Source organism: Phasianus colchicus, chromosome 6, assembly GCF_987193195.1.
Source record: "Phasianus colchicus chromosome 6, bPhaCol1.hap1.1, whole genome shotgun sequence".
In the NCBI taxonomy this organism is placed as follows: domain Eukaryota; kingdom Metazoa; phylum Chordata; class Aves; order Galliformes; family Phasianidae; genus Phasianus; species Phasianus colchicus.
Genome location: NC_143441.1, coordinates 29,457,320 through 29,561,207, shown reverse-complemented (window position 1 = coordinate 29,561,207; position 103,888 = coordinate 29,457,320). Strand labels below are relative to the sequence as shown.

The 103,888-nt window shown below is 38.7% G+C and overlaps 1 protein-coding gene across 4 annotated transcripts; it reads right to left on the bottom strand.

The window, feature by feature from the left end:
• Positions 1-677: 677 nt before the first annotated feature.
• SLC25A13 (solute carrier family 25 member 13) lies at positions 678-93,931 on the bottom strand. 4 transcript variants are annotated; one of them, XM_090142773.1, is made up of 20 exons: positions 93,823-93,849; positions 91,827-91,841; positions 88,247-88,261; positions 72,998-73,051; positions 69,233-69,375; positions 62,413-62,528; positions 48,562-48,701; positions 42,396-42,542; positions 40,485-40,623; positions 39,575-39,668; positions 39,314-39,398; positions 37,367-37,451; positions 36,760-36,918; positions 30,757-30,809; positions 29,702-29,782; positions 17,420-17,560; positions 6,637-6,775; positions 2,890-3,048; positions 2,711-2,801; positions 678-1,897 (listed from the first exon to the last, which is right to left on the bottom strand). In XM_090142773.1, exons 1-20 carry the CDS (start codon positions 93,832-93,834, stop codon positions 1,708-1,710), a joined length of 2,058 nt encoding a protein of 685 aa, XP_089998899.1. In that variant the 5' UTR covers positions 93,835-93,849; the 3' UTR covers positions 678-1,707. The 4 variants fall into 4 exon arrangements, with proteins under 4 accessions (XP_089998899.1, XP_089998900.1, XP_031470315.1 ...); XM_090142774.1 differs by lacking the exon at positions 88,247-88,261 and having other exon boundaries at positions 93,823-93,898; XM_031614455.2 differs by lacking the exons at positions 88,247-88,261; positions 91,827-91,841 and having other exon boundaries at positions 93,823-93,931.
• Between the last annotated feature and the right edge of the window lie 9,957 nt (positions 93,932-103,888).

The following is a 103,888-nucleotide window of genomic DNA, read 5'->3' as shown; positions in this document are numbered from 1 at the left end:
CCTGGGCTTGTTCGGCTTGGAGAAGAGGTTCTGAGGAGACCTCACTGTAGCTTTCCAGTACCTACAGGGGGCCTACAGAAAAGCTAAAGAAAGACTTTTTTACAAGGGCCTGTAGTAATAGGACAAGGAATAATAACTTTAAATGGAAAGAAAGAAGATTTAGATAGACGTTAGGAAGTAATTCTTCCCTCAGAGGGTGGTGAGGTGCTGGCACAGACTGCCCAGAGAAGCTGTGGTTGCTCCATCCCTGGAAGTGTTCAGGGCCAGAGATTGGATGGGGCCCTGAGCAGCCTATTCAGAGCAGATTTAGAGGGAGGTGTCCCTGGCCATAATGGGAGAAGGTTGGAACCAGGTGATCATTAAGATCCCTTCCAGCTCAGCCCAAGCCAGTCCGTGATTCTATGACTATGAAAAGACAAAAAAAGAAAAAACAAGCAGAAAGGCCTACTTCAATCCTGCTTTTCGACTGAAGAAAAATTTCTTTTTTGTATGACATCAACACCACTGCATGTCTTTTCTACACACACGGACACAGATAACTTTGTTCTCAAACTGCAAACGTTTTTATAGCCCAAACGCCCGAATATTAGCTTTATCTTTAACTTAACTTTATAAAAGAAGTTGAACAAGCCTTTGGATGTACTATCCCATTTCCATAACAGAATACCATGTGTGCATCTGTTTGAAAGGTTTATTACTATCTTCATAAATACATGATTTTCTAAACACTGTGCAAGGCACCAAAAAATTAAGTAAAATCTTTTCTTTTAGAGTATTTTAATCTCTGTGGACTCAATGAAGTAAATAAGAATCTGAAACCACCTATTTGCCAATTACAAGCCAGCAGTTAAGGCAGGTACCATTGATACAGTGCATGAATTTTCTATTGCAGCTATTTAAACAAGCAGCGTTTTACTAGAGTGCATATACAAACTGAATTCCAAACACCAGCAACCCAAGATAGGCACCTAGTTATGAAATTTCCTTGTATGTGTAGTAGAATGCCAAAAGTACTGCCATAAAGTGCAAAGACTATGGACAATAACACTTTCTTTTGAGCATTTTGATACTGGTAACATAATACAACGGCTAAACATTTATAAATGTGGTTTCCATTACAAAAACATGTTCCACATAAAAGCTTCATAATACAATCCAGAAACAGAACTTGTGCGTGTACATATTTAAAAAGTTGAAGCTGTACTGGCAGACTTAGGTACCAGGGGCATATTTGCTGACCTCTACAGACACGCACTAAGTTGATAACCAATTTACATGTACACTCAAAATCATTCTGCTTAGAGCACCGTGATATCCACTGAGTTTTTTTTGCCATTTGAGTGACAGTGTGTGACACCCACCCTGGGAATCTGCAACTGAGCACTGTCTGTAAGATGATCTGGTTCACAGCTCTCACCCAACCCTCCCCAATAAATGGAACCTAAAATTAGTGTCTTCCCAACACAAGCTCATGTCAGATGCGGACAGATACATTCATGGTCCCAAACTTAAAACGACTGGTAAGAATTTCACAGTGATCTGGTTAAGGAAGCACAAAGACAAATGATTACGTTTAAGATGAGAACTGCCTTAAAACTCAAATGAAGCCAAACTGTTATACGATGTGAAGCTAAAGGAACAAAAGTATTAACCAATTAGAAAAGTGGCTCTTTCCCAACTAATAACAAAAAGCCTACAGCAATAAGCTTAGGGTCCTACTGCTGCAGCAGCCTTTGAGGTAGGTGGTGATGGCTTAAACCGAGGTAGGTAAAGTCCAAACTTGTTTTCAATCCCTGCAAAAGTGGCAACTGCCAATTTGTAACCACCAACATGGTCAGGGTTAGGAGCAGGGAGTGTGATCCTGGATTTAGGAACTGGCTCCGATCCAACTGGTTTTCTGCAAAACAATAATAATAAAAAAATAATAATTTCCATAGCATGAAAGCAATATTCACAAAACTACCCCGTAAAGCCAGCTGAGTGAGGAACCTGAGAGCACTTCCTACTAAGTAACTAAATTAAATGCCACAACCTTCCAGAACAGCCAAGGGTCTTTGCATTCACTGAGATGGAGGATGGTCAAATCTTTCAGTGCTCTGATTAAAACTGCACTGTGAAGTCCAGAACTCTCTCCTACAGCGTACAACCAATCCAGTAACTCAGCAGAATTTAAATAACTTCTTTGGTAGCATTCTATTGCCCCCAAAGCTTCATAAGCATCTGCAGCTGTATCTGGTAATCATGTTAAAACAGCAATATGCACATCCCTGAGCTGAGGCTCCAACAAACAGTATTTGGACTTAGTGATACCTGTAGACCCTTCTGTATGTCAAATCCCTCCTCAACAAGGGATGCAGCTCCTTCACCACACTTATGAGGACTAATGCAGAGTGCATCCTGACTGAGTAAGCATTACACATCTCCTGCAGTTCTACTCCCACCCTGTTATTCAGCCTTTCGCTGTCTCCATTTTTACTAACACATGTCCCCAGATCAAAATGGTGACATAAAATGTGGTAATGTCTTGCTGTGATACAGGTGGTGGAACATCATCCTGTCCTCCACCAGACATAAACGTGGCTTAAATAACACTGACAAAACCTTTGCAATATCTTCTACATAATACTAAGACCCCTTTTCTGCCCAAAGACACAAGGAGATCTCAGTGCAGCTGTGGGTTCCCAGGCACATTCACACACCACATACTTACACTCCTCCGAAGTCCACGTAAAACCATCTCTGCAGTAGTTCATAAGTCACAAGAGTTACACCAAACTGAGGAGATGATCGAAACACACGAGCTTGAAAGAGAACAAAACAGTCCTTAAGTGACAAAAAACCAAAGAAAAAAAAAAAAAGAAAATTAGTTATCAAAGCTGTTTTCCACACCTCCTGCTCCTTTCCAAAGAGCCTTTGGACCTTCCTCTCGAAGGATCTTCACAAAGCAATCTACAACACCGCTGTAAGTGGTCTGTCCTGCCCGGGCTGCTACCTGTAGCCTTGTTTTGATGACATCTGCAGGAGTCACCAGAGAGGCCGCAGGCATACCTAGGGACAGAAAAACCTTTGGGTTGGTATTGCTGACTTATTACATATGCTACAAACCACAGTTCCCCAGGGGTAACCATGCCCTTCATCCTTACATTAGCAGAAACCATAAGGTTTGAGCAGAAGTTGGGAAGGAAAACAAGCGACAGGAGGCAGCCATTGTGGACGTGGCTTCACCCAGAGAAAGCTTCTCCTAGAGGAAAAAACGTATCACAGGCTTCCTGTCAAGCTGGGAGGCATAGCCTGGATTTTTCAGTGCTAACCAGAAACTTGCATAGTCAATAAGCACAATGTTTTTGGAGGTGAGGTCGATCTTTCCCTTTCCTTTTCACGCCTCGCTGTGGTTCCTGGCACTCTGGCTGCACGCTGTGCTAGAAGAGCCTGTACACACACACTGCCTTATCCCACACAACAACATCACCAAGAACTGATAATGCCATGCACGCTCAGCAAGGCACAAGAGCTAAGTTTAAAAAAAGGTTCATTTTTCTCATTAGGAGTGGCACATTGCTCAGTCACAGCTGACATCCCCACCACTTGGAGGAAGATTTAATTTACCCTGGCAGATAATCAACTGCAAGTAAAAAACACCAAATTACCAAAAGGCAATATCTCTGAAATCATTCCTGCCCAAACAGAGACTGCCCATGTTTAGAATTAAGAAAAAAAAGAAAGAAAGTAAAAAATAGGGATCGAGATTGAACCCAGAAGACAGTGTCTCTTATGGTTTTATTACTTTTCCATTCTGCATCTGTTCCAAACCAACTTGGTCAGATGTAGATGCATAAATCTCCTTCGCTTTGGTTTTTTTTTAGGCTTAATAATTCTGTAACAATTTTTGTCCAAACCAGCATGGTCTGGCTTCAGGCACCACAGCATCTTTCTGCACGCTGCTTCGGAGAGATGGAAGCTGGTACATATCACCAAAAGAATGCCTCCTCCACTCCTGGACCCCCCAAAATAACACACACACTGAGCTTGCAGAGTGGTCAGTCGGGCAGGCAAATGCAGCAAGTCAGTAAAGGTTTCTGAATTTTGGAGAGGGTGAAATTCCTCTTTGCTTACCCTTACCCACACCAGGATATTGGTTTGTCTTCAATTTAAAGCTGGACTTTTGTTCTTCAAAAGCCAACCAGTGTTTTCAAGGAAAATCAAAGAACATACTTAGAAGCAATTCTGCTTACTACACATTGACTGCCATCTCCTTATTCCTCACTCCTTATTGCTATTTTGTATAAAACAAGTTTTATTGGTTTTTTTGTTTTTGTTTTAATCCTGTTTTTAGAGCTATGTATAAAGCGCAAAAGACTTCACAGACAAATAAAAATTGACAGGTCGCTGCCCTGAGGAGCATACAATCAGAATGAGACAAATGACACTGCAGGAGATGACAGTAAAAAAGAGGCGCTCGGGAGGAGAAGGAAGTTCATAGGAGCAGTAAGCAGATGGAGCAAATTAAGGAGCTATCCTGTTGTTGATACTGGCATCATCTCAGAAAATGCCACGGCACAACAGGTTGATCTGGTGAACAGTGAAAACAGCAGCAGATCCAACCAGATGATGTGCGTGTTGTGTTGTATGTGTCCCTAATGACAACAAAAAGGAAGAAAACACAGACAGTAGACACAACACCTATTGGCAAAGGGTGCGGGTGTGCATCCAAGAAGGCCAGCTTGAACCAGAGGGCCCTGCACACGTAGAGTTGGAGCCAGTGCTGGAGGTGTGGCCTCCCCTCAGCCTTCTTGTGGCAAAGCAGGGCTGACATGCATGTACCACCATACTTTATCTGTACCCAATAGAGAAATTTCTTGGTTTTGTAAGCTGTATAATGAATGGTGGATCTTTAATACTGTAATTTGCTCATGAGAGTTAACTTTGAGTGGGATTCACAGGAAATCCTGGATAAAAGTCACAACACAGCTATTTTGGTAAGCTGTATCAGCAACAATAAAGACTGCTTCTGTGCCTGGGCTTCAAAGGACAGCTATCTCAGTCTGCAATCAACTGACAATGGCTAGGAAGAGAAAAATAGGAAAATCCAATAAATGACTTGGCTTTAAAATGCCAACTTATGTTTGAAGTAAATTGTAAATAAGAACTGAAGTTCAAAAATGGTTTTGTTCCACTAAATTGGGTGAGAAGTAAGCTGGATGTAAGCTCCTGTTGAAAGGTTTGGAGGTTGATTGTTCTGGGGTATGGGGATGGGAGAGGACAGTTTGTAAGCACCAGTCGTTATAACACAGCTGGTTTTCTTGGTGCCAGGTTGATTCCTATGCACTACAGATGACTGAATGCCAACACAAAGGAGTTGAAGCCATATGCTTTCAGCAAGGCAGGCCGATTGAGCTGCACTGGCCTTGGCCACATCCAGCAACCAGTTACTGGCTTTAAAAGGTCCTTACTCTTTAAGAAACACAGCCCCACTTATAATCCTGACTGAAAATAACTCCCCCAGAAAGAAGAAACCTTAAAAATCAAACAATAAAAAAGATGAACTATTTATCTGTGCTGGACTCATGCGTCTCCATCATTTTGCTAGCCTGCCAGGCTGCACAGCCTGCCAGCTGGCCAGAACTTGGGTGCAGCTTTGAGAAGCCAAGCAGCCCATGATTAACATGATGAAAACATCTGCTTTGTGAGTGCTGATGGGAACATCCTGCTTATTACCCATTCCCCTATGGCCATGTTGCACAAGCTTTTGAGCCCACTTGTTTCCTGAACAGAACTTCTAAGGAATGGATGGGGCAGGAATAGGCTCCCAGGCTGCATGACGGTGTAGGAGCTGTGCACCATGTCAGGGAGCAGCTGAGACAAAGGTAAATTGAGCCTGCAAAGTGTCTCTGTCTTCCCCTAGGCTCTGGCACACTCAAACTGAATACATCTGTGGAAACTGCTTGGCTATCCTATATAGTACGCAGCAGAACAAGCAAGTGCTCAAGATGACACTCAGCACCTCTCTGGTATCTGGGTAGTCAGGAATCAGCAACTTACGGCACACAAGACAACAAGCAACTCCTTATGCTTTCTTCCACACAAGTGCCTGTTGCAACAGGCAAGACAGTGGAATACAGCCCAGTTCAGAAACTGTTCTGATAAGGGTGAAGTCCTCACAAAGCCACGTAACTGCACAGGAGACTGTGGGTAGCAAGTAATTTTCATCATTTTGTCACATGTTTTGCCAGCATGTTCTGCAAGCATGGTTATTAGATTCCACACACCAATATTCAAGATTCCTTTGATCACAAAATTTCATAAATGCCATGATTTTATTTTCAGCGATTTCATTTATAAACCATTTCAACAAAACCCTTTACCAGTCATTCAGCCAGCCAAAGCCAACAGCACAGTAACGTCACAAGTAAAGATGATACGTGATGACAAAACATCAGAACTTCAATCTTTCATTTCTTTTCTCCCCCTAAACATTATGAATATACCCCAAACTTGCAGGATCTTTATTTTTAACCTCAGATCATTTCTCTAGCATAGCAGCTTTATGTTATTTGGGCACAATGCTGCAAAATGTGCTCTAACTACTGCACTGCTGGTGTAACACAAATGCACATAGAAAGCAGTTTGGGCACTTACCAGCTATTGACCCAGCCAAGAGCAGATTTCCAGGGCTGACTCTTCCATCTTCATTGGCAAATGAAGCTTTCAAATGAGCATAACAGGGGAAGTAAATAGCAGAGAAGGGGATGTCACGCAAAAAACACGCCTTAGCGCCCTGTGTTGAAAAAGAGAACATATTTTGAGAATGAGCAAATTTAACACGATGAACAACGGACACTGGAGAACAGAGCAACATCATAATTTTTGTTTTGTCACTAAGGGCTTATAGAAAAAGCAGTTTCTCCTCTGAAAATAAGATAGATGTATTTCACTCTGCTGAGTAGCATGTGTGTATTGCTTTTTGGTTCAGTAATTTCTATCATTATATTTATCTTGTCTCCTTGTTCTCCCTCACTCCTTAATAGTGTAGACATTTATTGGTAATAGAGAAAATATTGTGTGTTGGCATAAGCTCTGGTAACACCTTTGCAGAATAGCAAGTAGTCGACAGTTGAGCCATACACCTGTAGAGGAAGTTCAGGGTACGTTTGAAGAAGAGTCACAGGACAAGTCTGTTCCTTCTCATTCCCACTTAAAATAAATACTTCAAAGAAAATAGTGCTTCCTCCATACATCCATGCAGACATTGCAATTGATAATGCAACATGTATCAGGGAAAAGTAGGGCTGTAACACCAACCCTTTCACAGAGCCGTAACAGAGAGACTTATTTGTGATTTTTGAGGTACACATGATTTGGGACACAGTTTGTTTTCAGGTCAGTTTCAGCTCTTGCTACCAATTTGCTTCAGTGGTACAAACAACCAATGCAGTTACCAGTACAATGGCTTCAAACTTAGGAGGATGGTAAAAAGGCAATAAAAACTGGGGGGCAAGAAAGGCAAGAAAAAATTTTTTCTAGCAAGAGGAAATGCAAAAAGCTACTACAGTAGGTCAAAGAAAATGAAATACCAAATATCATCCATGCTCTGATAGCAAAGGGACCTGCAGTCTGCCTTTCCTCAACGTGAGGATCCAGGACACCAGAGTATGAACACATGAGGACTGAGTGTGGCAGGCAGACACAAACAGGAGGTGCCTTTGGAAAACTGGTGAAGTCTTTCAAGCTTCAGAAAGAACTGCTTCATGGATGAGGCTAAGCCTGCTTGCTTTGAAACTAGGGCAGAGGCACAGTGAAACTCCTTGAGGTTCCTCAGTAAGCCCTCCTGAGTTGCCCTGGTTACTACAGCTTTCTGGTGTACAGCCCTACCGGAGCATGGCTTGGCACCAAGCATTTCACAGGTGACATGCTAATATGCACAGAATTTAATTAAATATAATTATATGCCTGGATATATCCGTAAGTTTAGCTCGTATGGTAATAGCAGTGAAAATAGAGTGCTGAAGTAAGCTGGATGCTGGTTACCCAGCAAACACGCAAGAGTTGCAAGGTGTCAGAAAGGCTGAAAAGATGCCTTCTGGCAAGGTGAGGCAGAAGGAAATACGGTAAAAACAGATCCTGTCAGCCTGTTCACAAGAGATGCTAAGAAGCAAAGTTTGACCTCTGAGAAAATAAAGATTTTATCTAAAGCCAGCCTTTAGATCCACTCGTCAGATGCTCTGCATGGCACGGGCGTAGCTGCCAAGTGCAGCGAGCAAAACAAACTGTTGGAGCCCCTTTCTGTCCCTGATCCTCTCTCAGCTTATTTCCTGACATTCTCAAACCAAGAACTGACCATTTTACCTGACAGTCCACTCTAAGGTTAATTACTCTTGCTTCTAAGAAGTTTCGCCTTGTTGCGTAATTGGATAGGTCTGATTTATGCTCGCAGTCACTGGTTCTTGTTAGGCCTTCCTCAGGTACACTGAATAAGACTTAAAGAAAATGCCACATAGGTCCTCAGAGCACTGCCATTGCACAGGCACAGGCTGAACCGAGTTACCAGGCACAAAACAAAGTCAGTGCTGGGCTGGGCTCTCAGAATTACCCATCTAGCCTGTACACCTCACCAACAGGGTAAGAAGGTGGATCTTTTGCAGTTCACATTCCACAGGAGTTCTGGCCTTGTGCTCCAACAGAAGCCTGCTTTACAGTTTACCTTTAAGCCTTACATTAAAAAAAAAAAAAAAAGACTAGGGTTTTACCCAGCTCTGCACAAGAAAACAACTTTTTAATGATCAAATGTCTGCACTATATTCATCTCACAGAAAAATTACGAAATTCACTAATGAAACATTCTCAGACCAAGACGGTTTCTTCAAGGATTTATTTTTAGAGCATACTTCTCCTCAGAGCAAATCTCCTCGCTGCCTTTACCCTCAGGGCACATTACTTCTATTTTCCTTGCAATGCTGCCATTAAACACTGTGCGCATTTTCCTCCACATTTTTTTCATACTCTGAAATATCTCTACATAGTTGAAATAACGTATGGAAATCCACAAACTCCAACTGCAAGCAACTCTCAGCGGAATCTGAGCTGCTAATATTCTTCCCCCTTCATTAAAAGGCCCTTTTTCACAGGACAGAAATGGTATATTGCTAATATCACTAGTAACGCACACTCAGGTACGCAGAGAGAGGATGTCCATCAACTTAGTTGGCTGAGTGTAAACAAACCCTGGATCAAAACTTGGATCCACTTTAATAATAACCCGATTTGGCCCTCTTCCAATATCACAACAGTCTAAAGTTTCCCCCCACCGTTCTGTTTAAAGTCTGGGAAAGCATGTTTAAAAGCAGGCCTCATTTAACTTCAAGTTAATCATCCGCAACCAGCCTAGACCAATTAGGAAGGCTTAGGGAGATTGGCTGCAGTATCTTGAAAAGCAAAAGCAACATTTATTTTACTTCTCGCACCTATTTGATGTGGACAACGTGCTGAAAGCCAAAAGGGGTTTTAATCAGTCCCCAGAAAGCTGTAAGGATCATCCGCTCGCGTTTATTCTGGCAGCCAAGGTGCAGAGCTGCCAGGCATGAAATTGTTGGGAGATCTTACACACCATAACATGTGCCTCACCAATGCAACAGCGGCTTGGCTCCCATCTTCGAGCTCCTTAATTACCTAAAAGCTCTTAATCTTGGATGCTATCTTACTGAATAAATCTATGGAGGTTAAAAACAAAACAAACAAACAAACAAACAAAAACCAAACAACAACAACAAAAAAAAAAACCACACAAAACCAAGCTCTGATTGTCAAAGATTCTGATAAATAAGCCCAAGTCAGTGCCGGGGCAGGTTCTTTAGCATGCTAATTCCTGCTTATACCAGCTCTACCTGCAAATAAGGCTCTAAACAAACTATTTCTACTACAAGGGGAGGGTAATTATACTGACAAAGGCACCTCTGTGTCGGGCTGGGCACAAGGAGCCGGCAGGTCTGGGAGACGCAGGCTTACCCGAGTCTCCTGCAGTGAATGCACATTGTCTGGTGCAGGGGAAAAATGCCAGACTGGGGGACCTAGCAGCATTCAAGACAACAGTGGTGCACCTTGTCTGAGAGGGTTATTTAATGCTTCTGGCACCTGTACTTACAGCCACCCCCTCTTTTTCTCCTTTACAGGTTTAGAATTTATTTGGCATGTATAATTGTTATTTTGATCCTATAGCTACAAACAATAGGCAGCATGTCATTTCTTGATCATTTTGCATTCTTCTTGGGTTTTACTACAGACTTAACCCTTTGGAATCGGAGCTCTAGCAGCACCTAACAGGTTTTGTAGCGTTCACAAACACCACAGGTATTTGCTTTTGAGGGCCATAATTTCTTCTGCTGTAAAATGACATTGCCTTAAGAGCCGCTACATGCTTTTATTCACATGTTTACTCCAACCAATACATGAAACTGATTCAGCACATCAGCTTAGAGGAATAAAACACAATCCAAATACTGCGACAGCAATTCAGATGCATTTTGCAGACAAGAGTGGCAAAACTTCTCAGGAAAAGGGCTTCTTTTGGAACTAAACCTTCTGAACAGCAGGTACTCACGTAGGAGAATGCAATCACAATGCGCGTGCTGGATGCAAGTTAATATAACTCAACTCTTTTCCTACTCAGTTTCATGTTTATCACCCTGCTGTAAACCCACAACGTGAAGAGCTGGAATTCCTCAGATGGTACCAAAAGCTACCAGGTGAGAGCTTGGTACGTATTGCCAACTGAGATGACATCTTCCAGGTCAACACACCAGAAGCCTGCTTATGAAGTTATTGTTATTTTAAATTAAAAAAAAAAAAAAAAAGGCTTATTGAAAGATTTTCTGACTAGTTTTGGATATGCAGGCTGTGCTGGCATTATCAGCCAAGGCACAAATCTGGGATAAATATCTTCTAGGAATTCTAATCATAAACATTACCACAACTGATGTGTCATTTCCTCAAAGGATCATTTACTAAACTCTATTGTTTACCATCTCTTTGGCATCACAGAAGTAACTTGCACAAAATTAGGGAGTGGCACTGCACGTTATGCAGAAAAGCACTATCCACCAGAATGATTACTTATAAAAGTAGTTAGACTTGATGACCCCTATGGGTCTCTTCCAAATCAAGATATTCTATGACTCTATGACTCTAGTATTTTAATAAAAATCCCATTTAAATATTTTATGGATATGAATATCTAAGCAGTACAAAATAAGTGTATTTAAATGAGCAATTTAAATATGTCCTTGGAAACCAAGAGAATATAAGATCAACTGACTTTAACAGGACCTTATGCATGTTGCTGTCATAGATAGGCAGAAGACAAAACACATTACCTCATCTTGTACGATCACTTCAGTATTCTATTGTGATCAGAAATTACATGAGATGTATTAAAAATACTGAAAATCAGAAATCTCACTTCTGCCAACACAAATGGTATTTTGAGCTAGGGACAGATGATACTTTTTTCCCTGACTGGGATACACAGTCTTTATACTTTTAAGAACAGTTGCCATCTACAGAACATCTGCAGCTAAATAAGAATTTACCACCCCTGAGCTTCCATGCCCTAGTGCTTTCACAGCAACAAATAAAAGCAGAAATAAGATAAACAGAGGAAAGAAATGCCTTTTGCAGAAGTGCTGCAATGTGCTCCCCAAAAAAGCTGTATGTCCTGGAATACTTTCTTACACAAGCAGTTCTGAATTTGAGATAACAACAGAAAAAATAAAAATAGTTGCTTTCTACCTTTGAAGAACTCTGGGGATTTAACCCAGCAGTTAACCTAACAAGTCGTATGTGTCAAATCTTACTGTTGCAATTATAGATAAAATGAATAGCATGGATAAATGAGGAACTCATGAGTGAGCTCAGATGCAGAGGTAAAAAAGGAAGGCGAACTGGGGGTTTTCTACATAGGAGAAATGCAGAAACACTGCTTGGGCATGCAGCAATGGAGTCAGAATAGCCAGGGGTCAGCTGGTGCTGGACCCAGTGAGTTGCAAATGCTTTTGTGAGCATATCAGCAACTCAGGACAACTAAGGGAATTGTGAGGCTGTTGCTCAGTGGGACAAGATACTTGGTGACTAAGGACACGGAAAAGGGAGAGAAATTACTTACTTGCCTCACTTTTTACTAGTAAAATCTGCACTCAGGCTTCTCAGTTCCATAAGTGTATTAGAAAAGTCTGCAGAAGCATACCACCACCTACAGTAGACAGAACATTTAAGTCCTCTGCACGCAGACAATCCATGAGAGTAGATGATACATCTCCAGCGGTGCTGAGATAGCTGGTTGATGTTCCTGTGAGTTAGCTATTGCCTTCAAAAACTCAAGTCAGTCAAGGGGGTTTGTACAATTGGAAAAAAGACAAACACCACACCCATCTTGAAGAAGAGCAAGAAGGAATATCTGGAAAACTACCAGCTATACCCCAGCCCCCAGGAAATTTACAAAGCAAGCTATCCTGGAAGCTGTTTCCAGGCACATAAAGGACAAGGGGATACTGGAAACAGCTAATAAGGATGTTCCAGATAATGGCTGATGAACCTGATTGCCAGACCTGTAGACAAGCTGGCAGAAATGGATGTTGTAAGTTGTGGCTATGGGCAAAGTTTTGAAATGATCTGCTGTAGAATCGTCACAGACACATCGGTGGAATGTAGGCTGCACTCTCAGCAGATTAGTGGATGATACTGAATTGTAGGAGTAGGCTGCTATTCACAGGGACCTTCACAGCATGGAGAAGTAGGCTGCCAAGAACATCATGAAGTTCAGAACAGCAAATGCAAAGTCCTGTATTTGGACTGGAACAGCGCCCTGCAGCAGTACAGGCTGAGTCTGAGTAGCCAGAAAGCCTATTTGCAAAAAAAGTCCAGGGGTGCTGGTGGACAAGTAACAAACAGGTCAGCAATGCCTCTGTGCCGTAAAAGTGGACAGTCACATGCTGTGCAAGGATGCAAGGGAGCTGATACTCACTTTCCATTCAGCGCTGGTGAGACTGCCTCTGGAACCCAGTGTCCAGTTCTGGGCTCCCAAACACAAGGAGGACATTTGCACACCAGGAAAAAGTCCAGTGCAGGGCTGTCAAGGTGGACAGGACGCCCATGGTGTGTGAGGAAGGAGAGGCTGAAGGAACTCATTGTGCCAAATTCTGAGAACAGCAGGTAAAGGAGAGATTTATTGCTTTCTTGCCTAAAGGGGAGGTGTGGGGAAAGCAACTCTTGTAGGAAAGTTTTGGGTTGTGTTTTTAAAATCTACGAAGGCAGTCAAACATGAAGTCTGGTTGCCCTGATGTCCTGCAGACTGGTTTTCCACACAAATTAATCAGATTCTAACATCAGAACTACAAAGTACAGCAGTACACAGGGCAGAGATCTTGACAGAGTACTACTGTGAATTATTTTGTCACTAGCATAGCAGAGCACCACGTTAACACAACAAGGAATTATCTAGAAGAATATTAATCTCCTGAATACAGAAGGACATCAGTGATCATCAAATGCAATTTGTCTAGACTAGAGTACTGTGATAATTAGGATTATAATCAATGAAATATTCACTCAGCCAGGTGCAAAGAAGTTATACATAACATTTCCTTTGTTAATTCATTGACACAAAATCTAAGATTTATTTATCTGTGCATTGGTTTTCTTTGCTAAGGAAAGACAGGAACACTGAAACTACCTGTATCAGGGAAGTTTGAGAGTTGTAATCTACAAAATGCATTTCCTAGTTAGAAATTGACACAAAACATCAAACAGCAAACCTTGTTGAGACATGCAAGCATTTGATCACGAAGCTAGGACTGACTTGCAGAACTCCTTGCATCTTCTGGCTGCCCCAGTTCTAATCAATGGAAGTACATTCTTCCATATTGACTACTATATGGGACACAATAATTTTTCACCTAAATTTTAGCATAGATGTTAGCAAGATTCATAGGAACTAAGCAGAACGTGCTGGACTGATCTGTTGTGGTCAGAACTGCCTTTAACTTGATGTATTTCTGAACTGGGAAAACAATTTTTAAAGCAGTCCATGCAACGTGTAAACATGTAAACAAAACAGCACAAAAGCAGAGAGAGAAACAGAGAAGCCAGCGTGCAGCAGACTGGATGATCACTCCTGATTTAAGAGGTTTGTAGCTTTCCAATACAGAAGTAATCTCACATTGACAAGCAATGGAAACACTTCTGCTCTCCTAAGAACTTATGAACTAGACTGGTAAAGCTCTCATTCATCACAGAAAAAATATTTAAAAACACCTCTGCTCCTATTTTAAACAATTATCATGATGGCAGTATTAGTTCCAACGTAAGACCAGATCTTCTGGACTCCATCTTCCTATTAAGCATGTGCTATCACCACTCTAACAAATCCATTTTTTTCCACTGCTGGCAGTACAGTGAAGTCAACAATTTTGGCTTTCTATGCATTTCACCAGGCAACTATCAGGCTGACGAAATCCCTTTCTGTTCCACCTCAAAGCAAGGCCTCAAAGAAGATTCTGCAAGCAACAGAGGATCCTCTGTGTCTCTGCACAGCTTCTTGTACCATCCCATCTGATGGCCTCCTCTAGGGACTCAGCTCTTCTGATGCTTGTTAATGGCCATCAATGCAGACATCAGAAGTGAATCATTGGACAGTCACTTACTCATGTACAGACACTGAGCAATGGTGGAAACTGCTGTAGAAAACTGCAGTCAACCCTTCTTAGGGCAGTTTTACAAGAATTTCAAGAATTTCTAACAGGTCAGACCAAAAAAGAACATTATGCATTTGAAACAAACAAAGCTGATAGAACACTTAATTCTTGTTACTTTTGCTTTCTCTACACCAATCACAGGTAAGAAAAAAAAAACAAAAAACAAAAAACACAAAAAAACCCACAACCAGATTCATACCAATCAGAAGAAAAAAAAAAGAAAGAAAAAGAAAAAAAAAAGACAAAACCCTGTTATCTAAATAATATTGACCATTAAATTCTGGACTTTTTTTTTTTTTTTTTAAAGGTAATTAAAAAGCATCTGTTTCAAATGAAAAATCCTGAAATGAAAAGTCTAGAATTTGCTTTCAACACTTGCAAAACTAAGTGAATCAGTTGGTCCTAAATCACTGCTAATATACAGAAGTGTTTAAACACCTGGAATATTTACACAAAGCCCCACACATAACAAAGTTCAAGACTCACAAAACAAAACCATTTTGTAAAGCAGTTATCAGTTCTTGTCCTTCTGCAGTAATATCCATGGATGCTTCTTAAGTTCAACTAAAATAAATACATTTGAGGCATTGGACATCTTCACAAGGATGCAAAAGACAAAGTTACACCGAAAGCCCTAAGATGCAAATGAAAGCTCAGATCACATTAAGAGTTTACATGAGAAGTGGTGAGACAGACACAAAACCCTCATTTCTGTTTTAGAGTCGTAAAGCTAAGTGACTAGTTAACAGCACAAGCTTTCCAAATTTATCAACGTAATTCAATTCTCTTTATTTCTCTTTTCTGTTTTTGTTTGCTCAGGCTGTTTTTTGGAGGAGACAAATACAGATCGCACATACGAACCACAAGGAACAGGGATGGGGAAAGGAGAGAGATTGAGAAAGAGAGACAGAAGAGTGAAAAAGTGAAAACCCTTCTGGGGTGTTCTTTTTTTTTTTTTTTTTAAAGAGGAGGAGGTGAGCAGACTTGATGAACAGACCAGTGAAACCACGTAGCTTGGGATTAAAGAACGGTGCCCGTCCCAGTGCACAACTCACATTCAGAAGGTGCATTCCTTGCAAACAGTCCCAAAGTACGTACTTCAGAAATCACAAAGAAGCCATAATACGACTTTAGACATTAATGCCGTTTAAAAGTGGAAAAAATACAGCAAACGCTCCTGAGCAACCAATAGAAGGTTATCAGGAAAATCAAATGAATAAACACTAGCTGTAGTAAATCAGCTGGTCATTCTTTCTCACCTTGCGTTTTATTTGTAACAGTTCAAGCACAAGTCAGTAGCTGCCCTCCATTCCTGCACAGCCTCAGGGATGCAGACTGTTCAGTTGTAAATGCTCACCCGAATCAACACCATAATGTCATTTATTAGGAGTTTACACAATAGCATCAGCTTCAGTAAAACACCTAAAAAATTAGCAAGTCGATTTAAAGGGAAAAACGACTCCCCATTAAATCCTATTCAGACCTGCTACTTCTCACCAGGCCAAAGCATACATACATCTACTCCCGGGCAGGCTTTCTCTTTGTAATGTTAAAAGAACGATTTAAAAGGATTGCGGGTGAAAAATGTGGATGACATTTAAATATTGTTGAGAGGGGGATGGGGCTCATTTGGTGTTATCGAAGCGTCTTCAGTTTACAGTTGCATTGCTGTAAATAAGAAACAGAAGAATACTGCCTGCTGCACTACAAAGACTGGGACAAAAAGACAGCATGAAGCTTTCTCCTGGAGAGCAGGCTACAAAATCTGAGGAAACACCATACGGTGCTCTGTGGTGTATGGAATTCATTAATTTTTGTTCTGAGCAAAAGGGCTATTTCAGAGTATTCCAATACCTTTCATACCCCTCCATATCTTGTCCACCTCATCTACAGGTGGAGGGTAGTATGTCTGCCCTTTCCATTATTTGCAGCATACACCCTGTTAAGATTCAACAGATGTTTTTAACCCTTCTGCAGTCTGTGTGCTTGTGTGTGTGTGTGTATCAGTCTAACATTAAATCCAACTTTATTTCGAGATATTTATGCATATATATATGTGAGAACAGTAATGGAGAAAGCAGAAGAGTAGAATTTGCACCATACACTCATAAAAGTATATTTTCCAGTATTACTCGTGGAAATGTGTTTGTAAACTAGCAAGGGGAAGTTTGCTGTAGAGTTTACTTTCACATTGGGCTTCTACCATCCATATTTCCTCTCTAGTAATTGTGCTGTAATTAATTCCCATCGCCAGATTAACAATGGCAAAGTTAATTAAGTTAATTTAACTGGGAAAATTGCTGAATCAAACACAGAAAAGCAAAAGCACAGCTCTGCAACTGTAAGCTCTCTATAAAGAAAGCAGATGAAAATAACTCTATTTTTACACTAGGCAGAGCATCAGGAAATATAACCTAATCTTTAATCAACAATACTTACAGCCAGATCTGCTGAAAAGATGAAAGAAATTTTAGTAAGATTCACAAGGGCCACATACTTAAATCACAAGGTTGTGTCTCCCCTTAATCAGGAGCAAAAAATGAAGATATAATACCGCATAACAAATAGTTAAAAAGAAGCATAACTATGTTCATTCTCAAAAGTTTTTAAGAACAATGAAATAATCTTCTGATCTGAAATATTCACAATTTGCTTTTCATTTATGTATAAAAAAAAGGTACCTTGTAGAGACCAAAGAAGCCTAAGTCCCGTAGTACAGTGAGGGCACTAACACGAGGGCCAGTAGTAATTTCTCCAGCCACCTGTAGTCGAATCTTGACAATTTCTAGTGGATTGGTGAAGATCACTTGAGAACCTCCAGCCTGAAATTAAAAGTAGAAGGCAGTATGTTAACTCGTTAAATTATTTGCAACATATGTCCTGTTACATATAAGAGAATATGTTTTTAATCTTGCTGCTGTCAGTTCAGCCATTAGCAGATGTGAATTTTAATATTAGTTAATAAGCTGCAGCTCACAAGGCAAGAAATCTACCCCACGTGAGATGAATGGTCAGGAAACAGAAAGGAAGCAGGTCAGCCACTGCAGGACACTGCGGTACATCAAACACACTGCCTCAATTCCTGCTGCAAGGATGTATTCACCAACATCAATTCACACAATACTGACAAGCCAAAAACATCATAAAGCAAGTAATAGAGGAAAAGAGTAACCAAGCAAAGAAACTGAAGATCATGCTGGTACTTTGTGAAAATATACTACTGAGGAGTAGAAGTCTGGCAGAAGCTTTTTCAGTTTTGGCACAAGTTCACAAAACATGGATTCCAGAAACCAGAACTGCAGATATCTTTTCCTCTTCTAAAATCCCACTGAAATACTAGCTTCAGAGTCACTAAATGCTGTTTGATTCAAGAATCTGAGCTCCACATCATTACTTGTGCACCAAGTAACAAAGGTCTAAAGCCTGAAGGATTCCATTCATCAAGAACTGCTTAATGTTTAAAAAGTGTCGGTCTGTATTTGTTGGTAAGGTACCACTGAACTCATCTTGTAGGCTAGTCAGATTTAAAACACAGTGGTAGCAAGCATTTTAGACTGCACCAGTTCTACTGAAATTCATCACAACAGGTGACACGAGGCATTACCATTTTGGTACACCAACAGATCCCAAGCTTAAATTTGAAATGAGAAAAAAATGTTACGTGACACAACCTAAGTGAATTTAGAAATACTCATTTGAGCTCCATTTGGCCAAAATTCAACAGTGTCATTCTAACTTCTTTTAATTTCTTAATTACACAGCCCAGCAGCTATGCTCTTTTCTAGGCTCTGAAACGACAGACTATGCAAAGGACAACCATCCCCACAACAAAACAGTTTTTTTTTCTAGAAGGCAATGACTAAAATAAATTGTATTTAAAAGCACTTCCATCTAGCCATGTCTAGTATGTAAACAGTATGTGCACATCTTTTTTAAATTATCCAAATGTTAAAAGAATTAATCATAGCTCAGATCAGCTATCATTCAAAATAAAAAATAGGCACAGTAATATGGTTTAAATAATGTGCTGAAGAAATGGCAAATCGCACGAACAACTATTCTTGTCTACCACTTAGACTGAGCGTACACAGTGTGGTTACAAATTAAAGTCTTTACATAACCCCCCAAATATCCCAAATGTTTCCTATTTTGACCAGAAAAAGCATGCTCTTGTGTAACTCAACTGGTTTTGACTTTCAAATTGGCATAATTTAATTTAACTGCATTTACCAAACCAGAATCCTGGTACATATAAAATTGCTGTTCCTATTGCCATCAGAAATTAGGATGATAAATTATTTGGCACGTATTCTGATTTCAGATTTGCACTTAAAACATATTAAGTTAGCACACACACATACACAAAAAAAGAAAAAAAGGAAAAAAAAAGACATTCTCTTTTACTTGTATACTCATCTAGCAAAGTCTCAAAATCAAAGCAAATATTGGATGGGTCTTTCTGATGAATTGTAAATTCCTATGTGATAAACAGTTTGGTTTATTATTACAAACATTAAGTGTTCCCACACTGCCATCACACATTTTTCATTCTTAAAATGATAAAATCCCAACTGCAAGGTGCTAATATTCATTTGCAAGTTTGCTACACCACAGTCATCCTCTAAAGTACATTAATTTAAAAACTCATATCAACTGGATCTATGTTAGCACAAATAAACTACTTTCTCTCAGTGTGATATTCTTGCATTACATTGTACCATGACTCCATGGGAAGTGTTTCTTTAATTTTCACTACAGGAAAACCATATCAATACTCAAAAGATGACAACAAAATTAAGTTTAATTGATGATTATTAATGTACCAAAACATTGAGTAATTTAAAAATCTATAAAATGTTTATAAGTGAATGCCATATTTAGAGAAAGGAAACAGAAACAGACCTGTTTTTAATAGAGAATAAAGGCAAATAATTTCTGAATTCTAACGAGTGGGAAGTGTTTAAAGTGCTAGCACATACAAATGTTTATGTTTGCACGTCCAGCCTGGCTGTGGCAATACTTGGGAATGTTACATGTTTGTGGCTCTGGGTAAATCACACAAGACTCCCTCTGTTTCAGCTTGCTATTTGAAAAATGGGGATGCTATTACTTAACCTACCTCATACAATCAGGCTCGCTGTATTCAAATTTTTAAAGCACTGAGACATGTATGCACCAGGCATTACCAAAAACACTAAAACAGCTGATGTGAATACTACTGGCTTTGTTGCCCAAGCAGTTCCTCTAACAAAAGACATTGGAAATTTTCATTGAAGTTCTTCTGCAAAACCATTTAGGCACTACTCCAGAACTCTCTGCACAACCTTTGTCATCCTCTGAACTTGATGGAAGATACACACTAAACACCAAATGATAAGTAATTGAAGGTGATAAGCCAGACAATACCTGACAGAAGGTCTTGGTAGGACCTATTGTAGTAGGTCTCAGTAGTATCCCACCACCTGCCTACCCTGCGATGGAGACGAAGGATGGTTTGATATCAGCCAGTGCACAGGCACTTCCAGTGGTAACAAGTACAGTCACCTCGTGGGGAGCCTTTATCACCCTGTTATTTAATCATCCGTGCTGGCAACTGCAGCTCCCTATTCTCAAAAGGGAAGGGAAGCAAACTGGAGATGGCTACTATATTGTCTAATGAAATGATTTCTTGCTTGTCTAGTACCGGTAACTCCTATTGCGTTATTCATCATCACAGTATGCAAGTGTCTCATAAATATTAATGGCTATTTCCTCCCAGTGCTCCTGTAAGGGAAGCACAATGGCTCTAGTTTTACAAGAAGGGGATTTGAGGTAAGGAGGTTAATTGTATGCCCTTGTGTGTGTGTGTCCCAAGCTCAAACAAGCAACTAGTAACAGTCTCCAGACATCCTGATCTCGAAATCAGTAGCTTGAATCACAATAGCATTGTTTCTGTCTTCTGAGTTTTTACATCTTGAATGTAATGAAAGAAATCTCATTTATTTATTTATTTTCTCTCTTCAAGGTGCTGGTATAAACTGTTGTGGAAAAGACACACAAAACATGATCAATGTTATCAGCCTGCTCATTTTATTTGGCAAAAAGTTGAAGAACATTAACTTCTTGTTTGGCACCTTTCACAGTTAAAAGTGCACCTCATTTAAAAATTATTTTAAAATATGTTCCCAAAGGTAAGAACTTGGAAACTATTTTCTTGGCCAGAATAAACACAGTTTAAGCTCAGGTTGCTCAAACCTAATGAATTCTCCATTAAGTGTCATAAAAATCATGACGGGATAACTTTTATAAACTCTTGAGTATAGTTACCAGTAACATCAATTTTTTTTTTACACTGAATACCCTCAACTCTGAATTTTTTATCTCCTCTTCCAATCATATATTTTTTTAAAATAAACAAATGATCTGATTGGAAAAGCACATTTATTACTTTCCAGTTAGTATCGTGTGATTAAATAAAAATGGGAATGTTGGCTCATTTATAGGAGTGAATACCAAGAGCTAGTGCATAACTATCTGAAAGGTCCCAGAAAGGGCTCATATTATTCTAAAAGTATTTAACATTTGATCTAATCACAAGCACTTACGGTCTTGTATGATATAAAGCAAGAAAATCAAAGAGGAATACCTGCACCATCCATGAACACATGTGCTAGATATGCACATGTGAATTTATTTTTTTTTTCCCCCCACTTTTGCAGTTCAACTCTGCACTTGGTATATCACCCAGCACCTCTCGATGGCGGTATAGCCTTGTACAGTAATACAGTAATGCCTATCACATTCCTCCCTCTATTTTCCTATTTTATAGAACAGCAGGGAGAAGCAGAAATAGTTGTGGTATTTTTTTTCTGTCGATGGAGAAATACAATCCATTCTGTAAAAAAAAAAAAATATTTAATAACAGCAGCTAGCTTAACACTACTCCAGTTTAAGAAGTTGGAATGTTTTCTATTTCTTCACATATTCAAATAATCTTGTAATAAACTTTACTGGCAAATAAACAGATTTTCACTTCCTTCATTACACTAAGGCAAGGAATCCTTGTTCTTTTTCATCTAAGTGCATTCTGTGCCCTTATGAGACTAGATAAGAAATGAATACACCAGACCTAACTCTCCAAAGGCTTTCAAATCTGCATTTGAAAGCCTCAGTGTACATTCTGAAAAGAATACAGCCTGTAATTCACAAATAAAATTCTGTATTTTCCATCCCAAAAGAAAGTATTAGGTTGTGATTCTTCTCTTTTCATCACTATTGATCATCAGCTCTTCCAGCAACTCTAATTAACCTTATTTACTAGCTGCAAGCCATTAGGTTTTTCCTGTTTTCAGCTAAGAGTGTTTAGGGTTATCCTAGATTTTCTGTACCTAACTTGTCACATATCATCTTCAAAGCTTATAGATAAATAAAAGGATTACTACTGCTATTAGAGTGTTAATATTTCCAACAATATCACCCAGGGACAGCAATTATAGCAATTAATGGCAACCATTAAAATACATAAGCACAGTATTATACAATTATCCAGAGTCAGCGTCTGCAAAAGAAATTGTCTGCAATGCTTTGCTTACTCATTTGATTTACAAAACAACCACGTGGTGCAAGATCCAAAATTTGTAGTCAACTACATACCATATTCAGTCATATGGGCTACTGCACTCAGTCCCAGGATATTACTCCTTGCCACTTTTTCCCTGTGCATTTGCTAGTGTATACTAATCCTAATTTAAGCCAAAGCTCTGAAAGTACTAAGCATTGTACAAATATCAAGTTTGTTTTTTTTTAAGTAAATAATATAAATTTAAAATGTACTAAAAAGGATTGAAAAATGGAAGTATCACCATCCTCACTGTATAAGAGGCAATTAAGGCATTAATAAATATTAATGCCACAAAATCACATGTAACTCCATGTTAGAACAGGATCAGAAGACCCAGATTTACAGAGTGCCACCACAGGGCTCCAAACTACCTGTGAGAGTCTTGGTGTTCATACGCCATAAGGTCACAAAAGCATGAGACGAATTGTGTTGAGTGGCTGCATATGTGGTTTCACTATGGAGCTCACTGTTACCAGAAGAGATGCCGAGTAACAGACAGCTGTCCAAAGTGACTGTTTTTCTTATATATTTCAAAGGTGAAAACCTTAATTATGTGGCACTCTGTGTCAAGGGTAAATCACGCTGGGTTCTCAAAAGGTTGGTTCTGTGTTACATTTCTTCAGATAAAGCCAGGCTTCAAAAACCCAGACAAGCCATCTTGTGCTATTTTGTGTCCTCTCATCTGCAGCCCTATCTATACAGAATTCTGATAATGCTCTTTAGCAATGGGAGTTCATGTAGTAAATACCTTTTCTTCAGATCATGAGGAGATTTCCTCAGCCCTCAATCATCTGCTTTTCACTACCCAGACCAGGATAGCACAGAAACAGCTTTCATGCTGCTCAGACAGAACTGTGTTTTTCCCCAGCTAATCTTTGTCTTCCCAGGACAGACTTCTCTTGCCTGGCTGAGGTCTAAGCTTGGGCTGCACAAACAGAAAGTAGAGCTGTAATCACTAAGTCTTGGTAAGGTACATAAAATGCAAAGCAAACCCCTTCAAACATTCACTTAAAATGCTCATAAATAGGACTGCAATTAGCCTGAACAGAAGTGCATTCCTGCAACTGCTTCATATAGATAAGCAAAATTCAGATACAACTTGTGAGAATTTCCAGAAATAGTTTATTAATAATCTGCCTACACAGAAACTAACAGGAGCATGGTTTCTTTATAAGCACAGACCAACTCTGCTATGGGAAAAAAAAAAAAAAAAAAAATTGCAGATTCTATATTTTCTATGTTATAGGTAATTCAGTTCTTAGAAGCCTAGCCAAAAAAAATCAAAGTGGAGCCTTCTTGATTGGCATTATAAAAGCAATTAAGCTACAGACCTGTCAAATATGTTAACATTTGGCTCTGTCTGCTCTACTTGTCTATTTTGACTAGTTGTGGAATCATTTAATGATTTACAGACCTTTCAAGTCTTACGGCATGGTAGCTATATTAAAATTGTGACCCATTATTTCTTGGTCATATCATAAATTACTGTGACATCATAAATATCTTCCTTTTTCTCACAGAAAGCTAGACGTTAATTCCCAATTGGAGTTTGAGGTTTAGTTTTGGTTTTTGTTTTTTTTTTTCCTTTTTTTTGAACCTGCACAGGTAAACACTACAATATTTTACTGCTTTTAAAAGAAGTAATAACAGGAGAAATGAATGCCTAATAAAATACAATTATCAAAACAATGTTTTAAGCTATAATGCATCTTCATGTGAACTTTTGTTCAATACTTCTAATATAGGAAAACAAAAGAATAGAAAGAATATGTGGTATACTTCTTGTAAAAATTGGTCTTTTTAGTAGATAGAGCTGATCTGTTCTGCAATCTGACAGATATCAACATAAACCTACCAACCCCATCTAGTTTAAGAGTTTGTACAAATCTTTTCCACTCTTCATACTGGTCCCTCCCTATTTTTATATTCTTAAGGAAGAAGGGAAGTGAAAAGGAAGAAGGGGGAAGGAAAAGGGGAAAGTACCTCTAATTTGTAATGGGAAAATAATCTTAGAAAAAAAATAAAACGAAATGAACTAATCTAAAAGGAAAATTCAGTGGAGTGAAATCACGTTCCATGTAACTTCTGACTGTTTTCAGGAAAAGCCAGTTTAAACAGGTATGACTGGGGAAAAGATTCAGTAAAACTATGTTTTAAAACATCCGAACCTGCAAGGAAATGTGGGGTGAGGTCACAGAAAAGCAGGAACATCCCCACACTTTGGTAAAACCTCTTGGAAGGGTTATTGTGTTACCATATGCTACCTTCCCCAGCTTCACTGTAAGGCTCTAAAATGAAAATTAGCTGAAATTTAACTGAAGACACTTAAAACAGAGCAGTGTTGAAACAGAATGGGTTTGCAAAAGTGAAGTTATTTTAAGTCCATATCAAACTGCTCCTTTTTTTTTTTTTTTTTTTTTAAACCAGAAGTTTAACATTGGTCAGAACCAGTATGCTAAAAACAACTGCAATTAGTAGCTCAGAGGAGAAAACCATACGTTTCAGTATCTAATGAATTACACTATATTCAGTGTATTTTGTTCCATTACATTAATTAAACATACTTTAAATCTAATTTATTTATTTAACAAAATAAATTCCATGTAGTAAGCTTTAATTTTCATCAAGAAAAATAATAGTTTTAGGAGCCCTTTGAACCTTTCCATAAGCAAGAAATGTGACCGTTGGGCTTTTATATGTGTACAACTGCCCTTTAAAGTGAAATGGAAGTTATGGTCTCTGGCTACAGGGAGAAAGGACTTCTTGGAGTAAATCTGCTAAGAATACAAGAAACATATGCCATTTGCTTTCAAAGCTAATATGAGCAATCATAAAGACCATTATTACTTAACCTTATCTCAATAAACTATAACAAAACTGGTCTCTGCAAGAGCAGTTTGTAATCCTCTTTTTCAGATATACATACAGAGATTCCACCCCCCCGCCTACTTAACGCTCAGTTTCATTTTTACCCATAGCTCAGAGTTCCTTGCCAAATAGAAGAGAATTTTGTCAGACTTCGGTTTCTGAATAATGAAAAAAAAAGATTGATACCTTCAGACACAACTTAGCAATGTCTGAATTTCTGTACGTAATCTAAGAATCATGGTCCATCTCTCTGCCTCTACTAAAATTCAACAGAGAAAATGCAGCTCAGATGTAGACTTATCTTTATTGCTCTCTGAAACATAAAACAAACGCTGTGAGTAGCTTAATAAAACTATCTGCACTGGACTGGTTATGTGACACAATTCATCTGGAATTTCACATCATACGCCTTTATAAAAATTAGTTCTGGACAGGATTTTGCACTTTCTAGATGAACCCCATCTTAATCATATCTAATTTTTATGTTCCATGGCAGAGTTGAGGTTGCCCAAGCAGGTCCATTATGTTTCAACTTTACTGTGATTGCTATAAAGTCTCTAGAAATATGCCTATAATTGCCTTGACAGCTTAAATAAAAGCAGATCTGTACGGGGTCTGTAATTGTACTGTGCTACACGACTTAAACTGGCTAATAGTGAGTGCACACTGAGCAGCTGGGAAGAAAAAGACTGAGCACTTGGAAAGAGGAGGGAGAGTAGGAGGAAAGGTTACAAAGCAAAATGTTTTTCCCTTTTCTTGAAGAACATTGGGCCTCTGATTTACCTCTATAATTGTATTGCTATATGCAGACAAGTCCACATATATTAAAAAGCTGTTTCTTTTCAGCCGTGCTACAATACTTCCTCCATTTTTCTTAATATTTTGTGTGTATTTTCTAAGCACTCTATTTTGAATCTTCACATTTCTTCCACTGACAATTCCAGAGACAAACCATATTTTTCAGTTAAATGTGGAACTGCTTCATATTTATGGAAATAAGCAAAATTATTGTCTCATCTGAAAGCTTAGCAGTAACTAAGTGGCAGCAGTTAAAAAAAAAATAATAATAATCTCTATGCCACTTTTAAACAGCTTTTAATCTGCTAATATAATCCCAAAATAGGAATAATAATCAGCACTGTATAAAAAAAACCCATCAATCTGTTTTTAATGAAGCTTTTCAGGGAATTAGGTTTAAAAAAGCAAGTAATATAAAATCAGTAGGAGTAGTGATTATTCTTTACTTCAATATATAAATTAAAGATCATAGAAAACAAAGATGTATATAAACTACAAGATTACTGTCACTGTAAATGAAGAGATTTCAAGCTGAATTTAGTGCTTCCTCAAACTCATCCTTTTCCCTGAAGGGAAGTTACAGCCAGCATCAGCTGAAATCAAACCTAACATATTTTTACACTTTTTCTTTTGAGGATGCTAAGTTAGTTTAGATGCTTAGCAGATCATAGCTCTATAATATCATTATGCTACATCTTAGTACTGGAGCTCTTTACTATTCTAGTAATGGTAAGAGCTATATAGGATTTGGATGAGTCTTAACTACATAGCAGAGGCCTGTGTTCATGGTAGGTGTCAGGCATTGAGCAAATCTTTCCATATATTTTCACAGGTAGCAAACACTAGAGTCACTAAGACAAATTCCTACAAAGGAGATGGAAATTTTGAAGCAAGTATTTACACAGAAATCCTCCTTCAGATACTGTATAAAAACACCAGGGTTGTATTTTTAATTGTATTCTTGGAGGTCTCAAAAAAAATCTCAGACAATCTATCACTTTCCTCTTCACATAATAATCTATGAAACACACTGCTTACTGAACTAAGTGCCACGAGGTCATGGAGTAAAAGATCTTTCTATTTTCTTCTTCTTTTTTTTTTTTTCTTTTTTTTTTTTCCGCAGAGAAAACAGTTTACAAAACAGAAAAAGACTTGTTCAATGAAACAATCAGCTTTAGTTACAAGTGCAAAAGTCAGCCATGTGTACTAATTCTCAGTAATTATGATGCAAAGCGAGCTCCTTAGGGACTTAAAAGTCAACGCCTGGCAATGGTTGGACGAACAGCAGAGTGGAGCTGCTCAGGTGATACTGACCCCTTCAAAGCCCTTTGTGTTACTGAACAGCCAGAAAAACCCAAGAATCTGCTTGGTCCTCCCTTTCTTATAACTGTAAATGCTGTAACGAACTTGTGGGGCTGGTATTTAAAGCACTGAAATCTACCACACATCCCAGCACAAAACCCTCGCATAAAGAATGAATGGGCTCCAGGGACATACAAGCACGGAGAAAGGAAAATGTAATATCAGTGTCTGTAACACAATCACAGCTGAAAACTAGATATAGAGAGTGGAAAGGTGGTAGGGCAGCTTTCTTTTTATACAACACCTCCTAGCTGGCTGCACCTTTTTAGACTGTAACACATCATCTCTTCTCTCTCCTTGCCTCCCTTATACAGGATTGTTACACTTTCAAAAAAGGTAAAATCCAAGACCAAAAATTTTCAAAAGCATTCAACAATGTCCTTGCTGCTTCCACTGAAAGCGCAAGTTTCACATGAACTGAAATTGGGACAAAAGGTTGGGCCAGTCCAACTCTAGAAGCTCGAGGAGAGGCCTGCCTTTGGCATTTCACATTTTATGCATATGTTTATATCATGAAAGGAAAACCCATCTCTTTTCCTCGAAAAGCTAGGCACCACTTGTCATGACAGTCTGTGTTCCTAGGCTGAATTCGGTTTAAAATTACAAAAAAAACAAAGACCACCTGCAGCTGAGACAAGTTGCAACCTATCTGCCTGGCACCAGACTATGCCCTTAAGTTAAAAGGAGCACTTCGCAGTTAAAAGGAAACTCAGGGCATTCTGCCACTGCACGTCTGCTGCTAGAACCTCGTGCAGCATCCCATTCTTCATATGTATTTCGAATTCCAAATGCAACGAGCCAACAGTTACAGCATGTTTAAAATACATCTCAAGCCACCTATCTCTGAAAGCAGATCCCTGGTTTATGATGAACTGCTGGCAAAAAGCTTGCCGGTGAATGACAGGTCTCTGTAAAGAGTGCTTTTTCTACTGCATTAAAAAAATTCACAGCAGTCTGTAAAAATAAAAACTCCAGAATAAATGACATTTTAAATGAAAATTTTGCTTAGTTTCTATGGCTGCTATGTTCATAAGATGTTTTATTAGTGTAAGGGGCAAATACTTTTTACTCTGCAAGTAGTTTATTGCATTTTCCCTTCACTTACAGCATGCTTTTTATTTAGGACTTCAGAGCCCCACATTCTTCTTCCCTCCCTCCTTCCCCCCTTCTTTTTTTTTTTTCCTCCCCTGAATGCTGCTAGAATTACAGAACAAGGGGATCCTACCTGGCAGTCTACAACAGGTCAGTGATCAAACAGGGCACAGTGAGACAGCAGCCAAATCCTGCCCCATCTCCTGAGAACTACAGAAAGCTGGAGCTTCTCAGCCCGTGAGGCATCAAGGCGCTGCACCCCAGGCTGAGATAATCTGTAGTGTGCTCTCCCTCTGTGAGCACACACAGAATGGATCTCTGCGCCGACTGAGGCTGAGATGCAAAAAATTTGTTTTTAAGTAGCTGCTCAATTGTAGTTTTCAGCACAGGTAGAAGCTGCTTGAAAATGTGACCTCATCTGTCTTATGACAGCAGAAACAAAGATAGATTGAAAATATACCAACATTGCTATGCCCTGGTGATCAAAGCCAGTTTAAATAAACACTGTTCTTTATCTGTAAAGTGCACTGGTCTTTGAATAACTATTCATTTTACTTAACGTATTTACATTTGCTAGAACAAAATCAATACACCAGGTAAAGTAAGCTGTAACATGAACAGACAGAACTAGACCAAAATGTGAAGTATTATCATTTACCCAGGAATATACCACTCGTTCATTAAGATACCACTCAGAGCAAGGAAAACAATCTTAAAAACATAGTGGATTTTAACTGCAGCCTACATTCAGGAACACATTATGTACTGAGTTAACATTAGACAGCCTACGTCTGCTGTGAACTCAAGGAAGCATGAGTAGTTTTTGCCATTTCAAACAGCCAGTATTGCTGCAAAAAGTGAAAATTAGTGGGCGCAATAACACATCAGGAAAGAAGTGACGTGGCAGAGTGGGTGCCACAAAGTAGTAGCTAATTATTAATTTCTGGAAAGGTTAGCATGAATCCTCTTTAGGCCATAAGCTACAGCCAACACTCACAAAGACAGATTCTGTATTAAGGAAACAAACTGAGCTGTGAGAATTATACAGTGCAGTTACAGGCATGATGCACAGGTACATTTACCCTTTCATCAAGAGTGGCTGGCCTATCTAGGAAAGAACTGAGATGCTCTAGTAGAGTCTGCTCTTGAACCGGATCTGTGGTTAAACAGAAGCCTTAGTCCACATAGGTAATCTTACACGTACTTTCATGTATCTCAAATTAAGGAAATTAAAGTTACTTACACAGCCACCAGCAAGAATTTCTGCAGCCAGTGGGACGGAGCCATCTTTACTCATAAACTTATCTCTCACAAAATCATTAACCTTAAAAAACAAACATTGATGAAAGCCAATAAATTACAAGGTTGGGGAAAATGCTCTTTTTGTGCAAAATAAAAACTAAAAATGCAAATACATCCATGCAGTTAAAAGATACTAAACAAATCTTAGATTTTATATGACATATTAAAGTTGACTATTATTTTCTTCCCGACAAAGATTTGCAACATTTAGTTTTGAATCATCGGAGAAAAATGATAACAATTGGTAATTAAATAAAATAATCACTATCAAAACAATGGTAAACTCATTTAAGATTTTAGAAATATTCACAACATTTGCAAATTGAAGTATAGTTCTAAACAAATATCAGAACGTTCAGTAATAAGTTTTAATGCAATAAGTTTTAAAATGCATTCTACTAGCTTTTGTGAATAACCATTGCATTAAGATCAGCCTATAATGAGAAATTCTTCAGTGTTTTCAAATCATTCAAGAAATAACAAAATTACAGAAGACAGACATTTAGGAAAAAAATGCATGCAAACAAGTTCCTTTTTTATCAACACTCCACTCCATGTTCAAATTATCTCCTGTAGTGCAAAAATTAAACATACAGGAACTATGTGAAGAAACAGAAACAAAAGCCCTCCAATCTCAATAAATAATTACTCATTCTTGCTAAGAGGTGAAACCAAAGCCCTGCACTAGTTACAAACAAGCAGACAGATGAAGAAGTTGAATAAGCTTGTTATATTTTGGAGCCAATCCAAAAATAAGTTTTCAGTAAGATTCTTAAAATATGCTGAGAAACATGTGACTTGTATGCCACTTGCAGTGTTCACAAGTGAGATATAAACAGTTGCTTTGTGCAATTAAGTTTCTATCAAGCAAAAACGATGGAAGGCGCTTTATCAACTAGCTGACACATAAAGAATAAAAATCCTTAACAAGCTAACTGTAATTAGATGGACTTTAAAATGTGAGGAAGTGCAAGAATAATCCATTTGCAAACTTACAGTAAGTTTTATGGCCTTCTCTGGTGCTACTCCTAATAGCTGTGGTAACAGACCTGTAAGGTAGAAAAAGAGAATTCAGTGCATCAAGTAACTTGGTATTAACTAAACAAATCAACAAATGTATGTAGAGATCACCACCTAGAAGCGGGCAATTTTTACAGCAATTTTGTGTTATTATATTTAATGAGAGTACTTAAACATTCCATTTTGAGAACAAACTCTGTGCTACCACTTCAAGTCACAGTAACTTCCTACATACACTATAGTTACTCTAGCTTTCTTGAATCCGTGATATTAGCTCATGTTACACTTAAACACCAACACAGATCTGCTATGTTTCATTATCTGTCCTACACTTATTTATTTTCTGCATTTCCACACGAAAATGTGTGAAGACTTTCTAATAAATTCTGTAAGATACAAGATATATCTATTTCAAAAATCATGACCGCAGAACTTTTTTTTCTGGCAACAAAAACAATGGCATTAGAAGGTGGAACCCAAGGGGACAGGAATCAAAATAATGTAAAACATCTGAACATGGACGACTGCATTCTTGAGCACACTGCCCAGCTAACTCACCAGTCCTTAGAACAAATCATGCTACCTTCTTCCCAGGTATGGAATTTCCTGTTTTATTTGGTTAGAAGTGATGTAGTATAGAACTGAAAGCAAGAACCTAACTTCTCATTTCACTTGCCTGAAGTTAACAGACAGTATCTTGTTTGGGCTACACAACCTCAAAGCACACAGAGCTTACCACATAAGCCTGGGGCTAGAACAGTGCTGTAAGCGTTGGCAAGGGCACTCTTCAAGTCACACAGGCTAGATGCAGACCCTTTGCTTTAGCATCCTAGACAGCACCTCTGGGTACTTTCTACAGAGTCTGACATTTACAGTTCTCCAAATATTTTGGAGAAAGAGACAACAACTAACATCCCACTTCTAAGAGCTCACTTGCAGAAAAGCATTTTCCCAAAGAGCTAAAAGTCAGAATAAGAAAGAGATAAATGAACATGCACTGGTGTATTCTTCCATCCTGGTACCATTCATCAGCTTTACTGGCTATCAGTGATAATCTTAGCAAGGAAAAGATGGCAGAGGATAGCACCATTTGGCTTGTAGTAGCCAAAAAGTCAGTTGTGCATATAAACTAATGCCTTTAAAATTTTGCACTAGCAGTACTGGGATTTCTGTTTTTAAATTGTCGGAAAGAATAATTAATTTCTGGTATACACATACACCTACAATTTATCCTGGATTCGTGGAAAATCACGACTATGTGGCTACATATTTGAACAAAAGAATGCAGTAGTATTAAGTTTGTGTACAGTTCCTCAAAATAAGAGATTTTGCTAAGTTACATTTCAAAATTTCTGAATCAATTTTAGCTGCATTAGGTGACTTCAGTGAAAAAAAACATTAAGACAGTCAAAATTGTATAATTAAATATTACATTTTCTGCAGCACTACAAATAAAAGACTAGGATATACATTGTACAGGATATCTTTACAGCTTTAACCTTATGTGGACCAAATTATCCTTGTAACTCTTATATTAATCTAAATTTACATCTGTAGGACATATGTGGCTTTGTATACACATTTTGGCTAATGAATTTGTATCTTCAGTGATTAAAAAGATGCTGTCACCAGCTGCACAGGGAGGAAGAAGGACTCCGCTTGCTTTTATACCTATGTAACAAAGCTATTTCTGAGTGGTACCTTTGTGGTCCAATTATCCTATCTAAATTCTTGTTATTATTTACCCTTTTGATGGGAGCTCTGAAACACTGTTGAAAGAGTTCAGAGCATGATAAAGATGGTAAGTTTTGGAAGAAAGAAAGCATAGCAAGTGACACACGTGAAAATGCTATTTTTCTCTTGGGGTTATCTTCACATGCTGGGGATTTTTCAGTATTACTATACATTAACAGCTCAGCAATATGACACATGCACAGATGTAGGACAGGGTTAGAATTATCTGACAGTGTCTTAAAGAATGTATGCTTTTATTACAGAATAACATTTTGCACATAAGCAGCCTGCTAGTATAGTATACTGCAAACAGATTATACAACCCATTTTCATATATCCAAAACTCTTATGTAGCAATTACCACACACTACTTCATATCTGACACATCATCACACCATGACTCCCTGGAAGAGTGAAGTTATGAGTGAGACAGAGCATCAGAAACTGCATTCAGAGTTTGCAAGATCATACAAGTTACTTTTTGAAAACAGCCTAAATACAGCCAAACAATACACACACAAAAGCTCATCCAACCCATCTGTGGTGATGGTATTGAGCAGAAGTCTTACTTGGCCAAAGCATTCTTCAGACTTCTAACAGTGAAACTGTTTCACACTGTGTAATGGATGAGATTTTCCCATCACATTAGAAAAACCTACTGTATGAAGGAGTTTCTCAGCATAGGTTAAATATTTGAAACTATTTGGGCATGCAGTGTAGAAGTGTGAACAGAATACTGCTAAGTTTTCCTATTACAGGATTCATACAAGAAATTAGACAATTAATTTCCAGTTAACATTTAAGCACAGCTTAATGAGACTGCAAACTAGGTATTTCTTTCAGGAATATTTTGTGCTGTGACAAAACATTACAATAGGACTCTTGTACTTCCATTCCACAAAAATGGTACTTCACTGCATATTCCAAAAGAAAGTATTTGCCATGGTCTTTGCATGAAAGTCCATCAGTAATAATTAAATTGGATGAGGAATGAATGAATGAATTTTAAAATCTAAGATTAGAAGGCATCTGTAGCCAGTGCAGTGTTAGAAGCACCATCTGAAGAAATGAAACTAACACATTTCTCAATAGCTAATGACCATAGATAACAGAGTCTTCTACAGCCCTTTTCTCAGTCTCTAGGTGAAGTGCATTAAATAACATGCATGACTACTGAACAATTCAGTGAGCTGCATTTTATCTCTGGTACTTCAATTTCCCATAGAAATTCCATCTAGAGTAGATGAAATAATCTCTTAATCTCACTGGTTCAGACTGTTAAACATTCTGTGACTCATTAAGGTGAACATGCAATTAAAATATTATTAAGAAATATAAATGACTTCATCAATTGGAAGAGATGTTGCCTGATCAGAGATTCCAACACTTTCTTATATTTGCATCTATATAAATACCTGTGAATTTCTGAATACACATTTCAGGTACAAGTGTAACCACAACATTAAATTATAGGTATCTAAGGTATCTAAGGTGAGAATTGTTTTAAGCCATACTGAGAAAGAGACACATGAAAATTTTATCTCAGGAAAAAAAAAACAGCCTAACAACACAGCATTCAAGTAGTAGATACCATAAAATTAAAGATCCTACTGAGGTTTGTATCATATTTGCCTTTTAAAATCGAAGCATCAGTAGAAGTGTTGGTTATCCTCAGAATTCCGTGCTCTCTTTACATCCACAAGATGGTGTAATTTATCCTTATCTGAGACAGTGGTTTAGAACATGGTGGTTTTGCCCTTTTCAAGTTTGGAATAAAATAGCAATACAAGGAAATACATTAGTTCACTTCATTAGATAGAACTATGCATCTGGTATTAAAAATATCTTTGAAATGGCTCAGTTCAGAGTAGGGTTTTTAATTCCTGCTTGCTTTCTTGCAGTGTGGTATGGCAAACAGACCACCACTCCAAATCTTTACATGTTTTTTGTTGTTCTAAAATAAAGGTCTTGCATCACTGTTCTGTTAAGTAGGAGAATTCTATCAGATATTGCTCCCCTCTCCAGCAGTATTAAAAAAAAAAAAATGTAACACCATGTAAGAAAGAATACTAGTGAGCAGCAAGAGTAGTTTACTAGTTTGTCTTACCCAGCAAAGTATTTAAGAACAGAATTAGAGGACTCTTACCTCAACTTTAATGCATGACACTGGGTAAATACACTGATCTATCTATAAAATGTTTCTTTCAAATTTTCTTGCCCTCTCAAGCTTAACTGGAAACCTTCGTTCTATACTTGGCTGGTCAACCTTCCCCAGTGTGATCTCCTCAAAAATCATGCAGTGGAAATCAGGCAATTATGGGAATGCACAGAGGAAGTGTCACATCTTTTAAGGCTCTTTCACCATTTTACTCTTTTAAAAGAGAAGCTAAATCAGGCTGCCCTTTAGGTAGCGAATGTGTACAAATGCAGTTCTCAGCTTCTGAAATGATGTTCTTTTCTATTGCACAGTTTCTCCTATATAATCCAGAAATGAGATTACTGCCCAAGGTTTAGAAGTTCAGCTGTACCAAACTGTCTGGGATTTCACTATTCAGTACTCCTGGGAAGACTGAAAAGTAGTAAAGGGGACAGAGAATGGAAAGATAAGCAATACAGATGGAAACTTCAAAAGTTCACTGAATTTGGCAATAAAGAAATCATTTTAAAAAATATGACAAACACATGGAGTCAAGAATCCACATTTTGACATTTCTTTTTCCAGGCAAAAAATCATTATACTTCAGAATTTATATAAGACAGGAGTGAAGAGTTGTGGAATTCTGCATGTTTATTCTTTCAAAATAATGGAAGACGGAATTTATTTGCAGGGAATATATTCTGTTCTTTTGCTGTATTTTTTTTTTTTCCTTTACGATCATGACTGCTATAAACTCTTACAAAATAGAAACCCTGTCAATACCCGTTATTAAATTACTAAGCCTACTTTAAAAAAATTGCCTCAATCATATTTAATAGGAACAGACTTCCCGTTTCCAGTTGTGCTAAAATAATCACAAAGTTTGTATTTTGAGGAGAAGCCAACTTACAGCAACTGAGATCATACCTTATAGAGTGTCAATGTACCGCAACACGTACTTTTAGTGATGTTTCACACTTTGTCTTGTAAAACAGTTTGTGTTTTTTGTTGTTGTTATTGTTGCTTTTCAGGTGCATATAGCTTTGTCAGACCCTAATATACTTTACTGACATCTTCCATTCTTTATTCCTGATTCAACTGTTTTTAGAAATTTGTTTTCTTTATGATATACATCTTATTTTCAAAACCTAAAAGGAGTTTCTAAGCTAGATTGCTAAAAATGAAATAAATAATGCAAATTTCAAATCCACCCCAACAAACATCACAGATGGGAGGGAAATAGCTCTATAATTCAGATACTAGAAGTATAAGTCAATTTATCTCTTTGACAGAGAGGAACTAGTCTTATGAAGTAGTTAATGATTCTTTTAACTACCTCTGCCTTACTCAAACTTACATCATTGATGGCATAATTGTGACAAGGGGAAACAAACAAACAAACAAAAAAACCTAACAAACAACCATCATCTGATGTAGGTACTTATTTAAAATGTCCAAAATGGGGATGATTTAGACCTCAGACAGAGCAAATGAACTTTTGGAGCTTTGTCCATTTACTATAGAGGGAGCGTGGGACAATTAATTTCACAGCTTGGGAGTAATAGTAACATATATTAAGCTAAGGTATACATAAAACTTGATCAATTTCCAATGATCAGTGAAGCACATGAAAATGGTTTGGAGAGACCTGGTTTGTCATATAAAATATCAAAAAGGTACTATATTTTCTCCACAGATGCTTTTAATAGAAAGACAATAGATGAGAAAGGACATTAAAACAAAAACAAACAAACAGAGGATAATTCGTCTGAACTTCTTACAAAACAAGACAAAAATTTCTTGGTGCTAAGGACTGCTAAGGAGATGAAAACTTGACTAAAAGTATACTTTTTGCTACAGGAAATTGCAATTCTTGCCCTGTTGCAGATGGAAAGGTTCCACAGCAGTGTTCTCATTACAGTGAGGTTTTAATTATCAATAAATTCATAACCATTCAGCTAGAATGGGAATGCAAATTAATGCAAGACTTTAAATAAAGAAAAAGTACAAATCAGACAAAATTGAAGTAATAACAAAATTGGCTTAAAAATTCAGAGTTTTCCTTAATTCTTCATATACTAATAGTATATTCCACCTTTCAAACTTACCTCTATAAAGCCCAAAGAAACCTTCATAGCGAAGCACTTTCTTGAAGCAATCAAAGCTGTTTTTATACATAAGTTCTCCCACAAAAGATCCTGTAGAGCGCTGGTTTTGCATACGAGTTTTTACCAAATCAATTGGGTAGACTGCAGTGGCTCCAACAGCTGCAAATAAAAATCAAGCCATATGAAAACAATGATTTTGCATTTGTGGTGTTTAATTGCAACTCTTCCACATATATATCTCAATGCTCAGATGTATCTTTTTTCTCAATATCATGTTCTGGATACAACTAACTACCACGTATAATTTCAACCAAAAGCACTTCTTGACTCTATTTCATTATTAACCTGATTCTTCTGAAACTGCTTTGGTGACAAATTAAGTAGAAATACCATCAGCAAACTCCAATTGCTCATAAATTCCAAAACTACTGTAGACTAGATGACCTCTTCCACTGCCATCTTATAGTCATGACACTGATTAGAAAGGAAAGGGATTTCAACAGAAAGATGGGAAAGTCTTGCACAAAGAAGGGGAAGTGGGAAAGAAGAAAAAGTATGAAAGGAAAAACAGTGAAGATGAATACTCCTTTGCTCAGCCATGACTAACCTCCAGCAACTGAACCAAGGGCAAACCTGTACGCTGATTCTGCAATCTGGATGAGGACTGGTCGAGACACATCACCTGGAGCTTTCTGTCAAGATAGGATGTAAAATAAAAGGGAGGACAAGTAAAATAATCAGAGTATTGCATTTCTTAAGAGAATATCTCAGGATCAGAAAGTGTATCAATACTAGTAGAAATCCCAGAAGGCACTGGAGAATGTCTTTATAATAAAATGCCTTATCCACACATTTCCAAGCATCATATAGCATAGCCTCTTCAGTTTGGGATAGAAAAAACAAGAAAGACTGATGGTACAAGAAATTATACAACTCCAAAATCAAGAACTCAAATTCATACATAAGAGGGCACAGATTACGCCTTATGTCATTAATTTTCTACAGCTAAAAGCAACTCCAGTTTGGAATTTCTTTCTAGCATGGAAAAAATAGGTATCCCTCTTACTTCTCAGGCTATCAAAGCACGTATGCAAGCATTTGCTAAAGGACAGTGAGATTTCATAAAGCACTCCTACAATTTCATTTGCTCACAGTCCATGAGTTCAGATTCAACTTAATGAAAAATAAATTTCAGAACTGCTCGAATTTAAAATCACTAGCTAATGAAGGAAAATAATGAGCGTAACAAAATTATGCAGAGGCCTTATGTCTCCTACAATAACAGTTTTATAATCCCACTTTATTATGATACTAAGAGACAGCGTCCCCAAAGCAAAAATGGAAGAAGTTTTCCCTTTCACAATTGCATTTTACTGCCACCTATTGTAACTTATGTTACTTGATATTCAGACCAAGCTTTTAAATCCTTTAGGAGTCTTCTAGGAATAGATGGTCAGCTTTTACGAGTCTACTCATCTGAATTCACCCAGCACAGTCAACATTTAGTCACCGCTCGAACACACAAAAAACCGCCATGCTAGATACCGTCTTAGAGTCGCAGTGGGGTTGTCCAAGTGTAGGGGAAGGAAGAGAAGAAGAAAGAGAAGCAAAGGAGATGCGTGTGTATACACATACACACACAGGCCTGGCTTACAGCCTGGTAGCCCTAAAAATGTAGCTTGCATCAACCCATTGTGGTCAAACTGGCGTCTCCACACAGACCCAGAGTAGGAAAAAAAACAACAAAAAAACCCCACGGTTTCACAAGACACAAAGTTAAGATTGTCTTAAAATAGAGACAGAGAAAGAAAGAAAGAGAGATGGTTAGTTTTAAATCTATCTGTATAGAAACTTGTATCATTAAAAAATATAACATGCTACAATGACATGAAATCTAAAAGCTCAGTAAGTTTGACATTTAAAGAACATTCCTGTTTCTTTTTGCCTCTAACAGAACAAAAGTTCATTTTGTTAGACCACCAGGAAAAAGTCAATATCCTTCAGGCTTTGGTTAAATAGTGAATATTTATGATTTTACTTAAACTGATGGTATGCTAAACATAATCCCTCCTATTTTGATACTCAGAAGAGCACTGAGCAAAGCAGAGAATACTCTGAAACCTTGAACCTGCAGGCATTTTCAGAACAAGGGTTGCCATTTAATATGCTAAATGCTGAATTTACTATCGATACTCAAAGCAGGAAGTCTTTCCTTATTAAAAACAACAGAGAGCAACAGAATCATGAAACATAAACAATTTAACTAGGTATACATCTAATATTTACTGAATGGCTGGATTACACTCATATATTTTTATCTTTCCAAAGTAAATTAGATTTAACCTGTCAAAATGCATCCCAAGAGAAAAAGGCACAGAGACGAGATAAAAATGACATGATGCACCTTAAAAAATGAATTCTAACAAGAAGATACTCCTCACAGATACTGTAGAGTAACTCAGTAATCTCAGAACACAGAAGGACGTAGGTTATCTCTGTAATACCAGAAACAGAACACAATACATAATAGCATCTTACTGGTTCCAATTCTTACCTGTCTCTGAGCCTCAGCCAGGTTGTAGGGCAACGTTCCTTCCTCCAGAGGAGCAATTCTTTCAATGTCAGCTAATGTCATACGCCTGAGGAAATTAATTCAGCTTAGCAACTGCTAAGAAATGTGTTTTTGGATCACAAGGAGTTATCTGCATTTGACCACTATACCACACCCTTCTGTTCCCTACCACCACCTCCCACTCCTTCAGAAAACATGAGAGGAGGAAGGGAAAAAGGGAAAGATAGACAATTCTTCACTTACCCCCGTGGCTCATATAAATCTGCTAACTGAAACAAGATGTCTACTTCCATGGGTGTAACCTGACCAAATTTCTGAGCTGCCAGAACAAACTCCTCTGCGAGAGAATAAAAATACAGAAGAGAAACAAAAATTGTCAAACCAGATACAAGTAATCCAGAGCACTTTACTTTTTATTAAGCAGAAGATGCTAATGGTGGAAAAGAAAAAGGGAAGTAAAAGAAGTGACCCACCATAAAAGTGTACCTTCCACTATATAAATGTATGTTTGAAATGGTATATCCACCATGTAAACAAGTACTACTCTCTGGTCTTGAAGCTGAGTACTATCAGTAGGATTGGGGATATTTGACATACGGTATCAATCAGTTGTGGGTCACAGGGAAAAAAAAGCAAAGCAAAAAAAAAATCAAGAGTTAAGAGATGTGGAACATTTTATGCATAGTCCCAGTAGGCCACATTAATGAAACTCTGGCACTGCAGAGGGAATTCTCTATAAAGAGGTTAGATATAGCAGATAACATCTTGTTCCAAGCTTGTCGATCAGCTTACTGTGCTGCCAATACAAGTTTATGGAATTCTTCAACTACCCTTGAAGGTCACTTTAATAGGCAGCCAATTTGGCAGGAGTCCTAGGAAGTTTTCTTAAACTTTTAAATATCTTTACATACTTTCCTCACCCTGCCCCCACTGACAGTTTACTGGGACCTTTTTCTGATTGAAACAAAACAAAAAACCTGGAAGGTGGACTCCAACAGGAGCGTACAAAACTGAATGGTGTACCGAGGAATACTAACAAAGCAGGCTTTCTCTCCCTCCCATTGATTTAAAAGCATACAGAGGAGGTCTTCCCCTCCACCCGCCCAAAGCAAATGCCCAAGGAAATTTCCAGATTGCAAACATTTATACAAACCCTTAGTGACTTCCACATCTTTTCTATTTCCAGCCAGAGTACTGTAGATCTTTCTAATGAGCTCCATGTTGTTAAGGAGAGAATTAAATCCATTAAAATAGGAAAAGCTGACCTGATGAGAAGTGGTACCACCAGCAGCCTACAATAGAGAAAGTAAAAGCAGAAAAGGTTATTAAATTAAGAAAAATATTAAAATAAAGATTTTCAAACAAAGTTATTTTTACAAGAGTGAGGGTATAAAAGGATTTTTTTAAATAATGTAAAATAAAGAAAACTATGAAAGATTCTTATGTTACTGAAACTAATCATGACCAGAATGTAAAACTCTCCCCATCCTACAAACCTAAACAAATACATATGCAGGATTATAACAACATAACCAGTAGTAATTTACAAAGTTCAAGTTTCAGTGCAGTTTCAGTTGGAAATGTTTTATAAGTTGGCTTATTTCTAGTAATGAGGAAATCTACTTCTACATGTAAAATATATTACTATACAGAAAATCTCAACAAAATCAAAACATTCTGAAAGAGGTCAACTCAAACATTTAAATTCACATGCATTTCAAGTTGTGAAAAAATAGCAGTAAGCTCTCAGACTTATATCAGCAGTCAAACAAAATGGAAACAAGGTTTGCATAGCTGCTCATTCTCAAATGAGAACTGAACCTAAGCCTTTATTTTGAAGTGGTCTTGGGCCTACACACAGAAAAAGAAACTGGATCAATTCACTAAGTACAAGATTGATGAACTACAAAATTTCTGAAAATAATGCTTAAGCTTGTCAAAATTTAATTGACCCTGAGGCAGAATCAAAAATCTCATCTGATGTTTTATGAGAAAGTATATGACCCAGGAAAGCTGCTAACAAGACTGGGAACAGAAGAGAGGAAGAAGGTATGAGAAATCATTGTCAGTCCACAAGTCTTCTGGCTATGCTTTTTACTTTATGCTTCTTCCAATATTCTGCCCATTTTGCAGTTCTCATCACTTTACATATCTCCCTGGAATTCTCTCTTACAAATCAAAGAAGAAAAGTCTTCTTTAAACCTGGATAAAGCCAGACTTCAGATTACTTGGAAAGATTTGCTACAAATTCCCAAGATTAGAAACTGTGGTCAAAACCAAATTGCTTTTTTTTTTTTTTTCCCCCTTTAATGAATAATATTTAAGTTGGCCTATCTCGTTGTATTATAACGTGATATTTGTAACAGAAGTTCATGCTCTCTGAGAAAGAGTTCATGAAAGACAAATTTTATGTGTGCTGGAAGACCATTCTTAAAAAACAAACAAACAAAACCCTAGAGATTTTACTTGTGAGAAACGGTAGAAAATTAATTACTAAAAATTACAGAAAAACAAAAACATTTTGCTTAATGGACAACAGAAATAGAATTGTGTCTAGAAAACAAGAAAACATCCAATAAAAAATAAAATGCATTTCAAGCTGACAAAAGCATACACTAAAGCATACACAACAATCAGTCAATAGTGAATATCCTTGGGTGATTTGCAGTTCTTACACTGCCACAAGTGTTTGGACACTCAGAACTGAAATTGCAAAGCAAGTCCTTTGAGGATGACATCCCAAATGGAATGCAAAGGGTTCTTTGTTTCTAACCCAACATACTTGACACAGCCCACTATAAAAAAATGACCAGAAATAGTCAGGCAAACTCCACATTTGTTTGCCCCACAGCAGCCCATCTACTTGCTTTGTCTTATGTCTCAGGAAACCAGTGGAGTTGAGAATTTATATTCTGTAATGAGGGATAATTTCTATATGTGTAGGTAATTTTTGCTAAGCTTAAAAAAATGCACCTGTAACCTGGATCAGTGGTCAAACTACATAAAAAATGGATCTCAATCTTGTATTCCATGATTTCCTAATGATGCTACCAGAGCTACTCACAGCAACTAGACATTCTTCAACAAATGGTGTCAGCATGTGTGGTCGGATAGTGACCATAATGTCCCTGAAGTCCATAGCTGTGACTCTTCCAGCCTGAGCATTGTCTCGCTGCACAAAAGCTTGTTTTGCATGTTCCAATTGTATCTCCTGAAAATACATGTTAAAAAAAAGTTAGCTTCAGAATTATTACCGTAACAGATTTATTTGATGCAATCCTACAGAGTACCTCACACTTAACAAAACATGATTACATGTAATCCTTTCAATTGATACAGTATGTATAGCTTTCTGCCTTTTCCATTTGTAGCATAAATGGCCTCTGTCATCAAGCTCAGTACCAAAAACAACAGCCAGGACTTCTCTGCTCTGTGGGCATAAGGTCATGCTGTTCAAACTGAGAAACAGAGGGCATATATCAACAGACCAGTAGAGGTAATCTCCCATGTGTGAACATTAAAATGTTCCGGGATGTTCATTATCACGTTTATTTTGTGTGCCATTGCAAATCAAAATACATTCTGTAAAACTCTTCACTGCTGCTTGAATGAGGACAATGCAATGATAAGAGATTTCTGGAATGACTTTCAATAATCCTGAAAATACTCACTCAAAAAGCATTCTCATCTAAAATATTTTTATTTATCTATTAAAGACGATCACAGTTTAATTTAACTCTTCATATCGAGACTGTGTAAAGATTGCTTCTCCATATTTCAGCAGTAGTAACAGAGACCTGACACAAGCATCATCTATTGCAACCACCTGATAACCTGTTTGTGATTCAGATGTAATGCTGAGAAAAGAGAAAAGAGAGGGCAGAAAAAAAGACTTCATATCTCCCAAAAATGTGTCTTTTTCTACTGTGGCCTTTGCCCTTTCTTCATAAATTACTATTAGAACACTTTGTTATGTTATCTTTTAATTAAAAGGAACAATGCTGCACAGATGGTAACTTAATAATACATATCAATGTTTTGTCTTGTTCTACTAGCTTGCTAAAACCAGAATTACATGTTGGTCATGCAGTCTGACTTACCAATCAGTATTTCTTACCAAGTGGAAGAAAACAAATCATTACCATGTCCCTCCTTTCAATTTCAAGCCTTGTAAAAGCTTCTTCACTGGAAACTCTGTGCTAAGTCTGAATGAATTTTAATAATCAGTTACTCAGGAAATGGAATCACTGCAAAAGCATGTCAGCAGTACTAGACCAAGTCTTGCAGTGGACAATGGCACTATCCTATTACTTCCACTCTATTTGCAAATACACACAAAATCCTGTTAAGCCAAGACTTGCATTAGTCAAGAACCAAAAGCATGATATACTCACAGAATACAGTCTCCTGAAAGTTGGTATTTTTCTTACAGCAACATTCAGTGGAACTTAGAGTGAAAGGCCAAAAGCAAATCCAACAAGCATAAGTCTACATCCACAGGAAGTCTGCAGCTACCTCTCAGCCTTATGCTCACTCACTCCAGCCTGCAGCCACCAATGCATGCTGCCATTCAAACTGTTTTTTGTCTCTTCATTTCAGTCTCCTAGCTTCTCTAATTTCAGTCTTAACTCATAATTAAAACAGTATTTATTGAAACGAAATGAAGAAAAGCGCCTAATAACTTAAGCAGAAGGTAAAGGGGAAGGGGACAGACAGGAAAGGACTGATCAGTGTTACAACTGAGCTATCCAGCTGGATGTAGCTATGTAAGCTCCTGTCTCATTTCAATTCTGACTACAGTTTCAACAGAGTTTGGAAGCAAGAAATTTTGGGAGGTTTACAGTGGGAAGAGAACTGCAATGCAAAACAACTTGTCAGCTTAAAGCAGGCAGCTAACTCAGGAGGCACAGAGCTCTGAAGAGGAGTTAAGCGTATTAACTTCCATTCCTATCTACTCACTACCTAGTAGATGGAAACATAGGAAAAAATGAACAAAAATATGAACAAATTAACAAAAAAAAAAAAAAAGTCATCTAATGGTAGCATCACTAAAGAAAAATAAACTGAATCTACCAGAAGGACTCCACGAGAAACTGAATTTTGTTTTCTTCTCTCTCTCTTTTTCTCTCTCATTCAATTTATTTTAACCACTGAAGTTGCTGGCAGTCCCATGCTGGCAGAATTCAGCACTAAAATGCAATAAAGACCCGTGGCACACCACTTGCAGAACACAAGTCCAGCCTGCTACCACCTGTGCACATCAGCCTGCAAGCTGGGAGCTATGTCTCCCTGTTGGTGGGACCTAGGGTGGGGGTAATGTCATAGCCACGGAAGGAAAGCAGGGCTCACATTCCAGAGACACACGTGAAGGGCACGTTTCTTGTCATCACCCAGATAATTACAAAAAGGCTGTTAGTACTACGATCAAGTACGAGTCAAACGATCTCATTCTTTCCTTGCTTATGCGATTTTTTTCCATCTTCTTGGTACATGTGGAACTAACTAGAGAGGATTATCGCACATGCTCAAAGACATGATCCAGGACACAGTGCTTAGCTGCAAAAAGACAGCAAGACAAAGGTCTGAATAGGGTGAGCTCAGCCTTCCATAGTTCTCTATCCACATCTTCTCTTTAGTTCAGAAATGAAATGGCTTAAGCAGCCCGCAGATGGCTAGTGAAGGCTCATCCCACCTTCGTGGTAAGGTAGGGTCTCTTAGGCTACAGTTATTTTGAGCTGTGCAAAGCACTGTTTTGTTCCAGTTGCACACACAGAAGGAAGCATAAAGACCTTCTCTCACATAACATTCCCAAGATGTGAACAACGCACTGATGTAACATCTGAGAATATTCGGGTCATTATATGGAAACAAGACTCAGTCTCAAAACTAAATATCTCATACAAAATCTGCCATAAAACAGGCAGATGTCACTCCTTTAATAACTATATATTGTATAACAACACAATAAATTCCTTAAAGTGTTTAGCACAAAAGAAAGGCCATCTGTTCCATCTGACTTTGAGTCTGAAAGTTAAGACACTTCACAACATGATTAACTGTGCTTCAAAATGAGGCTCAGCAGCTACTAGCAATTTATCAGGGAAATTTGATGAGATATTCTTAACTCAACCTATGCTGTGTACATGCAGTAATATAAAAAATGCCACCATAAAATATACTGAAAAAATAAAGCAAAGCTGTAGCATATAAGATGCTCCACAATCTCCAGAAACATTTGTTTCTCCTATTTCTGTCCACTGTTGCTTACCGAGACAGATTATGTTTAAAAAGAATGCAATCCTCATTGCTTTGCATTATGAATTATACATTCTAAAGAATCTTCTCTGACTAGATTTTTTGTAAACCCAGATATACTCAAGAAGTGCAGTTTCACCTTTGATGATGCAAGTCCAAAATTCCCTCAGCTCAAATAAGACTGTGAAAAATTAATTTGCACATCATGGTAGGCATGCTGGCACCAGAACGTTTGTGAAATTATTTTCCATCTAGACATTTTATCTGAGCTTTCAGTTACAGCTCATTATAAACTTCATTACTTTCCAGTTAGATAAAAACTATGCTCTGGTTCCATCCCAATGGATCTACAAGGCATCAGATGCAGCACAGTCTTTTCTATTGGAGTAGATCCTTGGGTGTCAATTATAAAGAGTACTACTTCATCAACTAATATGCTAGGCATGAATAAATTCCCAGATAATGTGGAAATTGAATTAGCAAGTCCACATAGAAGCATACATTAAAATCCATTCTGCAGAATAGATTTCACATGCTGGGAAAGGGGCCAATGTTACGCTTCATGAAGCAGACTTGTCATTTAAGTGATAATGGAACATGACTATATCCAAACAGATACAGATGTGACTGATATGTAGCAGAGATATCTGGGCTAATTTTAAGCTAGCAAAATTAGAAGCAGGGAAAAACAACACACCTTGAGCTTTGGGTTGATGCAGATAGATTGTAATGCATATTTGAGCTAAGTATCTCAGAGGCTATACTTTTGGGCACCTCACTGTTACTGTAGAAAAAAAAAAAAAAGGGATGACTGGATATAAATATCCAAAATCACAATCAAAAACCCTTCTTATTTAAAACCAGAAGAGATCTGTCTTGTGCATGGATTAAATATAGTAATGTTACTTTCCAAGTTGTTTCAGCTTTGCCAGAAGTAATGATTAGCCCAAACATTACAACAGATAATGAATACGTAATACTTTTATGTGGCATAATAGAATCCAACATGAATGAATTTGACTCTGTGTGCATCGTTTCATTAGAAGTGGCAAATTACATTGTACTTACAAAGCAGTACCTGAAGTGTCTTACAGAACCATCTGGTCCACGTTAAGAGCAATGTAAAGAGCATTCATAAATCAGGAATGCAGAGAGCTAATCTGCTCTCCACTGTGTTCTCCTGCTCTCTAAGGTGCAAAGTCTAGACATCAGAACAAGGGGACTGACTCACGCACACGCAGAATGTCAGAAAGAAAGGCTGAGTACCAAAGGTTACAGATCTTAAAGGAAGATTTATATATCTCTGTATATCAACTCTCCAGTTTATGCTGAGAGTCACTTCTGTGCCCAAACTTCACTGTATAATACAATGCTACAAAGCAAGAGTCAGTAACGAAGTGTGTTTCAAAGTTTCACAGTTCTGGAAAATTAGTAAACAGACGTACCCAATCTGTGACTGACTGAGCATGCTAACAAATTGTACTGATAACAGACAGCTTTGTTTCAGCAGTTTTCAGACAATTAACTTGCTTGAAAGTCCCTGATGTCTGCACTAGTGCTGAGATCAACTTTATAAGCAGCCTTAGAACTTTTCCTCAAAGCAGCTCACCTCTCTATAGGATATCCAGAACTATCAATCTTTCTATCAACCTTACTCTCCATGTTTATGCTCATCCTTCCTCTTTCTGTCATATGGGGAACATGACCAACAGGTTTGTCTGGCTCAAGAGGACCACTGTATTCCAACACAGTGATGCATGTGTGAGTATGAGTTAAGGCTGATTGTAATTCATCAAAATCAAGATACGTATCCAGGGCTCATTATGTATGGAAGGAGGTACTGGAACACCAAATCATGAGATCACAGGCATTACTTTTTTTTTTTTTTTTTTGAAAAGCAACATATTCACTCTTTTATCCCAAAGAGGTTCTAGTCTACTGTTTTGCCACACAATTGGTCTACCTCTTAGCTACTTTGGAGTTGCAGCAGTGAATACAAAACTTAAGGAAATACAACTTAATCATGTGATACCTGACGTCCTCTTCATACAAAATTAATTAGGCTCTGTTCTACAAAGTCAATTTGAAACATTTGTCTCAATAGCATTAGCTTAATTATTCCTCATCAAAATGATACCACCTCCTACTGTGAACTAACACACTTGTGTAAACAAGAAAAAAAGAAACCTTGCAGTCTTCAAGCAGTTTCCCATTTTAAAACTCTCCAGTGTAAATACTAATATAGGCATTAAGTATTCAGAAGGAATACAAATAAGAATCTCACGTATTTCACCACTTCAAGAATCACTTTTCCTACTGCAGAGTATTTTTGACAGTAGTGCTGAAATGCAGATAAACTGTTTATTTTTTTAACAGCACAATATTTTGCTTTCTCTAACAGAGTACCACAAAGTGTGAATAGGCAAAAATTCCTTGTAAAAGAAAGATTGTATTTTATTCTTTATATACTACAAGAAAAACTAGGTAGTATTTCCCCTTCTTAAATTCAAAATAGGTCACAAGGAAACAAGTGTGTGGAAAGGGCTTGCATTAAAACATTATCTTATTGGACATCAACTGAATTAAATACTAGTTTAGTAAACATGCTATTTATACATGTAAGTATTTCTTAATATCAGTCTTGCAAGTAGGTCTAAAATGTTCAATGCTGTTATATACCATACTTTGACTCATTCAATATAGGAAATTTTCAAAATTTGAGGTACAGGTTTTTGATTTCATATCTCCATCTACATGACTTTCTGCATGCTGACAATTAAAAAAAAGAAAGAAAGAAACAGCTGGCAAAAATCAGCTGTTTCACCACTACATTATCCTATTAATCAACAATATTAAAATCTGGCACTTCAACTGCAAAAGCCCACATGGTCTTTCTTACTGTGCTGGTAGGAAAGCTGCATTTTGCAATCTTTGAATCATTTTAATTTTGACAAACTTTATTGTACAAGACCCACCAGTAAAAACTGGGTGAACTCTGGATACGTTAGGTGTCTTTTTCTATCCTTTCCAAAATGCAGCTGTACGAACTCTGAATTCCAGTTAAATGGAATGTGCTGATGAATCGTGGTCTGGCCAAAAACTTGCTTAGCATCCTCTGGAAAGAAAATAAAAATGTTAATATAATAACAAAATAGCAATAGAGATGAGCATATATTTATACAAGATAAACAATCACAATATTTTTTAACCTGAAAGCAATACTGTTCATATGAATCAGTAACATATTGTAAAGTAATAAACCTAATTTTTTTTATTAACCAAAATCATAGTAAATTAAAAGTTTTGAAACCTTCATAAATACAATCTCTTAGATAGTCTTATTTGTGGAGTAGCCCAGTATATGATCAGAAGAGACTCAACTAAATATTCTAAGGTTTCAAAGTGAAGCAAGAAAGGATTAAGAGACATTAAATTTATAAAAAGTTGACCAAAGCTAACCAATATTCAACATAATCTTTTCTAACTGCTAAAAACAAAAGTTTTGTGTCACAACAATTCAGGCTTTTGTATTATTCTAAGAGTTCTCCACATTCAAACAAAGCAGCTTACTAAAACACCAGCATTCAAGATCCACTTTTCTGCAGTTACCTTACAGGAATAGTCACATGTAGGTCAGGGGATGAAGGGACATGGCAGATAGAACACAATCCTATCACAACCTTCAACAAAAAGCAGACTTCAACAGTCCCTGCTTTGTTATGAGGTGCAGGGTGATAAAGTTTGTTAAACCACACCTTAATGCAAGGCTGATAGTTTAGCCTAGCAACCCTAACTGAACTATCAGTTACTATGGGCTTAGCAGATTTTCTGGTAGTACACTGCATTTTTGGTGAACAAATGCTGTTTGAAAGACATCAATTTGTATAATCAGCTATAAGGACAGTATGTTGCTGGAATTGGACTGTACATATTTTAACTCACAAAAACAGCAACAAGATCTGAGGAAGTACCTGTCTTTTAGACAGGTCTCTCCCACAGTGAAGCCCACTTCAATGCAAGAGCAGAAGTCATCTCAGCCAAAAACAAATGGCAAACACATCTCCCAAAGACAAGCTCAAAGTCAGAGGTTCCCAGCTGCTGTATACCTTCCTAATATCTGCATGAGCCCCCTAGCAACGTCAGCCAGGAGCCAGCTCTCATCTCCTGCTTGCTCCTGCAGGCACGGAGAGCTGGTTCCCAGGAGACACTCCCTACCCACAGATAGGGCCAGGAGGTGCCTTCCCGCTCCCTTCACACTTTGCAGAAGACCAGGAACCCAAACTCTCGGCTCCTGTCTGTCTGTGAACAGGAGAGCTGGAAGCCAGTTCCCAGGCGTGACCAGGGCCTGGAGGCAAGGAAAGCAGCACGGCTTTGTGCAGGCCTGCCTGCAGAAGAAGCTGGAAGCTACCTCCTTGGAGCCAGCTCCCCTTAAGGCCTAGGAGCTGTCTTCCAGCTCACCTCAGCACCACAAGCAAAGTGGGAGCCAACTCCTTGGGGCCATGAGGTCTTGCCTCCTGTGAAGCATGAGTTCTGGCTCAGTCTATGACAGTCAAGCACAACAGCTCTGCTGGCCTGGGGAAACCCAGCCAGGACAAAATTCCCCACTTTCAGCCAAAGAAGCAGGGAAGAAGTGAGAGCCAGGACAGAACGGCTGAGAAACAAGAAGCTGCCAGAAAGTGTCTAAGTTAATGAAGGCCAGAGTCACACAAAAAAAAGTGTTTCTGAGGCTGTGAAAGAGGCAAGTGTCCTGCTGCAAAGGCCACACAGACCCAAACTCACTGTGGTTGGTACTACCTGCAATGATTGCTTCTTCTAAAGCGAGGAGGCTAGGAATCATGGAGAGAGCATAGAAACTGCAGACATCTTCACATCTCAATAAAGTCATCTGTTTCATTTTTAAGAAGAAATCATCCTGAAACTGAACCCTGGAACCAGTGGTTAAAGAACAAGTTGTATTTAACCTACAAACAGAAAAACTGACCCTTGTTAACCAAAAATTCTTAAAATTCAAATCTTCAGGCCCTAAAATCTGATGAGAATTTTCTCTGAGAAATTTGAGACAGTGCCCCCAGGACAGCATTGTTCATTCATGTCTTCAAGATCCATTACAACAGGCTTGGATCTTGTCAGCCAGCATTTTTCAAACACAAAATTCTGCTCTCAAATCAACTGAGAGGAAAAGTCAATCAGTTCAGAGTGAGGTACTGTCCCACTACTGAATGTCTTTTATTTAGGATGCTTCCTACTCACACAGCCTAAAGCACAAGTCACGTGTAGTTGGAGATTACCTTCCTGCTTTCTGTTGGCCTTTTTCCACTGAGCCTCAAAGAAAGGAATCCGTATGAAGAAGCCTGTTTTGTCCAAAACAAACAAAAAGAAAGTTGTCTCTTCCTCACAGCAACTACTCTGCTTTTCCAGAGGAATGAAGATGTGCCCAGGAAAGCGACAGTACCATTGACATGCCTGTCTCCTGCATAGCACTCAGATGCTCATCAGCTTCTTCCTTCCCCATCTCCTGAATTTACATAGAACAAGACACTGATTCTGTTTGGATTAATTTAGAAACAAATCACCACTTCTAAAAGCTAGGTTTGGTTGGCCTCCAGATTTGTCCTTGATAGAGAAAAGTGCCTTATAACTTGATGTGAGATAACAGTCAGGAAAACCTTAGTCAATGTAAAGACTTATTCTCAAACTCCTTTTGATGCGACAGGCTCCTTACAATCTTTACTTGTTAACATACGAAAATTAAAGTGCCCTGTGATTACAGCTTTATAATTTCATTTGATTAGTTATCACACAAAGGCTACGTTTTAAGTACAACATTTTTCACTCCTTTAGCTGCATGCCTTGCAAATACTCCTTAGTTGAGGCCTACAAGAAAAATTCCAGCTCAAGAAAATCAAATAATAGGAAGTGAAAAAAACGGTAATTCTCAACTAAGAAAAAAAAAAATTAATATTGGCACTACAAATAGCAAAAGGAACTTAGAGCAAAGGAACTTAAAACCTGATCAAGTCTGATAAGTCCCAGTGGAGATGAGAACGGAATGACTTTGACAGGCTTTGCAGTGAGTCCTCTTTGACCACCTGAAACTATACTCTTCCATAAGGTTGAGTGCACCACCAAGTTCTGCAGTCTCTTCCCTCTGTCCCAATCCTGAGCACAAGCATGAAGGTCTGAGTAAAGAGCTGTAGGAGAAAGAGCTGACAGAAGCCTCAAATCTCAGGCCCTTGGATCTTGCCCTAGCTCCCCACATGGACACTTTTGTCTGCCCACCCCTCTTGGCAACTCTGACCCACTGACTCTTTACAAGGCATGAACCTGCCTTGTTGTTATGGGCTTGTCTGGTGATAGCTGGACTCGTGGCTGAGCTTGGCCACTGCCAGCAGATCTGCTTTGCTCTCCTTACTCAGGCAGCATGAGACAGTGCCCCCCAGAGCTGAGGTCTCTGCTTGGGCCTTTCTGCCCTCATGTCACCTTCCCTTTATTGAGGGCTCACAGCAAGCTGCCCTTGCTGCTCCTTGTAACAACAAAAAAAGTATGATGAACTTGTGAAAAAGCACGTGTGTATACAGACAAGATCATATAAAAAAGGCTGCTCTGAAAGTCATGTCTCCTATTTTATTACATTGGCCTACGACGTCAGAGGCAGATGTTGGTATGGCAGTAGAGGTTGAGCCTTCCCACTGATACTCTGCTACATTTTGTTGCTGTGCTACAGATGGTAGCCAAGGGGTAGTCTGATTGCATACCTCCATGTGGAACCCACTGACATTCATCAACGTTTGTTGAACATTTATGGAGACCAAACAGAGGATGTGAGCACAGTGGTGCATTTCAGCAGTGGTTACAGTGGGTCACATCTGCTGCAGCAGACTTTTATGAGCATGGCATGCAGGCTCTTGCTCATCACTGGTGAAAATGCATAGCTAATGGTTGTGACTGTTGAAAAATAGTATTTTGTAGCTGAGATTTTGCTTTATCAGATAGTGTTACCAAGTAGTGATATTTTGTATTATCTTCTTATACTGAAATTGTTGATCCAAAGTTTGGAATAGTTGGGTTTTTTTCCTCTTACTTACTATAGTGAACTTCAAACATGTAGCATGGAGTTTATTTCTATCCTTCCATGGTCTGGAACAAAGACTGATCTATAAATATGATGTTTTATTTTGGAAAACATAAAATCACATCTTAACTGCTCAGCTAAAATGAAAAATAATGATTTCCTTATTGATAGTGTAAGTATTTGACTGAGGTGTCCATCCATATCCATTTACCCAGGAGAGTATAATACTCTGGAGGAACAAGTGTCATAATCACCTCCTTCAGCCTGCCACTGCTTTGTCAATAAAATAGGTTAAAATAGTTTTACACTTGGCATATTGCAAATAGTTTGATTACTACGGATTACAAAGGAAAAGTACTCATCCCTCTAACATCCCTTCACAAAAAAATAAGATCAGGAACAGCTGTCACAGGCACCTTTTTCCACAGGTTTGAAGGCCTGGAATAGTACAGTAATGCTGTTTTTTTCTGCCTCTTAATTCCCTGCAAAACATGAACTACAATCTATTCCATAATTCCAAATTAAAATAAAATTTAAAAAAAGGTTCTTTCCTTCTTAAACTACTACTAGGAACATATCTGGCAGAACTCTCAAACTGAAGCTGGCACAATAGAAACTGAGCACATAATTTGAAGATAATGGGATTGTATTACATGACTCAAGAAGGATGGAGGGTTAATCTGAAAAAATACAGCAGCTCAGGTCAGTGCAATTTATCTGCACTCTGTTAGGTAGTATGGCTCCTGTTTTAAAATAGATTCATTCAGAAGAGTGTAAAATCTTACATTAACACAACCCATCTATTTAGACTAACATCAATTTCACCTGCATTTGAAAAGTGCAGCTATCCACACACATTTGCATATAAACAACTTTTTTTTTTTAATTTTTAAACACAACTGAGTTCACTTCTTCTGTTAAATTTGTGTGTTTGTATGCATATAGAATCACAGAACCACAGAATCATTTCAGTTTGAAGGGACTCTTTTAAAGGTCATCTAGTCCAACTGCCCTACAATGAACAGGGACACCTACAGCTAGATCAGGTTCCTCAGAGCTCCGTCCAGCCTAATCTTGAATGCCTCCAGGGACAGGGTATCCACCACCAATCAGGGCAATCTGTGCCAATGTCACACCACCCTTAATATAAAAAAACCATCTTCCTTATAACCAATCTAAATCTCTCCTCTGTTAGTTTGAAACCATCTTGTGTGTGCTATCACCACAAATCCTGTTAAAGAGTCTTTCTCCTTCCTTCTTACAGCCTCCCTTTAGACACTGAGAGGTAAGTGGTAGCTTATTCTTTTTTAATAGAACTAGTTAATCCAAATTCAGAGAAAATCCCCAAAGACAAAATTAAGCTAAAACAATAAAATGGCAATATTAACGAATTTAGCTATGTTGAGCTAGTACAGCTGTGGACTAGTGCTGAATTGTAATGGACAAGATGGGGTTTTGCTGCTTAACATAAGCCAGTGCTGCTTATAGGTAACCAAAGCTGTTGTATCAAATTCAATGTCCTTATTTCCATATGGTAAGTGAAATCATTATCTGGACTCATTTCTGTTACCCATGTCATTGAGATGTTAAAAGCACAGGACTTTCAGAATCTAGACTGACTCAACAGCTTTCTTGACACTGGCAGAGCTGACTTTTCTGTAGTTTGTCCAGAAATACCAACTTACTTCAGAGTTCACATGATGCTTCAAACAGCAGTTTAATACACCAACCAAAGTGATAAAAGAAAACTCCTGGCTTGGAGAAATTATCCTAAAAGAGCATAGAAGTTATTACACTTTACACTCCAATACAGACATAAGAGATCTATTTCTTTAACAGCTATTTTGCTTAGATAGATGGTATTAAAAAAATCACTTTCTTGCAAAGCATTAACATACATTTTCCCCCACTTAAATACTTCAATTTCAAATGCACCACAAAATGTACTCCCACAACAGTACTGTATTAGTATAAAACTATTTTAGTTCAATTAAAATGTCTAACTATCTACCCCCAAACCTACCTAAACTGTAATTTTCACTTCGAGCACTTCCAACATGTTCTCAGTTTTGTTTTCTTTTATCAGCTTATCAAATCAGGTCCTGCATTCTAAATGTTAGAAAAAAATAGTCATTAACTGCTAGGTAACAGCAGATTTTCCAATTTAGAGAACTGAAGTACACACACTATGAAAGTATGTGTACTTTGCATTCTGAAATTTCGTATTAAAATTTGTAATAACAAAGGTACCTTGCCAGCTCTTAGGGCCTGCCTGAGTTTTTGCATTCTAATTTATAATTCTAGGGCACTTCCAAAAGGAGGTGGAAAATAAATACATAAAATCAAGCTTAAAGTAGTACACTTATGCTTCCACAGCTTAAATATATTCTCGTGTGGGAGCTTCTGGTTCCTCTCCAAATGCTGCCTAGCAATCATGTTGGGTTTTTTTTTTTTTTTCCTCTACAGCCTATACAGATGTGTGAAAGATGCCTAACCCTCAGCTTACTGTTAACCAAAGAGTGACCTCATACAGTTGAGATTTACTCTCACACTGGCTTTTTCCCACCTTTTCCACACCTACTTTTTTCTTTTTAAGTAACATGAAGCAGCGTCAGAAAGCACAATGTTTTAGTCATTTGAGCATATATGAATTATCCCACCAACTGGAAGTGCTCTCTGTTACCTCTGTCTTTTAAAATTGAAGCCATTATAGTCAATTGTGCAAATCTACAGTTAGCCTTTCATAAAAAGTGGATTTTTGACCCACTGAACTGGAACAGTTTCTGAGGAGTTCTTTTGTTTCTGAGAAGATACCATACGCATGTCAATCTGATACTGGTGTGCTCAGAAAACGCTCCTCATAAGCAATTTTAAAAGTTCTGAAAAATCATACTTGTTTTGGTTGTTTTTATTTTTTTTTTATGCAAGCTTGTCATTTAAAGAAGGGCAATAAAGCTCCACATGTATCAAAAAGTGGTTACCTTCATAATGATTTATCATCCCCAGGTAACAACAGATTGACATCTGGAGCAAATGATGGAAAGCAAAAGCTTACAGTGGATCCAAGGATTCTCTCATACAATGAATTGATTGACTCAGCAAATCTCCAGGTAGAAAGGACACTGCTATGACAGCATCTACTGGAGTGTCAGCACCTTTAGAGACATACACAGCAAGGAAGAAGAGCTGGAGGATAAAGTCCCTACTAAAGACTCAGACAAGTAGTGTCTTCAAACCACTTCATGTGGTTTGAAGAAGCAACAAAGGCTTTATAGCTCATGTGATTATGGATGACATTAAAAACAGTATTAATGACCAAATGTCATTCAGATGTATCAGGTAGACTTTAAAAATGACAAAAAGCAAACCAACAAACTAGAAAATAAAGTAGAAAAATTCAGTGCCTGGTACAATTCTAATGCAATTTTCAGCATCACTGCCTTTTAGAAGAGACATACTAACTACTGAAAAAAATGAATGGGTTTGGATTTTGTTGCCCTACTCAAACTTTTCAACAAGGGCAGAGCAATACTACAGATTAAATGTACTTTAATGGAAACATTATCATAGAGAACACACTGCTGTCTTTGTGATTTCTCCCCAGTCAAGAGATCCATGACAAACTTCAGGTTTCACCTCTCTGCTCAATATGTGCTGAGTTTTTTATTTGTACTCACAGCTATCCCTGTTCCAACTGTTTACACACATAACCTCAAAAACTATCAAAACACCTCTTCATGACATAGATATACATACATTTTCCAATTCAGCTTGGCTGTGATTTTTGACTGAGATGAGCACATCTATTGCCTCTGCTAAATACTGCAAATATCCAAAAAAGAGGCTCTTTTCAAGAGTACCATTACCCTCGGGAGTTAAAATTCTGGATCCAAGTGTGTCTGCTTCTTCTGTCCTCCTTGGATGTCAAGGGGAAGTAACATGAATTTATACACAGACTATTACATAGTTGGCCTACAGAAAAGTGTTTTTAACATTTTTCAAGATGTAAACCATTAAAAATATTTCTGCTGGAGCTGTGGACATCCATAATTTCAATTTATTGGCAACAACATTACATTTCTTTGTTACCTTTCTTGGCATCCTTAGAAGTGAGTGACAAACTGCCAGAGCCTAAAGACCACAGGCTTGGAAAGCAATAGGCCCAGGAGGGCATAAAAACTAAACTTACTCCCTTTTGCCCTGAATAATAATAATTTAAAAAAGAAAAAACAGATCACTTCTACCAAGGTAAACATAATATACTGAATAACTACAATAAAATATCATCTTATCTTCTCTATGAATCACAATCAGCAGGACAGTTGGCGGATTAATGCACACAATGTACACAGACAGGCTGAAAGAATGGGGTTTTCTAAGTCTGGCTAAGCGAGGACCTCTTTTGTTTCTGAGAAGATACCATACAATCCATGCATGTCAATCTGACACTGGTGTGCTACAGCATTCAGAAAACACTCCTCATAAGCAATAGCTGTCCACAACTACATGAGATGAGGGTTTAGGGAAGGCCAAAAGCAACGGAAGCAAGCTGGAGCATAGATGCTCCCAGCTGGGCATCACAAACTCTTTTTTCGGCCATCGTGATGGTCAAACACTGGAAGACACTGGCTCATAGAAGCTGCAGGGTCTCTATTCTCAGAGATATTTAAAACCTCCATTGGAAACAGCCATCAAAGCAAGCTGATCTTGCTGACCCTGCAGAGAACTGTCACTTTCAACCTGAACTAGCTTCTGTGACCATCCCTTGCTTTTTGCAAAGGAGATATGCTCAGTCTTCAACCAGCTATCTGTCAGCAGGCTATTTTAATTGAAAAAGACAAAATGAAAACAAGAAAGATCAAACCAAAACACAAAATACCAGTTCTAGGTGACTTAGAAAACTCAGTTGTATCCCCTAGACCCAATGAAACACAAATGCATGAAAAGATGGAGCTTCCCCTAACATTTAAAAAGACAGGCTCACTTTGTAATATGCTTTGTTTAACTTAAGATGCCTTTATGGAAGTCTGCCTAGTTACGTAACACGTTAGGTAAAAGGAAACAAAATAAGAGAAACATGCCAAGTTGACATAAGTTTAGAAATTAAATTCTACGAAAACAGTGTTAAGTAGAGTTCAAAAGTTGCTCGGAAGAAGAATAGGTATACTTGCAAATCTTCCTTAAATACTCTTTTTAGAAACAGAAATATCTGTGCGAAATGCAGTAGAAACAACAAAAGATATTAGAGACTAAACACAATTTACACCTGTAACAGTGCAGTAGGTAACACTGCTGTTGTGATCATCATATGTTGGCAACCATCAGTCATAAACCAACAGATGTTTCCTTGTGTAGTGTAAACTAGCACATCATGAGCTACAAAATGTTTCAAACTAATTTGAACCAGCAACAGAAACCTCACTGAGGATTACTGAATATTGCCATTCATCAAATGATCAAAATTTAGAGCCTCAGCAATTTATGCTGGCAGTTCAGATTTCACTTTTCTTTGCTTTACGTGGTTTTAAGTGTACTGGGCTGGACACTGGTAAGCCAGGTATTGCATAAGCAATTATAAATCCCATAAGAAGAGCCAGGTCATATCAAGCAAAGCATAAATAACCCTCTGTAACAAGAGCAAGCAGGTTCACAAAATCTGAACCTAATCCTAGTTAGGAAAGCAACCATTAGACTCCTGTAATAATTCTTAACATGTTGAAAGTGTCAGAGCAGAGTTACAGAGCAAAACTTCCGAAGATCATCAGAAGAGCTGTATACATAAACCTCAGTTAGGAGCTACATGTTTTTAGAGTTTACAAACAAGCATTCAGGCAATTCAAGTAACATATGCAAACAGGAGTGCTTAGTAAGATGCATCATTAATTTATTCATTCCTCTAAGAAACATGTACTGCTATAATTAATAACAGAAGCAGAGATACACAATAGCTGCTGTCTACACGTTAATAGAGTTCTGTTATGAGACAAAAACAGATAGATTGCTCAGCTCCACAGATGTTAAGACGAACAAGCAACAATTTAGAGTTTGGGTTCTCTATTCCCTCTTTTTTTTTGCTGTTTGGGGTGGTTTCTGCTGCTTTTTCCTTTTCAATGAAAAGACCAACTTGTTTTAAGGCATATTCGTACTTCCCAAAGCAGCACCGCACAGCATCCATTTTGAAACAGCTTCAGTTTGAATTAGAAGACTTCAGAAAAATAAATAAATAAATTAGAAAACCACACACTATACCACAGCTGCATTTCAAAAAATATGAGAGAGTAAATTTTTTTCCTTGGTGGGAAAATTTACTTCAAAACAAATCAATGAAAACCTTTAACACCGGGCTCAATGCTGGTTGTCAGCATAGACTCAGGCAAACACTTTTGTTTTTCTACCTTTCCTTTCTCTATGAGAAAAACCAACGTGGACAATGTTCCTTTTGCCATTCATTAGGGCTGTGAAAACCTGTATATGAGAAATTAAGTTCCAGTCCACAGATATCACTTCTGTATTATTCACTGCTCAGAATTGTTACCTGTCATCATTTCATTTATCTATTCAAAATTAAAGATGAAGGTTAAGACAACTTAGATTTTAAACACTGACATTTTTACCCAAGCTTCTCATGTTTTTTTTAAATACCATCTAGTAAAGCATTTCAAAGGGCTCTCCTTCTTTAATGAGGCATTAAAATACAGTCATACGACAAAAAAGCAACTCTACTAAGTCTCTTAAACCCCTGGACTTATATTATCAGCTTTTATGTGCCTGTCAACACTCAACAGTAAGAAGCAATGGTTTGCTCTTTGCCTCAAATTTAAAAGCCAGCTAAACTTCCTCCCACTTTCCTGCTGAGAGCTTTAACTCCTTGCAAACTCTCAAAGCTTTGACACTTCAGCAGCAGATAAATCTACAATATGATGCAACAGCCAGGTGTAGACTGAGTCAGCCAGCCACTGGCTACTAATTTACTCCTGACCATTTCATTCATCTCACTGAAGTAATAAACTAGAAATACTTTCCAGCCTGCCCCACCTCTACCACATATACGCACTGCTTGCAGATCAGACCTCTTAAACAGATGCTAGCTCTGTCAAAAGAACTATATACAGTTAACTTGTAAGTTGAAAGAACTGAAACATTTGAAATTGTACAGATTTCAACATATGGCTAGAATGCAAAGGAATTTCCAACTCAGAAGCTAAAGCAAGAAGATAGTATTTTTCAGTAAGAGTACTATATAGTAAATGGTAAAACTTCTTTACTCAGAGCATTTCCCTAAATATCTACAGTCTGAATGTGGCAGTCAGTATAAAAGATCATTGATGCAAAACCCATTATTAATTTGTTTTACAAAGGTATCAAGCAAAGTGCACCTGTGAAACAATACACATTAGATGACTTGCCTAAGTGAAGTTCACAGCCAGAAAACCCTACATTCCATCCAGTATAAGCTAAAATATTTACACCATTTTCTCAGTACACAGAAAAACAGTGACTGCAAAGATAAGCCATGCTGTTTCTTTACAACAGTAAAATGAGATGCACACTAAGAATGGGATCCTTGAGATACTATATGTAACAGAAGCAGTGAAAGATGACCCTCTCCCTTTTCTCCTTTTCCTTTCACACTGTAATTCCACAGTACATAAAACCCCTATTTAAGTCTCCTAACCTTGATAAGGACTTGATCCTATTCTCATTCAAGTTAATGGAAAAAGATCTCATAATTAACCTCAAAAGTGCATGACTGAGGTACTGAGCAGCAAAGTTAAAGGGCAGTATTGTAATTGTTCATTTGTGAAAATGTTAGGTTTTTTTCCTAATAGTGAGGAAAACAAAACAACTTCTTCCTTACAATAGAAAACACTAGCTTTATCTAAAGGTCAATTGGTATTGCTGAGAACAAACAACACTGAGACAGCTCTTACATACTTCTTCTGGGGTGGAAGCTACCCAATAAATGCAGAAGTACATAAGATGTATTACAGATACTTTTTATGATTTCACAGTGGGAGAGGAAGGAATTAAAAAAAAAAAAAAAAAAGATATCTGAGGCTCTGCCAATGTTGGCATGCTTTCTTTTTCAAATACCTTAAATACAGCCTGGCATAAAAGTTTCTGTCATCACTAAAAAGACTTCAATGAGTTTCAAATGCCAAACAAATCCCTTGACTCACTCTGTCTAACCCCAAGGGAAGCATTTACCAGCAGGAAAAATATGAAGAAGAATGCCAAAAGTTAAAAAGTTAAGTTGGACTGATTCAGCATTCAGATCAAACAACTACAGTTCTTCTTAGATTATTAACAAGTGCTCCGAGCAACTGGGGGCTCTGACACAGACAAGAACCTGCACATCACAGGCATTCCAGGAACACTGGTTTGTCTGCACTGGAACAAAACCATTACTAAATATGTGGACCCTCCTGATTTAAAAGCATGCTGTTTCTCGTCTTTCTGTTCATGCACATGAATAATACTGTTAGGCACAAAATACTTCCTTCATCAAGGTTAGGAACAGCAGAATTCTTTTTCTGAAATTCTTTCAAATCCTTTAGCACTCATAGTCACGCTTTTAAGAGCTGTTCTAACAAGCAGTATTGCACATAGAAGACACATCTTCAACTAATTCAACAGAAAATCAAAATAATGAAAAATCAAAACAGACACAAGAAAAGACATCAAGTCTTTTCACTGGCCACAACTCCAAATGTAGATTTTTGAAGATGGTAGAAGGAAGAAAATGATGCTTCAAGGAACATAGTAGCTCTTATCAGTTTAAATGATCTGAGAATGTGCGATTGTTTTTTCTTTTTTTTTTTTAAACTAGGTATACGTGGGGCAATTCCAGCAAAAGACAAAGGGCACATGAACCATACAGGGGAAGATGGGAAAGACAAGAGTCACCATCATCCAGTTACCTTTTATTTCAAGCTATTTAATAAACAATTCAACAAACCTAAGGCAGATGGGTAACTCTGTCGAAATGTAACAGGTAAGAAGTAGAAATTTTATCCAACATAAGTATTTAGGGTCAAAAAAGTCTTCCGTACTTTCTGAAAAGCAGTTCAATGCCTGAAGTTATTTAAGAACTTATTTCTGAATTTATTAAGAACTATTTTCTGAATATTTCTTCCAGACATCACCATCCTTCCTCCTAGGCAGGTGGCAGATACTTCTGCAGATATCAGAAACTGTCTCTATGGTGTCTAAAGTAAACAGCCTCTTAATCATGTTTTAAACTAGCCTAAGTATGTCACATTGTCTGTGCAAATACCACACCTCCAATGCATAGCTGAGTTTCCTGTGGGGTAGTAATGCATTTATTACTGAAAAGTCTCACAGACGAAAGTTTTAAGCTTAAGAGGAAGACAGCTTGCAACATAGCCAATTTAAACAAAAAATAATTCACAGTAATTTCAGACTCAACATTCACCCATGTCCTCTGGCAACTTCTTTGTGGTTTTACAATCATTTCCTACAGCCACCTCTCACTGTTGTTCTGAAGACATGCACAAGCATGCTGGGGAAAAGAAGAAGTGACCAGTTCTCTAGTGAAAATCATGAAGAAGACCACAACCTTGACTTTGTTTTATACACATGGACGTGATTTATAGAAACTCAGCCAGAATTCTACTTGGCATGAGTATAGTTCTACTATCAATTGCTGTGTTTCCTGTGTAACAGAAGGTTAAATAGTTTGACATAAGTAGGGATTTCTAAATTGAGAGTGCATATTTAAGACCATTCTTACCAAAAGTAACTTCTCCTTTGCCAGTCTTGTCAAATAGCTGAAAGGCTACTATGAACAATGCATCTGGAGCACACAGGACTGATTCAAATGCCACAAACTCTTGGAAGGATATCAACCTAAAGGAGGAAGAAAAAAGAGCTATGAAACAACTTGCTTGCAGAGACCTGAAATGCAACGTAACATAGATTATGCAACAGAATTAAGATCACAATACTTAGAAATTGTCATCAACAAGGATTGAAACTTATCCTAAAATGTCCCAACACCAACACTGTTAGCAGTCCTTTACATTACTAGATGGAAACAAATAGGTCAACAAGCAACTTCTGTGCTTTACAAGTCGCAACAGAACAAAAATAAGCCCATGGCTCCATGTGGCAATGGGCCACAGCCTTTACGTCCAACTGAACTGCCCTCCTGGGAGCCCACCACATTTCATGGGCAAGATTTGAACAACCTCCCTTCAGATTCAGTGCTTCAGGCTTTCCGAAAGCAAATCCATTCAAGACCCACATACTGCCACTCACTTCTAAAGAAGCTGATCTGAATATGTTATGTTAACTGAGTTATTAGTCACCTCTCACAGCCCTCAAGTACTGCAAGTTGAGTCACAGATCTTCAAGCAGCAGTCTGCACATTCTTCCTCTGCCCAAGAGCACTTTATTTAAATTCATCATCATAGCCAGGTTCCCAATAAGCAAGTGCATTAGCAGAGCAGATAAAAGCAGAGGTGCCTTTCCTTAAGATAGTTAATAACTAGAAATATATAATTAGACAACTTGGCATTGTTTCCAGCACTAGACTTGATACAGCAAAGGCCTTGAGCAGTTTCAATTTCTTCGGGTTACACCCAGGAGTTTAAATGGAGCTCAAACTCCTTTTATAAAGGGACAAAGGCTAACCACCCTCCTGCTTTGCTACTCTTTTAATGATTAGGTTGCAGAGTTTAAAACCATCTTCAAATGTGTGGCTGCAGGGCCTGCTGGCAGTCTGAGATGTTGAAGGTTGCCCTCTCTTTGCAGCATAGTAAGTGTGTAGCTTTAATGGCTTCACATGGCTGCATCTTGGGGATGAAAGACTTATTTCTGAGATGCACAGAATTCCACATAACAAATGATGTGAAACACACGTAAGAAAAAGAACAAAATTTTTACTATTATTCTTTAGAAACTAACTGTAGCCTTGGGACTTCCACTCAAAATGATACTGCAGCTGGTTCAATGGGAACTTCCTCTCAGTATGCAATAACAGAGAAGAATGAAGTGTTTGAAGAGGCTGGAAAAGACATCCATCCCACTGAGTCATCCTGACCCATGACTGTACTGCAATTTCCAGCCACCCTATCTTAAGGGAATTATTTTTTTTAAGTCACAGAGAAGTGTGTTTGCCGTCAGCAGCCAAATATCCACAGGGTAACAAAAGCTGATTTCCATGAAGAACAGGAAAATATGAAAAGATGAGTACTACCAAACAGGTACTATAAAAAAAAAAAAAAAAAAAGCATGAATAAGAAAAGGTCAAAGAAGCTGTTCTACTTTACCTCCCTCTACATACACACACTAAGCAGAAATGAAAGAAACAGAGTCAGAAATACTCTAACGAATAATTAACGTTGGGAATTTGCCACCATGGATCATTATGCAGCAAGAAAAATAAAGAAGAAGAAACCTCCTCAGGTTTTCTTAATATTAAATTCGCAACTGATGATGACAGCAAACATATAAGCATGCCTTAAATTTTATCGGCAAAGAAGCCAATGACTTGCTACATCAGTGTACGTCATCGCACAGGCAGGTTGCTAAGTCATGCAGACAATCTTCAAATGGCAGAAAACTTCCACCTCCCCTAGAGCCAAAGGGATTGAAAAAAAAAAAAAAAAAGAAGGAAAAAAAAAGAAGCAATTTTTCATTCAAATTTAATCCTATACATCACAACCTACACATTTTTGCATTTACACACATTTGCTGCTACTATGAAACTTGGAGGTTATAAAAGCTCTTTATTATCCATTATTATTTGTTACATACCTGACAACTTCCACAACAGTAAATAGATACAAAGAACTGAGTGCTTCTGTCCCAAAGATTATGAACAAAATAGCAGGCAACAAGACTCTAGAAAAGGATTGTTTAGAATTTAAAGTACCTGCCAACATCGATTTGATAGAGCTGCTTTCTGCATGAAACAACAACCAACGTATGTCCTTACTAACAGATCCCAGCATACTCAGTGATCACAACACTGAAATACAGCACCTTTCCCAACAGAATCCCAACAGAGCGTATTCTATGCTGTTACACCTGGAACTGATTAAGACTCCAAGCATTAACAGAGCTACAAGGTTTTATACTGGTAGAAGCACTCTTTGTCAGCTCTTGCAAGTAATAAGCCCCCTCTAATAAGTCAGGGAGAGATGATGAAAATAACCCCATATTCATTTTTTAAAAGCAATTATTCATAGCCCTAGGAAGATTAAAAGTGTACAAATTGCGTGGTTCTTGCCTGACTATTAAAGAAGAGGCATTAATATCTGCTGCGCCAGCTGAATTCAAATTAACCCAATTTTTACGTGTTAATTAAACCAGCTATTTTCTTCTTATTGTATTTTTGCTCTGTAAGTAGACTAGCCTGCTAGTGATTCCCAACAGATCTATTCTAACAACAATGACGTATTCATTTACTTCTATTATGACCATACAATACAGTAACTGAGCAGTAATTTTTCACAGTCAATTTCATGTGTGATTCTTAATGCTTAAAGATGCTGAAATAATGTGTACTACATAGACACATGCTCACTTCTCTATACTGCATGAGGGTAGTTGCCTGGGTAACACATTTTCTCTCTGGTTTAGCATCACCCTTTTGGGTTTAGCATAACCCTTCACTGAATATCATTAGGTGTCATTAAACAGCACATATTAACACGGACTTCAATATACTACTTAAGAGTTATTTTATCTACATAAACAAGTGCTCATTTATGTTACAAAAGCAGAGAAAAGCCTAGTAATTTTAACAGTGCAAAGAGAGGAAGCCAAAACGTTTCCCAAATTTTTACTTCAGCATTGAAGATATCCTACCCTACCAGTCAAGTCTTTCTTCACCTTCATGCTCTCCTTAACAGTGCCAACATTGCACTATTTACTCAGGAAGACTGAAACACAGATATTTTAGAACTTATCCACACATATAGAGCAACATGCCAAACACAACAGACGTGTTTGGTGCGACATCACTGCTATATACTACTCTCTCCTTTCTCTCAAACTTGTTTTGGTGCTCATGCCCACAGTATCTGGACACCACATATATGTAATACATTTCCACCAGAGAAAGTCCACATGCAGCCACACAAAGAAAAAAAAACAAAAACCATTACCTATTGCTCTAATACATGCAAACGCAGTGATGAGGAGATTTCTTCAGAAATCAATGCATATATTTCTACTGCATCAGCAATGCGAACATGATAACATAATAGGACACAAATTGAAGCTACATCTATTATTTTATGCTGCAACCTAGCTAAACTAAGTACAGTGTAAATTGGTGCATTAGGAGATAAATTTATATCCAATAATAATGGAAAATGCTGGTATTTCCAAGTGTTACTTTTGAATAATTTGTCCTTTCTAAAAATAAAGCACAGAGTATTTCTCAGTAAAGTGTTAGTACAGTCCAAACACAGATGAGGAGTAAATACTTATTTTGTTAGACAGATGTTTAGAAGTACAACAAAAGATAGAAAAACCATACGTACAGTAGGCAAGATGGAAAATGGCTCGCCTGATGCTGATAGGCCTTGATGAAGCCACAGTATTTCAGGTAACTTTATGGCCCAGATGAATCTTAATTAAGCTTTTTTTTTTTTTTTTTTTTTTTTTAAGTAGGAATGAGATACTTAAGACTATGAACCAGTCAAGGCTCTTAAATCTGCTTCATACAACCTATAGCCATGTGATAAATGGCTCTTTAAAAATTTGTGTGATTACTGACCCACTGCTTTGAAATGCTTCTCTGGCCATCAGCAAGAAAAGCCTTAAAAGACACCCCAGTAAAAGGCAAGAAGATAAGCCCACCTCCAAATATTTCTGCACCCTTAGAGGGAGACAAAACTTGCTCCCATGGCAACAGATATTCACAGAATGTCAGAGTCTTCCTTTATAGGTCTTACATCTTTGTCACACCAACAGCAATTTCTGTGAAACTCTTAATTTTTGCCAGTGAAGGAATTGTGCTGGAGCTACACAAGAGATTTTGTCCATGGCAACCACAGTGAGATTGCATGTAAAAAAAATCTGCACATTCTCTGCTTGCAGTTTTCTTATTCTAGTTCAGGTCTCTGCAAAATAAACAAAAAACAAAACAAAACAAAAAAAACAAAAAAAAAAAAAAACCACAAGGAGCAAATGCCAATGTGGTGCCCACTTCATCTACCTACTCTGTTCTACTCCAATGCCACAGAATTTACAGTACCTGCTAACTGCTAACAATATGCTAAGTATAAGAGAAGTTCATTTCCATGTCCAGAGTTCACACTATAGATTTCTTCAATTCTTCAAGGGGCTAAGCAACCCCCCTGCACATCTATTAGTACTGCTAATGAGTCAGTAGCTCTCATGCTGTCTGCCTGTCACCTTTATCAGTTCCAGATTTCAGTATTTCTCACTGACTACACTTGGTATCTATACATTACATCTCAGCAGAACTAAAAGAAATTAAAAAGCATTTTAGATACGTAGGTAGGAACAACCCTGCTGATTCTGGGCTCAGATTCTGCTGGTGGTTGCATTCACCAATCTGAAGAACAGATACTTCTTCAGAACAGAAGCAAACATCCAATTTCTAGAAGCACATATGCTTCTAGAAATAACACAGCAGTAGAACAAAATTCACTTGCCACTGCTTTTGCAAGTCTCCTTTTTTTCTACCAAGAATAGACACGGATTATTGAGCAGACTTTCATGACCTTAATATCATCTCTAAAACATCAACAAGCCTAGTAAAATGAGAACAAACAAAAGCAGTTTTTTACTCCGCTTTAAAACCAGAACCTCTGGACTGTCAAGCTGGAAAGCATTCAACAAGAGAAGACCAACAGGTCTTGTTGCCCTTCTGAGGGGATTTCATTCCAGCAGTAAGAAACAAGTGCCCCTGCTTCAGATGATCACTCTAAGAATTACTTCACGTGCCACCAGCAGAAGGTACAAATGCCTGGTCACATGGCAAAAAATGCTACAGGGTCAGATTAGCAAGATGAATCACTTTCTGAACTTTGTCCACTTTTTTTACACAATACTATAGCAGCTAAACAAGATGACAGCCTGAATACTAAAAAAGAATCTGCAAAGTCATGATATGAACATGCAGTCAGCTATCATTGCAGCCTGGCCTGCAGAAACAACTCTTACCTGTGGCAGAAAGCAGCAATCAGAAGCTTCAACACTGCACTGAAAAAATGCTCAACTCCTGCAAGATCACACCAAGTTACAGAATCCCAATCCATCAACAAGTTCACATAGGCTACAGCTTTCTATTTTGCTTCCTCTGACACCAGCTTCTCCTTGTAAGGGAGGTCCAAATTACAAGATATAGATTATACTCACAGGCTTCTTATTACAAAATGGATCTGAATCTGTGCAAGCCAGAAAATGCAGTTTTACAGGCATCAAACCAAAGGAAGAAATCTGAGCAATGTTTAACATTTTCAGACAAACACTATCTGAAGCATCATCTTCTTGCTGCCATTATGCCAATATAACTAAGGTGATCTTTTATAGAATTCTTTTATCAGGGATAACAGTCATTACATTAACTTGTCTACAAAGCTAAAGGAACCCAGCTGCCAGATACCCGACACTGCCTAAGCAGGAAAGAGAAAAAGCTACCACAAAAGTCCTCAGTTATACATGCATCTGTTTGCTAAGAAGCCTTCTAGTCATACGTTATTTATCTTACATTTTACTCTCTGTAACCACTGATGTGAGTCATGCCTGAAGTTTTCTGGTACCTAAAAATGCCACAACTACAGACTTTAAGTCCACAGCTAATTATTCTGAAGTTTCTCCTTTAAAGATACATTTAAGGCAGCGTTCAAAATACACATTCATATGAGTGAAGAGAAGACTTGCCTGGGCAAGTACCAGAAGCAAAAGCAAGGATTTCATTAAAAAAGTGGGAAGGAAAATAGAGGGGTAGCTAGTCTTGCCTATTGGCAAAGTCGACTTTCCATATGCAAACCATGTGCCACCAACCTCACTGCTGTCTTCCCAGGACTGAGGAGTGGCTCCCTAAATACCTTTGTTGCTCTTCCTCCCTCTTGAGGGAAAATGGAAAAAAAATTTATTAATGCTGCAACAAATTTAAGGAAAGGCACTTTTTTGTACTATTTCTTCCTACATGATCTGAACTTATTTTGGATTGCTATTTGAATGTGTTTGTGACAAATACATAGAGTAAACAGAGACAGACAGACTCGTGGAAGGAAAGGGAAACAAGACTTAGAGGAGCCAGCCAACAAACATGAAAGGTTCAATGAGTTAAAAATACATAGTAGAGAGAAAATGGTTTGCTCAGCTAAATGCTACGTGAAGCCCAAAACATTGTTTCTGCTCTTTCCACTTAAAAGATACTGTAATTCCATTATATATTTGCAGGCAAAAAAACAAAAAAACAAAAACCAAAAAACCACAAAAATCCAAACCAAACCAAAATAATCACCAGCCTTGTTTTCAAAGGAATGGTTTTGTGTTTTTTTAAAGAACAACAATGAAAGAAAAAAAAAAAAAGAAGAAGAAAAAAACACCAGAAAACTTACCCATCTTTTGTCTGATCCACCACACCTGCAAGGAGCTGAACAGTGTTTGCATTCGGCAAACCATCCCCAATTATCTTCAGGTACCGTGTGACAAAGTCATTAGGAGACATGAAGAATTCCCCATTCTTCTCCACACTTGCATACTGTCAAATGAATACAGTATTTAGTGTCACAACTGCATCTTTCTCCAGGTTCTCACTGCCACAGGCATTATTCCCAACCTGTAACATGGACCACGCTTACTGCACGTAAGGACAGTTCTGCTATGAAGAAATTAAAACCTACAGTGAAACAGAGTAAGCAGCAAGTACTCAAACAGCTGAAGGCTTCGCTCTCCCACCAGAATAGTGGCAGATACACGATTTTTGCTCATTACAACAGCAATTCTCTACATTTTTTGTTTTGAAGTAGAATAAGAAGCACACCTGCATTTGCAAACATGTATATGGCACTTCCGGACCACTGAAACTTTAACAGCTATGGGATATTCCAGAATATTTTATTTATCTAGAATGACTCCTTTGTGTAGCAGCACTACTTTGGCACAAGGTGGGTTTACAGCCAAGAGACAACTCTGCTGTGCTTGCGGAGTAAACGATTGCACAGGAGCATCCACGTGGGGGTGCTATCTTGGAGCAACTCCAGCACAGCGGATTCAGCTGCAGGTGGCCCTTAAGTGAAGGAGTACCTACAGCTATTCCTCCACAACTGAAATGAAGGAGTCAGGGAGTAGCAGTTAGCAGGAAACTGTAAGAAAAAGCAAGAACTTGGACACGGCAGTTCAGCAATACAAATAGTGCTAAATAGGAAGAGGAGTCTGAGACCTCACCAAACATCTGTAATATACAGCAGCCTATGCCATACTGGCATTCTAATCCAGAAACAGCACTCAATATACATACCTAAGTGTATTTGCTCCCAAGGTACACTTCCAGAAACAAATCACATATTCCTTTTTCTTGATATTAAATTATTTTGAAAATAATGAATAAATAAATAACACTGCCTTTTGCATCACCTTTACTCTGATTCCTTACTCAGCCCTCAAATTTTGAAGCCCTCATTTTCGGCCGAAGGGTAAACTTCCAATCAATCCTAAATACTTTTCCCAAGATAGTGAACAAGCACCAAGAGCAGCAAAGGAACTTGCTAGTTCCTTTAGCATTTTTAAGATAGGATAATAAACCATGGTTGAAGCTGCCCAGAGAGTATTATCCATACTGATGATACTTCTAAATAAATTAGAAGCCTATTGATATTTTGGAGCATACTTCAAAGACACGTTTTGTTTCACATTCCTGAGCCTTTGCTAAGGGCAGGAACTGCCAGTTTTCATTTCAGAGCTGCACCGGTGCCTGCAGAGTAGCGTTATAGCTGCAGTAGGCATATCACTCTCAGAGGGATGCCAAAGTGTAACAGTAAGTAGATTATTTTCTTCTAGTGCTATATAAATACAGTCTTCAGGTACAACAATATCTTCAAGGATTCAGACTTCAGGGAAGCAAGCCCAAACAATACATAACTTGCTTTGGCATCTATATATTGGTTACCATTTACGGACTCGTGTTTCAATAGACACTGTTTCTATCGCAAGCTTTCTAGCTGATATACTGCAAGGAATTTTCAATTGTACACTTTTATAAGAACTAGCAGATCAATTGATTTCAATGTAATCATTTGCAGGGAGACAGAATCTTTCAGAAACCCAGCCTCAAAAACTTTTAACACAGCTGCTATTGAGAAACAAATCAAATAAGTCAGACAGTCTATGCTTCTATATTTCATTTTTTTCTTCCAGGCTAACCCCCTGCTAGGGCACTCAATAACAGAAAACAGCACAAGGTTTCAGTGTCCCCCTGTTTCTTGTCATTGTGATTTACTCAAATGTATTTGAAATCCAATCACGTACTCTATACTACATATAGAAAATGACCTTGGAAAATGTCAGCTTGATCACTTTGACTAAAATCTAATCTCTTAGGGGTTATGGTAGAAGACTTAGAAAAAGTAGACTTACTGTTGGAAATTATCATAACAAAAAGAGAAAAACATCAATTCTATTGGTTTTGGAGGAGAGGCATTAGGAAATGGTTCTTTACATTGTATTTTTCCCCACTTTGGCAATTATACCCACAGAGAATTTGATATTATACAATAGTACTTAATGGCTTTTGGTAACTTATTTCCATACTTTTTAGATACTCAAGTATTAACCAGTTCAATTCCACTTTTAATAAGATCTGCAAACACTTTACAAGGCTTTTGATGTATTAAAAATGCTAAAAGTTCATTGTAATCAGCTGCTAGCCAAATATTAGTTTCTACACAACAGGTACCATTTCTATTTGGGAATCTTCTTTTTTTTTTTAACCTCTTTATTGAAGAAAGAAAAATGGATGTCAAGTTATTTTATAAGTGAAAGCCTCACAGTTTGCAGAAGCAACTGTATTGACCCCACCATTCATCTGAAACAGCTTAATTAACACTGGCCATAGCTTTCCACACTCAACATACTGCACTCACTCATCCTTTTTTCCCTCTCAGCAAGCAGCACTATTTCTGTACTGCCATCTTCCTGAGCCAGAAGTCTGCTCCATCTGCCTTTTGTGTTGCTCTTCAAACACTGACCTATGAAAATCCTATTCTTTTTCAAGAATCTTTTCAGTCTCGACAGATAGCAGTTCCAGGGCTTAGTAACTTAAATCTTGGCTTTCACAACTGCAAATCTCATTTCAGAGCTTTAAATACTGACAGTATATGATAAAACTATAAATACTGACAATATACATAGTGACACCTACACACATTGTTAATAATAGATCACAAGGGCCAATGGAAAATATGCCAAGAAGTGCAGGGAGTCTGGGGAATGACAGAGAGACGGAAGGAGGAGGGTGGAACTTAGAAAGGATTTAGCTCCCTTAGGCACTCACCCCCTTCATAAAAAATAATTCAGATATAAGAGGCTTCCTGTACCACTGAGGCTCTCACCTCATTAATTTAGTGGCTGGTAGCCCTACCCACACCAGGAGAATTGGAACTAGATGATCTTCAAGGTCCCTTCCAATTCAAACCATTCTATGGTTCTATGATTTTTAACCCAATTTTAGTCTTCTTTTTTTTATATCAGAGTACAAATTTAGTGCAGACACTGTAGTAATAAAATCTTAGGAGGTTTGGTAAGATTTCTTTACATTTAGGTAATGGGCCAAAGAAAGCCATGTACCAGCAAAACATTGCAATACACTTCTCCAAGCAGACACAGCAAATGCACAAGTGATTTATAACAGGTTAACTCAACTCAGAAGGAATTTAACTTAAATAATAAATATATCCACCACTGCAAAAGGTGATATTCCCAGCAGTTCTCCAAATTAAAGAAGCAGGAATAACCCTGATGGAAAGAAGACAGCAAGGATGGGAGAAGAAAGTTTACCAAATGGTCTTACAGCAAGGTGTCTACACTAACATTTTACCATGTGTAGGAACAATACTGAAACTCCCACCCCATTCTCTGAACAATGTGGTTTTTTTTCTCTAAGATAGTAATACTTCATCTGAGTCAATACAATAATCACTCAGGAATGTATCTGACTTCTTGGTGAGCATTGTTCAATTCTGATAATGGTATTTAAGTCTAACATGGTAATAATACAGTGAATGATTAACGGTTGGAAAAACTATCAAGAGTTGTATGCTGCAATAAAGGAGCAAAAGATATGAAAAATTTAAGCAGAAAGAGTAAAATATTTACTTTATACATACCTTCAAAAATATTGTTTTCAACTCAGCAGGATCAGCTCTCTTGGTTAGAGCCACCTACAAGTAAACACAATTATATTAATATCCATAATTTATAAAAAAGATGTAAAAGTGTCATTAAAAAGAAAGAATTCAAATAGCAGAATGAGAGATGAAAACAACTGTTCACCTTTGATAAATTAGGTACTGCTTTAGATGGTCATATTTATTTTACTCATTCCACATTTATACTGAGTTAATCAACATTTTTGTTCTAACTGCTTCCTTTATGCAACCCTGCAGTTCTTAAACAAGCACACAATAGTAATTCATATAGATATTCAAGCATGAAATCTTTTCAACATCCTTCTCTGTTGGGATTCGGTATTTACCACCTTCACCATATAGATTTTTATACTTCCAGCATTTTTCATCTAAGGATTTCATAGTACCAAATGCAGCCCCCAACTGATAGATGACAGGAATGAAATACTCAGACTTACAAACTTGCCCAAGAAAGCAGCTTCCTAAAAGACCAAATTCCAATGTAAGCATCTGATTCATTGGTATTTCTACCTCGTATTTGCAACATTTTGAAGTATTTAAACTTACTGTATGTCTTTTTGATGTGGTAAAGTCAGCACAGGATCTAGATTTTTCTGCAGACTAAACAACCAGCTACTTACAACTAAAATCTAAGCTACATGTATCATCACAGACACAAAATAATTAGAAAGGTTTTGTTGTTGTGTTTTTTTTCCTCTGCAAAAAACACTGAATTAAAGAATATTATGTATCCACTATGGCCAACAGCATTTTCTTCACTTATATACCATGCCACCCATTTGCTCAATTTGGCATTAAGTAGACTGATCCCTTTTGTCTATGCCTGGTACAGTTTCCCATTCCTGATAGTCAATTCAGTACACTGATCTACTTGTAATCCAAGAAAAAAATTACTGTGAAAGCACCTGAATATTCAAAAACTTTGAAAATGCCTCTTTAATAAGGAACAAACAGCAAAAGGGCAGGACATAGATTGTTATCCTCACCTAACAATTAAGCATCATACAATTTATCAATAAATCACACATCTACCCACTTTCTTGGTTCTCCAAAACAATACTAAACTGTAATGGTGGATGTATGAGGTAGACTGCAAGTGCATTTCTAGTACCACACTAGACTACTGCACAAAACAGTTAAGGGGTAAAAAGTAGTCTACAACATAATTAGACCCTCACCCATGGATTTATTGAGGGATCTTCAGTATGTTTTTCCTCATTCTAATTGGGTCACTGAAGAACTAAAAAAACAATACTCAAAGAATTCACCCTCCTCCCCTCCCCAAAAAAATCCATAGAATATTTTAAGAAAAGTGTATGAAAATGGAATCTTATGATTCCTTCTTTTTTTTTTTTTTTTTTTTTTTTTAAGGAAAAAAACGCACCTGAAGTTATGCTAGGACTCAGGTGAAAGTCCACAGCTGGACACCCGATTCTGTGTTTGCACAGAAATCTGTGTGGAGGCAGTTGCGAAAAATCAAAGTATAATGGTGAAGTTGGGAATCTAAAAATCTGTATTTTCCACGGCACAAGCTGTTCTAAATGTAATCATTGTGTAGTAAGCAGAGATCTACTCTACGAGTACTCCTATGAGTAGCTGGGAACTTTGTGAGGAAGAAAAAAAAAAACATTTCTATACTGCAGCGCAGAATCTTACCACCGTATGGACAAATAAAACATGCCTCAATTATCTACATCCATTAAAAATACTATTAGGATCACAATTCATCTGTATCAAAGTTTAAGTTTTATACTATCTCAGAAATCTGCACATAAAGAAACCAGGAATTAATAGAACAAAGGAAAAAGGTACATGCTGATAGCTGTACATCCATTAATTTGTTTGATTTCACTGAAACCAACAACAATCTTGGGAAACCTGAGACAAAAACACACTCATGGCCCTTGTGCCACTTTTTGCCTAAGTCCTCCCATTTGCAATACTGTTCAGCAAAGCAACAGAGGGTGCACAGAGAACAAAAAGCTCTTTACATGAGGGCCAGTAGCACACAAGTTGATTTCCACACTGAAGCCGTTCATATCCTTAGATTCCCTTACACTCTGATGTTAATTTAGCCCATTTTCTGCAGCCAAGCTCTTTTCTCCTTGCGCTTGATTTACACTGATTTGTATTTTTGGTCTCACTTCCACCTCTAACAACAAATGAAAATAGAGTATTCCCACAGAAATGTGATTGTAAAACAATGCAAGAAAACAGAATCCAGTGGGAATTGATTGAACTATATCATTTCCAATCAATTCTGTTGATATATTTGTCGCATAAAAGACAGAAGGAGCAAATTGTCAGATGACATATCATACCAGAAGGTACAAAAGGACTGTGCTTATGAAACAAGAACAAGATAAAGGGCAGCTGGAAAATCAGCTAATGCCAATATAGCATTAACATAATGGTAAACATAGAAACATTAGAACTTCTCAGCACAATAGTAAAGATCACTTTAACGGCCACAGCCTGGATGTAGAAAAGTAATGGGGATGGAGATCCAAGAACGTGAACGCTTGTGAATCACTACAATATTACAGAAAGTTTATTAGAACAACAGCAAGTCCAAAGATCTTGAAATTTGAGATATAGCTTTCTTTCCCACAGTTTAACCTCAGTACAGCTCAAGTGCAAAGGAAAAAGTTGAGGGAGATAAAGATGCTCTGCTCTACCTCATTACTTTTAAAAATTCCTAACTCCAAGTTGGTAAGACGCAGGTGATCAGTCCTTTAAGAACAGAATTGGGGAGCTCAGGTCATTTAATTCTAGAGCACACTATCTATAAGAATGTTTATGTCTGATGAAAGGCCTAACAAGTAGTCACAAACTTGAATGATATCATGTTGAAATGAGGAGTATTTTTTAAAGTACATCCATTCTTAAATGTGACTACAGATAGCAATGTTCTTGGCACCACTGAAAGCCCTCAATTGAAGACTGAAACCTCATGTCCTCTAGAGATGTTCTTTAGTTTTATTATGAGTTATTGAGTCCACCTGTAAGACTCAAACGCACATGGCCCAGCTTATGTAAGAGGTCAGATCAGATGACTGTAATGTTTCCTCTGGCTGAAAGCCTGCAGATGTGCTCAAAATGCACAACTCCAAAGAAGATCAGGCCAGGGTTTGACCTTAAGTTCTTGTTTAAATGAGTTTAAATGATGTTGGAAACCAGGTAAGATGCAGCGACTGGCCAAGTCTGAATAGACATCAGAACTCCATGAATAATGTGCACTACAGTACTACACCACTTTTGATACAACGAACGTGCTTACGTAGACAGGAATAACACTTTTTTCCATATTTACACTAACATTAACACAAATACAAAACTTTTTCTATCCTCCTTGGTCACTCGCCCTCACCACACAGCATCACAAGCTGCAGCAGCTTCTGCACCTTCTGTTAGGGCACCGTTCTCTATTTCAGCTGCCTCAGTCATCATTTCCCATTAGCCCATCATGTTTCTGCATATTCTCACCTCAATAAAAGCACTGTCGTTCCTTCTGCACAGAATGCAAGCAAAAGGTCTTGACTGTGAAAATACAACTAGACGGCATTTGGAATATCTACCCAAAAGCAGCTGATAACTACTAAGCAGGTACTTCTATTACATTCGATCCAATGAGTCAAAGCATGGTCAGCCTTGAGAATTACAATTCAATGCAAAGCACTGCAACTACAGTGAAAAACTGAACCTGAAAATCAACTCTTTGTGAGAAAATAAATCTGTTTTCCATGTCCAGGTTACTAAAAACATCTTTCATCCTCAAATTCCATAAACTGGGCTTACAATCACATTTTGCAGAAGTGTAAGCCTATCAATCCATGCATCAGTTACCATATTCCTTTGTCTAGTAACACCTAAGAGCTCGAGCATCAAGATAAGGAAAAGAAATGCTATTAATGCTAATCAACAAAATCTTCATGGATTCTACAGGCTGATTTAGTATGCAGAGCTACGGAATAAACACTGCTGAAACTAGAATTGTGCTGAGCCTACCTCCCATCACAGACAAGCAGAGAAAAAAAATGCTAACTGATGGAGACTGCAAACCTCAAGAAAAACTATTGTCATTTATCTTCAGTCTGTCACAATTACAAATCTCCGGACAATTCCCAGTCCAGTTTCTGCACCACGGTAAGTAGAAGCCTTACTTCCCCCAAGCGCATCAAAGCTAAGAGATCTACTTTATTGGGCAATTACCTGATATCTTTGATCCTACTTTGAAAGCCCCAAGGCAAATGCAGATGGCTTGTTCATAAGCTGATTCCCACACAAGGACATTCCCAATAAACTGTGGTATTCTTGCATACAGACTGATCAGGGGACCAACGCAGTTATGAATTACATATGCACCAGAAAATGCCTGTCATCCTGAAGATAGATGGTTTATCAGTTTGTCAAATGCTTCTAAATAAGTACAGCAAAGAGGTGGAAGTAGTATCTACCTTAAAGAAAACTGGTGTATTTCTAAAAATAGGAAATTCTTTCTACGTAAAAAGACATTTAGACAGTATAGTCCTATAGCTCTAATACTTAAAGGCTTGAAAAGCAGAAGGACTACTGCTAGCCCAATACTGAAGTAAAAATAGCTAGGCACTATCATTGTTCAGCAAAACTGTTCAGAAAGGGGAAAAAGCACCACACTGCAAACAGTGCTACCCACTACAAACTTTATGAACATACCAGAAGACAATATCAGAGTTAGGAACAAACTCATCTGTTGGTTGGCAGTCAATCTCTGGACTAGGACTGAGATGCAATTGTGGTAATCCTTACAATTCAATGCAAAACCCTGCAACTAAAGTGAAAAACTGAACCTGAAAATCAACTCTTTGTGAGAAAATAAATCTGTTTTCCATGTCCAGGTTACTAAAAGAAGGAGCTCAGCCCTTCCATCACTTCTGCCACCTATCTATGCTCCTCTGACTACATCAGTTCATCTTGTTTCTCAAAGCACTATTTCCAATGGTCTCATAGCTGTTCTACAACACAATTTTACCCAGACAATCTTCACTATTGTTATCTAAAGATCCATAAACAAGCTACTTCATTATGGTCACTATTTGCTATTAACATATCCCAATGAACATTAAGAAACTAGAGACAAATTTGCATACATGCAATAATTACACATAAGAAATATTAGGGATTCTTTAATAGAAACAAGCACTTATTTCAAAATGAGAATAGTCAAATGGCATTTTCATCCACTGATGGACATTTTTCTAAAATCACCCTCTTGCTCACAACAGACAGGTGGTATGATGGATGCTAACACTATTACTTTGCTCTCTGTTTTGCTCTTACACCATTCAGAAATGAAGACATACCTAAATACCACAAATATTAACCTGCTAACATGACTTTGGTAGCTCCCTCAGTGCAATTCATAGACATTACCTTTTGACTCTTCCAGGGTGTTCTGACTTACAGTAGTGCTATTCACAAGCAGTGCATTGACCATAAACTCACGGCATGATCTCCCTCACATTTGACTGCAAAACCAGTCAACTCAGTGCTAGCAATTCACTTTCCAGAGCTGCAATTCAGGCTTATGTCTAACAGGGACAGAGTTACTTAACCCAAAGAACAAAAGGATAGCAAAATTCTCCAGTATGACCAAAGACCAAAGCAAGACCAAAACTAGTTTCTGCAAAAAGCAGGAAAGAGATATGAAACAACATTAACCATAAACTCCCTGGACAGTGTTACAAAAGGTTTTTCTCCAGGACTGTCAATGCCGTGGAAGATATGCTGCGAGTAGGTAGAACAGTTTTACAGTAACAAGTGAGAACCTCCTGCCCTTTGGAAGAAAACAAACCTGCAGTGGGCAGCAGCATCACAGAGGGGTTTCAACACAAAGTGTTCTGCTTTAGATAACCAGTTATTCTGTAATTATAAGGAAATAAGAAAATGTTCTATGGATGTGTCTATAAACTTATGGAAAGGTCTGTCTCAGGGTGTTGCTAGAGTAACAGCCTTTATTTGTGACACCACACTCGTGAATAAGCAACTGGAAGAACTGAGCTGGAGAAAAGTTCCTATAGATTGCATGTCTTGACTAATAATTGTGTGACAGGAGTTAGGTAGGAATAACTGACAGGTAAATGTATTCTGTTTCAGTGTTGTGTTTTCTTCTTTGAACACAGAAGTTCACTTTCCAAGATCCTATTTATAATCAAATCCATCTATTCAAGTCTATTCAAAATGCTACACCTCAGTAGCTCAGAGAACTGGGAAGGGTGTGGGAGTGGGCATGAATCCCTATGTACCCATGGATCCAACTGTACAATCTTTAAAAGAACAAAAGACAACTGCATAATGGAAACAGCATCATACGAACAAAGCGAACTTATTGAAGGCTATAAATGATGGGACTCAAAGAAAATCTTTAGTCCTGCAGCCAGCAACCCTTCCTCTGAGCTAATAAAAATAGCAGCAGCATTTCAGCAGATACTTGCACAAATAATAATCCTGTGCTACTGAAATACGAATTATTTTAAGTATGAATTGTTTTGTTTTGTGTGTGTGTGTGTTTTTTAAAGGGGAAAAGCGTGGGGTCTTTAATTTTGCCCTTTCTTATCTGCACAGCATCCAGCACAGCGAAGCACGCCCACGCTCCATGACAGCTGGAAGGATGACAGCAGCTCCCCCGCCTTTCATGGGTAAACACAATCGAACCTCTGTACATGGGGAATCTGGACTTTAAATCACAAAAGCTCTCTCTTCTCCCTACAGATTTCACCTGCAATCTAACCATGTCTATGCTAAAGATGAGCGTGCAGATATGCTCTCTTCCTGCAAGCGCTGTGGCACCATTTGCCTAACTCCCATCGCACGGGCTTCAGTTTTCAATTACGAGTTCACATCCCTGAACACGGGGCAATTACAGAGCAGAGGAAGCTTAACACTTGCTTTTACAATTCTTATCTTCAGCATTAGCAATAAACAAATTCCTGCTGTTTAAATATTAGCAGATGACACAGCAGCTACAGGCCACTGTGGGAACACGACCTTCATTCTCGGTAAGAGCCTGAGCAGAAAGCTCAAGCTTCCAAAAAGTGTACTTGGAACCAATCCACAGGTTCACGTGGAAATATCAAATAACCCAGTGAAGACCTAACTCAGTTATGTAAGGCAGTTTCAGGCTGATCTGAACTCAGCCAAAACTACTAAAGAGTTCACAATAACTTCACAAAATTGGAAAAGTTGTAAGATACCTGACAACAATAATTAAAAACCTCTCATCTCCTTAAGAACCTGGGGAAACATTTCCAGCATTTTAATACATTTTAATTAGAATCAATTCTGATTTTAGCTTGAATGATTTGGCTTCTCCTTAGTGAGTCTCTGTTATTATAGGCATTTGCATAAAGTAACAGCTGTTTCATTAAAACATCACATTTACTGGTGCTGCATAGTCATCACGGTGTTCATATGAGCTCATTTGGTTGCCACGGAAATGACGATGATGTCATTCTGATTTAGAGGTAGGAATCAGAAGAAAAATGAAAAATTTTAAAGCTACTTTCACAGAAGCATCTTTTGGAGAGAGAAAAAACAATAAAATCAATTTGTCAAGAAAGATTTCCTTTTTCTTTGGGAGCACTGCAGTTAAAATCTAAAAACACAGGATGAGACAAACGTGGAGGAGGATTTAAAATACCAGACAAATTTCAGCACTATTGTTTTAACATATCCAGGAGTTGTTTAGCTTTGCTCACTAGACTCAGGACATCATGAAGGGAATTGAGAGCCATATGTCTGCTACCCAATAGCACACTACTGCTATCAGCTCCCAGCGTAGCTCCCCTCTGTCAGTGACTATCGAAAACATAGGGAAACTCCAAAAGCATCCTTCTTTCTGATCAGTTGATCCAGCTCAGGAATGCAAAAACAATGCTTTGCCTCATGGAAACACAAGGCAATAAACCCATGGTTACTCCTCAAGACTTTCATAAACTGTGTCAACTTTCAAATAGTGAATGGAAACATCAAGTAATCTTAGAGCAGTTTTTATTACAGATTCCTTTGTTTGCCAGAATATAAATTTATTTAAACAAACTCTGGGTCACACACAACACAAAGTACTCTCGTGCTTTCAAAGCCACAAAAGAACTGTAAATACATACTACATATAGAACTTTCTAAAATAATTTTTTTTTTAAAAAGAAAATATTTGAAAGTCTCTTCATGCATCCTTTGCTAAGCTACTCTCATCATTTCTGAAATTCCCCTTTCCCTTCTCCCCCCTGCCCTCAGCATATCCACAAGAGAAAAAACCTTTTTTACCATCTTTGTCGATGGCACATAAGATAAGGAACTGTTAGGTGCTATATTAATTATATAAGATTTGGGATGAATATTTACAGAACAGTATTTGGACTGAATACTTATGAGCAAGATTGTGCACGGCTTATTCTCATAACAGACTCTGAATCAATAGGTTGTGCATAACAAATCACCAAATGCCAACCATACGAGGTTACAGTCACTCTTGTTTTTTTTCACTGTGAGCAGAAAAGAGAAGTCCAAAAGTTTTGCAGTGCAGTGTCACAGGGCAGAAAAGATCGCACCCACCGCTTCAATCGTGAACTAAAAGATGCAGCTCAAGTAACAGATTTGGGCACGTGAACGAAGGAAAAGCAACTATAGAAAGTTTGTTGTTGCCATGTTTTTCTTCCTTTTGAACAGCATCAACACGGAACTAATTCCCGATCTTTACGAAGCAGTTTCCAGTCAGACTGACACACAATGGCAAGCAGCATTAGACAGGTGAAGTGACAGGGAGGAGGAAGGCTGACTTGATGTCAATGACAAAAACTATTTTAATGGAAATGTGAAATTATTCAAAAATTTCTTCCCCTAAGCATGTGAAGATTTCTCAAGTCAGATTCAGACTGCACAATGGGCTGAGAGCAGGAATCAGCCAGATATTTCTACATACCACTTTTTTTCTAATGGCTTTTCATACTCAGTGCCTTACTTAAAGGTTTCCTCTGCCAAGATCTGTTAAATCAGTGATGTCCCATCAAACAGTACCTGTCAAACACAATAAAGCCTTACAATAATAAAATACGTGACCAAGAGGTTTTAGTAGCCAGGGATTGAAGGAAAAGTAGAAACAGGCCACATTTGAAAAGAACAGAAAGATGATAATAACGACAATGCTGTTTGCTCAGTAACATTAATTTTCAGATCTCTTTTCTTCTATCCTAAAATTAGACCTGTGTATGAGGCCATGCGATGGATGGATGCGACAGGAAAGTCACGTAGCAAAGGACGGATGACAACGCCTGACTCCTACTGCAGAACATGCCTTTCAATTAACTCCTTCAATAGGGAACCTCCTGCTCTACCGACAGAAGACAACACCCCATCCTCTCTCTGTAACATCACACGCCAGCCCAGAGCTCAGCTGAGAAGCTGTCACAGGTACCTGGCATAAAAGAGCTGCAGGAAGAAAAAAAAAAAAAAGTAAAGCAACATCACAAATAGGCAGAGATGGGAAGAAACATTAAAACAGATGTTTCTCAGTGCAGGAGGCCCAGGAGGACTGTTAGGGCTGCACTATGCATATACACACGATACATATTTATACACATACTCTGGTTTGGAGGTTTGTGGTAAAATGCACGGCAGCATGTACACATTTGAACACTGATCTCCAAATCAGATTTGCTTGCACAGATGTAGAATTTGTGTGTCATGATCCTGCTGACGGCTTTTTATGTTTTGGAGATGTTACCTGCATTTTGATTAACTGCAAAGCTATCAGTCTTTGATGAAAGATGCAGTCAGATGCAGCTCAAGATACTCCAACACTGAATAATTTGCTCTAATTTATTCCTTACAAGAAGGATTCTACCTTACTGCTTTACTTAGATTAAATGGGCACATTTGCTAACTTCCCAGAATTAAATATCCATTGACTGGAAAAAAAAAAAAACAGCCAAGAGTTCTATTGGCTGAGAGAGTTCAGAGAAGTTGGGATAAAACCCAGCAACTTAAGTAAGAAGACAATTACAATTTCTTCCTCCTACTGGCTGGATGATTGGCACTTGGCACAGGATAGTTCTTGTGAAAGCATCCTCCGCTGTTGACTAAGTGCACTTTTAGGCAGTATGCAAACACTATCAAGAAAAGCTAGAAAAACGTGTGCCCTTCTATGACTCCGTATTCTCAAATCTCTAGACATTATTTTTCCCAGCACACAATGTCAGAAAGGAAAAAAAAAAAGAACAAAGTGTGCTAGATGTTGTTCTCTCCATACCTCCTTGCAAAACCAGCACTAAAAAAAGACTCCAACTGCCAAGGAACCTTCTTTGAACCTTCTATTTTGTGATAAGTTTAAACTTATCTTCTCAGATGGAAATGAAGCTCGGCTCCAAGAAAGAACATTTTAAAATCTTCAGAAAATAAAGATCAGGTAATATTCAGCACAAAAACTGAAGTATATGAAAAGATAAAATTGTGCACAAAGCTGGAAAAATGAGGGGTCAGCAACACTTTACACACCAAATCTAAATTTCAGAATTTCAGTTATGAAGGAACTGTTAACACATTTACAGTGTCAGAAACACAGGGAGGAATAATTTGCATTTGGAGAAATAAATGGAATTCAAATACATGATAGTGCTATTCTCATCCTTTTCCTGAAGTTTTCAATTTAAGAAAAATTTGTTCAGATGCATCAGAAAAATTCAGATTTTGATTCCCTATTTTCTCACTTCCCAGTTTCACAACTGATCTGAGATGTTACGCTTTAAATTTCCTCGATGGCCATTTAGCCCAGCAGCCAACACTTCAATACCTAAGGACACTAACATAGAAGCATTCAAAGGAGGGGAATAAAAAATAGTAATAATAAAAAAGGCAGCTATCTATTTATAAGGTTGCCAAATAACTACAGTCATCCAGCCACCCAGCATTTTCTTTCATGTTCTAGCTTTGGAATTAAAGTTGCTCTTCATAATTCTTCCATTGCCCTAGTCATTAAGGATATAAAATTACAGTTGTAGAAAGCACGCATATTGCTCTTCTAGCAGGTCCCCATAACCACAAATGTAATCTTTAAAAGTATTTTATTGTTTCTACCTATTTATAATCAAAGATTAGTTAATTCAAAGAGTACTGAAATGGCTGGAAAGGCTACAAACCTGCAATACTTTGTGGAGTAAGAAGTAACAGTCTTGAGAGTCATTATCTGTCCTATTCATTGCATTAACAGAAAGAATATCAAACACCTAGACAGACTCAAGAGGTAACTGAGGCACATACAGAAGTCTGTAGCATCTTTTGGAAACAAGAGGCTACTTGGACACTGCTTGACTGAGACCACGGGTAAGAACCAAACCTGTATCACCTTCTCAGCTTCCATAGCTAACATTTAGGTGTAAGTTAGAGCTTTGTTTTAAGGAGGAAAAGGTGATGGCAAGCCCAGATCCCTCCCAAAACCTGCATCTAAATTCAACTCAACTGCTTGACAAGGAGCACAGACCATGAGGCGTAAGGCTGCTGTGAGGACACCTCCATCCCACAGGCAAGAGTTGTGAGGAACCAAAAAAATATGTCACTTAGGAAAGGAAAACCAGATTTTTGAGTGACTAAAGCAAGCATTACTTGCAGCAGCACTATTTATTACAACAAACTCTGATTGTATTTAGTACAACAAACTCAGATCTCAGTCTGGAGATCTAAAACAAGCAACGAAATAAAAATACCTAAAGAGAATCTAAGAAACTGGTAGTAATAATGCCTATAAATATCAGCTAGTAAGAGCAGAAAAGGTTTGTACTGCCAACCCAGCAATTCACAGTCCTAAATATCACAAAGAGAGCTGTGACTTCCATCAAAGCTCCCAAGCAGATACAAAGTTCAGCCCTGGCCTTTTGAGATTGGGCCTCCTGCTGAAGGGGTGAACATTAGTTATGCTAACATAGAATGGTAGGGAGTGAGACAAGAGCATACAAAGGTCACAGTCACAAAGGCAACAGTAACCTAAAACTCAAAGGCACAAAGTTTTACCTATATACATATGGATAATTCAGAAAAGGCCACAATGCTTACCAATCAAATGTATAATAGTATTTCAAAAACAAGTAAAATACAGAGTCTACTGCATCACATGGAAGGTTCAACCATCTTCATCATTGGGATAAATCCCCCTCTCTCTCCTATGTTTCTGAAGTGATAAAACAGCTTCAGATAATTAGGAATTCACCAGTTGCCTCACACCTAACTGGCTAAGATTGCAGTTGTCTTCTGTGTGCCATTTACCTCTATGCTGAGCTGACACTCATCAGCACCATTAGAAAAATGTGTTGGAACTTGCTGGGCTAATCAAAGAAAATGCAGGTGTAAACTTGAATATTTAAATCAACCAATTGGAGATACATCCTTAAAAACAAGCAAACAAAAGAAAAACAGAAACCACAACACTCCACCATCTGCAAGGGCAGTCTCATTTTTTATTTCTGCTTCTATGGAAAATTTCCATTGAAGTTTTTCTTTTAAACGCATTCCTGTGAGTGCAGTTGCTGGACTATATGGAGAAAATGGGACAAGAGTCTTCCAAAGACTCTGATATAAAATTTAAGAGGAAAACAGTGTAAGAGAACAAATGATGACAAAGGTTTCCTGGTGTTTTAGTTCCACTTTTTTTTTCTAACCACGTAGTCCGATTGCTGCCCACAAGCATTGAGATAAACGATAGCAGCATTAGTTGACCAAGTAGTTCCAGAACAACCTCTGAAGTTTGCCTCTGCCAAACTTACTGTTACACCCCCAAAGCTATATTCTTGCACCACGTTAAGGGAAAAGGCCCTGGCATCTGCACAGTTATCCATCCCATTATGAGCGAAGCATGAAGGGCTGTCAACAACTGAACTGCCTGATCCATGGAGAACAGGACAGATATAATTTGCATAAAAGAAAAAGAAAGAAAAAGAAAAAGAAAAAGAAAAAGAAAAAGAAAAAGAAAAAGAAAAAGAAAAAGAAAAAGAAAAAGAAAAAGAAAAAGAAAAAGAAAAAGAAAAAGAAAAAGAAAAAGAAAAAGAAAAAGAAAAAGAAAAAGAAAAAGAAACCAACTCCTTCTCATTTCTACGCTGAGAGCTACGTTCCATTACATCACTATGGAAGACAAACAGCACTGTGCTGTTTTACTGTGATCTGACTTAAGGCAAACAAAAATCAAACAAAAAATCACCCGAACCCAAAGAAACAAATGAACAAATACAGTTTTCTACTTTCTGCCAAGTCAGTTACCCACTCCAATTCACCATAGCACCATTACATTACCCTAGTACTACTGCTGCATGCTCAGTACACCCAAGTTGAATTAATGCTTCAGGGTTACCGCTGGCTTTCAAAGCACAGTGATCAAGAGGTTCAGGAAGCACACGGTGTCTCCCCAGGCCAAAGGGCACCTCTGCAGCAGAACAACAGCTGCAATGGGCCAGGAGCCAGGCCTAAGGCCGGGGCCGGCCCAGCCTGGGGCTCCAAACAAGAGCAGACAAGCTCCTGAAACTATAGGAGTAAAGATTATATTTAGGAGATTTCAAAATTATTTTTTGAAAGGCGTGGCTGTCCGGTCAGAAGCTTGCAAATCTCAATGCTCTCTCTACAAATAAAATGCTTGTTTGTATAACTTCAAAATGCACTTTGTTCAGCCTCCCAGTGTCAGACCCATGAGCACACTCCACTATTCCAGTCACAGCATGATGCAAAATCTGTCCCTCAGTGAGCAAAACCAGCACATGCACTTTATGATTTTCAGGGTTCCTGAAGTCCCAGCACCGTGCACATCCAGCAGCACTGCAGGCTGACCGAGCAGCACAGCCATCTCAGACACCATTTAGAATTACCACTCCGGCCAGGAGCCATGCACAAACACACCCAGCGTGCACTGCAACCCCCCAGAGCATGATGGAGCTATCAGCCATGCAAAATGCATAAACATGGCAACAGACAATGCAAATCTCCCCCTCTCACCTGAGAACCCTAATGGTCAGCAACTGAATGGGTTTCTGCACAGTACTCCTGCCTGACAGACAGCTGCAAGGCCTGATGCAGGAACATCTGCCAGAGACACCCTTATCTTTTGATTCTCCACCAGTTCACTTTGCCTGCTGCTCAGCATGCCAGCATAGCTACTGCAGATAGCTATTCCTGGACAACTCAGATAGGTTTCTTAATTCTACTCCCAAAGCCAAAAGGCTAAGAGTTAGGCATGGGGTGCTGATCTACAGAAAGCCAGAAGATGTTGTGCACCTACATTCCAGGCTCTAATTTGCATGTGACCAAGAGTTACACCAACCAACAAGGTAGAACTCCAGTGGAATCCCAAGAGTGCATTCACTGGTCAGCAAAGAAACAGTTCTTGCAGGCTGCCTCAGACTGCAAGGCATCAGTGGCATGTGAATCCAGCACTCGAGGTTAAGCATCTCTCAGGTATAAGAAGAGTTTGTTGCCAGGCTTGTGATAAGCTCTGTTTCTTCTGTTTCTTCACTAAATGCATGTAGCTTGGTGTACATGTGTGCACTTCTCCACTCTCTCAAATGTTTCTTTTTTTTTTCTTCACCTCTTTAAAGAAAAGAAAAATACCCAACCCACTCCTTATGAGCAATTTCATCCTTTAACACATGAGTTTTGCGCAAGCCAAGTAACATTTTTGGTAAAGAATATAATTGCAATTGTATGTTTCTAAGGTATTGTAAATAGCATGAAATTATTTTAAAATGTTATGAAAATGCATTTGCAGTGTTCCTTTAAGTGTTTTAACAAAGCTTCTGTTGAAATTGCTTTATTCCAAAGCAATCGAAGATAGGGTCTTTTTATAAGGATCTCTTTATCTCCCTACAAATGATTGAGATACAGATATTTCCAGAAAGGGAATGCACCAGAAAATATGTAATCTTACATTTTACAACCTATAGTTATCTAGCACCATAAAACGTCAGCTGCTATGTTTCTGAAGACCGCGCTGTAGCTCAAGTAAAACAGCATTATTACAGAAGTGCCCAGAAGCCTTATACAAGTTTAGGTCTGGTGACATACAAATATGCAGGCTCTGTTCAGTACTGTCAAGCCATTCTATAGCCAAAGCAGAAGCAATTCAAGAGATCAAGAGCAAAAATGAAGCTAAAATTAAGCAATGCATTCATGCCATCTTCCAGGAAATACAGTATCACATACCTCCTTGTCACAGTCCTTGGACAACATAGATAAATAAAATAGACATTGGCCTAAACAAGCTGGTCAGAAGACAGATTGTTATCATTCAGGGATGTAAGTTTGTCTACATTACAGCATCAGGAAGAATGCCTTATCATTTGAAGCACACTTTCAAGAGCATCTCTAACTACCTGGGACACATAGCTGCATAGAAAGTGGAATTCATTTCCTGACATGATAAGATCCAGATAACTTAAAAAACTTTTCAGCAGTATCACAATGGAAGAGATGCATGTGAGGATGTATGCATAACTTTCAGTCCAGTAACACTTTCCCAGGGCTATCCTGGAAGTCAGGTTACTCTGCAGTTGATCTTAAAGGGACACTAAAAAGGAAAAGAGTAAGTTTCAGAAACATGCTAAGAACACTGATAATTTCAACATATAGTCCCATCTAACATACTAAAGACATAAATCCACGAAACAGCCCCCACCTTGCTCTGGTAAAGAAAAGGGGGCAAGTACAGTGGTACCTATAAACACACAGGCACAACTAAGACCAAAAAGGAACAGTGTAATAAAGCTCCTTTTCAGGGTAGCTGCTCCCCCAGTGCTCACTGCAGAACTGAGCTCTGTGGAGTTTTCCAGCGGGTCACTTTCTGAGATTATTCTTACCAGCAGGCCTTGAAACTGGATGCACACCTTGTGAGTGGTTCCCATAAATGTAAATGTGCAGGAAAAGAAACAAAATGAAACAAAGCATATGACAATGGTGGATAGGAGGGGGAAGGAGAGTAAATCACTTGCTTCCTCCTAGGCATGAAGTTACCAAGACTCACATAAATTCTTGATCAGATAAACTCTGGCATCTTAAGAAGATAAGATACAGTAAAAGGTCATAGGCAGCAAAATAATACACATTTTTCTCTGGGGAGGAGGTGAAAAAAAGTCTTATGATACATAAAGCATTTCAGAATTTACAGGCTCATGCCCAGCAAGCATTGTTGAACTCATACAGACCAGCAAGGGTAAATTCCCCTTGGATCTTACACAATGCTACCATATCCAAAAAACACGACCATGATGCAGCTAAGTGTCATGACACTAATAAGGCACAAACTGAGTGAGAACAGAGGTTCTCTCCTTACTCACCAGCCACTTGTTTCCCACAGTGTCACTGGTGGTGTTGGGTGTCTGGAGCCTATCCATAAGGGACTACACTCCCTCTGGGGACACAGAAGCCCATCACGATGCGAGGATCCCTCACCTGTCCACTCTTGAGGGCTTATGCAATGCAATGCAATTCTACTCTACCACTTTGAAGGAGGAAGGTAAGAACAGCATTACCTAGGGCAAGAAGAGCTAATTCAGTCTGTATCCAGACACATCTCAATCTATTGCTAGGAAGGGGGAAAGGAGCATGGGAAAAGGAGCTGAATGAAGGAGGTGTGATGCGGATGGATGATGCAGAAGAGGAGCACGCTGGGTATCCGTGATAGCAAAATAACACTTATGGCATGGCTGCATCAGAATCTAATGGTTCTGGCATTGTCTGGAATCACATTCTCCTTGAATCTTATTGTCATGGTGTTCATATTTCAACCACTGCAAATCCAGACCCCATCAGTTCACACGGCACTGGGCCACCACTTGTGCACACAAAAAGGCCCAACAGAGCCAGGACCAGCACTCCAGTGAACTCAGTCAACGCAATACATCTTGTGGGACTTGGGCCTTCACTGATAAATATCAGACCGCAATAACACCAAGGCACGCAGAAGTCTGGGATGGGCACTAATGGCCTTTAACAGTAAACACTCCGCTACCAGAAACAACATGTAACTCCACTGATACAGTTTCCAAGGCAGTTACAAAATAGATATAAGCTAAAATAGAATAAAAAGTTGTTAAACATAACCAGATTATGCAACAAAGTTTATTTCTCAGGCATTAGAAACATCCCAAGTATTGTCATGTAGGTAAGGGCAGCAACCTTACCTACTCATTAATACATTTTGACAGTCAGGTTCTAGTTCTTAAAAAGTTTGATGCATGCACTTAATTTTAAGCATGCAAACAGTCTCACCGGATACTGAAGTAAGGTTCATGGCTTTACCTGAACAGTTGTTTTGCAACTACTTTTTTAGCATATGACATTTATATTACACTTTGTTGATCAGACAATCACTTTTAAACAAGCAATGTATGCATTCTGGGTAATAGAAGTAGCCCAATGGATACAAGTTCACACATGCAAAACAATCACAGTAGAAAAAGACAGATAGACCACAGTATTTAAAGATCTTATCCTGTATTTTAGTGCTATGCAGCTTAATACAACTGCCAAAATTTAGTCACATGCTATCCATAGCAGAGATGAAGTTCAATGGTGTACAACACTTCCATGCAAAGCCCACAGTTTTCACACAGGTTTCTACGTCTTAATGTGCCTACTGAAATCATCCACATTTGGAATTTGCTTTAATACAACTTCAACTCCTTTGAGGGTAGCTTAGTGGCTATGAAGCATAAAGTAAAAAGAAATTACACGTACTTTCTGCTATTACAGATAACAGTTTCTGGCCTTGAGCTGAAGAGATAAAGTAGGAAAGTGGCAAAGGCAAAATCAGATACGTGAGCAGGTTTCATTGAGAAGCACCTTAGAACATGCCACTGAAAAATGATTTTATATTTTACCAAGCAGTATGACTTTAAAAAGATATCAAGTCACACTTTGAACACGCATGATACAGTCACCATGGCCAGAACTGTGTAATGGTTCATGAAGCAAGGGCAGCTTACATTCACTCAGCGGCCACAGCCAATTTAGCTGTAAAACATTCTCTAGGTGAATCACAGGTGGCATTGGCTAGATTGTGTAATGTGTCTCTCTAAAGGAATCTGACTAAAGGGCAGACAAACCATGGCACGTGCACTGTTAAACACTCAGAAATGAAGAAATAAAGCATGAGATGCTGTGTACAAGCCCATTACAGCACTATACGTGCATTACCATAGTTTTTCCATAAAGCCTGTATTTTCTGCAATTCAGAGAATGAAGCCAGCACTTATGAAGATAATTTAGTTATCATCAGTAGGTTAAAATTCTACTGAAAACATCTCATCTCTAATTTTCCTGGACACATGTGCAAATATAATTTGCAATGCAGTTTTCTCAAAAGGCTCTCAGGAAACACTTCTGAAGACTCCAAACACATTTGTGTGTAACAGGTAAAAACTTACACACCATATAAACGCTGTATAAGAGTACGACACTGAGTAACAGTGATAAAAACTCCATGGCCCTGTAATGGACATAAAAGCTTGCACATGTAAAAGCTCTGCCCATTTCTTGATCCCTGAGTGCTTAACTATGCAACCTTGACAGCATCCCATTTGGGCTTTCCTTTTGATAGACCAAATTCCTAGAGTCCGCTTAACATGTCAGCAATGGAAATCTTGCAAGTGAAGAACAATTACATTCAATTCCAAAGACTCATATGCCTAAAATGGTATAATTAAAAAAATTAAAGGAAGCGGTCATGCAGGATACTGGCAAGGAAAAGGTACTGAAGGAATTTTAGAAAAATCATTCAACTCACCAGTCCATTGTTTGGCTGAGGTGAAAAAGGCAAACATTACTGAGATGCATCAGTGAGGAAGTTAGAACACAAATCAAGGCCCATGCCTGCAAGCACATGTGAATAACTTCAGGCCCAGAAGCTCTTAATGTGGCAAAGTTATTCATGTGTGTGCTTGCAGAACCTGAGTTCAGATGTTACCGTTAGAGCGCAAAACACTACTTACGTGTTGTTGCTGACTACAATAAAAGCAGAAAGTCATCCGAGTTTAACAGCAACTATTTCACCTCAAAAAGATAAAAACCCTTCAAGTCTCACAAGGTAACTTAATAATTAATCCAGTCAAGCTGCTTCCAGTCCTGCTGCTGTTTGGTTTTGTTGCTTTTTTTTTTTTTTTTTTTTTTTTTTTACCTAAGTCATTCAAGTCTGTGCACAGCTTTGCTCTGAAGTTACCTGAGAGCAGTAAACCCTGCAGTAGTACAAAGTGCTGCACTCTGCCTTGCAATGCACCAAGGATGCTTATGACACTTGTAACAAAGATGTGTTCTTTTTATTAGGTATCTCTTTGCCAAGGTTGGCGTAATCTGAAACATGCCGTATTCAGCCCAGTTTCTCCCCAAGCATTGAGTCCTTCCCACGTATCCCAGTAAAGATTTAGGTAACAAATAAAGCTAAAAGAGAAAAGGCCACCATGCATCCGCATAGCATGGAGCACATCTATATATCCAATTAGACAAACACTAGCTACTCATACAATATGTTTAAAGTATAATTGAGTACCATGGATTCAGATGGACTGCAGACTGCTTCTTACGGTTTATAAATTCAGTGAACTGAAGATTAAGTCTGAGTTTCATAAGAAGTTTCTCATACGCTGTCAGTATGGGCCAGCGGGCAATTAAAAAAAAAGCTGAGACAGCTAAGGTTCGTTAATCCTAACATAGAAGGATGACTGTTTAATACATTTTAGCAAATAAGGAGGAATTATGCACTGCTCAATCCATTATAACTGTAGGTACTTCAGTTCCCAGTGAGCTAGATGCTGACAGGAGCAGCTCCATCACAGCCTCACGCTGGCATAGAGGAGCATGGAACTCCAGCCAGAGTGTCTGAGCATGGATATGTGTTTGCTTGGCTTTCTTACTGGAAGTTTTACTATTTTTTCACATAAATGCGTCTGTCATTAGGAATGGAATACCCACTTTGAACACGGCCTTCTTTTGGTAGGCAGCCAACGGTGGGGGGAGGTGAGGTGGAAGCGTGTCATTGATAAAACTGTTTACGTTAATTTATTACACTGAAGCAGCACAAAAGCCTAGCAGAGCAGCACCCATCTGATGGAGGAGCACAGAGAGGCGAAGCCGGTAGGAATCATAAGCAGAAGTGGAAGCAGCAGGATTCCTCCACCGCTACAGGGAGAGAAGGGAAGGGAAGGGAAGGCCGCAGAGGGCGGCCCGCAGCCGTGCCCGGGCCCGAAGGCGGACGGGGCCGGCGCCGCGCTCCGTGCCGGGCGCACCTGGTGCCGCGCAGCGCCGGCCTCCGCGCCGGGGCCCCGCCGCGCCGCCTCCTCCCGCCGAGGCTCCCCCACCGCCGCAGCCCGGCACGCGGCCGCCCGCAAACGGCCGGGCAGGGCGGCGCTCGGCGGGGCCGGGGAGGGCGGCCCGCAGCGGTGCGTTGCGAGCGGAGAGCGGGCCCGAGCCCCGTAGGTAGGGAAGTCCCCGCCGCGCAGCCGCTGTGCCCGCAGGCGGGAGGCCGGCACCTCGCCGAGCGCGGGCCGGGCGCCCGTCCCCGCGACACGCCGTGCGGCCCCGCTGCCCCGCGGCGCCCCTTCCCCGGGGCCGGCGCTCCGCGGCCGCGCGGAGGAGGCGCCGCCCGCCCTTAAGTTTCGCCAAGGACGGGCCCGAGGTCACGGCCGGCAGCCGCCCGCCTCCCGCCGCAGCCCCTTCCCCGCCGAGACCGCCGCCACCGGCCGCACGCCGAGGGCCCGCCGCCCGCCCGCCCGCCGGCGGGGACTTACCTTGGCAGCCATGCTGTGCCCGGCGCAGCCACCCCCTTCCCTTCCCTTCCCTCCCCTCCCTTCCCTTCCGACCGCGGCAGGCAGCTTCTCCGCCTGCGCACCAGCCCGCCAGCGCCGGCCGTCACCGCTCTCCAGGCGCGGACGGGGCGCGCGGCGCCGCCAGCCCATTGGCTGCACCGCCCGGCCCGGCGCGGCCCGGCGCGGCCCGCGTGATCGCCCGGCGCGGCGCTGCCTCGGGGCCGGCGGCCGCGGGGGCGATGCGGCGGGAGAGGCCTCGGGAGCGCGGGGGTGCCCGCGGCCCGTCGCCCCTGTTCACTTTAATCCGCGGTTGGTGCCCTCGGAGCGCCTCCGTCGCCTCACGGCGGCCGAGGGGCAGCACCGAGGGGCAGCACCGAGGAGCTGCAGAGCCCACACTGACGCTGGAGAGCGGCCCGGCTAACGACTCGTGCCGTTAACCACGGGAAGTTTCGGCCGTGCATCGAGGAAGGATGCCAGGACGAGCGGCTGCAAGATGCCCTCCAGCCTCGCAGGCTGTGGCAACCGTGCTGGCGTCACCCCTCTCGGCAAAGCCCTCTCTCGTGCCCCGAGCTATTTTTTTGCCCATGAGTCAGACTGCTGCTTGCAGGATGCTTAACTGTTGTATTTCAAGACTTTTGTCAGAGATGAACAGAATTAACTCATTTTGATACGCTTCTGGTGCCTGACCGACTGACCGTGACACGCAAGCACCCTGCTGGAACCAGCGGCTGCGTCCAGAATGACCGCAGGCACGGCCCCCTCGGCCTCACAGACAGTTTGCAGACTGTCTGCAGCCAGCCTGTCTGGGCGTGTTTGGCAGCACACCGCTTGGCACGCAGGCCCATGGCAATCACTGGCCCAGCTGATGCCCGTGCTGGTGGCTTCGTGGCCTCTGGCTTCTGGGGGAACTTTAGGCTGGCCAGGGGCTGGCAACGCGGACAAGGAGCTAGTCACTTGTGGGTAGCTAAAGGTTGCTTGGAAGCATTTGCAGAATTGTTGCAAGTAGCTGTCAGGCAAGGTTTTATTTTGCAATAGAGTTATGTTACTCATAGCTTTGAGGTGGATCTTCCAGCACCTTCCCAAAAGTGAGCTTTGTAAGGATGCTAAGAAGGCTGAAAGCGATACTAAATCTCAAAACCAGATTGATTACAATGTAAACCGTAGCAATTAACTGTTTCTTGTCTTTACTCGTCCTAGAGTGAGATGGTAGAGATCCCTCATGAAAGGGATTCATAAACTCATCTGCTCTTGCCCACTATATGTCTTTGGAGGATGGATCCTTTATTTTGTGTTTGCTTGTGATAAATTAATGACTTTTTGGTTTCTAGCAGATTGTATACAGTCTCCTTTGTGTGCCTCAGAAGTTTCTTCCATCACTAGTGAGGCCTGGCAGCGTATCTACATCCTTCATTTCCCCACCCTTCCAGTTTCTTCCTGCAATGAAACTACCCCACTTGCTGGATTATCTTCCTTTTCTGCCCATCCTGCATCCTTGTGCTTGCTGCACATGCTCAGCTGTACACAGGAAAGCTTCACCTTTTCTTTTGTGCTAGTTCTGCCTGACTTAGAAAACAGCAGTTAGGACAAAGCAGACTCAGAGCCTTCCTCCCAGCGCACCTTTTCAAATAAACACACACACACACACAAAATAGATTATGTATTGTCTATGTGCTAACAACTGGATAAATAAATACTGTCACCTTGTCACAAATGAATAGATAATAGCAGTCCATTTATAAACAACAAAACCAATCTCAGATTATTTTAATAATACCACTACAGAGAGAAAAATTACAGAGAGAAAATAGCATAACAATTGTCTTAGAATACAAATACAACATTCTGCAGATACACAGAAGCCAGGATATTTAGATGCGAGGCTGAAAGGCTGTCCTATTAAGCTTTATTTTTGTGAAAACAAGCTTCAATGTGATTATTTTTTTCCAAACTGAGACAGCTAAGAAAATTCCTACAGTTCTCACACTGTGCTACCACATGGTCTTGAGTCTTATCAAAGAAAAACACAACCAACAAACCTGCATGTATTTCAAGTAGTCTGATGGTAATATTCAGACATAAATAAAAACCAGTGACTCTGGAAAGCCTCTTTCAGCTGCTCCCTACATGTGACAGCACATAAGCTCTTCTAGCTCTTTATTTCACAGCCTTTGAGAGCCTCAAGTGCCTAAAGTCCTGAGCAAGCCTGAAGCAGAGTCTTGGCTGTGACAAGGCTGGGAAGTCATTGCCTAGCTTATATGAAAACCTGAGTGCAATAATCAACCTTAAGTTGTCAGCCCAGCAGGTATCTGTCCACAACTAAAGCACGTGTATGGGCCCAAACTCCTTATCTTCCCATAAGGAAGGAGACTATTCACTTTTACAATGGCATGTGATATGTCTGTGGTAGATTACAGCATAATGCTTGGCTACAAAAGCAACTTGTTTTCAAAGTCCCCCATTGACTGAGGTTAGGTTCAGATCCATGCTTCATATTCCTTTCAGTATATTTTAACCACAAAGCCATAAACTGCTCTGGGGAACAGAGAAGGAACATTTTTCATTCTTTTCAGTGGAGCTGTCATTGTATAGAAGAGAATCCAAGATGAGTTAAAACTCGGAGAGGCAAGATTCTTTTGTATGAGACAATGTGACAAGGGTAGCAACATGAGTCAGTTTTCATCACAAAAGATGTAAGCATTTCCTGGATAAGTTAGGAGGTTCTTCTGATCAAATGGCTTTTTCTATATTTAACTGTAACAGTCACACGATCACACACACCAGGGCTCTTCCCTTCAACAAGAAACTACCTGTAGTCATGCTCCTTCTTATTCCTTCTTCTGATACAGGGTACCCTAAGTTTCTTTATACATACATGGACAAGTTCTGCAGGAGAGCTGTAGCTTGTTTCCAAAAGAATTCACAATCTAGTATCTGGAAGCTGACCACGAGGTGAAAAATTTGTCTGTTTTTTCACATGTAGAAGACTGTGAAAGTGGATTCACTACTTGGTGTTTCAGCTATTAGGTTATTATGTAGCAGGACAACTGTATTGTAATAGACACAAGATTTTGCTGAGCTTATTAAAAATAACACTGCAGAGACTGACAGCCTGGCATCCTTAGGGATTTTAGTCTTGATAAAGGACTGGTCTAAGCATATGGCATAGGATCAGCATTTTGTTACTATTTACTGATTATAAGGCAGAGCACTAGCTGGTTTGAATCTTAGTCTGACATTTATTATTCTTTCTATGATGTCTCTTACAGTGTCCTGAATTTTGCACTGGCAGCTCAATGCTTAAGCTGTACGCATTGAAACATGTAGCTTGAAGGCAAGGAAATCTCTTTCTGGGTCTAGAAAAATCTGAGCACATCTGGAAAGTTCTGGAAATGATTGGATCTGCAAAGAGTCAATCTGGAAAAGCCTGAGTGTAGCAATTAGCTCAGTGATTAAGATTAAGATTAAGATTAAGATTAAGATTAAGATTAAGATTAAGATTAAGATGGTAAAGCAAAGACTGACCCAAGACCCTCAAGACCTATGCTAGTATCATCATCACTGAGCTGTTTTCCTCAGGATACCTTCTTTCTGCCCCACAACATAGTAGTTTTCTTCCAGATGGCTTTTTCTACGTTATATTATGCATACAGTAGCACGAGGAGCATGCTGTCCATTAACTTACCACAAAACTTGCATAAAGTATGTCTTCATGTAAGTATATCCTGCAGTAGAAATAAACAGCCCAGTGGCAAAGACTTCAACATTCAAATCAAACGACTGCAACTGATTCCAGCTTTTTCCTGAGCTTATTTTACTTAAATAGTTCTTAAAACTCATTACTGATTCCTCTCCTTCACTGAGGCTTCAAGGAAAGACATGAAGCAGTATTCCCTTCCTCAGGTTAAGGGTTTGATTTTTTTTTCCCCTTGGCTTTCGTTTCTTTGCATGTTTTTTGTTTGTTTGTTTGTTTTGTTTCCAATAAAGGCTATCTGGCTGCTATGTGTTAGCACATCAGTCTAGTGAACCTTAGTCAAGATCTTGTGCTCACACAGTAGTCCTAACTCTGAGGATTTCTCTAATAAAATCCAGTATGGCTCAGTCCAAATGAATCATTCACAATCCCTCTTTCTCTATTTGCGGAATATTCACAGCAGATCATTGTTTCCTCAAATATATTGCTGTCCTTCAGGTTATTTTATAAATTTGTCTGATGATTGTCAGTGTTTCTTTTTTGTTGCTGCTTTTTAACGTATCTCACATATTTGTAATTTAAACTGTGCTTTTTATCTGTGATCGCTGAGTAGGTCACCAAACATGATATTTCCCATCCCTTAGAACATAAGATTTTTAAATACTTTCACATGTTTAAAATTCATTGTCTATCAGTTTTTCTTCCAGAGAAAATCCAAACTGATCATGTAAATAGTTCAATGAAGAGCGAGCATAGAGCAGCACACATAAGTAGGGAGCCATTTAAAGATCCATAACAATGGCAGTGTATTTTCGTGGCATTCCCATCTCAGACTATGATGCTGTCCCCCACTGAGTGCACTGCATCCACGTGGAATTCTCTAAGCTGGGGAGCTATGGCTGAGATTCTGACTTATGGCTGATGATAGCATTTACACACATAGTACTGTTAAAATGGAATATTTGAAAACGCTTTATCAAGGCTATGTTTTAGAAATAACTGAAAAGGTAGAACTGTTGATCCTGATTACAAACAAAGGGTTAATTCTCTTGGTGTAAATCAGCATAACCAATAGATTTGTGCTGGTTTACGTTGGTAAAGCCCAGAAAATAGAGGAGCTAAATGACAAACAAAGGGTGCTATATTTATTTCATAAGTGAGAAATACTTCATAACTCAGGCACACCATTGGCATGAATAAGTTATGAAAAATCTTCACAGCCAAAAGAACATAATCATCCTTCATGTATAACAGATTTGTTTATTCTGTAAAGATTCATTTCAGTTGATTAATTATCAGTATCTGCTGATGGTGGAGGTAACAAGCCATCTCTGATGAGAGAATCATTTTAGGACATGCTCAGAATATTTTATCACCTCACACAACTTGTATATGCCTAGAATATTTATCATACTATGTACTAATACTATCCCATTTTTTAAAGCTGACTACGGAATGTAAATTATATTATAGATGGAGGAGCTGCCTATATTTTTCCTGGTGGTGATTTTTTTTTTCTCCATAAGAGGAATTTAAAAGAAATAGATTAAAACACAGTAACAGCATGTCAACTGCTGAACTGCGCTGCTTCATTAAATCATTGTTATTCTGAACCAGTAAAACATTTGCATAAGTGCAAATGCCATCTTCTAACAATACTATCAGAATTGTTTAATCTTACCAAATCCAAATCTGTACCAGCCACAGTGCATGCTTGGTGGCCAATATTACAGAGTGAGGTTTGTCAAAATTAGCTTCTTTCTCTTGTAATTTTAACAGTTAAAGTTGTAACACCAAGTTTAAATAAAAATTAGAGATTAGACTTTCTCCATTCTGAAACATTTATAAAGAGAAGAAAATGGTAATAAATCTGTCTATCACTGCAATACATAGCAAAAGTAGATCAGACTTGCAATGCAATTTATTAATTTGCTATTTACAAAGTTACCCTCATCACCAAAATATCTACAATTCAAGGCATTGCTATATTATCCATAAAAGATGGGTTAAATATCTATTAATAAATTGCTTCACCAAAATGTTTATGGTATTTGAATAGCAACACTACTTTCAATGAGACTTTATTCACAGAAGGGGCTGATCCATTTTACAGAATACATGTATATCTATGAAATATATATATATTGGTATCTGAACACACTGCACATTTCAAGCAAGAGAGCAGCTGGATTTTGACCAAGAATCTGCAGAAAACATTAGAACCACTACAAAGTTTTGTACAAACCACCAAGTTTCTCTCAGCTTTAATAAACTGAAAATATAACATTTGGTTATCTTGAAGTTGAATTCTTTCACTTTCCAGCCAAAAGACCTTTGAAAAAAAAAATATATATATATTTTTCCATGGCCATGCAACATTTATTAATTATTAGTAGACATTTCCAGAGTGCCCATGAGCCTCACCTCAAGAAAGGTGTTTTAGCTCAAAGCCCATTAAAGCCAGCTATAGCTTTTCCACGAGTTTCAGTGCTTTACGTAGAGTCACCTACCTAGGTATTTACAGCTGTCCACTATCAGTGTATCCCAGCTTTTGGTATTTGTTTTGTTAAAATGGGCTGGATAAAGAATATTCAAAAGGTTCTTAATTACTTAGAGAACTGGAAATATTGATAGCAAATGTCTACCTAGGGATGATGATAACTTCTAATTATTTTGAGCACTTGTTTTTAATTTGATTACCAAAGAAAAGCAGTTTATTTGATCACATTTCTTTTGTATACATCTGGTCAGAAGTCAGCTTTTACCCAGTTTTAACCAGAGAGAAAAGCAGCAGTCTCAGAGGTATTAAATTCCTCCAGATTTTGTAAAAAGCAGCAGCCTGATAAAGAATAAAAACATCTTATTTCTTCCACTGAAGAATAGACTACATTGTAAGTTCATCTCTTAATAGACTCTAAAGAATCCATATCCAAGAAGAGACTACAAAAGTATAACCACAGGGGAATACGTCAGTTCAGATACCGATCTCTTTAAACTCCAGAAGAAACCAAAGGAAATCACACCATCTTAGTTGCTCAGCTTCCCTGATGGATTGTTCATTTGTTTAGCTTTGGTTGTTGTTGTTTTCAGTATGGTCGGAATAGGCCTTGGAGAGGTGGGAAGAAATCATCTGAGTCTATGATTTCATGCCTCAGAAGCTGGCATGGTATTTCAGGATGAACTGTATGGTAAGTAGCAACTCAGTAAAAATGTGTCATGCAGCTTTTGTGCACAGTGTCTCAGAGCTTTCCCAGATGGAAGTTCACACTCTTCATACCAAAAGGAGATGTTTGGGACTTTTAGCTGAGATCTTGAATTGAACTGCAACAGATTTTGTTCATGTCTAGCTCACTACTTCTGCTGGTAACAAGATTTAAACAATGAATAGAGAAAATTCATTTCTATGATTACTGAAATCAATAGGAAAAGTCCCATTTGAGAATATGATATATCTAGTATTAACCTTTATGGATGGATAGCTCTTTTCTCTTTCTCCTCTACTTCTACTATAGCAGGGCTAATCAGTAACAGAGAGGGGGGGGGTGAATCTGCAAAAGTAAAGAAACAATTTATGTCTACTGTAGTGAAGAAAACAACTTCCTTGTGTTCTGCTTTGCTTGTTTATATTAATACAGAGTGACTCAAAGTGTGCATCATTGAGCTGTTCATGGCCTGCTGAGGGAATCCATAACTTAGCCTTCTGTAGGAGTATTGGTGATGTAGTCATAACATGCACTTGAGTGCTTTGTACTTGCTTCTTGACGTATTGCCCTGTCTGCATAGAATATACAAAGTCACCATGACCCTCATTAATGGATTCAGCCAGGTAATGCAAAAAGGTGGACTACATTGATTGAGGGAATATGAGCAACTTTTGTTACTAGGATTTGAAAGCAATGCTTTTCTTATATTCCCAGATGCAGCTCAGGTGCTAGGATGATAACCAGCTTCAAAGAGCTACAGATTGGTGGCTCTTCCATAAGTGAGTGGTTTTTTCTCCTGGCCTGCATTAGAAATAGTGTGGCCAGCAGGAGCAGGGAGGAAATCATCCCCCTGTACTCAGCACTGGTGAGGCCGTACCTCGAGTACTGTGTTCAGTTTTGGGCCCCTCACTACAAGAAAGACATTGAGGCTCTGGAGCGTGTCCAGAGAAGGGCAACGAAACTGGTGAGGGGTCTGGAGCACAAATCTTTGAAAAGTGGCTGAGGGAGCTGGGATTGTTTTTTTGGAGAAGAGGAGGCTCAGAGGAGACCTCATCGCACTCTACAACTTCCTGAAGGGAGACTGTGATGAGGAGGGGTTTGGCCTCTTCTCCCAGGCAACAAACAGGACCTGAGGAAATGGCCATAAGTTGTACCAGAAGTGGTTTAGGTTAGACATGAGGAAGAACTGTTTCTCTCAGAAGTGGTCAGGCACTGGAATGGCTGCCCAGGGAGGTGGTGGAGTCGCTGTCCCTGGCATTGTTCAAGAGGCATCTAGATGAGGAGCTACAAGATATGGTTTAGTAGCTTTTGGTAGCAATGGTAGTGGGAGGATGTTTGGACTAGATGATCTTGCAGGTAGGTCCTTTCCAACCTTGTGATTCTATGATTCCCATAGAAGCTGAACCTGAAGAACATCTGGTGTCTACTTAGTACTATGGCTAAGTACTGTGGCAGGAATTTTATCTTTACAAAACTCCTAACAGAGTTAAACTCCATAAGGCATTAGAGGTGAATTTTATAAGTTTAAGTAATCAGATCTTTTGAGAATCTTACTGTCCAAGTCATAGAATTCTCTGAAGCAGAAAGAATATATTCCAGGAGTGATTATGTAGAAACAAACTGGGCCTCAGCATTTAACATACCACTCTGTATTTCAGAGAGAAATTTTAGGTGCTTAGATCACAACAGATGAGCTTTCAGTTTCCCTTCAGACACATCATCTGCAGCCTACTTACCTCAGAGCCACTGACTTCAAAATGTTCATGTAAATCATTAACTTGAACCATTTATTCTGACTACAGCTACATGGTCTAAAGTTGATGTTTGGAGTCTGTTAATCATTACTTGTCATCTGCTTGCTATGTATCAGAAGAGGATGCCAGACTCTCTTGCTGGTTTTGCAGAGCTCAGCACCTCTGGCTCTTTACATAAGTAACTTGCATCCAGCTTCTCTTAAACAGCCTGAAATGCCTCATCAGGTCTATTTGCTAACCTTTCTATTGCTGCCTAAAGAGACATCCTAAATTCTCTGAGTCAGATCTGTGAAAAGATGCTGAAGCAGTTGGGAATGTGATCCCAAAGCTGTATGGGGAGCACCATAGAAGCCTTGCTGCACAGTTCTACAAGCGTTCTCGGCAATGTCGTCACTCATGTCCTCGCCTGACCCATTCCTGTGTGAGCTGAGGAGCTTAGTTCATAGCTCAGCCAAGATCTTAAGGCCAGAAATTGGCATTCCTTTGCTCTAGAGGACTTGATCCATGAGGGACTAAGGACACTGACCAGATTCTCAGACCATTTTGCAGCGGGTTGTGTAACAGCCAATGAAATGTTCAGAAATACCTGCAGAAGGAAATGGTGCTGCTGCCCAGCTGCTTGGTGGCTCCCAACTGTTGTTATTTCTGTCACATTTTGTTGCACAGAAAATGATTTGAGATCCTTGTACACAATAAGATGTTACAGTTCTTGAAGGGTCCTTGTGCTTGTATCTTTAGATGTTTTGTGGTTTTTTTTCTCCCCAGTAATACAAAGGGCCATACTGGTCTTTCACTTACTACTCCTGATAATGCATTGTTTCAGTCTCTTATCATCCAATCTTCCTTCTTTTTATGTCTTGATCTTTCCTCAGCTGCTCTCTGCCCTCTGCTACTCATAAAACTCCTTCTCTTATTGATTGCCTTTTTCTCCTTGGTCTGTATTTCATTCCCTCTACCACTGAACATCCTTCCTTGCTCTATCTTATTTCTAATCCTAGTATTTGCAGCCTCATCCCCCTTCAGTTGTTCTGGTATACTTCTTAGGCCAGTAATTGAAGCCTTTTGAGAAGTTCCTTCACATTTTTTTCAATGACTCCTATTCCTTGTCACTTCTTTCTTAGCTCAAGCTTTGTTACTTTTTCCCAACACAGACTTGTTTCTCTCGTACTCAGAGTCATTTTATCCTGTCTTGTGCTCTGGAAGCAGATGTTAGTTTGGAATTAAATGCTGTGTTAGCCAACAGTAGCAAAGAGTTTCCATTCCATGGAAATGCAGAGAACCTACTGCCCTCAGCTGCTGGCTTCATTTAGTGCTAATATTTGAAGAATTTAGTTACTAACCCTGAGCAAACCATTACTAAGAATTTACAGATTTCAAATTTTCCAAAGTTTTCATCTTGT

What these genes read in the sequence shown, in the direction of transcription:
- SLC25A13 (XM_090142772.1), bottom strand. Translation starts at nt 89,433, where the DNA reads ATGGATAGGCTCCAGACACCCAACACCACCAGTGACACTGTGGGAAAC. An exon ending in GATTTATATGAGCCACGGGG is followed by an intron (nt 39,399 to 39,574) that starts GTAAGTGAAGAA and finishes TAATTTCCTCAG; the next exon opens with GCGTATGACATTAGCTGACA. An exon ending in TACGTGGACTTCGGAGGAGT is followed by an intron (nt 1,898 to 2,710) that starts GTAAGTATGTGG and finishes ATTGTTTTGCAG; the next exon opens with AAAACCAGTTGGATCGGAGC.